Source organism: Salvelinus fontinalis, chromosome 6 (genome assembly GCF_029448725.1).
Source record: "Salvelinus fontinalis isolate EN_2023a chromosome 6, ASM2944872v1, whole genome shotgun sequence".
NCBI lineage: Eukaryota > Metazoa > Chordata > Actinopteri > Salmoniformes > Salmonidae > Salvelinus > Salvelinus fontinalis.
In genome coordinates, this window is record NC_074670.1 from 9524673 (window position 1) to 9666772 (window position 142100).

Below are 142100 nucleotides of genomic sequence, written 5' to 3' on the forward strand. Positions count from 1 at the left end.
TGTGTTGGGATTTTGTGGGTGTTTGTTTCCTGTCTCTGTGGTTGTCTGCACCAGATAGGTCTGTCTCGGTTTTTGCACATTTTGTTATTTTGTATGTTTTTTGTAGTGTTTCACTTGTTCTTTTATTAAACATGTTGAACACTAGCCGTGCTGCACTTTGGTCCTCTCCTTCACCTATGGAAGAAAGCCGTTACACTTATTGACAGAGTGAAAAGAAGTAAGACTGTACAGAATAAAAAATATTCCAAAAGATGCATCCTGTTTGCAAAAAGGCACTAAAGTAATACTTCAAAACATGTGGCAAAGCATTTTTTTTTTCTTCCTGAATACAAAGCATTATGTTTGGGGCAAATCCAATACAACACATTACTGAACACCACGCTCCATATTTTCAGGCATAATGTTGGCCGCATCATGTCATAGTTATTCTTGTAATCGTTAAGGCCTGGGGAGTTTTCAGGATAAAAAAATTAAGGGAATGGAGCTAACCACAGGCAAAATCCTAGACACTGGGAGATGAATTCACTAGAGGTAGACCGATTAACCGGCATGGCAGATTAATTAGGGGCGATTTCAAGTTTTCATAACAATCGGTAATCGGCATTTTTGGATACCGATTATGACCGATTACATAGCATTCCACAAGGAAACTGCGTGGCAGGATGACCACCTGTTACCGCGAGTGCAGCAAGGAGCCAGGGTAAGTTGCTAGCTCGCATTAAACTTATCTTATAAAAAACAATAAATCTTAACATAATCACTAGTTAACTACACATGGTTGATGATATTACTAGGTTAACTAGCTTGTCCTGCGTTGCATATAATCAATGTGGTGCCTGTTAATTTATAATTGAATCACAGCCTACTTCGCCAAACGGTGGATGATTTAACAAAAGCGCATTCGCAAAACAAGCACAATCGTTGCACGAATGTACCTAACCATAAACATCAATGCCTTTCTTAAAATCAATACGCAGAAATATATTTTTTTGGACCTGCATATTTTGTTAAAATAATTCATGTTAGCAGGCAATATTAACTAGGGAAATTGTGTCACTTCTCCTGCATTCATTGCACGCAGAGTCAGGGTATATGCAACAGTTTGGGCCACCTGGCTCATTGCAAACTAATTTGGCAGAATTTTACATAATTATTACATAACATTGAAGGTTATGTAACAGCAACAGCAATATTTAGACTTAGGGTTGCCACCCATTCAATAAAACACCGACCGGTTCCGTATTTCTTTTTTTGTTGTTCAATTTTACCCCCTTTTCTCCCCAATTTCATGGTATCCAATTGTTAGTAGTTACTATCTTGTCTCATCGCTACAACTCCCGTAAGGGCTCGGGAGAGACGAAGGTCGAAAGCCATGCGTCCTCCGAAACACAACCCAACCAAGCCGCACTGCTTCTTAACACAGCACATCCAACCCGGAAGCCAGCCGCACCAATGTGTCGGAGGAAACACGATGTAGTGCCCTAGACCACTGCGCCACCCGGGAGGCCTTGAACGGTTCCGTATTTCACTGAAAGACTAAACGTTTTGTTTTCAAAATGATAGTTTCCGGCTCGTATTTCTGTGTTTATTATATTATAATTTAGTCTATGATTTGATATTTGATTGAGCGGTGGTAGGCAGCAGCAGGCTCGTAAGCATTCCTTCAAACTTTACTGCGTTTGCCAGCAGCTCTTAGCAATGCTTGAATCACAGCGCTGTTCATAGTCAAAGGTATATGAAATACAAAAAGGTATGGAGAGAAATAGTTGACACGTCATAATAACTACAACCTAAAACTTCTTAACTGGGAATATTGAAGAACTGGGAATATTGAACCACCAACTTTCATATGTTCTGAACAAAGAACTTAAACATGAGCTTTTTTACAAGGCACATAATGCACTTTTACTTTCTTCTTCAACACTGTGTTTTTGCATTATTTAAACCAAATTGAGCATGTTTCATTATTTATTTGTGACTAAATAGATTTTATTTATGTATTATATTAAGTTCAAATAAAAGTGTTCTTTGTTCATTCAGTATTGTTGTAATTGTCATTATTACATATATGTCCAAATAATTTAAAGTTCATTTCTCTACCATAAGCTGCCTCGAACGTTGTTTTAGAGAATTTGTCAGTATGTCCAACCAGCCTCACGACCGCAGACCATATATATATATATACAGTTGAAGTCGGAAGCTTACATACACTTAGGTTGGAGTCATTAAAACTCGTTTTTCATCCACTCCACAAATTCCTTGCTAACAAACTATAGTTTTGGCAAGTCGGTTAGGACATCTACTTTGTGCATGACACAAGTCATTTTTCCAACAATTGTTTACAGACAGATTATTTCACTTATAATTCACTGCATCACAATTCCAGTGGGTCAGGAGTTTACATACACTAAGTTGACTGTGCCATTAAACAGCTTGGAAAAGTCCAGAAAATGATGTAGCTTTAGAAGTTTCTGATAGGCTAATTGACATTATTTGAGTTAATTGGAGGTGTACCTGTGGATGTAGTTCAAGGCCTACCTTCAAACTCAGTGCCTCTTTGCTTGACATCATGGGAAAATCAAAACAAATCAGCCAAGACCTCAGAAAAATAAGTGTAGACCTCCACACGTCTGGCTCACCCTTGGGAGAAATTTCCAAACACCTGAAGGTACCACGTTCATCTGTACAAACAATAGTACACAAGTATAAACACCATGGAACCACGCAGCCGTCATACCACTCAGGAAGGAGACATATTCTGTCTCCTAGAGATGAACGTACTTTGGTGCAAAAAGTGCAAATCAATCCCAGAACAACAGCAAAAGACCTTGTGAAGATGCTGGAGGAAACAGGTACAAAAGTATCTATATCCACAGTAAAACGAGTCCCATATCGACATAACCTGAACAGGTCGCTCAGCAAGGAAGAAGCCACTGCTCCAAAACCGCCATAAAAAAGCCAGACTACGGTTTGCAACTGCACATGGGGACAAAGATTGTACTTTTTGGAGAAATGTCCTCTGGTCTGATGAAACAAAAATAGAACTGCTTGGCCATAATGACCATCGTTATGTTTGGAGGAAAAAGGGGAAGACTTACAAGCCGAAGAACACCATCCCAACCGTGAAGCACAGGGGTGGCAGTTGTGGGGGTCATGTTGTGGGGGTGCTTTGCTGCAGGAGGAACTGGTGCACTTCACAAAATAGATAACATCATGAGGGAGGAAAATTATGTGGATATATTGAAGAAACATCTCAAGGCATCAGTCAGGAAGTTAAAGCTTGGTCGCAATTGGGTCTTCCAAATGGACAACGACCCCAAGCATACTTCCAAAGTTGTGGCAAAATGGCTTAAGGACAACAAAGTCAAGGTATTGGAGTGGCCATCACAAAGCCCTGACCTCAATCCTAGAGAAATTGTGTGGGCAGAACTGAAAAAGCGTGTGCGAGCAAGGAGGCCTCCAAACCTGACTCAGTTACACCAGCTCTGTCAGGAGGAATGGGCCAAAATTCACCCAACTTATTGTGGGAAGCTTGTGGAAGGCTACCCTAAACGTTTGACCCAAGTTAAACAATTTAAAGACAATGCTACCAAATACTAATTGAGTGTATGTAAACTTCTGACCCACTGGGAATGTAATCAAATAAATAAAAGCTGAAATAAATCATTCTCTCTACTAATATTTCATATTCTTAAAATAAAGTGGTGATCCTAACTGACCTAAGACAGGGAATTTTTACTAGGATTAAATGTCAGGAATTGGCTTAGGTGTATGTGTAACGGATGTGAAATGGCTAGCTAGTTAGCGGGTACGCGCTAGTAGCATTTCAATCAGTTACGTCACTTGCTCTGAGACTTAAGTAGTGTTGCCCCTTGCTCTGCAAGAGCCTCGGCCTTTGTGGAGCGATGGGTAACGACCGTGCTTCGTCGGCAACCGTTGTTGATGTGTGCAGAGGGTCCCTGGTTCGCGCCCGTGTCGGGGCGAGGGGACGGTTTAAAGGTATACTGTTACATTGATGCTGTTGACCCGGATCACTGGTTGCTGCGGAAAAGGAGGAGGTTGAAAGGGGGGTGAGTGTAACGGATGTGAAATGGCTAGCTAGTTAGCGGGTACGCACTAGTAGCATTTCAATCAGTTACGTCACTTGCTCTGAGACTTAAGTAGTGTTGCCCCTTGCTCTGCAAGAGCCGCGGCCTTTGTGGAGCGATGGGTAACAACCGTGCTTCGTGGGCGACCGTTGTTGATGTGTGCAGAGGTTCCCTGGTTCGCGCCCGTGTCGGGGCGAGGGGACGACGTAAAGTTTATACTGTTACATATGTAAACTTCTGACTTCAGCTGTGTATATATAAAACAAATGTGTCACTGTCCCAATACTTTTAGAGCTCACTGTATGTCTGACCACATTATTGAGAGCTGTTCAATCAACAGACCAGTTATGACAATCAAACCTCTCAGCAATACAAACACACTTTCCATATGGCGCAAGTTGGTAGAAGCCCTGAATGAGTCCTTTGTTTTATTCTGTTTCAAAGCCTAAAATCTCTCTCTCATATATAATATCAATAATATATATAATAAATAATATATACATACATTATTATTATTTTTATTTATTTATTAAATCAGCCAATTAATCGGTATCAGCTTTTTTTGGTCGTCCAATAATCGGTATCGGCGTTGAAAAATCATAGTCGGTCGACCTCTAGAACTCACCTTTCAGCAGGACAATAACCTAAAACACAAGGCCAAATCTCCACTGGAGTTGCTTACCAAGAGGACAGTGAATGTTCCTGAGTGGCCGAGATAAAGTTTTCACTTAAATCTATGGTTGTCTAGCAGTGATCAACAACCAATTTGACAGAGTTGAGGTAAATGTTGCACAATCACAGGTGTGGAAAGCTCTTAGAGACTAACCCAGAAAGACAATTGTAATCGCTGCCAAAGGTGCTTCTACAAAGTATTGACTCAGGTGTGAATACTTATGTAAATGAGATGTTCCTGTATTTCATTTTCAATACATTTGCAAAATGTTCTAAAAAATGTTTTCACTTTGTCACTATGGGGTATTGTGTGTAGATGGGTGAGAAAAATAAATACATTTAATCAATGTTGAATTCAGGCCTTAACACAAAATGTGGAATAAGTCAAGGGGTATGAATACTTTCTGAAGGCACTGTAAGTGCTATATTAATTCCTAGCATCTATTAATTAGGCTTACATTGTACAGAAATTATAAGTTTCAAAACAAAACACATCTACCTAATAAAACAATATATCAATATACCACTTTTTGAAATAATTTATTGCATTGTGCACAGTTTGGTTAAACAGCCTTAACATTTTTCATATTTTTTTAGTCAATGTAATGACTTAGTAGATAACAAGTTATTGACACATTCTTATAATAACAGTTGCCTAATCATTTATAATAAATACCACTATCGTTCAAAAGTTTGGGGTCACTTAGAAATGTCCTTGTTTTTGAAAGAAAAGCAATTTGTTTGTCCATTAGAGTGTCTACTTTGAGAAAAACACCTCACAAGTCCTCAACTGGCAGCTTCATTAAAAAGTACCCGCAAAACACCAGTCTCAACGTCAACAGTGAAGAGGCGACCCCCGGGATGCTAGCCTTCTAGGCAGAGTTCCTCTGTCCAGTGTCTGTGTTCTTTTGCACATCCTTATCTTTTATTGACCAGTCTGAGATATGGCTTTTTCTTTGCAACTCTGCCTAGAAGGCCAGTATCCCGGAGTCACCTCTTCACTGTTGACGTTGAGACTGGTGTTTTGCAAGTACTATTTAATGAAGCTGCAAGTTGAGGACTTGTGAGGCATCTGTTTCTCAAACTAGACACTAATGTACTTATCCTCTTTCTATTCTGGTTAGAGACAGTTTGCGCTGTTCTGTGAAGGGAGTAGTACACAGTGTTGTACGAGATCTTAAGTTTCTTGGCAATTTCTCGCATGGAATAGTGTTCATTTCTCAGAACAAGAATAGACTGACGAGTTTCAGAAGAAAGTTTTGTTTCTGGCCATTTTGAGCTTGTAATTGAACCCACAAATGCTGATGCTCCAGATACTCAACTAGTCTAAAGAAGAACAGTTTTATTGCTTCTTTAATCAGAACAGCAGTTTTCAGCTGTGCTAACATAATTGCAAAAGGGTTTTCTAATGATCAATTAGCCTTTTAAAATTATAGCTAATCTAAGTTTAACACATGCCATTGGAACACAGGAGTGATGGTTGCGGATAATGGGCCTCTGTACGCCTATGTAGATATTCCATGAAAAATCTGCTGTTTCCAGCTACAATAGTCATTACAACATTAAATGTCTACACTGTATTTCTGATCAATTTGATGTTATTTTAATGGACAAAAAAAAAGGTGTTTTTCTTTCAAAAACAAGGACATTTCTAAGTGACCCCAAACTTTTGAACGGTAGTGTAATTAATCAGTTACAACACAACTATTTATCACACACAAAGATACTACTATTTATCACACACACACCAAGACAACACTATCGGTTAAAGTAGGTTATAGATTCAGTACATAGGCTGTATAAAGAGTATTTGTTTCTTGTATGTACAGTCGTGGCCAAAAGTTGAGAATGACACAAATATTAATTTCCACAAAGTTTGCTGCTTCAGTGTCTTTAGATATTTTTGTCAGATGTTGCTATGGAATACTGAAGTATAATTACAAGCATTTCATAAGTGTCAAAGGCTTTTATTGACAATTACATGAAGTTGATGCAAAGAGTCAATATTTGCAGTGTTGACCCTTCTTTTTCAAGACCTCTGCAATCCGCCCTGGCATGCTGTCAATTAACTTCTGGGCCACATCCTGACTGATGGCAGCCCTTTCTTGCATAATCAATGCTTGGAGTTTCTCAGAATTTGTGGGTTTTTGTTTGTCCACCCGCCTCTTGAGGATTGACCACAAGTTCTCAATGGGATTAAGGTCTGGGGAGTTTCCTGGCCATGGACCCAAAATATCGATGTTTTGTTCCCCGAGCCACTTAGTTATCCCTTTTGCCAAGGTGCTCCATCATGCTGGAAAAAAGGCATTTTGTGTCACCAAACTGTTCCTGGATGGTTGGGAGAAGTTGCTCTCGGAGGATGTGTTGGTACCATTCTTTATTCATGGCTGTGTTCTTAGGCAAAATTGTGAGTGAGCCCACTCCCTTGGCTGAGAAGCAACCTCACACATGAATGGTCTCAGTATGCTTTACTGTTGGCATGACACAGGACTGATGGTAGCACTCACCCTGTCTTCTCCGGACAAGCTTTTTTCCGGATGACCCAAACAATCGGAAAGGGGATTCATCAGAGAAAATGACTTTACCCCAGTCCTCAGCAGTCCAATCCCTGTACCTTTTGCAGAATATCAGTCTGTCCCTGATGTTTCTCCTGGAGAGAAGTGGCTTCTTTGCTGCCCTTCTTGACACCAGGCCACCCTTCAAAAGTCTTCGCCTCACTGTGCGTGCAGATGCACTCACACCTGCCTGCTGCCATTCCTGAGCAAGCTCTGTACTGGTGGTGCCCCGATTCCGCAGCTGAATCAACTTTAGGAGACGGTCCTGGCGCTTGCTGGACTTTCTTGGGCACCCTGAAGCCTTCTTCACAACAATTGAACCACTCTCCTTGAAGTTAACTGGATAAATGGTTGATTTAGGTGCAATCTTACTGGCAGCAATATCCTTGCTTGTGAAGCCCTTTTTGTGCAAAGCAATGATGACGGCACGTGTTTCCTTGCAGGTAACCATGGATGACAGAGGAAGAACAATGATTCCAAGCACCACCCTCCTTTTGAAGCTTCCAGTCTGTTGTTCGAACTCAATCAGCATGACAGAGTGATCTCCAGACTTGTCCTCGTCAACACTCACACCTGTGTTAACGAGAGAATCACTGACATGATGTCAGCTTGTCCTTTTGTGGCAGGGCTGAAATGCAGTGTAAATGTTTATGGGGGATTCAGTTCATTTGCATGGCAAAGAGGGACTTTACAATTAATTGCAATTCATCTAATCACTCCTCGTAACATTCTGGAGTATATGCAAATTGCCATCATACAAACTGAGGCAGCAGACTTTGTGAAAATTAATATTTGTGTCATTCTCAAAACTTTTGGCCACGACTGTACTGCAGAGACCCAATCTGCTCACCTTCATAAGAAAACAAATGTCATCATACATTCAGTAAAATAGTGTCATTATTTTAGATATAGTACAAAACAGAGATAATTCACTCAAAATAGTAACTGACATGATAGACGTCTACCTTACATTTAAGTCACTTTATTGCGCTATAATCAAATTTTGACGTTTTGATGAATTGGTGAATCATCTACACCTACAGCCACTGTAAGTGGGAAATTAGATCAAGTTGTACTTTGTTGTGAACTATCCCTTTAATGTCCAGAAAACAAATCTGAAAATGCATGCCAACTAAAAACTCTACCCAACATCTAGCTGTATCTAGTAGAGGTCGACCGATTAATCCGAATGGTCGATTTCAAGTTTTCATAACAAATCGAAAAATCGGTATTTTTGGGCGCCGTTTTTATTTATTTAAAACACCTTTATTTCATCTTTATTTAACTAGGCAAGTCAGTTAAGAACACGTTCTTATTTTCAATGACGGCCTAGGAACGTTCTGCCTCGACAGATTTTTAACCTTGTCAGCTCGGGGGATCCAATCTTGCAACCTTACAGTTAACTAGTCCAATGCTCTAACACTGATCACATTGCACTCCACGAGGAGCCTGCCTGTGCTGCGAATGCAGTAAACTAAGGTAAATTGCTAGCTAGCATTAAACTTATCTTATAAAAAACAAATCAATCAATGACTGTCATTGCTCCAATATGTACCTCCCCATAAACATCAATGCCTTTCTTAAAATCAATACACAAGTATATATTTTTAAACCTGCATATTTAGCTAAAATAAATCCAGGTTAGCAGGCAATATTAACCAGGTGAAATTGTGTCATTTCTCTTGCGTTCATTGCACGCAGAGTCAGGGTATATGCAACAGTTTGGGCCGCCTGGCTCTTTGCAAACTAATTTGCCAGAATTTTACGTAATTATGACAACATTGAAGGTTGTGCAATGTAACAGGAATATTTAGACTCATGGATGCCACCCGTTAGATAAAATACGGAACGGAATAAACGTTTTGTTTTCGAGGTGATAGTTTCCGGATTAGTCAAAGGTATATGGTTTAGAGCGAAATAGTCGACGCGTTATAATTCCTGTAATAAATTGCGGCTGAACTTGAAAGGGGTTCCTTCGTTATTTTACCGTTCATGTCTTCCATAGAGAATGTCTTGATCTACTTCAAATAAGGTCTGTGTTTCGTGCAGGCTTAAACCGCCTCGACATTTTGATACCCGTGTAAATCTCACTAGGATAAGGTAACGTTTGTCAACATATTTTCATAAATCCACTCTACAAAAAAAATGATCTTTGCTTATATTTAGCCAATATTGATCAGAGTTACATTGTCCTATGGATATCTACAGTTATAAAATTGTCACGGTGGTGTGACACGAAACACAGACCATATTTTAAGTGAATCTAAAAATATCCTATGGAATAAATGAAGGAACCGCTTTTCAGATTTTGCTAGTAGGTGTCATGGGAATTATGACTCACACTTTGGTCGTCAATTCTTACCATGCCCATTGTTAAAATAGGATTTCCTGCATATAGAAATTACAGTTTTTGTTTTCAACATTCATCACAGGTAACTTAAACTCTATTTTTATTCAAACAATTGAGAGTATTTGTCTCCTAAGCAGAATCTTCAGTATCATTGTCACTTCAGAGCTGTGTGTGTGTGTATTTATGTATCATATTAAGTTAAAATAAAAGTGTTCATTGTTCATTCAGTATTGTTGCAGTTGTCATTATTACAAAAATGTGTGTGTGTGTGTGTGTGTGTGTGTGTATATATATACACAACTTATTTATTTATTTATTTTTTATAATAATAATAAAATTAAAAATAAATAAATAAATAATAATAAAAAATAAAAATAAAATCGGCAGATTAATCGGTATCGGCTTTTTTTGTCCTCCAATAATCGGTATCGGCGTTGAAAAATCATAATTGGTCGACCTCTAGTATCTAGTGGAGTGTCAATGTCTGGAGCTCTTACACCTTCGAATTGACGCTTCCTACATCATCTTGTTTGTCCGCTGTAATAGTCAGCCAAATGCCCCACCACCACCCACCTCAGTGTTTTAGTGAAATATGGCTGCCCCCCCAGGTAAGGGCTACAAATTGGGAGTAGTGGAAAGGGTGAGTTACCCCCATAAAGCAATGAATTTGAGAAAGGCGCAACACAACCAGGCAAATCATTATCATCAATCAGCGACACTGAGCCAGGTGAACAGAGAGGTGGTGGGTGCGAGCGAAGGTCCGGAGGCAGCGAGGGCAGGAGTACGGTCTCTCACCAGTGTGGGTCCTCATGTGAGTTTTAAGGTGGCCGACCAAGCGGAAGCTCTTGTCACACTCCTGGCAGGGAAAGGGCCGTGAGCCATTGTGGATCCTCATGTGTTTTCCCAGATCCCCTGAAGAGGTATAGCAGCCGTGGCAGACAGAACATTCATACGGCTTCTCTCCAGTGTGGGTGCGTATGTGTTTTGTGAGATCTCCAGATTGAGCAAAACTCTTGCTGCACTCAGAACAGACGTATGGTCTCTCACCTGTGTGAGTGCGTTGGTGGTTCTTCAGGTGTTCCAGTCGAATGAACTGCTTGCTGCACACTGTGCAGTGGTAAGGCCTCTCGCCGGTGTGTGAGCGCATGTGTGTCTTCAACGCCCCAATGTCTATCACCTTCAGGCCGCACTCCCCACACTGGTGGCCTTTCTCATTGTTGTGGATCTTTAGGTGAAGTCTCAGGTTTCTCTTGATAGAGAAGTCTTTACCACACTCTGTGCAGTGAAAGGGTTTCTCCCCTGTGTGAGAGCGTAGGTGAATGGTCAGACTAGACTTGTATCCAAACTGCCGGTCACAGTGGGAGCAGGAGTACTGCTTTTTGCCAGAATGAGTGGTCATGTGACTCCTGAGACCCTTCATACGGGCAAAATCCTTCCCGCATTCCTGACATTTGAATGCCTTGACTCCAGAGTGTATCAGCAGGTGTTTGCGTAAACTGCCGCTCTCAGCAAATCTTTTGCCACACTCCTTGCAGGCATAAGGCTTCTCTCCGGTGTGAATTCGCATGTGAATGTTCAGGCTCTGAGGACTACAGAGGATCTTGCCACACTCTGAGCAATGGAAGCCGACTTCAAGACAGACCACAGGCTTAATGTCCTGAGGTTCTGTGCCCTCTGGTTCGTGACACAGGTGAGGTCCCAGTCCCCAACAATTCTTGAAGCTCTTCCCACAATCGGCACAACTGAGGTGTCCATTGGTGCTGACAACAGCCATTTTGTGTGAAAGCTCACAGTGGTTTTGCAGACTGCCCAGGTATCTGAATCTGCGGGCACACTGTGGGCAGGTGTAGAGTTTCACCGAAACCCTGTGGGGACGAGCAGGTTTCCGGGGAGTGGCTGAAGGGTGGATCTGGCGGGTGTGGATGCTAAGCAGCCGTGGGGTTTGGAACATGAGGCTACAGTGGAGGCAGCTGTGTGTTGGGACCGTCTCTGTTCCACTGCTCTTTGAAAAACTATTTCTCAACATGGCCAGATACTCCTTCTGGTGGTTCCACTTGATGTGCTTTTCCAGGAAGGAATGGTTGGTGAAGGAGATGGTGCAGTATGAGCAAGGAAAGAACTGAGGAGAAGAGACTGAGGGAGAGTGGTGGAAGTAGGGGTAGAAAAAGACAAAGGGAGAATAATAGATGTTGTTATTCTTGACTTGACTCTTTTTATTGTTATTATTGCTATTGACTGATGTACTGCATAGTTGAGGGAGCATTTCACTGCACCTTTTACCTGCTGTAAACTGTGTATGTGACGAATAAAATTTGATTTGATTTACAGAAGAGGGACATAAACTAAAATAACAAACATTTCAAAAGTAAACGAGAGTAGTCCTATATTTTCATGATGAATCTTAAATTCAATATCAAATAACCATTTAGCCTAGTCAGTCAATATCAAATAACCATTTAGCCTAGTCAGTCAATATCAAATAACCATTTAGCCTAGTCAGTCAATATCAAATAACCATTTAGCCTAGTCAGTCAATATCAAATAACCATTTAGCCTAGTCAGTCAATATCAAATAACCATTTAGCCTAGTCAGTCAATATCAAATAACCATTTAGCCTAGTCAGTCAATATCAAATAACCATTTAGCCTAGTCAGTCAATATCAAATATTCAAGCAAATTTTAAGATGACACTGATTTTAAGGGTGGATGTGTATGCGTACCTTTGTTGCTGTCAGTATCCCTCCCGTCTTCAGGGTCCTCATCTGTGTTTTCTTCACCCACATTCTCCTCCTTCATGAAACACACTTGAGTTTCTCTCTTAACCACCACCTTGTGTATTTCAGAATCAGAATCATACTCCGCTTTTATCTCTACTGTTCCTTGGCTAATGTAAACGGAATCTGTTTCAGTCTTGGTTATGACGGTTCCAGAATCCTTGTGGAGTGCTCTAGAATCCAAGCAATGACTCTGTACTTCAAAGTCTGCTGGTTCCTCTTTAATTTGGATGGAGTTGGAAGTAACCCCTTTAGTGTTGGGAGAGGGAGCTTGGCTAATGTCTGGTTCTTCTCTTTTGCAGTTAACATCATCTGACTGTGTTTCACACTCTGTTTTGATGGGGTCTCGATGGTGTTTAGACCTCTTGATTTTGTGTTGCTTTTTCACAGATTTGTTCTTCATCTTGTTAACAAGAGTGTCTCTGGTTAGGTCAACACCTTCACATTACATTCTGTGGCGAAAAGACAAGGTTTGATTGAACATCACCCTATTATGATCCCTGATAGAGAGCTATCAGGGATCATAATAACCCATCCAACATGTAAAAAGTAAGAAACCCCCATTCTGCATTAGTTATGCTGAAGTCTGGTTTAGTAACACTCAATAGGCTACTACTTCATAGCCCTTCATTACACAGCATTATCATTATTACCTGATGAGTAACTTTTGGTTACAACCTACCTAGCTAGATTGTTACGTCGTCGTTGGTAACCTATATTAGCTTGCATAGTTGTAGCAAGATAGCTAAACGTGTCTGTTAGCTAACGTACCCTTGCTACTTTGTATGATTGTCACCCACCAAATGTAGCTATCTTGATTATGAAGAGAACCACGAGACGAAAAAGTTGTTTCTCTCGTATAAATAAATAAAAAAGCAAGCTAGCAAAGTTTTGAAAATAACTTACCTAGCTACCTTATTTCTGATTGTTGTCACCGGAAACAGAGACGGAATAGAAAGCAAGACATCCCACTCCCTAAATGTTCTGGTTCATATACAGTCAATGAACTAAGCAGACCAGACCAAACTGCTAATGCATTGGCGAGCCACCACGTTAAGCAGACCGGAACTTACCATTTTATTTTAATGATCAACGGCCTGAGCGGGACCTCTTCATTTATCCACCATCTTAAACCGGAAAGACGCTGCATTTCCTGGATTGTTAGTCATGAAACCTGACCAATCAGGCAAAGATCCCTGGATCATGTGCAAAGATTTAGCGCCTGTTGACTAATTGCCTGATGTGGATTCTTAAAGGAACATTCATTCTCGCCAAAAAGTATCTGCCATAGAGAATGATAGAGACCTCTAGTGGCCAAAAGGCAGAATTAGCATGGGCAGCACAATTGAGGGATTCCACCATTTTAATGTAGCCAACTGGGTGGGACTTACAACTTCATTGGATGATCCCTTCTGGAGACCCTGTTGCAGTCATGTCCAACCAGGCCATCAGGAGGGGTCAGCCAATTGTGAAGAAGAAAATTGACTACCTGAAAATGGAGATTGCCTCAGTGCCGCTGCCCATGCTGTCACAGACACTAATCAAAGATAGAACAATGAGCCAGATATTTTACCGGATGTATGCACGTGAAGCATTCGGTTGATGTTTCCACTCACTACCAGATATGGTGAAGAGATGAAGCCCAGAGGCCAGCAGAAGGAGAAAATGGAACAAGGTGATTTTGTCCAACATTCTGCAAATGTTCTAATCGATGAAACATTTGATCTCCATACAGTTCTCGGTTTCCAAAACTAGACTCTAACAGAGTGGACTGCATTTTGTAGACTTTACCCTTTGCCAAAGTTTTACAAAAATGGCGTTGTTTGGAAGGAGTGCAAGGGCGAATTGAGTTAATAAACACGCACACGTCACAGAGTAGGTGTTCCCTAATGGAAATACGCAAATAAATGCTAGAACGTGCTAATAGGATCTCACTAGCTCGTGGAAACTACAAGCTCTGGTCTATCTTGGGTTAGTTATCAAAAAATCTTTGCTATAATGGCACAGATACAAAGATGAGTCTTCTATCTCTATGTTATCAGCAGAGAAAGGGAAAAGTTAAAAGTACACTACATGAACAAAAGTATGTGGACATCTGCTCGTCAAACGTCTCATTCCAAAATCATGGGCATTAATACGGAGTTGGTCCCCCCTTTGCTGCTAAAACAGCCTCCACTCTTCTGGAAAAGCATTCCACTAGATGTTGGAACATTGCTGCTGGGACTTGCTTCCATTCAGCCAGAAGAACATTAGTGAGGTCGGGCACTGATGTTGGGCAATTAGGCTCGCAGTTGGCGTTTCAATTCATCCCAAAGTTGTTCGATGGGGTTGAGGTCAGGGATCTGTGCAGGCAAGTCAAGTTCTTCCACACCAATCTCGACAAATAATTTCTGTTTGGACCTCTCTTTGTGCACGGGGGCATTGCCATGCTAAAGAAGGAAAGGGCCTTCCCCAAACTGTTGCCACGAAGTTGGAAGCGCACAATCATCTAGAATGTCATTGTATGCAGTAGCGTTAAGCTATCCCTTCACTGGAACTAAAGGGCCTAGCACGAACAATGAAAAAGAGTACTAGACCATTATTCCTCCTCCACCAAACTTTACAGTTGGCACTATGCATTCGGGCAGGTAGCGTTCTCCTTGCATCCACCAAAACCAGATTCTTCGATCGGACTGCCAGATGGTGAAGAATGATTCATCACTCCAGTGAACGCATATCCACAGCTTCAGAGTCCAATGGCGGTGGGCTCTACACCACTCCAGGCGACGCTTGGCATTGCACATGGTGATCTTAGGCTTGTGTGTGGCTGCTCGGCCATGGAAACCCATTTTACAAAGCTCCCAACAAAGTTATTGTGCTGAGGCTGCTTCCAAAGGCAGTTTGGAACTCGGTAGTGAGTGTTGCAACCGGTAGTGAGTGTTGCAACCGAGGATAGGCGATTTTTTTTTTACACACTATGTGCTTCAGCACTCGGCAGTCCCGTTCTGTGAGCTTGTGTGACCTTCCACTTTGCGGCTGAGCCATTATTGTGAAGTGGAAACGTCTAGGAGCAACAACAGCACTTAGTTGACCGGGGCAACTCTAGCAGGACAGAAATTTGACGAACTGACTTGTTGGAAAAGTGGCATCCTATGACAGTGCCACATTGAAAGTCACTGAGCTCTTCAGTACGGGTCATTGTACTGCCAATGTTTGTCTATGGAGATTACATGGCTGTGTGCTCAATTTTTATACACCTGGCAGCAACAGGTGAAACTGAAATAGTCAAATCCACTAATTTAAGGCGTGTCCACATACTTTTGGTAACAGTTTTGTAGCAGTTGCGCCCTTCTCATTTTCTAGCTTTATCAAAGCAGTACTTACTGTAAAACTGTTGTCAAAGATTAAATGTGTCCATTGGATTAGCAAGATGATGGTTATTGAAGCCAATGTCTAAACTACAGCGGAGGCTGGTGAGAGGAGCTATTGGAGGATGGGCTCATTGTAATGGCTGGACTGGAGAAAATAGCATAGGAACCCTACTCTAATTGGTAGAGACAATCACTGTCAAGATGTGGGAATGACAATGTAGCCGACATGCTCGGCCCAATCATCTTCAATAGAATGAATGTGTATGATTATTAGCAAGTGAGACATGGCGCAATATCAAAACCAGTGCAGGCCATTGATGGCATATGAATTGACACAAATCAGTTATGACAGGATGCTCTACAGCTGTTGAAGTGATCACTGTATAATTTTTTTAAAGTAATGTCTAATGTGCAAATACCAAACAAACATGTCCTCTTTCACATACTTAATTCACAGCAATCATTGTCACTTTTGTCATCCCCAGCCAGTAAGTCTGGCATATACAACCATCATCTGTTATAAGTGCCTTAAATTTTCCTGGACTCCAGGAAGAGTAGCTAATGGGGATCCATAATAACTACAAAATACAACACAAAATCAAGAACCATGCTCAACTTAACAGTTCAAATAAGTCTTTGGGTGCAGGGTCCAAAAGGCATATAAACTGGAAAAGGAAAACCGGCATTCACCAAAATAGTCAAAGTTTTAATGTTCTTTAGCAGCAGCAGCAGAGGTCAAACAAACTGACATCTTTCGATGACACATAGCTTTAGTCAACGCAGACTGCAGTGGATGAGAAGGGTTGAGGTCTCCAGAGAAAGAATGAGAGGTTGTGGACATGTGCACATGCTTACAAACAGGAGCTACAAGCTGCTTTTAAGACATCACTGGCATCATGGGACCTTATACTCCCTTGCAGTAGTTCAGGGAGTTTCCACCATCCAGTCTCAATCAGTGTTGGAAACACACCAATTCAAAACACAGTTGGGCCGGGAAAAAAATACTATTTACGTAAATATACAATCTATTCCACATATAGATGCAATAAAAAACCTTAGCACAATGTTTTATTAATATGTTAACTTGAATATAAAGTCCCTTCTTCTCATAGTCTGGTTGGCAAACTGGTCAATGACCCTCTCATACCAGTGAGGATTCTTCTGTAGTGATTTAAGAATTCTCCTTTCTATAGATAGGATTGCCAGGTTCCTGAGTCGCTCTTGTCCCATGGTGTTCCTTGTGTAGCTTTTCAGCCTCTTCAGACGAGAGAATCTGCTCTCCACGCCCGCTGACGTTGCCCCTATAGTTGCAACTAGGCACATGAGCCGGTACACCTCAGGCATCACTTCATTCAATCCACACTCCTTGAAATGCAAGATTCTGTCACACAGTTTGACTGTTTCCTTGAAGCTCCTCACCACAGTAGAACACTTGCAGCTCATTTTTCAGTTTTTCCATGTTGAAAAAACACCCATAGCTCTGGGACAGGCATTTGCATTGCATTTGCAGGGAATTCACTCCGGAATGACTCAAATTTCTCATCATCTAACAACTCCATGTATCTCCTGCTGTCCAGGCTTTGGAACCTCTGGGCTATGTGTGTCTTGATGTTGTCATGGATTGAATCGTACAGTGATTTGTACGTCTGCGTTACATCTTGAGTGCTCTGCCTTCGCTTCCTTCAACTCTGGATCATCTGACATGTTCAAAGCCTTATGATATATAGCACTCAATCAATCAATCAATCAATTTTATTTTATATAGCCCTTCGTACATCAGATAATATCTCGAAGTGCTGTACAGAAACCCAGCCTAAAACCCCAAACAGCTAGAATGCAGGTGTAGAAGCACGGTGGCTAGGAAAAACTCCCTAGAAAGGCCAAAACCTAGGAAGAAACCTAGAGAGGAACCAGGCTATGAGGGGTGGCCAGTCCTCTTCTGGCTGTGCCGGGTGGAGATTATAACAGAACTATGCCAAGATGTTCAAAAATGTTCATAAGTGACAAGCATGGTCAAATAATAATCATGAATAATTTTCAGTTGGCTTTTCATAGCTGATCATTAAGAGTTGAAAAACAACAGGTCTGGGACAGGTGGCGGTTCCATAACCGCAGGCAGAACAGCTGAAACTGGAATAGCAGCAAGGCCAGGCGGACTGGGGACAGCAAGGAGTCACCACGGGCGGCAGTCCCGACGCATGGTCCTAGGGCCCAGGTCCTCCGAGAGAAAGAAAGAGAGAAGGAGAAAATTAGAGAGAGCCAAGATTTTCAAAATGTTCATAAATGACAAGCATGGTCAAATAATAATCAGGAATAAATCTCAGTTGGCTTTTCATAGCCGATCATTAAGAGTTGAAAACAGCAGGTCTGGGACAGGTAGGGGTTCCATAACCACAGGCAGAAGAGTTGAAACTGGAATAGCAGCAAGGCCAGGCGGACTGGGGGCAGCAAGGAGTCACCACGGCCGGTAGTCCCGACGTATGGTCCTAGGGCTCAGGTCCTCCGAGAGAAAGAGAGAAGGAGAAAATTAGAGAGAGCCAAGATTTTCAAAATGTTCATAAATGACAAGCATGGTCAAATAATAATCAGGAATAAATCTCAGTTGGCTTTTCATAGCCGATCATTAAGAGTTGAAAACAGCAGGTCTGGGACAGGTAGGGGTTTCGTAACCGCAGGCAGAAACAGTTGAAACTGGAATAGCAGCAAGGCCGGGCGGACTGGGGACAGCAAGGTGTCAGCATGCCCGGTAGTCCTGACGTATGGTCCTAGGGCTCAGGTTCTCAGAGAGAAAGAGAGAACGAGAGAATTAGAGAGAGCATACTTAAATTCACACAGGACACTGGATAAGACAGGAGAAGTATTCCAGGTATAACCAACTGACCCTAGCCCCCCGACACATAAACTACTGCAGCATAAATACTGGAGGCTGAGATTCTTCTAGCACTAAATTCTTCTTCAGATTTGTGCTCCTCTATCTTGAGTATAAGATTCTCAATCCTCCTCTTACAAAATTCTACATCCATGGCATTCTGTTGCACACTGTGAAAAACCACATCTGTGCAAGCAAATATATATTCAAAAGTGAGAAGTAAAAAAATAAAATGAAAATCTTCCAGCTGTGTCTTGAACACATTTGCATCGAAAATCGTGTCATCATCTATGTTAGGATGCTCTGTGATACTTGTGAATGTGTCCAATAGATGCTCAAAGTTTTTTGCCACTGTGTTAACGACTCTAGACGTGAAATTCCAATGTGTTGGTACGTTTTTTGGCAAACTTGCACAAGTAGCCTTTTCTAGCAGCATTCTATTGGTGGACTTAAAAAAAAGTTGCGAAGCCACCCAGTGTGGCAAAGAAAACCTTGGTCTTGGGCATGGACTTCACGCTCTGGCTTAATACGGAGTTGAGGGGATGTGCATAGCAATGCACAAAGGTGGCGCTCGGAGCTACAGCTCTTACTTTTGCTTGCAGACCATTTAAATCAGAAGCCATTACAGCAGCGCCATCATATGTTTGAGTGACTAGTTTCTCCACAAAGTTTAACTCTGACATCTCCGAATTCACTAGATCAAACACAGACTGTGCATCTCGCCCAGCTGACACATCAAAGTAGCCCAAGAAACGCTCCTGGACACACCCCCGATCATCCACATACCTGACAATGACAGACAACTGCGAATGGTCTGTAGTTTCATCCATTTGCCATGAGAAAAATGGAGCAGCGTCAACGTCGCTTTTAATTGATGATGCAATAGCAGTTATCAAGTCGTTCTTAATTGTTCTTGACATTTCAGTGAACACAGTTGAAGATTCCATATGCTGAGCAAGCATCATACCGTGCGATTACCTGTGCCAATTCCCTGTAGTTGCCTTTGTTAGCGGAACTTTCCGTCTCATCGTGCCCCATAAAAGCCAACTCTTGCAAGCCTAAGTATGCAATGCTGTCAATGAGGCGTTTGAGAACATCCCTGTTTCTTCGGACCTTCTCATTGTGTTGCGCAGCTTGAATACGCAGGCCTTCATTGAGTGAATGATTGGCATGATGACTCGGGTGTCCCAAAAGCTTGAGTTTCGCGTAGGAGTTGAGATGCTCCCGGCATTCGTCATGCCGTTTAGCTGAACGGTCAATGTTCTTCAGGTCACTGAATCCCCCTTTAGGCCAAGGCTCAAACGTTCCAAAGAGCAGACAAGGCCAGCAATACAAGCGGCTTGATGAAAGACTACCTGTTAGCCATTGATATTTTTTATACCAGTTGGTATTGAACGCCCTCCTCACTTTGTCATCCTTCCTTATGTACTTGATTTCAGGCAGAGGTCGACCCTCAGTTTTAATTCGCACCCTTTCTGTGGACTCCAAAGAATGAAACGGGGTCTTCAACAAAAAATCCACAATGTTGTCGGAATTCGCGACCTGGCAGGTGTGGACAAGTAGCTGCTGTGGTGTGTGGAACATGCAACTGCAGTGGGGGCAGCTGTGTGAGGGGGCGTACACTAGAGTTTCTGTCTTAACCACTCTGATTTCTGAATCATGCTCAGTCTTAATTTCTACCGTTCCTTGGCTAATGTGAACAGAATCTGTTTCAGTCTTGGTTTTGATGGTTCCAGAATCCTGGTGGAGTGCTCTAGAATCCAAGTGATAATTTGATCTGATTCAATTATCTTCCTCACTTGTTTCATGCACTTCAAAGTCTGTTTCCTCCTCTTTGATTTGGATGATGTTGAAAGTAAACCCATTACTGCTGAGAGAGTGGGCTTGGCCAATGTCTGAATCTTCTCTACTGGAGTCAACATCAGCTGACTGTGTTTCACAATCTGTTTTGATGGGGTCTCGATGACTTCTAGTCATCTTGGTTTTATTGTGTTACTTTTTCCCAGGTTTGATCTTAATCTTGTCGATTGGTTATTGTCTACATCTTCCTCTTCATTTGCATTCTGTGGAAAAAAAGACTTGATTTGAATGAACATCACCCTTGCAGAAACACCAGGTCAGGAATCATCATGACAATCATCTTATCCAACACTACAAAGGAAAAACAAACAGGCTGGTACATACTAAGGAGAGCATTTCGTTACGACATGCATTTTTACATAGCTAATCAATGGGTGAATAAATAGCTAGCAAGACAGTAGCCCAATATTGGACAAAAGGAGCCTAACGTTACTCCTTAGTCCAAGAACCTTACATCTTGTTTATAAGGCAAATTAGCTCTACAAGCCAAAACAGCCAAATACTCCAAAACGTGAATCAATTCTCAATTGCGGTATAGTTCTAGAAACTTAAATCCTTCTACTTTCATCTCACATCAAAATAATTTCACAAACGCAAAATACACACTTACTGTAAGCTAATTAGCACAGGTAGTTGACTGTCTTCCGTAAACAAGAGCTGTAACATGGAAATATGGCCGTGTGGGGAACCTTAACCCTATAAAAAGGTATATCATTTTAACCTCTGGTTTTTTGAAAATTATTTCTCGCCAAGATGAAAGATCCTTATGCTTCCAAAACCGTACTACAAGTGATGCGTGTCAAATGTTCAGGCCGAGCATCAGTGCTCTTAAAAAAACTGCCCCTTAGAGAAGACACCATAGTTCAATTACTCGTTATGTGTAATGCAGAGCCATATACAGTGCATTCATAAAAGTATTCACACCCCTTTACCTTTTCCACATTTTGTTGTGTTACAGCCTAAATTTTAAATTGAGATTTTGTGTCACTGATCTACACACAATACCCCATAATGTCTAAGTGGAATTTGTTTTGTAGATATTATTAATAAAAAATTAAAAGCTGAAATGTCTTGAGTCAATAAGTATTCAGCCCCTTTGTTATTGCAAGCCTAAATACGTTTAGGAGTACAAATATGGTTAACAAATCACATAATAAGTTGCATGGACTCATTCCGTGTTCAATAATAGTAGTTAACATGATTTTTTAATAATTACTCCATCTCTGTACACCACACATACAGTTATTTGTTAAGGTCCCTCAATTGAGTAATGAATTTCAAGCACAGATTCAACTACAAGGACCAGCAAGCTTTTCGAATGCCTCGCTAAGAAGGGCACCGATTGGTAGACGTGTACAAATAATAAAAGCAGATGCTGAATATCCCTTTGAGCATGGTGAAGTTATTAATTAGGCTTTGGAAGGTGTATCAATAGACCCAGTCGATACAAAGATACCGGCGTTCTTCCAAACTCAGTTGCCAGAGAGGAAGGAAGCTGCTCAGGGATTTCACCATGAGGCCAATGACTTTAAAACAGCTACTGAGTTTAATGGATGGATCAACAACATTGTAGTTACTCCACAATACTAACCTAAATGACAGAGTGAAAAGAATGAAGCCTGTACAGAATAAAAATATTCCAAAACATGCACCCTGTTCGCAACAAGGCACGTAAGTAATACTGCAAAAAATGTGACAAAGAAATATACTTTTTGTCCTGAATAGAAAGCATTTTGGACAAATCCAACACAACACATCACGTGAGTACCACTCCATATTTTCAAGCATGGTGGTGGCTGCATCATGTTATGGGTATGCCTGTCATCGGCAAGGACTAGGGATTTTTGGGGGGGATAATAAGAAAACAGAATACAGCTATAAGCACAGGTAAAATCCTAGAGGAGAACCTGGTTCAGACGGCTTTCTAACAGACATTAGGAGACCAATGTATCTTTCAGCAGGACAATAACCTAAAACACAAGGCCTAATCTACACTGGAGTTGCTTACCAAGACGACATTGAATGTTCCGGAGTGGCCTAATTAGTTTTGAAAATCTATGGCAAGATTTGAAAATGTCTAGCATTGAAAAATAATGAACCTTTATGAATAATGGGCAAATAATATTCAATCCAGGTATGCAAAGCGCTCAGAGGCTTACCCAAAAAGACTCACAGCTGTAATCACTGCCAAAGGTGCTTCTACAAAGTACTGACTTAGGGAAGTGAATACTTATGTAAATGAGATATTTCTGCAGTAAGATTTAAATACATTTACAACAATTTCTAAAAACACATTTTCACTTTGTCATTTTAAGGTATTGCGTGTATTGGTGGGTGAGGAAAATAAATATATTGAATCCATTTTCAATTCAGGCTGTAACGCAATAAATGTAAAATAAGTCAAGGGGTATGAATACTTTCTGAAGGCACTGTGTATACATATGGCTCAGGTGTAATGTAATGGAACTGAATTGAGTGTCATGGTCAAAAACTAGCAAGATTGATAGTACAGAGTAAAGCCAACAAAATACTAGGCTGTTGGGAAAAAATTATTCTGGCTTAGCCAAAACACTGGAGAAGTATGTTTACTTCGACATACCTTAATTGCACAACACTATCATCACAGTACGAGTCATAATACCCATGAAACATAACAGTCAAACAAGGAACTGGTTCCAATTGTTTTTCCCATAGGGATTTTAGAAACACTTAAAATATGGGGTTTGTTTCGTGTAGGCTTACCCTGGCGTGACTTTTTGATAACCGTGTGAATCTCTCTAGGACAAGGTGACTTTTCAATATATTCGCCTATATTTACCCCATCCAAAATTAAATTTGTAGTCTTGCATGTCTACTTTGATGCTAATTAGCATTTTTGGATCTGAGTAAATAGAGCTGAATATATTGATAAAAGTAACCTTGTCCAAGAGAGATGTACATGGTTATCAAAAAGTCATGACAGGGTAAGCCTACAAGAAACACAGCCCTTATTTTAAGTGTTTCTAAAATTCCCATATTTTATGGTGGAAAACCGATTTGGACCATTTCCCCGTTTGACCGCTTGGTTCTATGGGTGTTAGGCCACCTTCACTGTTTCTCTCTACTACAACGGTCACATGGACATACCTCTATCAGAGGCAGTATAGAACCTCGGTGTTATTTTCTCAAAACAAAAGGTTTAACATACAGAGTGGAGCATTTGATAGCAGAATACATTTTTACGTCATCATTGGGAGGTTAGTTAAATTAGCTAGGTTGCATACCTTTCTGGGTCAGAAATTGACTCTCTTCGCCTGGCTAACGTTAGCAAACAATATTAGCTAGATAGTAGATAATGTAAGCTACCTTACTCCTTTTGACGACTAGATATCTCTCACCAAATACTGATTGTAAAGATACTAACCACGAGAGGAACACTTTTCTGTTTCTCTTTCAAATACTCACAAATAGAACATAAAGTTTAGCTACACCGGAAGAATTATGCGTTTCCTTACAGAGGAAGAGGCGAAGCGAGAGGCTTTACTCGTTAAAATCTGTCCGCGAGATAATTGTTTTGTTGTATGGAGGTCTATGAGAGTGTCGAATTACGTTAGGCTTTTTTTTATCAAATAGAAGTTTCGTAATGTTTAGGTTGTTACAAATGTACGGATATAAGTGGATGCACGTTGCATTACGGCAACTAGGAGAAAAACGACTCAACACGGAACCCAAACCAGCTGCGCGCGTGCGCCATCGTGCATAAATGTATTTTGCCCCCCCACACCAAACGCGATCACGACACGCAGGTTAAAATATCAAAACAAACTCTGAACCAATTACATTAATTTGGGGACAGGTCGAAAAGCATTAAACATGTATGGCAATTTAGCTAGCTAGCTTGTACTTGCTAGCTAACGTTAATTTGTCCTATTTAGCTAGCTTGCTGTTGCTAGCTAATTTGTCCTGGGATATAAACATTGAGTTGTTATTTTACCTGAAATGCACAAGGACCTCTACTCCGACAATTAATCCACACATAAAACGGCCAATTGAATCATTTAGTCATCTCTCCTCCTTCCAGCCTTTTTCATCTTTGAATTTATATGGCGATCCATCTAAACTTTCATTGTATTACCACGACTACCAGCAACAAAGTTCTTATTTCAGTCACCCACGTGGGTATAACAAAGAAATGGGAATGACTTATATTTTAGCCCCTAGCGTCAGAGACGCTCGTTGGCGTGCGAGCAGTGTGAGTGCAATAATTAAAAGATATGGATTTCTAAATTTATTTTGCGATGCTTGCGCACGCGACGTGTCCGGTCTGGTCAGCATGTAAAGTACTGCCTGTTGTGCCCAAATATATCTGCCCTCTCATTGGCTAGAATGGTCCCACCTGTCTTCCATAATTGAGGGAGAACTTTCCATTGTTAGAGCGGTCACTTGACTATCTTGTCATCATAATAGACAAGCGTTTCCATTCCTGCGTTAATAATTCACGGTACCTGACCAATCAAGCAATGACCCCTGGATTATGTGCATAAATTCTTAAATAAATATTAATTCTCACCAAAAGTATCAGTTTTGTATCAGCAATTTTTGTAGCTATGCCAGTTCTGACTCCGAGTGGCGCAGCAGTCTAAGGCACTGCATCTCAGTGCAAGAGGCATCACTATAGTACCTGATTCGAATCCAGGCTGTATCACATCCGGCTGTGATTGGGAGTCCTATAGGGCAGAGAACAATTGGCCCAGCGTCATCCGGGTTTGGCCGGAGTAGGCCGTCATTGTAAATAAGAAATTGTTCTTAACTGACTTTCCTATTAAATAAAGGTCACAATCAAGAACTAATTGTTGTCTTTGTATTAGCAAGAAGATAGTTTTGAATGGATTAAGCACCTGTTGTAAAGAGGATAGAGCATACCCTTTTATTTACTGTCCTGATTCTCCATAGGAAGACAGGTTGACTCCCACACTGACAATGTTGCCCTAGGTCTGGGATTTCAAAGACAAATAGCCTAAATTATTGAATCAATCCTCTTCAATAGCTTGCGTATTGTAATATGAAATGTACAACATGGTATAATATCAAAACGAGCCAGTGCAGGCCAATGATGGTTTACCAATAGAATACTGGGAGATTGAAATGTATGTGATATGGCTCTCTAATTTCAGCTCAAAGAAAAAACATACACAAAATACATCAGAACCAGACAACAGGCGTGCCATCTTTCACAGACTATAGAGGCCTTTATTGACATTACCATTTATTGGCATTACCACAACAGAGTAGGGCACAAAACCATATTCTGTACATCACTGTTCCCTTAATAAATAACTACAACAAGAGTAAAAGAGTTGACTGTATATAAATAATCTAATCATTCAGCAACATCTAGGCAGGTGACCAGAGAGGTGGTGGGCGCGAGCAAAAGTACGATGGCAGCGGGGGCAGGAGTACGGTCTCTCACCAGTGTGGGTCCTCATGTGAGTTTTAAGGTGGCCGACCATGCGGAAGCTTTTGTCACACTCCTGGCAGTGATATGGCCGTGAACCATTGTGGATCCTCATATGTTTGCCCAGATCCCCTGAAGAGGTATAGCAGCCATGGCAGACAGAACATTCATACGGCTTCTCTCCAGTGTGGGTGCGTATGTGTTTTGTGAGATCTCCAGACTGAGTGAAGCTTTTGCCGCACTCAGTACAGGTGTATGGTTTCTCACCTGTGTGAGTGCGCTGGTGGTTCTTCAGGTGTGCGTGTCGGAAAAATGTCTTGTCACACACTGTGCAATGGAAAGGCCTCTCCCCAGTGTGTGTGCGCTGGTGGGTTTTCAACGCAGCAATGTTTATGAACTTCAGCCCACAAACCCCACAATGGTAGTTTCTTTCATTGCTGTGGATCTTCAGATGCAACTTAAGATAACCTTTATCTGCAAAATCTTTACCACACACAGTACATTTGAAAGGTCTCTCCCCTGAGTGTGTGCGCAGGTGAAGCTTCAAAGAATCACTGTATGCAAACCGCCTGTCACATTTGGGGCAGGATAAAGGCTTCTCGCCAGAGTGAACGGTCATGTGAACTCGGAGGTGCCACATCCGGGCAAAATCCTTTCCGCAGTCTTGGCATTTGAATGGCTTGACACCCGAGTGTATCATCATGTGTTTGCAATGACTGCTGGCTTCTGAGAAGCTCTTGCCACACTCCTTACAGACGTAAGGCTTCTCGCCAGTGTGTGTGCGCATGTGAATGCGCAGATTCTGAGGACTAGAGCAGCTTTTACCACACTCTGAGCATGGCATGCCAATGTTCAGACAGACAGGGCCATTCTCAGGCTTAGTGTCCTCAGGCTTGTGACACTGGTGAGGCCCCAGTCCCCAGCAATTCTTGAAACTCTTTCCACAGTCAGCGCAACTGAGGTACCCATCTGTGAAAGCGACAGCCATTTTATGCCAAACCTTGCAGTGAGTATGCAGTCTGGCTATGTACTGGAAGCTGCGGGCACAATAGGGGCAGGGGTGGAGTTTTCTCAGAGAGGGAGAGGGGTGGGCCTGACGGGTGTGGACGTGTAGCTGCCGTGGGGTATGAAACATGCAGCTACAGTGGGGACAGCTGTGTGTGGGGGCATACACGGTTTTACTCGTTGAGACATGGCCTTTGAACAAAGCCAGGTACTGCTTCTGGTGTTTAGTCTTCATGTGGTTCTCCAGGAAGTAACAGTCAGTGAAGGAGATGGTGCAGTGTGGACAAGGAAAGAACTGAGGAGAAGAGACTGAGGGAGAGGGAGGGACAGAGCAGTGGAAAGAAGGTAGAAAGAGTGAGAAGAGATAGATGGGACAGAACATAGTTGTGTTTTCCTACATTTCCTCATTCAACAAAACGCTTGAGTGAAATATCTCTGCTAAATATTAATTTCAAAGTTTGCTAAATTAATGTTCAAGTGATGTTCAAGTAATCCCATCATCCATTTCAAATGCAGTGTTGAGGGTGGACTGGATGTATGAACTATGCCTTACCTCCATCGGGCACATCTGGGTTTTCCTCCTTCACCAAACACACTTTAGTGTCTCGCAGAAGAGTCTTAACCACCACCTTATGGATTAGAAAGATGAAGAAACAGTATGCATGAACCAAAAGTCTAAATACTATTGTCTAGTTACTAACTGTCACATGTTGGGAAAGACCACTAACTCTTCTTACATTAGACAATCTTGTTAGCATCACCATAGGACTCCGTGATATCTGGCTACATCCGGTCATAGGACTGGATGTATTTTGATGTTTGATGTCCTTCTTCTGGAAGGAAGGAACAGAACGGTTTTGTTCCTCTCCCATTCCCTGCTGTTCAAAGTCTGTTGGTTCCTCTTTGATTTGGATGGAGCTGATACAAACCCCTTTAGTAATGTAGGGTGATTGGCTAATGTCTGGTTCTTCTCTATTGCAATAAGCATCATCTGACTGTGTTCCACACTCTGTTTTGATGGGGTCTCGATGGTGTTTAGTCCGCTTGGTTTTGTTGTGTTGCTTTTTCCCAGGTTTGTTCTTCATCTTGTTGACTGGAGTGCTTCTTCATTTGAATTCTGTGGGGAAAAGATCAGGTTTTATTGAGCATCACCCTTAGAGAGCTATACCAAGCAGTGATCATATTAATAAACCATGCAACACTAAGTCATAGGAAGGCCAAAAAGATCATCAAGGACAACAACCACCCGAGCCACTGCATGTTCACCCCGCTATCATCCAGAATGCAAGGTCAGTACAGGTGCATCAAAGCTGGGACCGAGACTGAAAAACAGCTTCTATCTCAAGGCCATCAGACTGTTAAACAGCAATCACAAGCACAGATAGGCTGCCATATACAGACTTCAAATCATTGGTCACTTTATTAAATGGAACACTAGTCACTTTAGTAATGCTACTTTAACAATGTTTACATATCTTGCATTACTCATCTCATGTGTATATACTGTATTCTATACCATCTATTGCATCTTAGCTTATGCCGCTCTGACATTGCTCATCCATATATTTATACATTCTTATTTCATTAATTTACTTAAATGTGTGTGTATTAGGTTTTTGTTGTGGAATTGTTTGATATTTATTACTTGTTAGATATTGCTGCACTGTCAGAACTAGAAGAACAAGCATTTCGCTACACTCGCAATAACATCTGCTAACCATGTGTATGTGACCAATAAAATTTGATTTGAACAATCGGGTAATTTGTAAAACCACAAGTCTGTATGAACAATCAACGTAAATGCATACGTTTTTAACAGTCAACCTACCAGTAATAATAGGCCTATAGACGGGTTGGTTGTTAAGCAACAAAACCGACGCCTGTACAACTAAGGCAAAACAGACGGGGTTGTCTTAAATTGCTGACAACATGTAAACTATATTTCGTCTCCAATGTTTATTGAAAACATAAATACATTTGCACAATGAGAACTTGTCTCTCAAATACATCGTTACATTTATTGGTTAACTAGCTAGCGAATTTGAGCCATAATAGCATAGATGACGTGGCAACAATAAAAACACCCCAAAACACGACATGGTATCAAGAACAAGATAAAACGATATGAAACGAGCCATTAACGATTCCCCACACGGCAGCTTCTTGTCATTGTTGTTAGCTATTTGGCTATCCAGAATCACAACACATGGAATTATGCCACATTGAAGCATGCGCATCCTTTTCGTGACGTTGTCAGCTAACCCTCAATATGACATTAGCATTCATGTTGCTACCAACCCCCTCCCTCAGACATAGCATAGCTCGTTATAGGATTATATTACAGGCAGCAAACTCTACTTACTGTTGCAGACAACTAGCTACTGATTTGAGCTGCTAGTAGCATAGTCTTTGTAAACGAGAACAACACAACGAAGGCCAATTACTTTGTATCTTGTAAATGCTCAACGACAGAATGGCACACAGCTTCGCTTTCCTTTGTTGACGCCTTAAAACGCTGCACTTCCTGGTCTATGTCCGCAACGTTCCACCACATAGAACAAGGTCGTCACTAGTTACCACAGCCACAAAGTCATAAACCCCGCCTTTTTTCTTTTTCTTCTTCTTTTTTTTTTTTTTTTTTTACATTATACCTAATTTAGCAGACACTCCTATACAGTAGTGAATGCATACATTTTTGTACTGTTCCCCCGTGGGAATCGAATGCACAACTCTGACGTTACAAGCACAATGCTCTACCAACTGTGCCACTTGGAATCTATTCTACAATTTCTAAAATAAAAAATAATAATAAAAAAATGGTTTTAAACCGTAACCACAGTGCTAACCTTATTTCTAAACAAATTTTGACCCTTTGGATTTGGTAACTAGTGGAAACCATAGAACAAGGAACCAGATGTTTCACCGGATGTGTAAATCTGAAGCATCCGGTTAGAATTTCCACTTCACACCAAATATGGTGTGAAGAAGCCCAGGGGTCTAGCCTGACCACTGAGAAAAAAAAGAATGAGCCTGATGACTTGCACAAAATTCTTCCGCTGCTCTGTCGTTCGCTATGTACTTTGGTCTGAGACTCCCATAATTGAAGTCGTTGTGGTGAAGAGGGGCACGAGCATCAAAGTCAACAACATATTTTCAAACCACCGCTTTACCCAGGGAGAAAGACTGCCCCCTCTCATTGAAGCATAGACAGCGTTAATAGATAGCAATAGCGCTGACGTCATCCACCTATCCCTAAGGAAAACTCCCGATGGCGTATTTGAATTTGAAATGCGCGGCGCCATATTGGCACAGACAGAATAATCAGCAAGATATTTCAACAGGATGCATACATAGCCAGCAGCATACCACCCTGCATACCACTGCTGGCTTGCTTCTGAAGCTAAGCAGGGTTGGTCCTGGTCAGTCCTTGGATGGGAGACCAGATGCTGCTGGAAGTGGTGTTGGAGGGCCAGTAGGAGGCACTCTTTCCTCTGGTCTAAAAAAATATCCCAATGCCCCAGGGCAGTGATTGGGGACACTGCCCTGTGTAGGGTGCAGTCTTTCGGATGGGACGTTAAACGGGTGTCCTGACTCTCTGAGGTCATTAAAGATCCCATGGCACTTATCGTAAGAGTAGGGGTGTTAACCCCGGTGTCCTGGCTAAATTCCCAATCTGGCCCTCAAACCATCATGGTCACCTAATAATCCCCAGTTTACAATTGGCTCATTCATCCCCCTCCTCTCCCCTGTAACTATTCCCCAGGTCGTTGCTGCAAATGAGAACGTGTTCTCAGTCAACTTACCTGGTAAAATAACGGTAAAATAAATAAAAAACATGTGAAGCATCCGGTTAGCGTTTCCACTCACTACCAAAAATGGTGATGGGAGAACACTAGAATCTGTTACAAACAGAGTGGACTAAGTTTTGTAGATTTTATCCTTTGCCAAATTTTTAAAAATGGCGTTGTTTAGAAGGAGTGGAAGGGCGAATTGGGTTACAGACATGTTCAATCTCTCCCTATCCAAGTCTGCTGTCCCCACTTGCGTCAAAATGTCCACCATGAAAGCAAAGATAACTGAACTAAATGACTATCGCCCATAGCACTCACTTCTGTCTTCATGAAGTGCTTGAGAGGCTAGTTAATGATCATATCACCTCTACCTTACCTGTCACCCTAGACCCACTTCAACGTGCTTACCGCCCCAATAGATCCACAGAGGATGCATTCGCCATCGCACTGCCCCTACGTCAGAATGCTGTTCATTGTCTATAGCTCAGCCTTCAACAGCATAGTAGCGTCAAAGCTCATCATTAAGCTCGGGGCCCTAGGTCTGAACCCCGCCCTGTGCAACTGGGTCCAGGACTTCATGACAGGCTGCCCCCAGGTGGTGAAGGAAGGAAACAACACTTCCACTTCGCTGATCCGCAACACAGGGGCCCCACAAGGGTGCATGCTCAGCCCCCTCCTGTTCTCGCTGTTCACTCATGACTGCGCCTCCAACTCAATCATCAAGTTTGCATATGACACAACAGTAGTATGCCTGATTGCCAACAATGATGAGACATCCGACAGGGAGGTGAGGGCCCTGGCGGAGTGGTGCCAGGAAAATAACCTCTCCCTCATTGTCAACAAAACGAAGAAGCTGATCGTGTACTTCAGGATACAGCAGAGGGAGCACACTCCGCTCCACATCGACGGGACAGCAGTGGAGAAGGTGGAAAGCTCCAAGTTCCCCGGCGTACACATCACTAACATTCTGAAATGGTCCACCCACACAGACAGTGTGACGAAGAAGGGGCAACAGCGCCTCTTCAAACTCAGGAGGCTGAAGAAATTCAGCATGGCCCCTAAGACCAATAGAAACCTTTCCAGATGCACAAATGAGAGCATCCTGTCGGGCTGTATCACCACCTGTACGGCAACTGCACCACCCTAAACCGCAGGGCTCTCCAGAGTGTGGTACGTTCTGCCCAACACATCACCGTGGCAAACTGCCAGGTTTGGACACCTACAGCACCCGATAACGCAGGAAGGACAAAAATATCAAAGGACATCAACCACCCGAGCCACGGCCTGTTCACCCAGCTATCATCCAGAGGGCGAGGTCAGTACAGGCGCATCAAAGCTGGTACCAAGAGACTGAAAAACAGCTTCTATCTCAAGACTGTTTTATTTTAAGGGATGTATCAGCTTTAATATTGCAGATAGATTGTTGCTTCCATCAATGTAATTGTCTGCACCATATATTTTGGGGGTAAATATATATATCCATTTACAGTTGAAGTTGAAGTTTACATACACTTTAGCCAAATACATTTAAACTCTGTTTTTCACAATTCTGGAAATGTAATCCTATTAAACATTTCCTGTCTTAGGTCAGTTAGGATCACCACTTTATTTTAAGAATGTAAAATGTCAGAATAGTAGTAGAGAATGATTATTTCAGCTTTTATTTCTTTCATCACATTCCCAGTGGGTCAGAAGTTTACATACATTCAATTAGTATTTGGTAGCATAGCCTTTAAATTGTTTAACTTCAGTCAAACGTTTGGGGTAGCCTTCCACAAGCTTCCCACAATAAGTTGGCTGCATTTTGGCCCATCACTCCTGACAGAGCTGGTGTAACTGAGTCAGGTTTGTAGGCCTCCTTGCTAGCACACGCTTTTTCAGTTCTGCCCACACATTTTCTATGGGATTAGGTCAGGGCTTTGTGATGGCCACTCCAATACCTTTACTTTGTTGTCCTTAAGCCATTTTGCCACAACTTTGGAAGAATGCTTGGGGTCATTGTCAATTTGGAAGACCCATTTGCGACCAAGCTTTAACGTCCTGACTGATGTCTTGAGATGTTGCTTCAATATATCCACATAATTTTCCTCCCTCATGATGCCATCTATTTTGTGAAGTGCACCAGTCCCTCCTGCAGCAAAGCTCCCCCACAACATGATGCTGCCACCCCTGTGCTTCATGGTTGGGATGGTGTTCTTCGGCTTGCAAGCCTCCCTCTTTTCCTCCAAACATAACGATGGTCAATATAGCCAAACAGTTCTATTTTTGTTTCATCAGACCAGAGGACATTTCTCCAAAAAGTACGATATTTGTCCCCATGTGCAGTTGCAAACCGTAGTCTGGCTTTTTTATGGCGGTTTTGGAGCAGTGGCTTCTTCCTTGCTGAGCGGCCTTTCAGGTTATGTCGATATAGGACTCGTTTTACTGTGGATATAGATACTTTTGTACCTGTTTCCTCCAGCATCTTTACAAGGTCCTTTGCTGTAGTTCGGCGATTGATTTGCACTTTTCGCACCAAAGCACGTTTATCTCTAGGAGACAGAATGCGTCTCCTTCCTGAGCGGTATGACGGCTGCGTGGTCCCATGGTGTTTATACTTGCATAGTATTGTTTGAACAGATGAATGTGGTACCTTCAGGTGTTTGGAAATTGCTCCCAAGGATGACCCAGACTTGTGGAGGTCTACAATTTTTTTCCGAGGTCTTGGCTGATTTGTTTTAATTTTCCCATGATGTCAAGCAAAGAGGCACTGAGTTTGAAGGTAGGCCCTGAAATACATCTACAGGTACACCTCCAATTGACTTAAAGGATGTCAATTGGCCTATCAGAAGCTTCTAAAGCCATAACATAATTTTCTGGAATTTTTAAAGCTGTTTAAAGGCAGTCAACTTAGTGTATGTAAACTTTTGACCCACTGGAATTGTGATACAGTGAGTTATACGTGAAATAATCTGTCTGTAAACAATTGTTGGAAAAATTGTGTCATGCACAAAGTAGATGTCCCAACCGATGTACGTATGTATGCAAACTTCAACTCTATTTTATGTCGGAAACAGTTAGTTATACATTTTTATGTCCTAGTTATAAACAAGTTATCATCTAGTAGGCTTTGATTACATTTCCAATATCCTCGCCCACGTGGAAATTCTGTAAGTGTAGTATGTATGCCAATTATGTGATGATCTGACCGCATTCTGTCCCCATGAACACTTTTTAAACTTTTGGTGCCAGAGAGAATGACATAAGAAAGTAATCTAGACGACTAGCTTGATTAAGCCTCCTCCATGTATAACTCACTAGGTCAGGGTATTTAAGCCTCTGTATATCCACTAATTCCAACATATCCATGACATTCATGATTTCCTTAAGTGCCTGAGGGTGATAGTGTGATTTCCTTTACGGTCCATAGAGGTATTTAAAACCTTATTAAAATCCCCCACCATAACAATAGAGTCTAGTGTTGCTTGTAGAGTGATAAATTCTTATATATATTTTCAAAGAAGCTTAGATCATCATTATTTGTACCGTATAGGTTAATAAGTCATATCTGTTTATTGTCCAATAACATATTTAAAATAATCCATCTACCTTGATGATCTGTTTGGACAATTTGCACATTTGGATCAAAATTACTGTTAGTTAATATCAACCCTTTTGAATTTCTTTGCCCATGGGAGAAATATATTTCACCCCCCCAGTCCTTTTTCCACAAAACTTCATCTAAAATTGTTGAATGAGTTTCCTGTAAACAATAGATACTATATTCCTTCTCTTTTAGCCAGGTAAATTCTGATAATCTTTTCTTATTATCTGCTAAGCCATTGCAACTATAACTGGCTGTACTTATTTCACCACTTACCATAACAAGACACACGTTTAAATTCTATTAATCAAAATATATGTTTGCAAACGAAACATGATGATTGAGTGTCTATATAGGTGTACCATGATATTTGCATTGCTACTAAGTAAACCTCCAATTGGTCCCCCCTATTCCACCCGCTAAAATCCCTCCTCATCCTGAGTTGGGTTGTCATCCCAATGCCCGGCAGACCACCCTCGACCCCCCGGATCACATAGCCCCGGAGAAACCGGGACCCATCCTTCGAAAAGAGCACACAGTGCCACCCACAGAACAGAAGCAGATCAACCGCCAAATGCATTTCCATCGCCCTCACCTCGATTTATATTATATATAATTAGCTGTTAATGTTTGTAGTAATGTAGGCAATTTATGCAAAGGATTTTTAACTCTCACCAGTCTCGCCATTACCAAAATTACATTATGGCAAGCAATTATTATATTAGCAAACAACTATTGTGAATCTTCCTATATTGTCCCTAACATCTTTTACTCCCTCGCAACAGTTGTGGGATACACACACGCTTACACACGCATACACACTCAACCCCTTTCCCCCACAACAACCATAGACTCAGATTCTCAACAGTTGCACCATCCCAGAGCCCAACTCAAGAAAGGTCTTGATATTCAGCTACAGCTGTATGAGAAGGCCTGCAAAACTGTCCATTTTTTTTCTTCAGAAATGGGGAGATTTGATTAACCATTGTCATGTCCTAGATGATGGAGGTCAGATATACCCCATAGACCATATTCCCAAGCATCTCTATGCATACTGTTAAATAGCCATCACTAGCCGGCTACCACCCGACTACTCAACCCTGCACCTTAGAGGCTGCTGCCCTAAATACATAGACATGGAATCACTGGCCACTTTAATAATGGAACACTTGTCACCTTAATAATGGAACACTTGTCACCTTAATAATGTTTACATACTGCTTTACTCATCTCATATGTATATACTGTATTCTCGTGCTAATATTTATATATTTCTTAATTCCATTCTTTTACTTTTAGATTTGTGCATTGTTGTGAATTGTTAGATATTAATTCACTGTTGGAGCTCGGAAAACAAGCATTTCGCTACACCCGCAATAACATCTGTTAAATATACTCTACCGTTCAAAAGTTTGGGGTCACTTCGAAATGTCCTTGTTTTTGAAAGAAAAACTATTTTTTTTGTCCATTAAAATAACAACAAATTGATCTGAAATACAGTGTATACATTGTTAATGTTGTAAATGACTATTGTAGCTGGAAACGGCTGATTTTTAATGGAATATCTACATAGGTGTACAGAGGCCCATTATCAGCATCCACCACTCCTGTGTTCCAATGGCATGTTGTGTTAGCTAATCCAAGTTTCTCATTTTAAAAGGCTAATTGATCATTAGAAAACCCTTTTGCAATTATGTTAGCACAGCTGAAAAATGTTGTTTTAATTAAAGAAGCAATGAAACTGGCCTTCTTTAGACTAGTTGAGTATCTGGAACATCAGCAATTGTGGGTTCGATTACAGACTCAAAATGGCCAGAAACAAATAACTTTCCACTGAAATTCGTCAGTCTATTCTTGTTCTGAGAAATGAAGGCTATTCCATGCGAGAAATTGCCAAGAAACTGAAGATCTCGTACAACGCTGTGTGCTACTCCCTTCACAGAACAGCGCAAACTGTTTCTAACCAGAATAGAAAGAGAAGTGGGAGGCACCGGTTCTACACTCTCATCTAAACTCCTTACTTGTTCGTTGAAACAATGAACAAACGCCACCTGCTGGAGAGAGACCGAGTTTCTGCGAGTTGTGCCTTCCTCTTCCTTTTTGTTAATCAGTGGTCTCACGCCGAGGCAGCTCGGTTCCAAATCGAATGCAATCTACTTTCAGCAGGTGCAAAACACGACTACACGATTGCCTGGGCAAGATTAATCGAACCCCCTCATTGAAAACGACATAAATGAACTATTTTGAGTTAGTTATAAATGAGCGCGTTCGATATTGCAGCCGACTTTAAAGGCAAGTCGAGACTGACTGATCACCTTGCATCATTAATAACCCTTTAACTGGCACACCAATATATATACATTTTTTATTTTAGTCTATTGCACTGATGGCACATTGTGTCAGCTTCTTCAACTACAAGACCTACAACCCACAGCCTTGTTGCCCTAGGTCTGGGATTTCAGAGATTAGGGGATGTTCTCATTTGGGCAAAAAAGGTTGTCCTCTCCTCGAATCCTCCGTGACCCAGAAACCGATAAGTGGTCGAGTGTCAATATGTTAGTAGAACTGAAGAGTGTCCTCGCATCCTCATGTCAAGGAAGCACAAGATTATCCTACCGGAGTCCTTTGTGGGAGGGTTTGGAGATCCGCTACACCCCAATTTGAATCAGCTGTTCTTAACAGAGAAAAGCAGGCACGTATTTAAAAACGACATGCTACTTATCCTTTTATTTATGAAACTAAATGACGTTTTACTACTTTAAACATTTAATTTGCACGTGAAGGAGTCTTCATACATGTGCATTTGTTTCCACATTTCCTCTCCTCCTCTCTTTGATTACCTTTGACCTTTTTCAAAAAGAGGCGAGGAGATGACGAAAGAGTTAGGTAAGCTAAATGAGAATGTCCCTAGGTCCACAATGTGACTATCAAAATGTGGGAATGATATTGTAGCCTGAAAGCCAATTTATGCTTGATTGTGGTCGGAGGCGTTGTATGGACGGTGTGACACAATTACGAAGCCTCCGGAGGCATGCAGAGGCCAAATCAAGCTCCGTACCACATCGCTGTGCGTCTTTCACATTTTGTAACAATGCAGAGGGCACTGTATAGCTCAGCATTGACATGATTGGTTGGCGGTAAGTGGGGCGGGAGGTCCTGTATAAACATTATTCTGGCTACTGTGGCTGCTGCATCTCAGTAAGTGCTATACGGCCACAGCAGGTGGCAGATTTACCATGCAGAGCCTTTAAGAGCTTAAATCAATCCACTTCAATAGAGTCAGACATGCTGCAATATCAAAACCAGCCAGTGCAGGCCAATGTATACTGGGAGACTGAAATGTTTGTGATATGACTCTCTTATTGGAGACTATAGAGGCAGACTATAGAGGCCTTTATTGGCATTACCACAAGAGTCAGGCACAAAACCATCTTCTGTACAGCAATGTTCCCTTATTAAATCACTACAACAAGAGAAATACTATTTATATACATTCTAATTTCATCATTCAGCGACATCTAGGGAGGTGACCAGAGAGGTGGTGGGTGCGAGCGAAGGTGCGATGGCAGCGGGGGCAGGAGTATGGTCTCTCCCCCGTGTGGGTCCTCATGTGAATTTTAAGGTGGTTGGCCAAGCGGAATCTCTTCTCACACTCCTGGCAGGGATATGGCCGTGAGTTATTGTGGATCCTCATGTGTCTGGTCAGATCAGCAGAACAGATAAACCGTCGGTGGCATTCAGAACATTCAAACGGCCTCTCCCCAGTGTGGATGCGCTTGTGTTTGGTCAGATCTCCAGACTGAGTGAAGCTTTTACCGCACTCGGTACAGGTGTATGGTTTCTCACCTGTGTGAGTGCGCTGGTGGTTCTTCAGGTGTTCATGTCGGAAAAATGTCTTGTCACACACTGTGCAATGGAAAGGCCTCTCCCCAGTGTGTGTGCGCTGGTGGGTTTTCAACGCAGCACTGTTTATGAACTTCAGCCCACAAACCCCACAATGGTAGTTTCTTTCATTGCTGTGGATCTTCAGATGCAACTTCAGATAATTTCTGTAAGCAAAGTCTTTACCACACACAGTACATTTGAAAGGTCTCTCCCCTGAGTGTGTGCGCAGGTGAAGCTTCAGACAGTCCTTGTATGCAAACCGCTTGTCACATTTGGAGCAGGAGAAAGACTTCTCGCCAGAGTGAATAGTCATGTGAACTCGGAGGCGCCCCATCCGGGCAAAATCCTTTCCACAATCCTGGCATTTGAATGGCTTGACCCCGGAGTGTATCATCATGTGTTTGCGGTAACTGCTGTCTTCTGAGAAGCTCTTGCCACACTCCTTGCAGACGTAGGGCTTCTCGCCGGTGTGTGTGCGCATGTGAATGCGCAGATTCCGAGGACTAGAGCAAATTTTGCCACACTCTGAGCATGGCATGCCAATGTTCAGACAGACAGGGCCATCCTCAAGCTTAGTGTCCTCAGGCTTGTGACACTGGTGAGGTCCCAGTCCCCAGCAATTCTTGAAACTCTTTCCACAGTCAGCGCAACTGAGGTATCCATCTGTGAAAGCGACAGACATTTTGTGCCAAACCTTGCAGTGAGTATGCAGTCTGGCTATGTACTGGAAGCTGCGGGCACAATAGGGGCAGGGGTGGAGTTTCCTTAGTGGGGCAGAGGGGTGGGCCTGACGGGTGTGGACGTGTAGCTGTCGTGGGGTATGAAACATGCAGCTACAGTGGGGACAGCTGTGTGTGGGGGCATACACGGTTTTACTCTTTGCGACGTGGCTTTTCAACATGGCCAGGTACTGCTTCGGGTGTTTGGTCTTGATGTGATTCTCCAGGAAGTAACAGTCAGTGAAGGAAATGGTGCAGTGTGGACAAGGAAAGAACTGAGAAGTAGAGACTGAGGGAGAGGGAGGGACAGAGCAGTGGAAAGAAGGTAGAAAGAGTGAGAAGAGAGGAAACAGAACACAAATGTGATTTCTTATAATTCCTCATTCAACAATAAAATACTTGAGTAAATATCTTTGCTGAATATTCATTTCAAAGTTTGCTAAATTAATGTTCAAGTAATCCCATCATCCATTTCAAATGCAGTGTTGAGGGTGGACTGGATGTATGAACTATGCCTTACCTCCATCGGGCACATCTGGGTTTTCCTCCTTCACCAAACACACTTTAGTGTCTCGCAGAAGAGTCTTAACCACCACCTTATGGATTAGAAAGATGAAGAAACAGTATGCATGAACCAAAAGTCTAAATACTATTGTCTAGTTACTGTCACATGTTGGGAAAGACCACTAACTCTTCTTACATTAGACAATCTTGTTAGCATCACCATAGGACTCCGTGATATCTGGCTACACCCGGTCATAGGACTGGATGTATTTTGATGTTTGATGTCCTTCTTCTGGAAGGAAGGAACAGAACGGTTTTGTTCCTCTCCCATTCCCTGCTGTTCAAAGTCTGTTGGTTCCACTTTGATTTGGATGGAGCTGATACAAACCCCTTTAGTAATGTAGGGTGATTGCCTAATGTCTGGTTCTTCTCTATTGCAATAAGCATCATCTGACTGTGTTCCACACTCTGTTTTGATGGGGTCTCGATGGTGTTTAATCCGCTTGGTTTTGTTGTCTTGCTTTTTCCCAGGTTTGTTCTTCATCTTGTTGACTGGAGTGCTTCTTCATTTGAATTCTGTGGGGAAAAGATCAGGTTTTATTGAGCATCATCCCTTAGAGAGCAATACCAGGCAGGGATCATACTAATATCGAACCAGGGTCTGTAGTGACGCCTCTAGCACTAAGATGCAGTGCCTTAGACTGCTGTGCCACTCAGGATCCCTAAACTAACTAGCTAATGTCTTGAGTTGCTAGGATTTGTATTTTATTAGGATGCCAATTAGCTACTCTTACTGGGGTCCAAACAAAACATAACATATTACATAACATTAATAGATAGGTACAGAACATACATTTTAAATTAGAATACACACTTTTATACATTTATGTCTTGGCCTTCCATGCATAATGTAGTAATTATAACGGCAATACTGCAGCCATTCATTTCCCATACATTACCATCCTTTGCTCTACCGTTAAAATCGCTTAGTCTAAAAGCCGATTTATGCGGTCAGAGGCTCCCTATGGATGATGTGAAGAAATTTCGGAGCCTCTGGGGGCATGTATATGCCAAATTGAGCTCCATACCGTACCGCCGTGCGTTTCGCAAATGGTGTAACAATGTGGAGGGCTCCATTTGGCTCCTCCGCATTGACATGATTGGGTGACGGTAGGTGGGGATGGGAGGTCCTGTATAAACACAAACTCATTCCTTGACAACTTCCTTTACAACAGATCTGCGCTGCTTGACAAAGTGCAATAAGTATAAATACCCTGACTTCTGCAGAGGCGTATCGCAAACATCAGATGCAAACATCAGCTTGACCACGTAGCGCCTTTAAACAGGTCAGGATATCCTAATCTCGCAGCATCCTTGAACCCTGATATAATCTCACAGCAGAAGTTGTTTTGTAAACACCAGATTGAATCTCAGAACATCAGGGGTGTAGTCATTAGTCCAACCACGAGTTTCTATTGGACAAATTCAGATAGGTCCTTCCCCGTTTCGTTCCTTTTGCTTCCGTTAAAGAAACGTTTTGCAACAGAATCAGCTAATGAATAGCCCCTGGGACCATCCTGTCCTTGGTTCTTCCGTTTGACGTCAATCCTATGCAATCGTGTGATTCATTGATGCTACTGAGTGCAAGTGCAACCAGATAGGGAGAGGCAATGCAAGAGGGTGTACTCTGCCCAAAATCTGTCCACGTTAAGCAGATCATTAGTTATGCATGGAGTTTTTGTATGGGGTCGGGGCAATGAGTGTCGAATTTAGTCAAGATTAAAAGGAAATGCTATTTTAATAAGTGCGGCTTATTTGATATAAAAATAGTTTGGTAATGCTTAGGTTATTACGAGTGTACTGATATAAGTGTGATGCACTGACATCCCGGCAACTTTGAGAAAATCACTTTATACTAGAGCTGTCCCTGTTGAAATGCAAGACGGTCTACAGGCGGTGGACGTTAACACCCCTCATAGAATATTCAAAAAAAGAGATGTATCCACCTATCTAAAGAAAGCAATAGGGGGGACCTCGTCGTTATGGTCTGTGGACAACGAATCCCCATTGTTAGGGCAGAGACACACGCATCTCATTATATCCAGTATCTTTGGTGCAACACACGACAACGAAAATGCAATAATCACATGGAGTTTCACAGAAGTCGTTAACGAGTAGTCTCGTCTTTGTTGATAAGAACAATACAGCAAAGGCAAACATATTTTATATCTCGTAAATGCTCAATGATAGAAGGGCAAACACAGCCTCGCCTACCTTTGTCGACGCCATGAAAACGCTGCACTTCCTAGTTTATATCCTTAAAGTGCCTACTAAACGTGGCCTTGACCAATCAGGTAATGGATCCTCGAGATGCAGCGATTTGGAGGCGGTTTATTGATGTGGATTCTTAAAGCAATATTCCTCAAAATAAATGATACTGGAAATGTGTGATGTTTCTGATAATAAAAATAGTTATTTTATTGCAATAATAACAGGCCTCTTCTGCTGTCAAAATGTGGGAACGATACTGTTTAGCATTGGTTCCCAACCGTTTTTGGTTACTGTACCATCAACTAAATGTAGCTTTTCCTGGAGTACCCTTGAAGTATCCAATCATGTGCATTTTACCAGTAGGCCTATTGTCTCATAAGTCTATGAGTTTTCTCAAGTACCCCCAGGGGTCCTAGGCTAGTACCCCTGGTTGGGAAACAATGCTGTACAGGACAAAGTGATATCAACACCACTGCAGGCCAATGATGGTTCTTATCCTATGGACTGGTTCAAATCAGTTAATGACAGGATGGGTGGTTCTCTGTTCAAGTGGTAACCCATGCACATAGTGTAGATCAGAGGCTGGTGGGAGGAGCTATAGGAGGACAATCATTGTAATGGCCGGAATTGAATAAATTGAACAGTATGAAACACAAACATATGTAAACAACGTTTGACTCGGTTCCATTCCAGACATTACAACAAGCCCGTCCTCCTATAGCTCCTCCCACGAGCCTCCACTGGCACAGATACCACGTGAGAGCAAAGTCTTGCATCTCGCATTATCTGTGGTACTGCTCATGGCAACGTCATTTCACTAAGTATACCTTTAAGCACAAAACACAACATACATGCCATCTTTCAAAGACCGTCACCTTTATTGTCAGTCGTCGGCATACAAATTTTGTGTATCATTGAAAAAGCGATAAAATGAAGAAAAAAAACCCAGAAAAATAGTACAAAGACGTAGTTCATTAAACAATGTAACTATAACCTACTAATGACGTTCCATTATAACGTTATAATTTCACTGTGGTGGAGTCATCTCCAAGTGATACCTATGAATACAATGAGTTTCATTATATAAGGTGTTATATAAAAAAGTCAAATCATGATCATTTACAACATTAGGCAGGTGTTTCAAGAGGTTTGGTTTGAAGCTGGAAAAGCAAGGGGGGCAGGGGTACAATCTCTCCCCCATGTGGCGTCTAAAGCGTTTCTGTTCATAGAAGCTTTTCCCACATTCTTGGCAGAAGTATGGCTTCATAGGTTTGGTATTGCAACATTTCAACCAGTGCAGGCCAATGATGGCTTATGGAATGAAACAAATCATGTGTTCAACTGTTCTAGTGGTCTTTATGTAATTAACATATATATATATATTTTAAATGTAACTAGTTAAGAACAACTTCATATTTACAATGACGGCCTACACCGGCCAAACCCGGACCACGCTGGGCCAATTGTGCGCCGCCCTATGGGACTCCCAATCACGGCCGGTTGTGCTACACCCTGGTTCGAATCCAGGTTGTCTGTAGTGACACGTTTAGCACTGAGATGCAGTGCATTAGACTGCTGCGCCACTCGAGAGCCCCATGAATCTAACGTCATGTTTATAACAATGCATGGAGTGAGCTTTACATAAATGCTCCTCTTGTTCGAAGTCAAGGAATACACTACAAAACAAAAATAATAAACATACCATCATCTTTTCAAAACATTATCACCTACTCATCACTAGGACAATAAGTCAAACAATATTCTATATATATCACTGTCCCTTCAAAAAAAATATATAAAATACAGGTTAAAACTACTAGACAACAAAAACGTAACCAACAACCTAATGTATATGAACAAATTGGAGTATTGTTAAAGACATTGTGGTATCATAGGTAGATTCTGTGATATGGAGTTACCATACACAGTAGGGGTACAGTTTGCATCTGCTGTCAAGCAGCAATCACTAAAGGGAACAAATCCCCCTCCTATTCATTCATATGTTTAACGCATTTAAGTTAGACATCTAGGCAGGTGATTGGAGAGGTTGCTCTTGTGTACAAAGCAAAAAAAATAATTGGGGACAGGAATAAGGTTCCCCTTGTGGATTTTCATGTGGCTGTTCACATGACTCTGTTCATAAAAGCTCTTCCCACACTCTTGGCAGGAGTATGGCTTTACATCACGGTGAGTGTGGGTCCTCATGTGCAGAGTCAGAGAACCTGAACAGATAAACCTGCTGTGCCATTCAGAACATTCAAATGGCCTCTCCCCAGTGTGGAGGCGCTTGTGTTTGGTCAGATCTCCAATCTGAGTGAAGCTTTTACCGCACTCGGTACAGGTGTATGGTTTTTCACCTGTGTGAGTGAGATGATGGTTCTTCAGGTGTGAGAGTCTAAGAAACTCCTTGTCGCACACTGTGCAGTGGTAGGGCCTCTCCCCGGTGTGTGAGCGCATGTGTAACTTCAATAACCCAAGCCTTTATGAACTCCCGCCCACAAACGCCACAATGGTAGTTTTTCTGGTTGTTGTGAATATTCAGGTGTGTCTTCAGATAATCTTTGTCAGCAAAGTCTTTACCACACACAGTACATTTGAAATGTCTCTCCCCTGAGTGTGTGCGCAGGTGAAGCTCCAGACTACCCTTGTATGCATACCGCTTGTCGCAATGGGAGCAGGAGAACTTTCTATCACCAGAGTGACCGGTCATGTGATTCCTCAGGTTTGCCTGAGCGAAAGCCTTCCCACAATTCTGGCATTTGAATTCTTTGACCCCCTTGTGTATCAGCAGGTGTTTGCCTAAACAGCTGCCGTTCGAGAATCTTCCTTGCATTCGTAAGGCTTCTCTCTGGTGTGGATGCGCATGTGAGTGTTCAAGCTTGTAGGAGTAGTGAGGATCTTGCCACACTCAGAGCAATGGAAGCCGACTTCCAGACATATCACAGGCTTAGTGTCCTCTGGTTCGTGACACCGGTGAGGACCCAGTCCCCAGCAATTCTCAAAGCTCTTCCCACAGTCCGCGCAACTGAGGTGTCCATCTTTGCGAACAACGGCCATATTGTGCAAATTCTTGCAGTGCTTCAGCAGGCTGCCCAGGTACGGGAATATGGGGGCACACTGAGCAGGTGTGGAATTTCTCCTGAACCCTGTGGGGACGACCAGTTCTCCGGGGAGGGGCAGGTTTCTGGGGACGGGCAGAGGGGTGGGCCTGGCGGGTGTGGATATCTAGCTGTCGTGGTGTATGGAACATGCAGCTACAGTGGGGCCAGCTGTGTGTGGGGCCGTACACTCTTTTACTCTTTGAGACTTGGCTTTTCAACATGGCCAGGTACTGCTTCTGGTGTTTGGTCTTGATGTGGTTCTCCAGGAAGTAACAGTCAGTAAAGGAGATGGTGCAGTGTGGACAAGGAAAGAACTGAGGAGACAAGACTGAGGAAGGACAGAGATGGGTGGGTGGAAGGAAGGTAAAGAAGAAAGAAGGGTATGATAAGAGGGGAGAGAGGGAACAGACAATGGGAAATGTCATTTCTCTCATTAAAAAATCCTTGCTGACATTTAGTTCACCTTCAGTAATTCATCACCCGTTTAATCCTGTGGACGCAAGGATTTTTGCAAATCTGGTTTTGCAACCCATAAAAAAATTCCTCTAGTTCAGAAAGTTTCTTGACTTTTTTTTTCTACATAGTCACTGCATCTTAGAGATGACAGTATACAACAAATGCTTCTAAGAGATACATCTGCGTGGTGCCGAGCAATTCACCGAAATGTGAAAAGAAAAATAACCAACAACTAAATGACCGATGTCGGTTCAATTATTCTAATTCAATTCTCAGTTCAGTTAATATTATTTTACATGATCTCAATGCACAGATTGCACAGTTTCTCTAGAGATTAATCAGATCAAGCCCGAACTGTGCAATTAGTATGGAGTTGTAGTTTCCAAATAGTCTACATAGTTTTGCAGAGAAAACATGGTAATTAACTACAATGACCATAATCCATTGCATGCCTACTTGTCCGGTCCGTTTCTTCTACGCCTGCTACGTAAAAGAAAGAATGCATGATCGAGAAGGATGGAGAGCAGTTGCTTCGAGAGGAGCAATGAAAATACACGATCTAAGTGATTGATAGTTGGTAATCAGCAGTCATAAAAGTATGCCTCATTTCCTTTTAGTACTACTAAAATAGTGATTCTGTCAGAAAATAGGCAGTAGCTCTATAGAGATGAAATGATGACTTGGAATGTCATAATAATAATAATGTGTAATATACAAATGTTTTATTAAAGTAAAGTGAATAAATTATGGTTAATAAGTGATAAGCAGTAATGGGCATTAACTGACTTTAATTGTTAAATTCTGTGTTACAGCATTCAAATCACAATGCTTGGTGAATTTAATGTTTAAAAAAATGATCCAAACTGAAAACAGTTAATTTTTTAAATATTATAATTGAAACAGAACCGACCTCAAAAAAACACTAATCACTCAGCACTATATCTGGGTCACAGGAGATTAACTGTGTAGTGTTTGACATGAGTTAAGACTCTTACAGGGTTAAACTGCAGTGTTGGGAGTAGACTGAAGTATGTATGAACACTATGTCCTACCTCCACTGTTGTCTTCACCCCTCCTGGCATCTGTCTCTTCCTTCACTAAACACACTTTAGTATCGCTCAGAAGAGTCTTAACCACCACCTTATTGATTAGATAGATGAAGAAAACAGAATGCATTAACCAACAGTCTAAACACTCGTCTAGTTATTAACTATCACATGTTTGGAAAGACTACTAACTCTTCTTACCTTAGACAATCTTGTTAGCATCACTAGAGGACTCCATGATATTTCACTACACGGGGTCGGTTGGTTGGATGTAGTTTGATGTTGCTTGACATGCTTCTTCAGCAAGAAAAGTTTGGAACGGTCACCTATTTCCTTCTGCTCAAAGTTTCTTGGTTCATTTTTTATTTGGATGGAGTTCAAAGTAACCCCATTCGTTTTGGACTGTTTAGTCCTCTTGGTTATGTTAACTTTTTCCAGGTGTGTTCTCCATCTAGTTGACTTGAGTACCTCAGTCTGGTTAACCTTCATCTTTCTTTGAGTTCCGTGGAGAAAATACCAAGCTGACTGAACTCGTGAGCTAGACCATCACCCTTCCAACACAAACATGTAATAGTAGGTTGCCGTTTCAAATGATTTCTTCAGAATTATGAACTAATAAAAGTCTGCATGAACCAAACTACGAAATGCTGAAGCCTACTAAGAGCCATAAACTCGGAACTAGCTTGCTAGTCTACTTACAAACAAACCACCAGCAATAGCGGCGATCGATTCACAACATTATCATAATGTTGCGGTGTTTACCATGTCGGAAAGTGCATTTTATGGTATTTTATGGCACTAGCCTCTTTGCTAATGCTGTAGCAAATTAGCTACTAGTCTGCTCCGTAGACCCGTGTCTGTACTAAATTGAGTACTGCTAGCGCTAGGCATCTAGCACCTGGCTAACAGATAATGATCTTTGTTGATGAGAACAGAGCAAGCTAAAACAGAAACCCACCACCTGCAATTCTAGGCTATAAACTGGCGAGCAAGAAAGCTAATGTTAGACAACTTTCAAACCCAACAATTAACAAATCCACCAGAAACAGTTTTTGTTCCTCATTAATAATCTTCACGGATAAAACAGCATGCTGGATGTCGTACTGGCCGAGATTAAAACCAGAAGACAATTTACTTTAGCCGAGACAACTGGCCAATCAGGTAATAGCCAAAGATTAAGAGGCTGTTGATTGGGTGTGTATTCTTAAAGGAATATTCCAGTGGAATCATGTACACGATACAGCGGTTCTTAAACTTTTCAGCCTGGGACCCAAATGAGAAATTCTGTTTTCCTGGGATCCAAGTTTAGGAAAATATGCAACTATACGTTAATATCGGTACATTTCATTGCCCTTCTGCCTAAAAAAATGTAATATAGACAAAAACAAATAACAATGAAATACCCATAAATATCTTTTGTTTATTTTTCCCCATTAAAACACTCTTACATACCTGTCTAGGTTGGAACTGTTGCGGTTAAAATACAATAAATGATTTCATTCTGAACTGGAATAAACGGATTGACCACATCACACAGATGTATAACAGAACACACACAGACAGGCTTTTTGATCGTGCAAACCTAAGTAACAGTATAGATTTTAAAAATTATCAGCCCTACTGTACATCTTACTGTATAAATTATTGTTGATAGAAAGTCTAGGTTGGAACTGTTGCTTTTAAAATACCTTTTTTTTAATTTTATTCTGAACTGGAATAAACTGATTGATCACGTCACACAGATGTAGCCCAGAAACCACACACAGTCCTAATGAGAGATGTGTGGCTGGTTGAAGTTTTCAACAAGCAGGTCTATTCTGGGCTGTTTTAGACAGTGCAACACTGAGGTGATGCTCAGCACTGACATTGTTTCTGTACTTGAGAACCCTGACTTGCATAGGTATGTGGTGTCAAACTGGATCAGAACATCTACTGCTTTCTCAGTCAGGCAGGAGACTGCTTCCTGCTGCAGATGAGCAACCCAGAACTGTGTGTGTTTGGCTCAAAAGGCATATTGCTTCATTCAGTTTATTCAAGTTCAGAATAAAAATGATTACTTGTAACAGCAACAGTTCCAACCTAGACTTGTTTTCAACAATAATTTCTACAGTAAAATGTACAGTAGGCCTGATAATTTTTAATCTTCCTCTGTACTGTTTCTTAGGTTTGCACTATCAGTAGCTAGTTAGCTTGCTTTGGCTAACATTAGCTATTAGCTGTGTTTGAAAGAGAAACTTACATCTACTAACGTTACTATCAGAGATAGTACTCCCTTATTTCTGTTTATCATCACTTGTTATAAAATGACAACAATGCCTTGTTAGTTGACTTACTTTTCCACTTTCGAAGCACTGTTTCCTGAAGCATTCTGCCTTGTTCTGAAATAACTCCCTGTGTTTACCGCCATGTACAGTACTGCCTGGTTGTTTGGTCAGGACGTGTCGTTTTATTAAGTTGTTCGTTTTGAAAGACTCATTACTAAGCACTTCCCCACACGAAACACATTGTGAGCGCTCCTCGTTATTTCTCAGTGTGTATGAAAGAGACAAAAAGTAATCACTGTACATGAGTCAATTTCATGACAGCGGTGAAGAATAACAAGTCAGTGGCTTGTACCACAGCCTGCAGCATGTGGGTCGCGGAGTGATCTTCAAGAAAACTGCAGAAAAAACATCCAGTAAACCACGAAGCACACGGGCATCTCCCGCTACCTCTCCCACTGGCGCACCTGCCAAACTAGAGCAGAGACTGCTGCTAAGCAGAGAGCGCACTGAACCGAGAGCGCAGTTGCACTTAGCCTAATCAATTACGATAATTAATGAAAAAATTATACATTTACATCGCGACCCACCATTAACAGGTCCGCGACCCATACTTTAAGAAACGCTGAATAATAAATGGTAGCAAAATGTAGGAATGATACTACCATAGATATTTAATATAGATAGATATACAGTATATAGACATGCACACACACTGGACAGTTTTATCTCCATCTCTTCATTCAAAGACTCAATCATGAACACTCTTACTGACAGATGTGGCTGCTTCGTGTGATGTATTGTTGTCTCTACCTTCTTGCCGATTGTGCTGTTGTCTGTGCCCAATAATGTTAGTACCTTGTTTTGTGCTGCTACCATGTTGTTGTCATGTGTTGCTGCCATGCTATGATGTTTTCATGGGTCTCTATTTATGTAGTGGTGTCTCTCTTGTCATGATGTGTGTTTTTTGTCCTATATTATTAATATACACAAAATACCCCATAATGACTAAGCAAAAACAGGTTTTTAGACATTTTTGCAAATATATTACAAATAAAAACTGAAATATCACATTTACAGAAGTATTCGGACCCTTTGCGATGAGACGCAAAATTGAGCTCATGTGCATCCTGTTTCCATTGATCATCCTTGAAATGTTTCTACAACTTGATTGGAGTTCACCTGTGGTAAATTCAATTGATGGGACATGATTTGGAAAGGTCAGTACAGGTGCATCAAAGCTGGGACAGAGAGGCTGAAAAATAGCTTATCTCAAGGCCATCAGACTGTTAAACAGCCATCACTAACAGAGAGGTTGCTGCCTACATACAGCCTTGATTATTAATGCCACTTTAATAATGATTAAGGGTTGCACATTTTGGGGAATATTCAGAGGTGGAAACTTTTTGTGGGAATTAACCAGAATATATGGGAATTAACGGAAATATATGTAAATTAATATTAATACCATTTCAATGTAGATGCTTTTTGCATTGGATATATTTACCATATCATATGGAGACAGAAACATAAACTTTTTACCTTATAAGTAGACATAATTGCAAATGATAAATCCTTCCAATAGAAATAAAATGAGTGGACTCTTCACATGGGATAATTTCACTGAACAACAAAATAAAGTGAATATTTGAATGATCCCCAATGATCCATCACATCTCCCACAAACAATTTCAACATGCATCTGTAAAATGATAGTTTCTAGACTAAAGCTTTGGTTGTCTTCCTCTCAGGCTTCCATGTCTTCTCCTTGGACCTCCTCAATGTCCACCTCTTGAACATCAGACTCTGAGGCCTCATCTTCACTGTCACTTTCCAACCTTGTTGAGGATGGCTTGTTGTCAGGCTCAAAAAGCCTCAAATTTGCCCGGACGGCCACCAATTTTTCAACACTTGTATTGGTCAGCCTGTTGCGTGCTTTGGTGTGTGTGTTCCCAAACAAGGACCAGTTGCGCTCTGAGGCGGCTGATGTTGGTGGGATTTGGAGGATGATGGAGGCAACAGGGGAACGAGTCTCAGATTCACAAAGTCCCTTCCACCAGGTGGCTGATGAGATATGTTGGCACGACTGCCATATTGCATCTCCATCCCAAAGCCTTTGCTTGGAAGTGTACTTTGCCAGACTGCCAAGAACCTTGCCCTCATCCAGGCCAAGGTTGAGAGACACAGTAGTGATGACACCATAGGCTTTGTTGATCTCTGCAGCAAACAGGATGCTCTTGTTAGCACACTTGGGGTTCAACTTGTACACTGCGGCATGTATGGGCTTCAAGCAGAAGTCTTCACGATTTTTGATGTATTTCAGAACTGCAGTTTCCTCTGCTTGGAGCAACAGTGAAGTGGGAAGGGAAGTACGGATTTCTTCTCTTACATCTACAAGCAGAGTCTGAACATCAGACAGGATGGCATTGTCTCCCTCAATCCATACAATGGCTACTGCTATAGGTTTCAGGAGTTTCAGGCTGCTTACCACTCTCTCCCAAAATACATCATCTAGGAGGATCCTCGATGGGACTGTCCATATCGGCAGACTGTGATATGGCCATTTCTTGGAGAGACTCCTTCCCCTCCAGAAGACTGTCAAACATGATGACAATACCACACCAAGGGGTGTTGCTGGACAGCATCAATGTGGTGCTCTTATTATTCTCACTTTGCTTGGTGAGGTAGATTGCAGCTGTAACTTGATGACCCTTCACATACCTAACCATTTCCCTGGCTCTCTTGTAGAGTGTATCCATTGTTTTCAGTACCACGATGTCCTTGAGGAGCAGATTCAATGCATGAGCAGCACAGCCAATGGGTGTGATGTGAGGGTAGGACTCCTCAACTTTAGACAAAGCGGCCTCCATGTTTGCAGCATTTTCTGTTACCAGTGCAAATACCTTCTGTGATCCAAGGTCATTGATGACTGCCTTCAGCTCATCTGCAATGTAGAGACCAGTGTGTCTGTTGTCCCTTGTGTCTGTGCTCTTGTAGAATACTGGTTGAGGGGTGGAGATGATATAGCTAATTATTCCTTGCCACGAACATTCAACCACCCATCAGAGATGATTGCTACACAGTCTGCTTTCTCTATGATTTGCTTGACCTTCACCTGAACTCTGGTTGGAGGGGTGTATGCTGGGTGAAGAACATTCAGAAATCTCTTCCAATACACATTGCCTGTGAGAATCAGAGGTGAACCAGTTGCATACAGAGCTCGAGCAAGACATTAATCAGCATTTATCTGACTACGTACCTCCATTGAGTAAAAAAAAAACTTCTGATTCCAGGAGGACCATGAGCTGTTGCTATTGATAAGGTGTCTGATTTATCATTTTCACCTCGACTGGAAGTAGAGGGACTTTTGTCAGAGGTTGCTTGTTGTGATCGCTGAGGGAACTTTATGCACTTGGCCAGATGATTCTGCATCTTTGATGCATTCTTCACATATGATTTGTCACAGTATTTGCAAATGTACACAGCTTGTCCTTCTACATTAGCTGCAGTGAAATGTCTCCACACATCAGATAGTGCCCGTGGCATTTTCCTGTAAAGATGAGAAAAAATGAATAAAAAAATACAATTCCATGTACAGATAAATAGTTAAGCAGTTAGATTAAACAACCCACATGGTAGCAAAAACTAACTAGCAGAAATTGTTAACAAGTTAGAAATGATATGAACACACTTTGCTGTAGGCTACTATTTACTAGTTATTAACAAAAAATCATGAATGTCATATAAAATATATTCACCCCACCCAGTATTGTAATCAAAACTTACCAGAAAGCATGTAGTCCTTGGCTCAGACAGTGTAGTAGTGTGGGCTCAATACCATCTCAATAGTGTGCAAGATCTTGAGGATCAGCACTGCACATGTGATGGAAGAATACACTGTGCATGCAGAGGGTTGTCATTCCATTGAATTGGGGATAGTTGAACCAAAATATGCCACAAGACCTATAATTGCCTTATGTGTATCCCACAAAAAAAGGTTCACAGTTATAAGCTTACCTTTTTGATGAATTTAAGCAAAATTCCCCAAATTCCTGGGCTTAACTTCCCATGGAAAATTTCCGGAAAACTTCTGGAAAGTTTCCGACCCTTTGCAACACTAATAATGATGTTTACATATCTTGCACTACTCATCCCAGATGTACAGTTGAAGTCGGAAGTTTACATACACCTTAGCCAAATACATTTAAACTCAGCTTTTCACAAATACTGACATTTTATCCTAGTAAAAAGGTCCTGTCTTAGGTCAGTTTACCACTTCACCACTTTATTTTAAGAATGTTAAATGTCAGAATAATAGTAGAGAGAATTATTTATTTCAGCTTTTATTTCTTTCATCACATTAAAAGGGCGTCAGAAGTTTACATACACTCAATTAGTATTTGGTAGCATTGCCTTTAAATTGTTTAACTTGGGTCAAACATTTCAGGTAGCCTTCCACAAGGTTCCCACAATAAGTTGAGTGAAAGTTGGCCCATTCCCCCTGACAGACCTGGTGTAACGGCGTCAGGTTTGTAGGCCTCCTTGCTCGCACACGCTTTTTCAGTTCTGCCCACAAACTTTCTATGGGATTCAGGTCAGGGCTTTGTTTCCTTAAGCCATTTTGCCACAACTTTGGAAGTATGCTTGGGGTCATTGTCCATTTAGAAGACCCATTTGCTTCTACACCTGCATTGCTTGCTGTTTGGGGTTTTAGGCTGGATTTCTGTACAGCACTTCGAGATATTAGCTGATGTACGAAGGGCTATATAAAATAAACTTGATTGATTTGCGACCAAGCTTTAACTTCCTGACTGATGCCTTGAGATGTTGCTTCAATATATCCACATATGTTTCCTCCCTCATGATGCCATCTATTTTGTGAAGTGCACCAGTCCCTCCTGCAGCAAAGCACCCCCACAATATGATGCTGCCACCCCCGTGCTTCACGGTTGGGATGGTTTTCTTCGGCTTGCAAGCTTCCCTCTTTTTCCTCCAAACATAACGATGGTCATCATGGCCAAACAGTTCTATTTTTGTTTCATCAGACCAGATGACATTTCTCCAAAAAGTATAATCTTTGTCCCCATGTGCAGTTGCAAACCGTAGTCTGGCTTTTTTATGGCGGTTTTGGAGCAGATGCTTCCTCCTTGCTGAGCGGCCTTTCAGGTTATGATGATATAGGACTCATTTTACTGTGGATATAGATATTTTTGTACCTGTTTCCTCCAGCATCTTCACAAGTTCCTTTGCTGTTGTTCTGGGATTGATTTGCACTTTTCGCACCAAAGTACGTTCATCTCTAGGAGACAGAATGCGTCTCCTTCCTGAGCGGTATGACGGCTGCGTGGTCCCATGGTGTTTATACTTGCATACTATTGTTTGAACAGATGAACGTGGTACCTTCAGGGGTTTGGAAATTGCTCCCAAGGATGAACCAGACATGTGGAGGCCTACAATTTTTTTCTGAGGTCTTGGCTGATTTGTTTTGATTTTTCCATGATGTCAAGCAAAGAGGCACTGAGTTTGAAGGTAGGCCTTGAAATACATCCACAGGTACACCTCAAATGATGTCAATCAGCCTATCAAAAGCTTCTAAAGCCATGACATAATTTTCTGACATTTTCCAAACTCTTGAAAAGGCACAGTCAACTTAGTGTATGTGAACTTCTGATCCACTGGAATTGTGACACAGTGAATTATAAGTGAAATAATCTGTAAACAATTGTTGGAAAAATTACTTGTCATGCACAAAGTAGATGTCCTAACCTACTTGCCAAAACTATAATTTGTTAACAAGAAAATTGTGGAGTGGTTGAAAAATAAGTTTTAATGACTCCAGCCTAAGTGTATGTAAACTTCCGACTTCAACTGTATATGCTGTATTTTATACCATCTATTGCATCTAGTCTTTACCGGTTGGTCATTACCCATCCATATATTTGTATGTACATATTCTTATTCCACCCCTTTAGTTAGATTTGTGTGTATTAGGAAGTTGTGGAATTGTTAGATTACTTGTTAGATATTGCTACACTGTTGGAACTAGAAGCACAAGAATTTTGCTACACTCGCAATATCTGCTAACCATGTGTGTGACCAATAAAATTGTATTTGATTTATATAAGGTCCCACAGTTGACAGTGCATGTCAGAGCAAAAACCAAGCCCTGATGTTGAAAGAATTGTCCATAGAATTCCGACAGGATTGAGTCAAGGCACAGATCTGGGAAAGGGTAACAAAAAATGTCTGTAGCAACCCTAAGCGCACAACCAAGACAAGAGTGGTTTCGCGACAAGTCTCTGAATGTCCTTGAGTGGCCCGGCAGGAGCCCGGACTTGAACCCAACCAAACATCTCTGGAGACCTAAAAATAGCTGTGCAACAACGCGCTCCAAACAACCGGACACAGCTTGAGAGGATCTGCAGAGAAGAATGGGAGAAACTCCCAAAATACATGTGCCAAACTTGTAGCATCATACCCAAGAAGACTCAAGGCTGTAATCACTGTCAAAGATGCTTCAACAAAGTACTGAGTAAAGGGTCTTAATACTTATGTAAATGTGATTTTTTTTAATTTTAATTTCAAACATTTCTAAAAACCTTGTTTTGCTTTGTCGTTATGGGGTATTGTGTTTAAATTAAGGAAAAACTATTTCAGCCATTTTATAATAAGGCTGTAAAGTAAATGTGGAAAAAGTGAGTCCGAATACTTTCCTGAATGCACTGTATATACACACAGAGAAAGAATACTACATGCTTGTCAACCATGTTCAAATGTTTGGTAATGCAATAAAAATCACAACCAGTGCAGAGTTCCCGAGTGGCGCAGTGGTCTAAGGCACTGCATCTCAGTGCTAGAGATAAGTCACTACAGATCCTGGTTCGATCCCAGGCTGTATCACAACCGGCCGTGAGCGGGAGTCCCATATGGCGGCGCACACTTGACCAGCATCGTTCGGGTTAGGAGTTAGTTTTGCCATCAATGTAAAATAAGATTTTTTTTACTGACTTGCCTAGTTAAAAGGTTAAATATTCAAAGAAAACAAAAAAGCAATGGCTTCTGGACTGAAACAAATCATGTGGTGTCTATGTAATTAACTTTAATAAAATGGCATGTTTATAACAATAGTAGTGGAGTTACCTTTACATTAATTCTCCTCTTGTTCCAAATCAAGGAATACACTACAAACAAAGCAAAAAAACCTGACGATCTTTCTGAATTTATTATCACCTACTGATCATCAGGACAATCAGTCATGAAACCATCTGAGCAAATAAAAAAACGAAATAAACAACTGTTTATAACCTCTTAGACATAAGGTCTCTTGTTTGGGGACCAGTGTGGTTCTGGAACCAGTCCCGACCCTGCGTGACATAGGACGTGAAATCTTACACCACTTGAAGCTGGGATGTCCCTTCTACCATTTCAATCACTCTTCCGACTGTCCAACTCCTGGCTGAACCCTATATCACAGCTACTGACAAAGCACATGCCTGCCATCCTTACATCATAGCGCAGCAGGACAGTGGTTTTATTACAGTAGCACATTCAGAGATCAATGTAAAGCCAATAATCTATAACAATGAATAGATTATAAACAAAAAAGATTAACATGAGATGGAGTTCCTAACGAGTTCATGAAGCCAAACTAGAGCTCTGAAACTTCCACAGCGATGGGGGCAAACATTTTGATCAAGAGAAACCTGTCGAAAATATGCACTTTCTCTAACACTAAACATACAAATATGTAATTTACAGTTATGAGGTGAAATCTTAGTGTCATTTTGTAATTTATTTATGCTAGATTTAGAAACCACACAAGTCATTTCAAGCATTATTCATACAATTTTGTTGAAAAGGAAATACATAACATCTCATATTTGTACTGTGTACTTGTGCTAGTGTTCTCAAAACTGACCACCTCAGCAATTTAACAATTGTTTCACTATTAGTGAGATTCTTTCTTTGAGTACGCAACATTACTAGTTATCATTTATGGCCCTCGTGATAATTACTTTTGGGGATTATGTAGATTACATTGAACTGGTTAAACAAACAACCATAAAACAAAAGAGCAATAAAAGTAACAACCTAATGTACACTGAGCTCCAAAAGTATTGGGACAGTGAATTTTTGTTTTGGTCTTTTGGCTCTGTGCCTACAGCACTTTATTTTTGAAATGATACAATGATTATTAGGTTAAAGTGTAGACTGTCAGCTTTAATTAGTATTTTTATCCATATGAACTGTTTAGAAATTACACCACTTTTTGAACATGGGGGGCGGGACGGGACTATTTTAGGGGCCAAAAAATATCGGTACAAATTCCTTTTTGTGTAGTAGTCAAGTGTAGATTAGTACTCTAAAAACTTTTTGGATGCTACCATGATAACGGATAGTCCTGAATGAATCGTGGATAATGAGTGAGATATCATACCCCAAAACATGCAAACTTCTCACCATTACAGTAACATGAGGAAAGGATTTAGTGAGGGGAGGCACAAAATAATGTGAAACAAAACCGAAACAAACCGCACATGCATCCAGTCACAAGCATTGCATGCCAGGAATATGGAACCAAATAATAAACTTTTGACTACACAAGTGAATGTGTCCCAATACGTCTGGTTCCCTTAAAATGGGGGGGGGGGGGGGGGGGAATATGTACAAAAAGTGCTGTTCTTTCTAAACGGTTCATCCGCTAAGGATGAAAATACCCTCAAATTAAAGCTGACAGTCTGCACTTTAACCTCAGTCATTGTATCATTTCAAATCCAAGGTGCTGGAGTACAGAGCCAAAAACATGTCAAAGTCCCAATACATGGAGGTCACAGTGTGACCCAACTGGAGGATTGCTAAAATATTGTGGCGTACCCATAAACAGGGTAGAAAAGTTGTCACATTTGTTGTCACATCCATCACTGACTAAAGAGATCAGACTCCCCTCCATTTAATTCATAAGAGTAACGGAGTTTCATAAAAGGTGTTATGTTAATATACATCATTATCATTCAGGTTTATGAAGTCTAAGCAGGTGTTTGGAGAGGTTGGACTTACGAGCAAAGCTGATAAAGCAGTGGGGGCAGGAATAACGTTTCCCCTTGTGGATTTTCATGTGGCCGTTCACATGACTCTGTTCATAAAAGCTCTTCCCACACTCTTGGCAGGAGTATGGCTTTACGTCACGGTGAGTGTGGGTCCTCATGTGCAGAGTCAGAGAAGCAGAGCAGATAAAGCGTTTGTGGCATTCAGAACATTCAAATGGCCTCTCCCCAGTGTGGAGGCGCTTGTGTTTGGTCAGATCTCCAGACTGAGTGAAGCTTTTACCGCACTCGGTACAGGTGTATGGTTTCTCACCTGTGTGAGTGCGCTGGTGGTTCTTCAGGTGGTCGAGTCGGGCAAATTGCTTGTCACACACTGTGCAGTGGTAAGGCCTCTCACCAGTATGTGAGCGCAGGTGTATGTTCAGCACCCCAATCCTTATGAACTTCTGCCCACAAACCCCACAATGGTAGTTTTTCTGGTTGCTGTGGATCTTCAGATGCGTCTTCAGATAACCTTTGTCAGCAAAGTCTTTACCACACACAGTACATTTGAAAGGTCTCTCCCCTGAGTGTGTGCGCAGGTGAAGCTTCAGACTCTCCCTGTATGCAAACTGCCTGTCGCATTGGGAGCAGGAGTACTTCCTCTCACCAGAGTGAACAGTAATGTGCTTCCTGAGGAGCGACTTCTGTTTGAAAGCCTTCCCGCAGTCCTGACATTTGAATGGCTTGACCCCATTGTGTATTAACAAGTGATAACGGTAAGCGCTGGTATCTGAGAAGCGCTTGCCGCACTCCTTGCAGACAAAAGGCTTTTCTCCAGTGTGGATGCGCATGTGAGTGTTCAGGCTTGTAGGAGTAGTGAGGATCTTGCCACAATCTAAGCATTGGAAGCCGACTTCCTTAATGACCATCTGTTTAGCGTCCTTAGGTTTATTGCCCTCTGGTTCATGACACCGGTGAGGCCCCAGGCCCCAACAATTCTCAAAGCTCTTCTCACAGTCTGCGCAACTGATGTGTCCATTGGTGAGAACAACGGCCATTTTGTGCAAACTCTTGCAGTGCTTCAGCAGGCTGCCTAGGTACTTGAATCTGCGGGAACACTGTGGGCAGGTGTGGAATTTCTCCTGAACCCTGTGGGGACGGCCAGTTCTCCGGGGAGGGGCAGGTTTCTGGGGACGGGCAGAGGGGTGGGCCTGGCGGGTGTGGATGTCTAGCTGTCGTGGTGTATGGAACATGCAGCTACAGTGGGCACAGCTGTGTGTGGGGCCGTACACTCTTTTACTCTTTGAGACTTGGCTTTTCAACATGGCCAGGTACTGCTTCTGGTGTTTGGTCTTGATGTGGTTCTCCAGGAAGTAACAGTCAGTAAAGGAGATGGTGCAGTGTGGACAAGGAAAGAACTGAGGAGAACCTGAGAGTGAGGGATAGAGGGAGAAGAGATGGGTACGATAAGAGGGGAGAAAAAAGATGGCAAATGTAATTTTCCTCATTCAATAGTCCTTGCCGATATTAATATGAATGTTCCAATAACCATCACCCATTTAAACTGCACTGTTGGGAGTAGACTGGAGTATGTTAAACAGTATGTCCTGCCTCCATGGTTGTCTTCATCCCTCCTGACATCCGTCTCCTCCTTCACCAAACACACTTTAATATCTCTCAGAAGTGTCTTAACCACCACCTTATGGATTAGAAAGATACAGAAACTACAAGTATGCATTAACAATCTTAATGATCTTGCCACAATACTACACATTAGAAAACACTAATCCTACTTACCTCAGCCAACCTGGTTAGCACTACCACAGGATCCTTGTGGAGTGGACTAGAATCTGAATGATGATTTGAACTGGTGCTCTTTGAGAGTGCTTGGGTACAATCTGATTCATCTCTGCCGGTGGAGTCATCACCTGACTGTGGGTCATGTTCTGTTTGTGTTATACCCAGGTTTCCAAGGCGTTTAGTCCCCATGGTTTTTTTGTGCAGTAGTTTAGTTTTTGAACGTTGTTTGATCTTCATCTTGTTGACTAAAGTCCCTCTAATATCCTCCTTACTGGCATTCTGAGTAGAAAGAGAAGCAGTTTCAGGCTGATGCTCATTAACCAAGACAAGCTAGACTAGGTCAGGAACCGTAAGGGAAACTCTTCTCATGGCACTTCGACATTTTTGTAGCAGGTTAGGAGAACTGAGACAGCAGGTTAGGAGACTGTGGTTAAGGTTAGGCAAATGCTCTCCTTACCCGCTATGAAAATCACTTTGTATCAAAGTGCCATGAAAAGAGTATCCGGGACCAAAACAGCCTATACACACACACACAAACACTGCAGACTTAGGCTGCTAAGCAATGATGATTACACACAATTCTGCATTATTAGCCAAAATTTGAATCACTCAACTAACAAGACTAGTCGTCTTAAATTACCATAAAACTTAAATTAATGGCACAGGCATTTATTTTATTAAATCACTCTACATAATAGGCCATTATTAGAGACAGGATTCTATTTGAGCAAGGCATCTACACTGAACAAAAATATAAAATTCAAATGTGTTGGTCCTATGTTTCATGAGCTAAAACAGATCACAAATTTTGCATATGTACAAAAAGCTTATTTCTCAAATTGCACAAATTTGTTTACATCCCTGTTAGTGAGCATTCCTCCTTTGCCAAGATAATCCATCCACCTGACAGGTGTGGTACATCAAGAAGCTGATTAAACAGCATGATTACATTTACATTTTAGTCATTTAGCAGACACCTATCCAGAGCGAATTAGTCATGAGTGCATACATTTCATAGTTTTTTTCTCCGTACTGGTCCCCCGTGGGAAATGAGCCCACAACCTTGGTGTTGAAAGCACCCTGCTCAACCAACTGAGCCACATGGGACCATACACATGATCATTACACAGGTGCACCTTGTGCTAAGGACAATAAAATGCCACTAAAGGTGCAGTTTTGTCATACAAAACAATGCCACGTGTCTCAAGTTGAGGGAGGGTGATATTGGTTTCAACTCTACCGGGCGTGTGGGCGAGCGGTTTGCCGATGTCAACGTGCCCCATGGTGGCGGTGGGGTTATGGCATGGGCAGGCATAAGCTACAGACAATGAACACAACTGCATTTTATCCTTGGCAACTTGAATGCACAGAGATACAGTGACAAGATCCTGAGGCACGTTGTTGTGCCATTCATCCGCCACATTCACCTCATATTTCTTCACAATTCCTAGAAGCTGAAAATGTCCCAGTTCTTCCATGGCCTACATACTCACCAGACATGTCAACCATTAACCTGTTTGGGACAATCTGGATCCTTGTGTACGACAGCGTGTTCCAGTTCCCCCCCAATATCCAGCAACTTCACACAGCCATTGAAGACGAGTGGGACAACATACAATCAACAGCCTGATCAACTCTATACGAAGGTGTTGTGTCGCACTGCATGAGGCAAATGGTGGTAACGCCAAATAGACTGGTTTTCTGATCTATTTTTTTTGTTGTATGTTAGGGCGGTGTATGTGACCAACAGACAAATATCTGTATTCCCAGTCATGTGAAATTCATAGGGCCCAATGAATCTATTTCAATTGACCGATTTCTTTAACTCAGTAAAATCTTAGAAATGGTTGCATGTTCAGTGTCTTTTCTTAATGCACACAGCATTGCATAGTTAATTGTTTGATTCCAGCCTTCACTTCCAGCATTTTAATCAATTTCTTCATTTCCTGAACTAAAGTGTTATCACTTACACACTAAGGTTTCTTTTGCCTTAGAATGCCTATTAAAATTAACAAATTCATTGACTGAATTTTTTTGAAAATACATTTTCTGCAGTTATTACCTTCTCCACTAGAGGGCGATCACCCGATATCTAGAGATATGGACTAGCAGTTTCTTTCTGGCGATATAAACGCCAGTAAGTCATTACTGAATAATTTAAACTCAACAAATCAAAACATTAAGTGGTTAACATGAATTGTTTAACGTTACCTAGTTTTAAACAACTAATTTAGACCTGACGTTTATTTGCTGACATGTGTGCCGTTGCCCGGTTATTAAAAAAGGGACAGGCAGCTATTTCAAACGGCGTTTAATTGAAGTTAAGGTTAAAGCTGTCTAGAATCTAGTTAGAAGATGTGGTCTTTTTTGTTGAAAACTGCGTGAGCCAGCTACAAAAACATATCACGTGGCGTGGTTTTGGTGAAACTTGGATAAACCAAATTACGCAGCTTCCTACTTAGCTTGTTCAGCTACATTTGACAATGGTCACCCACCTAACGTTTAACTTTGTTATAAAGACATCAACGATGAGACATCAACGATGAGAGTAAACATTTGTTTTCTACACAAAACGTTCACGGGAAAAATAACTTCACTTACCTTCTTCGATTCAAACCAAACACAGTGACCGGAAGAACTCTGTTTGCACTTCCTTGGCATGGGTGTAAACTGACCAATCAGGTAATCATGTAGAAAGATTTAGTCTGCTGATTGATGAGGATTTTAAAAGGGACACTCGCAGAAAAGTGTGGGTACCTACTGACCTGAAAACAATGAGCCCATATAATCAAAATCTGACCCTTAACCTAATTGTAACACATTCTGAAATTAAATAGCCTATCGGTTTTCATTGCAGACCAGGAGTGCATTATAGGGTGCGTTCGTATTGCACTCTGGAGGGCGTATGTAAATTCAGAATATTTGTATATTTTTTTGTTAATTTTAATTATTATTTAACTGTCCTATTGCCCTTTAGTAAATTCAGAGCTTTTCGCTGTCGGAGCGTTTAGAGCGCACACTGGACGCTCTGGCCAAGGAGTAGGGTTGATCCGAGCCTTCTGACCTCACAACGGCAGTCAAGCACCCAAGCTAACTTTAGCTAGTTACTTCCAAACAAATAAGAGAACACCTCACTCTGGCCATTTTACTTGCCCTAGCATAGCTGGTTATGCGGTTTTCATGTTATCCAGAGCGTTGGTGACTGTAACTGTGCTGCTGGCAACAACTGAATTAAGTTTTTTTTCTCAGTTCGCTGACACCGGCCCTATTCAACGGGTGTTGAGCGTTCGTAAATTCATCAGTTATTCTGCGCTCTGAAATGGGAGATAGCCAGGGCTAATTTTCGAACGCCTAGTCTTCCCCCACCGATGACGTAACAGGATAAAATGGTCTTCAACCAAGGAATTGGACGCGATTTCAATGATACGTGTTGAACTGACATGAATTGAATAAAATTAGTCTTCCTCAACCGACGTCTCTCTTATTCCACTGCAAAGAAAACATGCACAAGAAAACCACAGAGGTGTGTCATCTTTCCTGGACTTTTAATATTGTCGCCTACTCATCACCAGGACAAAGAGTCTGGCAGGCAACCATCTTCTGTACATCACTGTTTCATAATTTAAAAAAACGAGTAAATAAAAAATGTAAAAATAAAATAAAAAGGGTTAAAAAACACGTAAACAAACAAATACAAGAACAATGTAACCAGTCTAATAATGCTTGTGCCCAGACTCGAAGGTAGCTGAAGATAGTGTTACAATTTTCCTTAATTAGGAGCAATGCTACTAAACAAGAAAGCTGTTATTTTTGTTATATATTTGATTAAATACATGTAAATGAGAAATCTATCTGAATGACCAATCATTTTGTAGTCTAATGGTTGTTTTGTGTAGTGTATCCAGTAGCACCATTCAGATTGTTCCAAGATAATGGGGGGATTCATCTTGTAGTGATTCACATGAGAAACCGAAGAAAATTTCCTTCTTAAGAGTGCAAAAAACATCTAACAAAAAATGCCACACCCTCCTTGAAAATAAACCACCTTTTTCATTCATGTTATCTTTCACCAGGAAGATGTAGCTTTGCACATATCTTGTCCCTTTACTTTGTCTCCATTATAACATGACATAATTTCCATACAATATTTTGTTCCACATAATGTAATTGTTTTCTTGTTCCATTTGTCACAAGACAAATCCTCCAAAATAATGAAGTTCTAATCATAGCTCTCACTGGCTGATAAAATCATCCAATTGAGAGCCCAAAAAAATACAAAGCCGTATAAGTTAACATACAGTTCATATCAAAGAACTGAAATAAAAAACGATGTATTGTTTAGTGTGTTATGTTATCCACTCATAAAATGGCTACAGGGATAAAGGTCTGATAACTGTAATATTTGTGTTGTGGATAAATGACCAGGCAGGAGACGGGAGTACAGTTAGATTTCGTTTAGTCAAAACCTCTCGTGCGCTACAGTTCCCGGCACAATAGTGCGCATGTGCATTTCCTATTAGGTGTAGTAACGTAACACTGCCGTAATACATCACTGCTTAGTAACAGTATAGTAACTAATATAAACAGATGTAGATCCCAGATACCACACTCCTCCCCCATAGTGTTTAACTCCCAGAGAACAAGGTAAATATGTAAGGGAACTACTAATGCCATATCTGAACATTGCATTCTTAAACATTTTTCAACTACTGGGTTGAAGCAGACTTTTCAGAGCCCAGCACAAATCCAGGGGATTATTCTGCCCCGAAGATGGAGTTTGTGTCCTAATAACTAACCCAGGTAATGTCCCTTTTCTTTCCTTTTATCTAGGACATATTAAAGTGTTTGTTTGTTTTACTGTCTGTTACCTCCTTAAACAGCTCAACTCACAGGTCAAGCTTTTGAGGTGCCCTTCGCTGTCAAATAGGATATCTCCGCTCCTCCTGGGCTTCCGGTGTTGGGCCAGGTTCGGGTGGAAGGTCAGGCTCTGTCTCTCCCGTACGTCCACAGTCAGGAGAATAGTCCTGGGGGTCGTTATTGTTCTTGTTCTCTCTGCATGTCTCTGCTGGGGCGTTGGACCGTAGCAGATGATCCACATGAACGTTGACCTGGCGATGACCAATTTGGACTTGGTAAGTCAAAGGTCCTCTGCGTTGCAAGATCACACCTGAGTTCCACAGGCGCTTGGGGTGTCTGAAATCACGTACCATCACCCTCTCTCCCTCTTTGAATTCTCTGACAGTCTTTGAGTGTCTGTCATGAACTTTCTTCTGCTGTAGCTGGTGCTTTGCCACAGTGCTTGACAAGTCTGGTTTCAACAATGTCAGGCGGGTACGTGGTTGGCGTCTCAGAAACAGTTCAGCTGGTGTACATTCCGTTACTGTGTGTGGTGTGTTACAGTAAGTAAACAGGAACCGGGGAAGCCTTTGGTGGGTGGGCACAGACTGAACCTCGAGTCTTGTCCAGGCCTTCTTAAAGGTTTGCACGGCTCTCTCAGCTGCTCCATTTGATGCCGGATGTTAAGGTGGTGACAGGATGTGCCTTACTCCGTTGTTCTTGAGAAACATTTCAAAATCGTTTGACGTGAAAGGAGGGCCATTGTCCGATACGAGCTCCTTGACTAGTCCAAAGGATGCGAACAGGTGTCTGAGAAGATTGATGGTCGTGTCATATAAGGTGCTCTCCAATGGTTGGTGCTGACACGAGGATGTCGTCCATGAAGCACACAACATTGTCGATACTGTCCAAGATCTGATCCATTGTGTGTTGGAATATCGCTGGAGCTGTCGAGATTCCATAGGCCAAGCGATTGAATCTGAATAGCCCCTTGTGAGTATTGATGGTCAGATACTGTTCTGACTCCGTTCCCACCAGCTAGAGTGCCAAACAAATCTTCAGCATTTGGTAGTGGATATTCCTCTGGTGGTATGCAGCGATTTACTGTGACCTTGTAGTCACCGCACATTCTGACGGTCTTGTCTTTCTTTGGGACAACAACAATCGGAGCGGCCCAGTCGCTCCTCGCTACTTTCGTGATTGTTATTCTTCTGTAGGCGGTCCAGTTCTTTCTCTTCTGGTCCCTTAAGAGCATAGGGAACTGGACGTGGTTTGTGAAAGATAGGCTTGGTTCCTTCTTGCACTCTGACTTTTGCTGTGAATTCTTGTATTTCGCCGTAGCCATCTTTGAAAAGTTATTTGTGCTTCTCCAGCATATTAGTGAGTGTAGCCTGACTCACTGGTTTGTCATTTCTCAGACTGAAGATTTCTCCCCAGTTCAACTTGATCTTTTGTAGCCAGTTTCTGCCTAGCAAGGCTGATTTTTCTCCTTTAACAATGACAGGCGGTAGCGTCCACTCCTTCCCCTCATACCGGACTGGTACCTGGATCTGCCCTAACACAGGAATAGTGTCACCAGTGTATGAAGAAAGGCGGATGGACGCTGGCTGAAGAGGGCACTCTTTCAGTTTTTCTTTGTAGAGTCTCTCTGGAACCAGAGATACAGACGCTCCGGTGTCCAGCTGCATTTTTACTGGTTTTCCCACTAACTCCATGTTGAGATAGATTCCATCTTTTTGTTGTTGAGCTGTGTACACTGAACAGTTCCAATACTGTTTCAGTTGTACCTTCCTCTTCTTGTGCTGCGTCTGACACTTTGTAAGCTCTTGCTGTGCGTTTTGAGGCTTTACACACTCTCTGTAAATGTCCAACCTTTCCACAATTGTGGCACTTTTAATTTTGGAATCGACATTCACTGTGCTGATGATTATCTCCCCCACATCTGTAGCAACTTGGCTTAGACCTTTGAGATGTTCTGGACTGGCAGGAGACGGGAGTACAGTTAGATTTTGTTTAGTCAAAACCTCTCGTGCTCTACAGTTCCCGGCACAATAGTGCGCATGTGCATTTCCTATTAGGTGTAATAGCGTAACACTGCCGTAATACATCACTGCTTAGTAACAGCATAGTAACTAATATAAACAGATGTAGATCCCAGATACTACAATAACAACCTAGTTAAATCCTTCATTTGTAACAAAATATATTTAAAACAGACATGAAATGTGTCAAAAGTGTTGCTTTGCTAAATATGTGCTCCATAAGCATCACAATAGGAAACGATACACAACAGGATTGTTTAGTGTAGTCCTGGGAGTTCACAAATGCATTAGAACTGGAGACAGACGAGCAGAGAAACAAATACAACAGAAACTGATAAAGAACCATGTAACAGGTCGTGTGAATGAACATGTACAAATATATACTTAGGGTTTTGAGTTAATAAACAGACACGTAGCTTAAAAGCCTGCCATATATTAACATCACTCATCATTACTGCCATGATATAAAAAACATCTGACAAACAAGCATCACTTTCTTTAATCCTATCCTGTTTATTCGATGTTGCACATCCAGGTGGACTAAGCCTTCTATCTCTTGTTTTTATTGGCAATGTTTGATTGCTACTTTTTGGGGTATAAAGCACATGTTCGCCCCCCCCCCCCTCTACATAGCCATGGTGGTGAGGTGCTGATGCCCTAGCAGGCCTTTGCGCTCCCCTCCCGCCCCGGGGTGTTCCCCTCCATTGCCGTGACCACAGTACTCCTGGAGATTCTGCCGTAGTGTGACCAGGGCGGACCCCAGGCAGGTGCGATTAGGGGCCAGGATGCCCCCCGGCAGCAGGATGAGGACCGTGGCCACCTTGAAGGTGGAGTAGGAGAAGCCCATGAGCTGGGACAGGAAGGGGTCGGAGCGGCAGAAGTGCTGGTAGCCGCTGTGGGAGGATGGGTGGTGGTGGTGGTGGTGGTGTGAGGCCGTGGTGTTGGTGGGGACATAGAGGTGGGTGTTGAGGTAATGCAGGGGCAGATGTTGCCCACTGTTGCCCCCTCCACCCAGGGTAAAGTGGTGGTGGTGGTGGACGGTGGGGCCGGAGCCTGGCTCGTGTTTGTAGGAGACGGCTCCAGCTCGCCCCCTCTGGCCAACTACAACGCCCCCCAGCTTGCCTGTGCGTGCATGGACCAGGGACACGGCACTGCCCCCCACCCCTCCGCCCCCTGTGGAGGGCAGGTAGATGAGCTGGGGCTCTTCTGGCTCCAAATAGACGGTGAGCTTGGCGAAGGGCCTGGACGCCATCTTGGTCATTTCCTGGATATGACGCCTCTGCTCTCAGCGGAAGTCCATGAACGGCTTGATCTTCCAGAGGAGGACACAGACGGAGAGGAAGAGGAAGAAGCAGGAGAAGAAAACAGAGAAGAAGACGAACAGGTCGATGTGGGCCTGGTCCTGGCGGAGGAAGAGCAGGCCCTGGGACTCGCCCCGTCTCTCATCTGTGCCTACACCGCGCAGGGCGATGTAGAAGCGGCTGGACTTCAGGGAGTGGACCTCATGGGGGAAGGTGATGACCACGCGGTCACGGACACCTCGAACAATCAGCACCGTCTGGGGCTTCCACACCGTGATGTAGGAGATGAGCCCCGCCGTCTTGGCCTCCCGTACCTCCCTGTCCGCCCCCTGGGGCTTGGCGTGGAGCTGCAGGGGGGTGTTGGGGAGCATGGGCCCACCCAGGCTGGATGAGGAGATGGCATACACCTTCATAGGTGATGGAGGCGTCTCCTTATCCCCCCCGCTCGCCCCACCTCGGGCCGCCGACTCGTCCTCGATCTTGATGGCGTGGATGCCTGTGTGGAGGTCCACTTCTACGATGAAGGTGTCATGGGAGTTGGACACGTAAACCTCCACCTCCCTGAAGGTCCCGTCGATGGTGACCCGGATGTCCACGTTGGTGAACTTTGGCTGGGCAGCGAAGAAGACGGTTCTTCCCTTGTGTAGATTGCGGTTGGTGGGGGTCGACACAGCACTCATTGTCCACGTTGAACTACCGGTAGCACTGGTGCTCATTTACCGGTGTGCCGTTGAAGGAGTCTTTGCACTTGGCGCACTGCGAGAACGATTCCAGATAGGGAGAATAAACAAGAAATACAAGTGCAAGAGAAATGCAGTTAAATGACATCCAAGATGGTATACCGATTCCTACACAGTGAGTGTCTAGCTAGCACATAATTCTCTTTAATTACTTGTTACTTTATTTCTTATTCTTATCCGTATTTTTTAAAACTGCATTGTTGGTTAGGAGCTCGTAAGAAAGCATTTCACTATAAGGTCCACACCTGTTGTATTCGGAGCATGTGATTAATAATGAACTCAAAGCAAGTTGGAGAGAACATATAAATGAACTAAAACAGACAGGCATGTGTTACACACACCTCTGAGAAGAGGGAACGCAACTCCCTGCTATAACTCAACTCTCTGAAGTGCAAGAGGTATGGACTGTAGGTGCGAGCAAGGATGACACAAAAGCAGATTTTACCGTTTACTTGGATTTATTTTCTTACACGGCAATATGGGGAAAAGGGGCTGGACGGAACCAAAGCAAAGAAAGTAAATATCAAAGTTCCCCCTCTCCTATCTAACCTGCCTACCCACTTAACTTACCTAACTTAGCACCGTCTGGTGCCCTAACCAAAATACAGGGGGTGGTCCGCCCAGGTCTTACCTAGTGTGCCTAGACAGTAAATATACTACGGGTATATGTATGCCCGCGGGCCTCTTGCCTAAGCACTCCCAAAGTGCCTTCTCCTTCCCCCCCTGGGAACAAACGAAACAGAGTAATTATTAACGATTTCACAAACACAGGACATAGAAAAAACTGCTACCAACAACAACAGAACTGCTACCAACAACAACAGTACATACCACACTTTCTGATACACAACCAACACTATATCACAATCTAATTTTTCTCTCTCTGATCTCCAAATCTCTCCTCTCTCAATCTCTCTCCTCTCCTCTCTCAATCTCTCTCCTCTCTCCTCTCTCAATCTCTCTCCTCTCTCAATCTCTCTCCTCTCTCAATCTCTCTCCTCTCTCAATCTCTCTCAATCTCTCTCCTCTCTCAATCTCTCTCCTCTCTCCTCTCTCAATCTCTCTCAATCTCTCTCAATCTCTCAATCTCTCTCAATCTCTCTCAATCTCTCTCAATCTCTCTCAATCTCTCTCAATCTCTCTCAATCTCTCTCAATCTCTCTCCTCTCTCAATCTCTCTCCTCTCTCAATCTTCTCCTGGGCAGAACACTGGCTTTTATCTTCAGGTGGCAATGGTGATTAGTCAGCTGCTTCTTGACGAGGGGGCGGGGTCAGCTCCAATCACCAATTAGCCTGGTGTTGACCAATCAGCAGGTTGGGGAGTACTTCCAGAAAGCCATCTCCTGAAACACACACTCAAATACAAAACAGAACACAGAAACTGGGGAACGTAACAGCATGTCCCCTTGCCAACCCCAAATACAGGGGCTTACACTTCTCACTGTGATCACCCTGGAACAGGAGAGAGAGAGAGAGAGAACAGCAACTACATTTACTGTTGATACTTAAGTATATTTAAAACCAAATACTTTTACTGCGTGACTTTCACTTTTACTTCGAGTAATTTTATATTAAGGTATCTTTACTTGTATTCAAGTATGAGATTTTAGTACTTTTTCACCACTGATTACAAGTGAATTAGATGTGGCTAGAGGTTCATTTTAAAGGAATCACTACTCACTTGTCACAGTTCCCCTGCAGTAGGAAGTAGCCGCTGAGGCAGCTCTCACACTTATCCCCCACGCTGTTGTTCTGGCAGCTCACACAAACCGCTGAGTCCTCTGTAGGACCCTCCGTGCTACCGATGGTAGCGGTTCTGCTGCTGGGTTGTTGCCCTCCTACGGCCTCCTCCACGTCTCCTGATGTACTGGCCTGTCTCCTGGTAGCGCCTCCATGCCCTGGACACTACGCTGACAGACACAGCAAACCTTTTTGCCACAGCTCGCATTGATGTGCCATCCTGGTGAACTGCACTACTTGTGTGGGTTGTAGACTCCGTCTCATGCTACCACTAGAGTGAGAGCACCGCCAGCATTCAAAAGTGACCAAAACATCAGCCAGGAAGCATAGGAACTGAGAAGTGGTCTGTGGTCACCACCTGCAGAATCACTCCTTTTTTGGGGGTGTCTTGCTAATTGCCTATAATTTCCACCTTTTGTCTATTCCATTTGCACAACAGCATGTGAAATTTATTGTCAATCAGTGTTGCTTCCTAAGTGGACAGTTTGATTTCACAGAAGTGTGATTGACTTGGAGTTACATTATGTTGTTTAAGTGTTCCCTTTATTTTTTTGAGCAGTGTATATATACACTACCGGCAAAAAGTTTTAGAACACATACTCATTTAAGGGTTTTTCTTTATTTTTACTATTTTCTACATTGTAGAATAATAGTTTAGACATCAAAACTATGAAATAACACATATGGAATCATGTAGAAATCAAATCAATCTGTGATCCAACTCAACCCAAACCATCTCAATTTGGTTGAGGTCGGGGTATTCGAGGGATCCTTCTTAGTAAAATAGCCCTTACACAGCCTGGAGTTGTGTTGGGTCATTGTCCTGTTGAAAAACAAATGATAGTCCCACCAAGCCCAAATGAGATGGGATGGTGTATCGCTGCAGAATGCTGTGGTAGCCATGCTGGTTAAATGTGCCTTGAATTCTAAATAAATCAGACAGTGTCACCAGCAAACCACCCCCACACCATAACACCTCCATGCTTTATTGTGGGAAATACAGATGCGGAGATCATCCATTCACCCACACCACGTCTCACAAAGACACAGCGGTTGGAACCAAAAATCTCCAATTTGGACTCCAGACCAAAGGACAAATTTCCACCGGTCTAACGCCCATTGCTCGTGTTTCTTATCCCAAGCAAGTCTCTTATTGTTGGTGTGCTTTAGTAGTGGTTTAGTTACAGCAATTCAACCATGAAGTCCTGATTCACGTGATCTCCTCTGAACAGTTGATGTTGAGACGTGTCTACTACTTGAACTCTGCGAAGCATTTATTTGGGCTGCAGTTTCTGAGGCTGGTAACTCTAATGAATTTATCCTCTGCAGCAGAGGTAACTCTGGGTCTTCCGTTCCTGTGGCGGTCCTCATGAGAGCCAGTTTCATCATAGTGCTTGATGGTTTTTGCGACTGCACTTGAAACTTTCAAAGTTCTTGAAATATTCCGTATTGACTGACCTTCATGTCTTAAAGTACTGATGAGCTGTTCTTGCCATAATATGGACTTGGTACTTTACCAAATAGGGCTTTCCTCTGTATACCCCCATTACCTTGTCACATCACAACTGATTGGCTCAAACGCATTAAGAAGGAAAGTAATTCCACAAATTAACTTTTAAGAAGACACATCAGTTAATTGAAATGCATTCCAGGTGACCTCATAAAGCTGGTTGAGAGAATGGCAAGAGTGTGCAAAGCTGTCAAGGCAATTTGAAGAATCTCAAATATAAAATATATGTTTAACACTTTATTGGTTACTACATGATTCCTTGTGTTATTTCAGTTTTGATGTCTTCACTATTACTCTACAATGTAGAAAAAAGTAAAAAAATAAAGAAAAAGTCTTGAATGAGTAGGTATTCTAAAACTGACAAACACACTGTAGCTCCCTCCAGTAACCACGAGCACAACCGTTCCTTGATTTTAACTGGCGGCTTTATTCTGTAGATTTAGTCAGAATTATCACCTTCCGTGAGAACTATAAAGTAAATGAAAAATACAGTTAAGCACACTCTTACAACCTTATTTTACGAGTGACTTATTAGCTTGGTATAACTCTGAAGTGCTTACATACATAATCAGTTAGCCGGCGCTATCAGATTAAATACATGAATAAAGGAAAAATACCTCATCGGCTGTGTAACGGATGTGAAATGGCTAGCTAGTTAGCGGGTACGCGCTAGTAACGTTTCAATCAGTTACGTCACTCGCTCTGAAACCTATTAGTAGTGTTTCCCCTTGCTCTGCAAGGGCCGTGGCTTTTGTGGAGCGATGGGTAACGACGTTTCGTGGGTGTCAGTTATTGATGTGTGCAGAGGGTCCCTGGTTCGCGCCCGTGTCGGGGCGAGGGGACGGTTTAAAGTTATACTGTTACAGCTGCTTATTACAGAAGGGAGGAAATCAAACTTCACACTTATTATTCCTGGCATGAATTCACGCTTCATCCTTAATTATTATAACGTTACTATCCTAACATACACGCTTCAAACTTTATGAACTACACCCGATGACATGAAAACTTAGCTAACACAGCGCGGGATTGCCTTCCCTCCAAGTGTGTTACTACAATAAGGATCCCCGTTACAGGTTTTTTAGCTACGTAGTTCCGCTTGTCTTATTATTTCCCCCGCACAGCGGACACGTAAACAATTCAAACACAAAACAACGACATAACCTGTAAGTCTAACTGTCAGTTACACACAAAGTGGACGAGGATATATTATTCAATCTTTAAAAAACGATATTCTAAAAGGTCTATTCATTTCTGTTCCCCTCACCGTCGAGGCCTCCCTGCTGGCAGCACACCAGGGCCAGGCGATGCAGAGAGCACTGGGGGAGCAGGTGTTTGCCTAAACTGCTGCCCTTCGTGAATATTTTGCCGTACTCCTTGCATTCGTAAGGTTTCTCTCCGTTGTGGATGCGCATGTGAGTGTTCAGGCTCATAGTTGTGAGGATCATGCCACTCAGAGCAATGGAAGCCGACTTCCAGACATATCAAAGGCTTAGTGTCCTTAGGTTTATTGCCCTCTGGTTCGTGACACCAATGAGGCCCCAGTCCCCAAAAATTCAGGTACAGGAATCTGCGGGCACACTGCACACTTATCCATTTTAGAACAAGGCTGTTACATAACAAAATGTGGTAAAAGTTAAGGGTTCCAAATACCTTCCAGAATGCCCTGTATATACACACAGAGAGAATGAATACTACATGCTTGTCTACCATGTTCAAATGTTTGGTAATGCAATAAAAATCAATCAGTGCAGGTCAATGATGGCTTATGGACTGAAACAAATGTGGTCTCTGTAAGTAACCTTCATTAAAAGTCATGTTTATAACAATACTAGGGGAGTGACCTTCACATATAAGCTCCTCTTCTTCCAAAAATACTCTACAAAGCAAAAAAAAAAAAAAAACTGACAATAATCTTTCAGAATTTATTATCACTTACTAATCCACAGGTCAATCATTCATGAAACCATCTTCTGTACATAAGTTATTTATTTTTATACAGAGCAAAAATATATATATATATATATATATATTTTTTTTAAATTGGTGTTTATAACATCTTAGACATAAGGTCTCTTGTTTGGGGACCTGTGTGGTTCTGGTACCAGTCCCGACCCTGCGTGACATAGGACGTGAAATCTTACACCACTTGAAGCTGGGATGTCCCTTCTACCATTTCAATCACTCTTCCGACTGTCCAACTCCTGGCTGAACCCTATATCACAGCTACTGACAAAGCACATGCCTGCCATCCTTACATCATAATGAAGCAGGACAGTGGTTTCATTACATTAGCACATTCAGAGATTGATTTATAGCCAATAATCTAAACATCTGTTAAATTTAAAATCTGAATTAACATGAGATGAAAGGAGTGTTCCTAAAAAGTGAATATAGTCAAGCTAGAGCTCTATGAGATGTTCACAGCGATAGGGATCAGACATTATAAACAAGCGAAACCTCCAGAAAATATGAATTCTCTAACACTAAACAAATATGTAATTTACAGTTATAAGGAAGATGAAATCTTAGTGTCATTTTAGAATTTAAGCAATATTTAGAAAGAATAGTCATTTCAAAGCCCTATTCATACAATTTTGTCAAATAGGAAATACATAACATTTCAGAATTGTATCATATTTGTACTGTGTGTACTTGAGCTAGTGTCCACCTCAGCAATCTATTACTTTTTTTTTTTATACCAGAAGTGATATTTTTTTTTACCTTTCTTTGAGTATGCAACATTACTAGTTATCATTTATGGCCCTCGTGATAATTACTTTTGGGGATTATGTAGATTACATTGAACTGGTTAAACAAACAACCATAAAACAAAAGAGCAATAAAAGTAACAACCTAATGTAGACTGAGCTCCAAAAGTATTGGGACAGTGAATTTTTGTTTTGGTCTTTTGGCTCTGTGCCTACAGCACTTTGTTTTTGAAATGATACAATGATTATTAGGTTAAAGTGTAGACTGTCAGCTTTAATTAGTATTTTTATCCATATGAACTGTTTAGAAATTACACCACTTTTTGAACATAGTCCCTTAAAATAGGGGGGCTAAAATAATTGGTACAAATTCCTTTTGTGTAGTCAAAAGTGTAGTATTTGGTACTATTGTCCTAGCACATATTGATTACAACAAGATTGTTACTCTACAATGATTACAGATAGTCCTGAATAATGAGTGAGAAAGCGAGAGTACAGACGCACAAATATCATACCCCCAAGACATGCTAACATCTTACCATTACAATAACGGGAGGTTAACATTGAGGGGTATGATATTGATGCCTCTAACGTTCTCACTCATTAATCACAATTCATTCAGTTGTATCCGTAATCATGGTAGCCACTAATATAGAACACATACACTATTCTAATTTATAATAAAAGTGACAATACATTATTTACCATGAATTTCTAATAAGCACAAAATACTCTGACAAACCAAAATAAACAGCAAACGCATCCAGTCACAAGCCTAATGTAAGCATTGCGTGCTAGGAATATGGGACCAAATAATTTAACGTTTCCCTTAAAAATGGGGGGATATGTACAAAGAGTCCTGTTCTTTCTAAACGGTTCACCTGATATGGATGAATATACCCTCAAATTAAAGCTGAGTCTGCACTTTAACCTCAGTGATTGTATCATTTCAAATCCAAAGTGCTGCAGGAGAAACAAAACGTGTCACTGTCCCAATACACGGAGCTCACTGTGACCCAAATGGAGGATTGATAAAACATTGTGAAGTTATCATAGACAGGGGGCAAAATTTAGTTTGAATTTGTTGTCACACATCGATCACTGACTAAAGAGATCAGACTCCCCTCCATTGAATTCATAAGAGTAACGGAGTTTCATAAAAGGTGTTATGTTAATATACATCATTATCATTTAGGTTTATGAAGTCTAAGCAGGTGTTTGGAGAGGTTGGACTTGCGAGCAAAGCTGATAAAGCAGTGGGGGCAGGAATAACGTTTCCCCTTGTGGATTTTCATGTGGCCGTTCACATGACTCTGTTCATAAAAGCTCTTCCCACACTCTTGGCAGGAGTATGGCTTTACGTCACGGTGAGTGTGGGTCCTCATGTGCAGAGTCAGAGAAGCAGAGCAGATAAAGCGTTTGTGGCATTCAGAACATTCAAATGGCCTCTCCCCAGTGTGGAGGCGCTTGTGTTTGGTCAGATCTCCAGACTGAGTGAAGCTTTTACCGCACTCGGTACAGGTGTATGGTTTCTCACCTGTGTGAGTGCGCTGGTGGTTCTTCAGGTGGTCGAGTCGGGCAAATTGCTTGTCACACACTGTGCAGTGGTAAGGCCTCTCACCAGTATGTGAGCGCAGGTGTACGTTCAGCACCCCAATCCTTATGAACTTCTGCCCACAAACCCCACAATGGTAGTTTTTCTGGTTGTTGTGGATCTTCAGATGCATCTTCAAATAACCTTTGTCAGCAAAGTCTTTACCACACACAGTACATTTGAAAGGTCTCGCCCCGGAGTGTGTGCGCAGGTGAATCTTCAGACTCTCCCTGTATGCAAACTGCCTGTCGCATTGGGAGCAGGAGTACTTCCTCTCACCAGAGTGAACAGTCATGTGCTTCCTGAGGAGGTACTTCTGTTTAAAATCCTTCCCGCAGTCCTGACATTTGAATGGCTTGACCCCATTGTGTATTAACAAGTGATATTGGTAAGCGCCTGTACCTGAGAAGCGCTTGCCGCACTCCTTGCAGACATAAGGCTTTTCTCCAGTGTGGATGCGCATGTGAGTGTTCAGGCTTGTAGGAGTAGTGAGGATCTTGCCACAATCTAAGCATTGGAAGCCGACTTCCTTAATGACCATCTGTTTAGCGTACTTAGGTTTATTGCCCTCTGGTTCATGACACCGGTGAGGCCCTAGGCCCCAACAATTCTCAAAGCTCTTCTCACAGTCTGCGCAACTGATGTGTCCATTGGTGAGAACAACGGCCATTTTGTGCAAACTCTTGCAGTGCTTCAGCAGGCTGCCTAGGTACTTGAATCTGCGGGAACACTGTGGGCAGGTGTGGAATTTCTCCTGAACCCTGTGGGGACGGCCAGTTCTCCTGGGAGGGGCAGGTTTCTGGGGACGGGCAGAGGGGTGGGCCTGGCGGGTGTGGATGTCTAGCTGTCGTGGTGTATGGAACATGCAGCTACAGTGGGCACAGCTGTGTGTGGGGCCGTACACTCTTTTACTCTTTGAGACTTGGCTTTTCAACATGGCCAGGTACTGCTTTTGGTGTTTGGTCTTGATGTGGTTCTCCAGGAAGTAACAGTCAGTAAAGGAGATGGTGCAGTGTGGACAAGGAAAGAACTGAGGAGAACCTGAGAGTGAGGGATAGAGGGAGAAGAGATGGGTACGATAAGAGGGGAGAAAAAAAATGGCAAATGTAATTTTCCTCATTCAATAGTCCTTGCCGATATTAATATGAATGTTCCAATAACCATCACCCATTTAAACTGCACTGTTGGGAGTAGACTGGAGTATGTTAAACAGTATGGCCTGCCTCCATGGTTGTCTTCATCCCTCCTGACATCCGTCTCCTCCTTCACCAAACACACTTTAATATCTCTCAGAAGTGTCTTAACCACCACCTTATGGATTAGAAAGATACAGAAACTACAAGTATGCATTAACAATCTTAATGATCTTGCCACAATACTACACATTAGAAAACACTAATCCTACTTACCTCAGCCAACCTGGTTAGCACTACCACAGGATCCTTGTGGAGTGGACTAGAATCTGAATGATGATTTGAACTGGTGCTCTTTGAGAGTGCTTGGGTACAATCTGATTCATCTCTGCCGGTGGAGTCATCACCTGACTGTGGGTCATGTTCTGTTTGTGTTATACCCAGGTTTCCAAGGCGTTTAGTCCCCATGGTTTTTTTGTGCAGTAGTTTAGTTTTTGAACGTTGTTTGATCTTCATCTTGTTGACTAAAGTCCCTCTAATATCCTCCTTACTGGCATTCTGAGTAGAAAGAGAAGCAGTTTCAGGCTGATGCTCATTAACCAAGACAAGCTAGACTAGGTCAGGAACCGTAAGGGAAACTCTTCTCATGGCACTTCACCATTTTTGTAGCAGGTTAGGAGAACTGAGACAGCAGGTTAGGAGACTGTGGTTAAGGTTAGGCAAATGCTCTCCTTACCCGCTATGAAAATCACTTTATATCAAAGTGCCATGAAAAGAGTATCCGGGACCAAAACAGCCTATACACATACACAAACACTGCAGACTTAGGCTGCTAAGCAATGATGATTACACACAATTCTGCATTATTAGCCAAAATTTGAATCACTCAACTAACAAGACTAGTCGTCTTAAATTACCATAAAACTTAAATTAATGGCACAGGCATTTATTTTATTAAATCACTCTACATAATAGGACATTAGAGACAGGATATTAGAGACAGGATTATTAGAGACAGATCACAAATTTTGCATATGTACAAAAAGCTTATTTCTCAAATTGCACAAATTTGTTTACATCCCTGTTAGTGAGCATTCCTCCTTTGCCAAGATAATCCATCCACCTGACAGGTGTGGCACATCAAGAAGCTGATTAAACAGCATGATTACATTTACATTTTAGTCATTTAGCAGACACCTATCCAGAGCGAATTAGTCATGAGTGCATACATTTCATAGTTTTTTTTCTCCGTACTGGTCCCCCGTGGGACACAACCCTGGTGTTGAAAGCACCCTGCTCAACCAACTGAGCCACATGGGATCATACACATGATCATTACACAGGTGCACCTTGTGCCGGGGACAATAAAATGCCACTAAAAGGTGCAGTTTTGTCATACAACAATGCCACAGGTGTCTCAAGTTGAGGGAGTGTGACATTGGTTTCAACTGTACCGGGCAGATGGCAGACAGCGTGTACGGCGTGTGGGCAAGCGGTTTGCTGATTTCAACGTGCCCCATGGTGGCGGTGGGGTTATGGCATGGGCAGGCATAAGCTACAGACAATGAACACAACTGCATTTTATCTTTGGCAATTTGAACGCACAGAGATACAGTGACAAGATCCTGAGGCACGTTGTCGTGCCATTCATCCGCCACATTCACCTCATATTTCTTCACAATTCATTGAAGCTGAAAATGTCCCAGTTCTTCCATGGCCTACATACTCACCAGACATGTCAACCATTGAGCCTGTTTATGATGCTCTGGATCGTTGTGTACAACAGCGTGTTCCAGTTCCCGCCAATATCTAGCAACTTCACACAGCCATTGAAGACGAGTGGGACAACATTCCACAAGCCACAATCAACAGCCTGGTCAACTCAATATAGTCAGATTTTCTGATCCACGACCATGCCATTTTTTTGTATGTATATATGTGACCAACAGACACATATCCGTATTCCCAGTCATGTGAAATTCATAGGGCCCAATGAATGTATTTCAAATGACTTATTTCCTTAACTCAGTAAAATCTTAGAAATGGTTGCATGTTCAGTGTATTTTCTTAACGCACACAGCTTTGCATAGTTAATTAATTCCAGCATTTTGATCAATTTCTTAATTTCCTGAACTAACGTGTTATCGCTTACACGTCAAGGTTTCTTTATTAGTATGCGTATTACATTTTAAATTAATTTGACTGAAATTATAATATTTGAAAATACATTTTCTGCAGTTATTACTTAATTAAGCCACGATTTGTAGGGATATGTACTAGCAATTTTTTTCTGGCGATATAAACACCAGTAAGCCATTACAGAATCATTTAAACCCAACAAATCAAAACATTAAGTGGTTAACACAATTAGACCTGGCGTATGTGTGCTGTTGCCTGGCTAATAAAAAGGGACAGGCAGCTATTTCAAACGGCGTTTAATTTAACTTACGGATATAGCGGTCTAGAATCTAGCTAGAAGATGGATTTTTTTGTTGAAAGCGGCGTGAGCTAGCTACAAAAACACATCACGTGGCGTGGTTTTGGCGAAACTTGGATAAACCAAATTACGCCGCTTCCTACTTAGCTTGTTCAGCTACATTTGACAATGGTCACCCACCTAACGTTTAACTTTGTTATAAAGACATCAACGACGAGAGTAAACATTTGTTTTCTACACAAAACGTTCACGGGCGAAATAACTTCACTTACCTTCTTCGATTCAAACCAAACACAGTGACCGGAAGAACTCTATTTTGCACTTCCTTGGCATGGGTGTAAACTGACCAATCAGGTAATCATGTAGAAAGATTTAGTCTGCTGATTGATGAGGATTTTAAAAGGGACACTCGCAGAAAAGTGTGGGTACCTACTGACCTGAAGACAATGAGCCCATATATTCAAAATCTGACCCTAACTGTAACACATTCTGAAATTAAATAGCCTATCAAATCAATTTATATAACCCTTCTTACATCAGCTGATATATCAAAGTGCTGTACAGAAACCCAGCCTAAAACCCCAAACAACAAGCAATGCAGGTGTAGAAACACGGTTGCTAGGAAAAAAACGGTTTGCACTGCAGCCCAGGAGTGTCCATTATAGAGTGCGTTCGTATTTCACTCTGGAGTGCGGTCGGGGCGTTAGTAAATTCAGAGGATTTATACTTTTTTGGGGGGTAAATGTAACCTTTATTTAACTGTCATATTGTCCTTTAGTAAATTCAGAGCTTTTCGCTGTCGGAGCGTTTAGAGCGCACACTGGACGCTCTGGCCAATGAGTAGGGTTGATCCGAGCCTTCTGACCTCACAACGGCAGTCAAGCACCCAAGCTAACTGGCTAACGTTAGCTAGTTACTTCCAAAACGATATGACACCTCACTCTGACCATTTTACTTGCCCTAGCAGAGCTGGTTATGCGGTTTTCATGTTATCCAGAGCGTTGATGACTGTAACTGTGCTGCTGGCAACAACTGAATTAATTATTTTTTCTCAGTTTGCTGACACCGGCCCTATTCAACCGGTGTTGAGCGTTCGTAAATGCATCAGTTATTCTGCGCTCTGAAATGGGAGATAGCCAGGGCGAATTTTCGAACGCCTATAGTCTTCCCCCACCGATGACGTAACAGGATAAAATGGTCTTCAAAAATGGAATTTGACGCTATTTCAATGTGTTGAACTGACATGAATTGCATAAAATTAGTCTTCCTTAACCGACGTCTCTCTTATTCCACTTAAAAGGAAACATGCACAAGAAAATCACAGAAGTGTGCCATCTTTCCTGGACTTTTAATATTGTCGCCTACTCATCACCAGGACAAAGAGCTTGGCAGGCAACCAACCATCTTATGTACATCACTTGTTCTCTTCTTAAAAAAAAAAAAAAAACGAGCAAATGAAAACTGTAAAAAAGTTACTCAGGTAAACAAATACAAGACAAGAAAAATGTAACCAGTCTAATAATGCTTGTGACCAGACTCGAGGGTAGCTGAAGATAGTGTTACAATTTTCCTTAATTAGGAGCAATGTTACTAAACAAGAAAGCTGTTATTTTTGTCATATATTTGATTAAATACATGTAAATGAGAAATCTATCTGAATGACCAATCATTTTGTAGTCTAATGGTTGTTTTGTGTAGTGTATCCAGTAGCACCATTCAGATTGTTCCAAGATAATGGGGGGATTCAACTTGTAGTGATTCATATGAGAAACCGAAGAAAATTTCCTTCTTAAGAGTGCAAAAAACATCTAACAAAAAATGCCACACCCTCCTTGAAAATAAAACACCTTTTTCATTCATGTTATCTTTCACCAGGAAGATGTAGCTTTGCACATATCTTGTCGCTTTCCTTTGTCTCCATTATAATCTGACAATTTCCATAATTTTTTTTGTTCCACATAATGTAATTGTTTTGTTGTTCCATTTGTAACAAGACAAATCCAAAAAGTTAATTCAGTTCTAATCATAGCCCTCATTGGCTGATAAAAATCATCCAATCAAAAGAGCTAAAAAACAAAACCACAAAAGTTAACACAGTTCATATCAAATAACTGAAATAAAAGCCTTAGAAACTAAACAATACATAGTGTGTTATGTTATTCACTCACAAAATGGCTACAGGGACAGAAGTCTGATAACCTAGTTAAATCCTTCATTTGTAACTAAATCTATTTAAAACAGACATGAAATGTGTCAAAAGTGGAGACGATACACAACAGGATTGTTTAGTGTAGTCCTGGGAGTTCACAAATGCATAAGAACTGAAGACAGACGAGCAGAGAAACAAATACAACAGAAACCGATAAAGAACCATGTAACAGGTCGTGTGAATGAACATGTACAAATATATACTTAGGGTTTTGAGTTAATAAACAGACACGTAGCTTAAAAGCCTGCCATATATTAACATCACTCATCATTACTGCCATGATATAAAAAACATCTGACAAACAAGCATCACTTTCTTTAATCCTATCCTGTCAATTCGATGTTGCACATCCAGGTGGACTAAGCCTTCTATCTCTTGTTTTTAATGGCAATGTTTGATTGCTACTTTTTGGGGTATAAAGCACATGTTGGTTCCAACGCCAGTAGTTATCATCCCTACTTTTATTGGTCATTCCAAAAAAACGACAGTGCAGCAAAAGTCTGTCTATGCGTCTGGTTGTCGGCTGCACTCATAGCTCAATAGCGGATGCAACTGAATGGTTGAGCTGATATAACGTGCAGTTGTAGTGCATTCTATTCACGTATAGAGTTTGAAATAAAGCGATACATAACGGAATAAAAGACAATCAATATTGAAACAGTGTAAATACAGGTATGATCCTATCAACTTCAACAGGCTCTAATACAACTTTCTCCTTTATGGCCTTTTTCATGTAACTCCCCATCTCTCTTCTAACCTCTTAACATGTTATTACCACCCCACCACATACCCCTCTCTCTCTCATCCACTCCCCCCCCCTCTACATAGCCATGGTGGTGAGGTGCTGATGCCCTAGCAGGCCTTTGCGCCCCCCTCCCACCCCGGGGTGTCCCCCTCCATTGCCGTGACCACAGTACTCCTGGAGGTTCTGCCGTAGTGTGACCAGGGCGGACCCCAAGCAGGCGCGATTAGGGGCCAGGATGCCCCCCGGCAGCTGGATGAGGACCGTGGCCACCCCGGCCATGCCATCGTCCGTGGGCTCCAGGGTGATTGGCCCCACCTTGAAGGTGGAGTAGGAGAAGCCCATGAGCTGGGACAGGAAGGGGTCGGAGCGGCAGAAGTGCTGGTAGCCGCTGTGGGAGGATGGGTGGTGGTGGTGGTGTGAGGCCGTGGTGTTGGTGGGGACATAGTGGTGGGTGTTGAGGTAATGCAGGGGCAGATGTTGCCCACTGTTGCCCCCTCCACCCAGGGTAAGGTGGTGGTGGTGGTGGACGGTGGGGCCGGAGCCTGGCTCGTGTTTGTAGGAGACGGCTCCAGCTCGCCCCCTCTGGCCAACTACAACGCTCCCCAGCTTGCCTGTGCGTGCATGGGCCAGGGACACGGCACTGCCCCCCACCCCTCCGCCCCCTGTGGAGGGCAGGTAGATGAGCTGGGGCTCCTCTGGCTCCAAATAGACGGTGAGCTTGGCGAAGGGCCTGGACGCCATCTTGGTCATTTCCTGGATATGACGCCTCTGCTCTCGGCGGAAGTCCATGAACTGCTTGATCTTCCAGAGGAGGACACAGATGGAGAGGAAGAGGAAGAAGCAGGAGAAGAAAACAGAGAAGAAGACGAACAGGTCGATGTGGGCCTGGTCCTGGCGGAGGAAGAGCAGGCCCTGGGACTCGCCCCGTCTCTCATCTGTGCCTACACCGCGCAGGGCGATGTAGAAGCGGCTGGACTTCAGGGAGTGGACCTCATGGGGGAAGGTGATGACCACGCGGTCACGGACACCTCGAACAATCAGCACCGTCTGGGGCTTCCACACCGTGATGTAGGAGATGAGCCCCGCCGTCTTGGCCTCCCGTACCTCCCTGTCCTCCCCCTGGGGCTTGGCGTGGAGCTGCAGGGGGGTGTTGGGGAGCATGGGCCCACCCAGGCTGGATGAGGAATTGGCATACACCTTCATAGGTGATGGAGGCGTCTCCTTATCCCCCCCGCTCGCCCCACCTCGGGCCGCCGACTCGTCCTCGATCTTGATGGCGTGGATGCCTGTGTGGAGGTCCACTTCTACGATGAAGGTGTCATGGGAGTTGGACACGTAAACCTCCACCTCCCCGAAGGTCACGTCGATGGTGACCCGGATGTCCACGTTGGTGAACTTTGGCTGGGCAGCGAAGAAGACGGTGCGTCCCTTGGGCAAATTGCGGATGGTGGGGTCGTGGAAGCAGTTTGTCTGAGAGGTGGGGTCGAAGCAGCACTCATTGTCCACGTTGAACTGCCGGTAACACTGGCGCCCGTTTACCGGTGTGCCATTGAAGGAGTCTTTGCACTTGGCGCACTACGTTGAGGATTCCAGATAGGGAGAATAAACAAGAAATACAAGTGCATGTAAGTACTGTGCTTATTGTTTGTATATGGATGTGATCTCTACAACCAGGAAAATCAAGGTATCCTCCTTCATTACTCCCCCTGCTGTATCAGTATACCTGCTTGTAAACTGTGTCTAGTGCCTGCACCATCCTAACCATACCTGTGTTCTGTAGCAGTCCTTCCTGTCGCTCTGTGGGCTGCTGAGGCAGGAAGAGGTCTCTGTGTTGTTCTGGCATGGGCAGCCTGTGCCGTCATGTTCATTACACGTGTCTGCATGGCCGTTACACTGACACCTGCAGGTGGGAGAAACAAATAGCCTTTCAGCTTTCTGTAGGATTCAGCCCTCTGAAGTGATTTTTACAGAATCACTCCATCATGAACACACTTCTGAAGTGCACAGTCTGGAAAAGTGAAAAATCGGATGGGTGTGAACACCACAATATGGCTCCATGTCCCTTTCATCCATTAATTACAAGCAGTGGTGTAAAGTACTTAAGTAAGAATACTTTCAAGTACTACTTAAGTAGTTATTTGGGGTTATCTGTACTTAACTTTTTATATTTTTGACAACTTTTACTTCACTATTTTCCTAAATTAAATGATGTACTTTTTACTAAATACTTTTTCCCTGACACCCAAAAGTACTCGTTACATTTTCAATGCTTAGCAGGACAGAAAATCATCCAATTCACACACACTTATCAAGAGAACATCCATGGTCATCCCTACTGCTTCTGATCTGCCAGACTCACTAAACACAAATGCTTTGCTTTGAAATGATGTCTGAGTGTTGGAGTGTGACCCTTGCTGTCCGTAAATAAAAGAAAACAAGAAAATTGTGCCGTCTGGTTTGCTTAATATAAGGAATTTTAACTTATTCATACTTTTGTATTTTTCTGTTGATACTTAAGTATATTTAAATCCAAATACTTTTACTCAAGTAGTATTTTACTTGGTGACTTTCACTTTTACTCGAGTAATTTTATATTAAGGTATCTTTACTTGTATTCAAGTATGAGATTTTAGTACTTTTTCACCACTGATTACAAGTGAATTAGATGTGGCTAGAGGTTCATTTTAAAGGAATCACTACTCACTTGTCACAGTTCCCCTGCAGTAGGAAGTAGCCGCTGAGGCAGCTCTCACACTTGTCCCCCACGCTGTTGTTCTGGCAGCTCACACAAACCGCTGAGTCCTCTGTAGGACCCTCCGACACCCACTGAACAATCTGATAAAGGAGAGGGAGTTCAACAAGAGAAATGTAGTTAAATGACATCCAAGATGGTATACCTGTTCCTACAAAGCGAGTTTCTAGATAGCACATAAATCATGATATGACCACAAAAGATGCTGTTGATCAGATCAAAAGTAACCCATTACTAAACTCAAAGCAAGATGGAGAGAACATAAATGAACTAAAACAGACAGTGAGTCACTTACACTGTCTGGGTCCAGACGGTGGTCTTGGGGGTGGTCTAGCGCCCTCTTGTGTTCGTCCCGGGACAGACACACTGCGCTGTTCCCCCTGCAGAACTCCCGACAGGGGCGACACGTCCCCCCACCCACCGCCGACCCCACATACAGGGGCTTACACTTCTCACAGTGATCACCCTGGAACAAGAGAGAGAGAGCCACAAACCACATAATCATCAGTATATGATACACTGAATGAACTGGGAATCTGACCTGGGATCAGCACCAGTGTGTCACTAGTGTTTTGTTACTCAAGAAACACATTGGGCTGTGACATGCATAATCTTACAGTTTAAATACTGTGTGTGTATGTGTGTGTGTGTCTGCCCCACTCACCATAGTGTTGTTTTTACACTCCAGACACTTGTCAGGCTCAGACACTCCTTTACAGTTGCTGTGTTTGTTACAGCGACACTGAGACGAGCAATTGTCCCCCACAAAGCCAAAGTGACACTGACACACTCCCGGGGACACACAGGTGCCGTTGACACAGCCCTGAGCACAGACCGGCTCACACTGGCCTGACACACTGCAGGGAGGGAGTAGAGAGAAAGAGGAGAAACTTAAACAGATACTATGGATGTATACCTACTGAATATGTAGCCCTGTTTGTTTTCAAGTTTCAATGTCACATACACAAGTACAGTGAAATGCCTTTCTTGCAAACTCAAAACCCAACAATGCAATAATCAATCTATTACTAGAAAAAAACAAGAAATAAGAAGAGGAAATATGAAATACGCAATAAAGTAAGCAAGAAGGATACTATATACAGGAAATATTTAAAAAGTCTGTTCCAATACCATATTTACATGTGCAGGGATACTGGAGTGATGGAGGTAGATATGTATAGGGATAAGGGCAACAGGATTTAAGATAAACAGAGTAGCAGCAGCTTGCATGTGAGTGGGTGGGCGGGTGTGAGAGTCAGTATAAATGTATGTGCATATTATGTGTGAGTGAGCAGATGATGGAGTGTGTGTGTGTTGGAGTGACAGTGTACGAGTGTGTAGGGCCCTGTGACTGTGTATTGAGACAGTGCAAATATTGAAATAAAAGGTCAATGAAGATATAAGACAAACTCAGTCTGTGTAGCTATTCTGTTAGCTAATAATCATTCTTATTGTTTGGGTATAGAAGCTGTTCAAGAGCCTGTTGGTGTCAGACTTGATACACCGGTAGCTCTTGCCATAAGGCAGCAGGGAAAATAGTCTATGACTTAGGTGGTTGGGGTCTTTGACGATTTTCCAGGCCTTCTTTTCACACCTCCTGATATAGATGTCCTAGATGCCATACCAAGCAGTGATGTAGCCAGTCAATATGCTCTCAATGGTACAGCTGTAGAACCTTTTCAGGATACTATGTATGTATACCAACTGAATATGTAGCCGTGTTTGCAGGACAGGTGGAGTGGTAGTACTGATGATTGTGATGATGTAATGATGATGAGGTTGTGTGTGTATAGCTGCTGAGGTATCCAAGTGCTATTTCTTCTGCCGTTAATGATGATTGTGACGTGTGGCTTCCTACCGGCTGAGAACGTAGCCCTGCTTGCAGGTGCAGTGGTATCCCTGGGTCAGGTCATGGCAGTCCTGGGTGATGTTACAGTGGTGGTGGCCGTTGGCACACTCATCCTCCTCTGGGCAGTGGAGGAAGGACCAGCTGCTGTTTCTCTGGACACACACTCCCTCACTCACACCTGACACATGCACGCACACACACAGGGGAAAGTGAGGAGAAGAGGTAACTTTAAATAGTTATTGGGACTAGAGAATATAACCCTAAATGTTGGACAATAAAGTTATATTCTATAACGCTCTTATATTTCATTCATTCATTTAATATAAACTCAGTAAAAAAAGAAACGTCCCCACTGTCAATTGCGTTTATTTTCAGCAAACTTAACATGTGTAAATATTTGTATGAACATAACAAGATTCAACAACTGAGACATAAACTGAACAAGTTCCACAGACATGTGACTAACAGAAATTGAATAATGTGTCCCTGAAAAAAGGGACACAAAAGTAAGTCAGTATCTGGTGTGGCCACCAAATGCATTAAGTACTGCAGTGCATCTCCTTCTCATGGACTGCACCAGATTTGCCAGGTCTTGCTGTGAGATGTTACCCCACTCTTCCACCAAGGCACCTGCAGGTTCCCGAACATTTCTGGCCCTAGCCCTCACTCTCCGATCCAACAGGTCCCAGACGTGCTCAATGGGATTGAGATCCAGGCTCTTCGCTGGCCATGGCAGAACACTGACATTCCTGTCTTGCAGGAAATCACACACAAAACGAGCAGTATGGCTGGTGGCATTGTCATGCTGGAGGGTCATATCAGGACGAGCCTGCAGGAAGGGTACCACATGAGGGAGGAGGATGTCTTCCCTGTACAGCATTGAGATTGCCTGCAATGACAACAAGCTCAGTCCGATGATGCTGTGACACACCGCCCCAGACCATAACCGGACCCTCCACCTCCAAATCAATCCCGCTCCAGAGTACAGGCCTCGGTGTAACGCTCATTCCTTCGACGATAAACGTGAATCTGACAATCACCCCTGGTGAGACAAAACCGCGACTCGTCAGTGAAGAGCACTTTTGCCAGTCCTGTCTGGTCCAGTGACGGTGGGTTTGTGGCCATAGGTGACGTTGTTGCCGGTGATGTATGGTGAGGACCTGCCTTACAACAGGCCTACAAGCCCTCAGTCCAGCCTCTCTCAGCCTATTGTGGACAGTCTGAGCACTGATGGAGGGATTGTGATTTCCTGGTGTAACTTGGGCAGTTGTTGTTGCCATCCTGTACCTGTCCCGCAGGTGTATTGTTCGGATGTACCGATCCTGTGTAGCTCTTGTTACACGTGGTCTGCCACTGCGAGGACAATCAGCTCTCCGTCCTGACTCCCTGTAGCGCTGTCTTAGGCGTCTCACAGTATGGACATTGCAATTTATTGCCCTGGCCACATCTGCAGTCCTCATGCCTCCTTGCAGCATGCCTAAATCACATTCACTCAGATAAGCAGGGACCCTGGGCATCTTTCTTTTGGTGTTTTTCCAGAGTCAGTAGAAAGGCCTCTTTAGTGTCCTAAGTTTTCATAACTGTAACCGTAATTTCCTACCTTCTGTAAGCTTAGTGTCTTAACGACCGTTCCACAGGTGCATGTTCATTAATTGTTTATGGTTTGTCATGACGTTGGCCTATTTGGGTACAGCAAGCTCTCCCTGCCTCCTACAACTACGCTGCTGTGGTCAGAGAGAGGTCATAAATTCCTGAGGAGGAGATCCTGCCACATGGCCACAACAGTATAAGAGGCAGAGGGTAAGCTTTCATAGAAAACAAAGGAATTTCTTCCACCTCACAGAACTTGAGGTACGAACAAATTTCATGTTCCGGAGAAAGTATAAAAGATCGGTGAAGAATCCAGCTACGAACTGGTCCGTTTGTTACAACTTGGGGAAGCTCATGGGAGACGGTGTGGCCACATTACCATAACGCTGTTTATATAATAGCCTCAGATATGAGGTTTACATCTAATTGTTGTATAAGATGAATGAGTGAGTATGATACTGTTTGTAAAATTGTGTAATATACTTTTGGACTGTTTAATGAAGGAAAACCCAATTCTTTTTTGATTTGAACTAAATCAGAGGACCGCCCCTGAGCCCAGTAAGGGTCAGGCATCCTGGGACAGCCCTTTTTCGGCCCTTCCGAATAAAACCCCCACTCAGGTTTTCTATCACCAGACCGAGCTTACCTCAATTACGAGATGGCTGAAGGTTGCAGACCGTTGCTGAATCTTTAATCATACCACGTGGTTAAACTCTTAAGACTATCGATACAAACAGAATAATAACAAGTCTTTGATATTAATTACTAGTCTGCAGCTAGGAATCCGGTATCATTGAACGCGAAGAACAACAACCACCGAAACATCCATTCTACACAACACGAATGAATGTCACTCTGAACTATCCCCTCCAACCTACGACAGAGAGAGAGAGGACGGAAACTCTCCAACAGAAACTAACTTCTCAACAGCGATCAAGACGACACACTGAGCGTAAATATATATATTGAATGCAATTGTTCCCGAATGAGTGAGCGTTCATGTGCAAAGGATTAGCATTTCAATTGTTATAATTATTAACTCTGTAGTGACTTCTCAGTCGACCACCACTTCCCTTTGGTCTAACAAGCCGCCATGCCGGTTTAGCCCACTAGGGCACATTCTCCTATCATTTCTTGTAACCATTATTTACTTTGTTTGTTTGTTTATGCATTTCTGTGAATTACTTAGTTAGTAATAAATAAATGATTTAAGACAATTGATGTATGGATGACTCATAGTGAAGACTGGGTTCGTGCAGATAACCAACAGTTTACGACGTTTAGAATGAGACTAACGTGAGGTAAAGTAAATCATTCATTAATTAAGAAGACTATGGATCAGATATGAAAATATCTGAAAAGTTATTTTAGGAAATTATAACTTTGTGATCTGAATATTCTCCTTGGTGCCCCGACTTCCTAGTTAATTACGGTTACATGATTAATCAGTCTAATCGCGTAATACTAATTACAGGAATCTTTGATAAAAACGAAGTCTTCAATTTAATGATAGTAAAGACACGACAGGTTCATTGAACAAGCATGGGAAATAGTGTTTAAACCCTTTACAATGAAGATCTGTGAAGTTATTTGGATTTTTACAAATTATCTTTGAAAGACACGGTCCTGAAATGGGGACTTTCTTTTTTTGCTGAGTTTACACACACACCTGTTCAAAAGTTTGGGGTCACTTAGAAATGTCCTTGTTTTTGAAAGAAAAGCAACATTTTTGTCAATTAAAATAACATCAAATTGATCAGAAAGACAGTGTAGACATTGTTAATGTTGTAAATAACTATTGTAGCTGGAAACAGCTGATTTTTAATGGAATATCTACATAGGTGTAGAGGCCAATCATGAGCAACCATCACTCCTGTGTTCCAATGGCACGTTGTTTTAGCTAATCCAATTTTATAATTTTAAAGGGCTCAGGAGTGGATATTCTAAAGGTCTATTCAATTCTGTTCCCCTCACCGTCGAGGCCTCCCTGCTGGCAGCGTCCAGCCCCGTTGCCCCCCCGGGCAGCACACCAGCCACACTGGGGACATGCGATGCACTGAGAGCACTGGGTGAGCTGAGCGCACTGGGGGGAGCAGGAGTCCGCACCAGACAGCAGACGACCACACTGACCCGCCTCACAGCGCAGAGGCACGAAGGATGGACTCACACACTGGAGGAGAGGGGGAAAGAAGGGCTGAAATATAATCTCATTCATTTGTTTTTGAAGCTACAATGCAGAAATACATTCAGGAAGAAAATAAACACAGATATGATCCTAAAACACCCGCCCAACCAACCCACCCACCCACAGTCTCCGTCTTACCTGCTGCAGTGCCATGCTCCACACACAGTGCTGCCAGCCCCCGTCTGAGCCCCGGGAGCCCAGGCAGAGGCTGCAGGTGCTGAGGTGGTGGCAGGGGGGCGGGCAGGGCAGAGGGGGGGAGGACTCCACCTGCATGGGGGACACGTTGAGCAGGGCGTAGCTGAAGCACGTCCAGTCGTAGGTGGGGTTCACACTCAGGATGCGCCTAGTCTCGCCTGGAGGAACCGCAACACAAGATGTAAGAGAGTGGTTCTCAGTTATTCCAGCCACAACTTAGTCTAGTGGTCAATCCAAGACTCCTGTCCCTAGCAATAGAAGGTGAATGGAGGTGTCTCTCGTCTCTCACCAGTGCGTTTGAACTGGCGTGTCCACATGCACTTCCCTGAGGCGGTGCACTTGGGGCAGTCGGAGGCCTCACAGCTGGTCTCAGTACAGTTGCTGGACAGGAAGATCTCTCTCTGGTTGATCCTGCAGTCGTGTTCTGAGGTGCAGCTGACTGTACTGCTGATGCATGCTCCCTCTGGACAGTTGGTGCACCACTTACACTGCAGAGCAGACTGGGACTGACAGAAAGGGTGGGTTAGTGTGTGTGTACTGTCTGAGCTGGTGTTTGTGTGCGTTTGCATGTGTGTATTACCTGTGAGGGGCTAGAGAAGGTCCTGGGGTGGCGTGCCAGACACTCGCTGCAGGTCTTCAGTCTGCGACACTGGTCTGGTAGACGAGGGGTGGGGGAGCAGGGAGACTGACCAATGGAACAGCCCAGTCTGAGAGAGAGGGACAAAACACCATAAAGAGGGAGAGAAGGGATATTTTGTCACTAATTCTGAGATAGGGAAAGAATAAACATGATTACACAAAGTGACAATGCCAAGACACACCTCCAAAATAAAAGACACAGTCAACAACTTGGAAACAACATCATTCCAATGATAACCATAGCTGTACCTCTCAGCAGTATCGGAGGCGGCGCAGGTGCCCCTGCACCAGACACAGCTGCCTGTGGTGGTGTTGCAGGCCTCGGGCGTGGGCAGCAATGTACAGGGGTCAGAGGGAAGGGTCAGGGTGAGAAGACGCCCCAGGGTGACCCCGTTGAACCCTCCAGAGAGGAACAGCCGCCCACCCCAGCCCGCCATGGCCAGAGACACTGAACGGTTAACTGGCTCGCCCACCGCCGAGTCTGAGAGAGAGGAAGGGAGAAACGTTAGGATAATCTCCACATCATCATCAAACTGAGCATATATGCAGTGTTTTGGCTAGCCACATGTAGTGTCAGTCACACAGTTACCTGGCTGTATCCAGGTGTTACAGTTGATCTGGTACAGAGACACCGTGTTGCTGTAGTCCTCCACTCCTGTCCTCCCTCCCACGATCACCATGGTGTCTTTTATCAGGGCTGCTGCGTGGAAGAAACGAGACAGGGGCTGGGGAGAGAGAGGGAGAAAAAAAGACAGTGTTAATTTAAGAAAAATTGTTATGATATAATGACGATGTCATCAATTAAGGCCAGCTTGGGAACATGTAAAAGCTGTTTATATACCAGTTAGCTAGTTGTGAAAGAAGCATGTTCTCGTGGTAAAGCTGCCGTGGTAGTACCTACCTTATTCCCCTGTGAGGGGACCAGTAGGGACCAGGCGAGGTTGGCATAGTAGAGACTGTAGAGCTCTCCTGAGGGCTCCACTGTCTCCACGTGGAAGCGGTAGCCTCCGAACACGTACACGGCGTCCGTCTGCTCGTGGTACACAGCCGAGTGGCCATACAGACCTGAAGAGAGGACAGGACACACAGGAGTCAGTCAAGAGGCAACACGGGAGGGTTAAGGGTTAATCAACAGGCTGGTAAATTATGCAACATCATAAGGGACAACAGTTTACAGTTCATAGTGTCAGAAATTACTCTTTGCTCCAACCATAATGGATGCACCTCAATCTTTATATTCTATGCCTACTTAGTGGGAGAGGTTCCACGAAAGCTGAGTAGGGACTTTCCAGATTGCCAGGTACTAAGTGAGTTAATGAGTGCAGGTGGAGATAGGTCCTTCTGACCTGTAGGAGGTGTGCCGGTGTGGGGGGCGACGGTCCAGTTGCCAGAGTGGATGTTGAACTCCAGCAGGTGATGGTTGAAGCCGTTCTCTGGAGAGTAACCTCCGATGAGCAGCATAGAGGAGTCCCGACGCACCGTTAGAGTATGACCTGCCACCGGTGGCAGCACTGAGCTCTGTGGGGGAAGAGGACACAGATTAATCGGTTACATAGAACAAGTTTATAGTAAATTGAATCGTGGGGTGTAGGCTGACAGTTAACTACCAATATTTTATGTTTAGTGTTTTTTTGTTCATATATATACAGTGGGGCAAAAAAGTATTTAGTCAGCCACCAATTGTACAAGTTCTCCCACTTAAAAAGATGAGAGAGGCCTGTAATTTTCATCATAGGTACACTTCAACTATGACAGACAAAATGAGGGAAAAAAATCCAGAAAATCACATTGTAGGATTTTTAATTAATTTATTTGCAAATTATGGTGGAAAATAAGTATTTGGTCACCTACAAACAAGCAAGACTTCTGGCTCTCACAGACCTGTAACTTCTTCTTTAAGAGGCTCCTCTGTCCTCCACTTGTTACCTGTATTAATGGCACCTGTTTGAACTTGTTATCAGTATAAAAAGACACCTGTCCACAACATCAAACAGTCACACTCCAAACTCCACTATGGCCAAGACCAAAGAGCTGTCAAAGGATACCAGAAACAAAATTGTAGACCTGCACCAGGCTGGGAAGACTGAATCTGCAATAGGTAAGCAGCTTGGTTTGAAGAAATCAACTGTGGGAGCAATTATTAGGAAATGGAAGACATACAAGACCACTGATAATCTCCCTCGATCTGGGGCTCCACGCAAGATCTCACCCCGTGGGGTCAAAATGATCACAAGAACGGTGAGTAATAATCCCAGAACCACACGGGGGGACCTAGTGAATGACCTGCAGAGAGCTGGGACCAAAGTAACAAAGCCTACAATCAGTAACACACTACGCCGCCAGGGACTCAAATCCTGCAGTGCGAGACGTGTCCCCCTGCTTAAGCCAGTACATGTCCAGGCCCGTCTGAAGTTTGCTAGAGAGCATTTGGATGATCCAGAAGAAGATTGGGAGAATGTCATATGGTCAAATGAAACCAAAATAGAACTTTTTGATAAAAACTCAACTCGCCGTGTTTGGAGGACAAAGAATGCTGAGTTGCATCCAAAGAACACCATACCTACTGTGAAGCATGGGGGTGGAAACATCATGCTTTGGGGCTGTTTTTCTGCAAAGGGACCAGGACGACTGATCCGTGTAAAGGAAAGAATGAATGGGGCCATGTATCGTGAGATTTTGAGTGAAAACCTCCTTCCATCAGCAAGGGCATTGAAGATGAAACGTGGCTGGGTCTTTCAGCATGACAATGATCCCAAACACACCGCCCGGGCAACGAAGGAGTGGCTTCGTAAGAAGCATTTCAAGGTCCTGGAGTGGCGTAGCCAGTCTCCAGATCTCAACCCCATAGAAAATCTTTGGAGGGAGTTAAAAGTCAGTGTTGCCCTAGCAACAGCCCCAAAACATCACTGCTCTAGAGGAGATCTGCTTGGAGGAATGGGCCAAAATACTAGCAACATTGTGTGAAAAACGTGTGAAGACTTACAGAAAACATTTGACCTCTGTCATTGCCAACAAAGGGTATATAACAAAGTATTGAGATAAACTTTTGTTATCGACCAAATACTTATTTTCCACCATAATTTGCAAATAAATTCATTAAAAATCCTACAATGTGATTTTCTGGATTTTTTCCCTCATTTTGTCTGTCATAGTTGAAGTGTACCTATGATGAAAATTACAGGCCTCTCTCATCTTTTTAAGTGGGAGAACTTGCACAATTGGTGGCTGACTAAATACTTTTTTGCCCCACTGTATATTCCCAATTAAGGCAAGATGGTGGATTGCTAAAACCAAACAAACCAACTCTGACCTTGTGCTGTCGCCACACCAGACTGCTGAGGTTGAGGCTCCACGTATCCACGGCGACGCCCTTCTGCGTGACACCGCCCACCACCAGCATGAGGTTTTGAGTAGCTCCTTGGGCGCCGGAGAGAGGCCCGTGACTGGCCAGAAGGGCAGAGGCGTGGTGGTAACGGGGGCTGGGGGTGGAGCCTTCCTCCACTGAGCTGGTCAGCATCTGAGTCCAGCGCCGCTCCAACACAGAGTATCTGAACCCACCAATCAACACAGAGAGATAACATGAACCCACCAATCAACACAGAGAGGGAAGAGAGACAGAGAAACTAACTGATATGAGTTACTAGTAATTTCAAATAATTACAACAACAAAAAATTGCTGTCTCATAAAAGGCATCTTTAAATGAACGCTAATAAAAACACAGCCATTAAAAAGTCCCCCCCCCCACACCTGTAGACGTTTCCCAGGATGCCCTCTGAGAGAGAGAGGCCTCCATACATCCAGAGGTTCCCCTGGGGTCCAGACACTAGAGAATGGCCCATCCGGTGGAGGAACCTGTGGGCCTGGTTCTGTGAAGGGAGGGGGAAGTTTAACACTGTGAAACTCTGTGGTGGGAGTGTTTGTATATATATATATATATATATATGTATGTGTATGTGTGTGTGTGTGTGTGTGTGTGTGTGTGTGTGTGTGTGTGTGTGTGTGTGTGTCCTGGTTCTTACCGCTGTGAGCTGTGTGTCCAGTAGGGTTTCCCAAACTAGGCTGCTGGAGTCCAGAGGAGTGAAGCAGTCAGAGCCGCCCCAACCGTCTGCACACACACACACTCCCAGAGACTAAAACAGAGACAAACAGAGAGACAGACATACAGACAGAGAGACAGACACAAACAGACGACAGAGACAGAAACAGACAGAGACAGACAGGCAGACAGACAGACAGAGACAGACAGAGAGCGAGACAGACAGACAGACACAGACAGAAACAGACAGACACACAAACAGACGACAGAGACAGACAGACAGAGAGACAGACAGAGACAGAGAGACAGACAGAAACAGACAGAGACAGGCAGACAGAGACAGACAGACCGACACAGAGACAGACAGAGAGACAGGAGAGAGAGAGAGAGGGTTAACATCAGAGATACACAAGAGACTGCAATATATAGGAACAGGATAAACAAAGAGGAAAACATCAAAACAACAAAGAGCATTCACACTGTCCTGCAGTAACAGTGCTACTGTTCAGTCCCTCTCACCAAGTTACAGGAGCCTCGGCCCTCTGCTAGCCCACAGCCCTCGGGACAGAGGGGCCTGTCGCAGTACGGTCCCCCGTACCCCTGAGTACACTGGCACAGCCCCCCGCTGCACTGCGCCCCTCCCTGGCATACGGGTGACCCATCCTCCACCGCCTCAGAACCCTGGCGACAGCGCCGCACCCAGAAGGAGGCGTTGAAACCCTGAGGGCGGTCGGATGAGACGTTGGCCTCAAAGTACACAGAGATCACACCTGGGAGAGAGAAAAAACAGAGGGATCAGAGGGAATCTTTCAATAAAAAATGACTAGAAGTTTTAATAAACAAACAAATCGCTAAGGTCACCTGAAGTGGCCTCCACAGTGATTGGCTGAGTCCGGGTCGTCCCACAGAACGCGCCAATCAGGTTGTGGTCCGAGTGCACCACCCCGTTGCTCAAGAAACGAGGCAGGCCGTCAAACACGTAAACGTAGGAGCTCTGTGTGTGAGAGACAGAAAAGACATCCCAGGCCATGGGAATGCTGGTGGCTCTGTTCACTACAGCACAATAAACATCAGTCTGTGTTGTAGGAGTTAGTGTGTGTGGTTAGTACTCACAGTGCACTGTGTGTGGGAGTCTGGGTGCAGGGTGAGAGCCACAGGAGGGCACAGCTCGCCCGGCACACAGGGGGCCAGGTTCTCAGAGACAGACAGGACCCACAGACAGTGGGAGAGTCCCCCCTTCCCGCCGACACCCCCTCGCCACCCCAGGGAGGACGAGATGGGGAGCTCAGAGAGGGGTGACTGGTGGGACAGGATCACAGAGCGCCCCTGACACTGACGGAAACAGGTGCCATTATTCCTGAGGAAGAGAGAGTTGTATAAGTGATATGCATTAAGTGAGAGAAGTTCAGACATTCAAATATATAGTGAAGCAGGTTCTTAATTATAGAGCACATAGCAACTAGTTGCTGATGCACAGTACACATACTGTTCTATAAAACAGATCCTTTACAGAATGCCTATTATTTGTAATGCTGCAAAACTAATTTCCTCACTGGGGGTAATAAATCCATCCATCTAGAGTCCATTGTCTGTCCCCCTCACCTGGGGTCTCCGTAGTACCCAGGCAAGCAGGATTCACAGTGTGGTCCCTGGGTGTGGTGTGTGCAGTAGCATTGGCCTGTCTGGTTGTGGCAGTAGCCCAGGAGTGGGCCTCCATGGCCGTTACACTGGCAGGGCACACAGCCCCCGCCCCCGGCCAGCGCAGAACCAAAACTCCCTGGTCGACAGTGCTCACACTGGAGACCCATTGTCCAATCTGAGGAGAAGGGAGAACGGAGAGCACATTAACTAATTAGAGAAAATTATGACTTGTGAAATTAATAAAATATGTTGTTTTTCTGGTCATCTTGGGGTGTTGCTGTAATTTTCCCTTTTTGGAAGGATGAATTGGGTTGATATTTATGTCTGTCTCACCCTGGCAGTGGTCACAGATGCCTGGGGCGGTGATACAGGTGCTGTGGAAGTTACAGCCACAGTCCACGTCACACTCCACCCCGCTCAGCACCAGGGTTGCTGGGTCAGATGTCCAGCCCAGGGAACACTCACACTCGAACAGCGGGCTGCCGCTGCACTGGCCCTGACGACACTCATTATAACAACTGGAGCAGAGAGAGAGAGATAGAGATGTCAGCCTTAGTAGAATGGAGTTATCCAGAGAATGAGATATTATAAAAGCTAGTGAACAGAAAAAGGGCTTGTCATGATAGGGAGGATGAGAGGGAAAGAGAAAGAAAGAGCGACAGGGAGTGAAATGGAGAGAGAGAGAGTGTGATAGAGTGATAGAGAGAGAGTGTGAGTGAGTGAGTGAGTGAGTGAGTGAGTGAGAGAGCGAGAGAGTGAGAGAGAGAGAGAGAGAGCGAGAGAGTGAGAGAGAGAGAGAGAGACTCACGTCTGGTTGCAGTGCAGGGTGCCGTCCCCGGTGTAGCCCCTCTCACAGTGGCACTCAAAGGAGGTGGGGGTGTTGACGCAGGTGGCGAAGGGGTGGCAGCTGTGGAGGCCCAGCCTGCACTCCTCCACATCGGGACAGCTGGGGTAGGACCAGACTGGGTCCCTCTCCCCCTCCTCCAGGTGCTCCATCTCCATGGGTCGCGGGGGAGCCAAGGTCTGGGGCTCAGGACTAGAGGGGGAGGAGGAATAACAAGGTTCAGTATTACCTCCTAATGCAGAGAGGTGGTCTGGTATTGACATGGTAACTTCACAGGCAGGTCCAGTGTACGTAGGCATTAGTTACACTGGACCTGCTCAGATAATAATTTTTTTCCATCACCACAGCCCGTTTTGGGGGCTTGTCCTCCGTTGAAGTCAAACCTGGGTAAGTAAGCATTTTGAAGTGTGGTAGTTTGCTGGTCATCATACCTGGTAGCCCGTACTTCATCCACAGCCACACTGCAGTTATACACAGAGGGGTCGTCCATCCCTCCCCAGTCTCCTCGTAGACACCTGCCGATGGTGGGGTTGTTGTAGTCTCCACACCAGCCACACTGAAACGTCTGGAGACAGTCTGTACAGGTGACCAGAGCTGAGCACTGCTTACACTGGGGCACTGAGTGAACACTGGAGTGGGGGAGAGAGGGATGGAGGAAGGGATGGAGAGAGGATTGGGGGAAGGAGGGAGACAGAAAATGTTATTGCACGCTGTTGGTACATAATAGATTCCAAATAGGAAAGGGAAATAAGATTAAACTTCAATTTTAAACTGTTCCAAGTTTCATTGTTGACTACAGGAGTTCAGCTCATTGGTTCTAATGGTTTACCTGTCATACCAGTCCCTGCACTCTCCGTAGGGATACTTGGTGAGGTAGGCAGCGAAGTAGAAGCAGGCCTGGGCCGACTCACACCACGCACACTGACTGGAGTTAGACAGACACTCCCCACACGTCCTCCTCCTTTTACAGAGGGGGGGAAGGGGGAGAGAGAGAGTGTGTGTGAGAGAGTTGCATACTGTAGGAGTAATTGCCCCAAGCAATTATATTACAATGAGCCTGACAGTGGGTACTCACTGGTTGCAGACTTTAGGGCACCCCCCTGGGTCGCGAATGGATCCATCCAGTTTCCCCCGTCGGCTGCATTGGTAATCACCCTTCTTGCTGGAGTTGATCTGCCACTCACAGTAGTGATCCTGTAGGCCAAAGATCATAAAGGTCAAAGGTCTACAAGATCTATAAGGAGAGTATAAAAAATATAAAATGTTTTATGAAGCTAATGGCAGTGAGGTGTTCTGTATGTTAAATACCTGAGTGCAGGCGGAGCAGTCCCTGTACTCCTCACAGAGGGTGCATTGTGGCGGGGCCAACAGCAGGTGGCACTCCCCTCCCCCCATGTCCTCTGGGCAGGGCTCCAGGTCAGGTAGGGCACGGAACAGACAGCGGCCCAGAGACGGGCACCAGCCACAGGACTGGTCTGACAGACAGGCCAAGCAAGACTGGTACCCCGAGCAAGAGCCAGAACGGTACGGCTCCAAGAACAGGAAGGAAATCTCCTACAAAGAGAAAGAAAGGGGGGATAGAGAGACAGTGGGAGAAACAAACATCAACAATATTGATGTTAAGGGTATTGAGCCTTAGTATTACAGTGTAAACCTTTTGTTTATAAAATGTGTAATTGTCAGCTGGTACTCACACTTCCACCGGGCAGGGCGGTTCTGTTCCAGGTCAGAGCCATCTCACTGGTCTGTCCAGAGCCTGAGTTGTTGAGGTATCCCTCGGCCTGGACCAGGTAGCGGTTCCCTCGGGTCAGGTTGGGAAACAGACGACCCATGTCAGGACGGGACAGCAGCTTCGTCTCCTTCTCCTGGTGAGCTGCCCAGCGACCTACCACCTCCTTCTGAGGGGAGGAGGAAGAGGGAGGGAGAGAGTTCAGTAAAAACAAATTACTGTCTGGCTCTATTTGTATCTCTCAAAAAATGTGTAATGTAAGCGCCCACCTCCCGCTCTTTCGCCCTCGCTCACCAGTTTCAGGGAGTTGGGTCCAGCAGCCATGCGGGCCTCAAAGTGTAGCCTTTGTATCCGGGCCCACATGGAAACTGTCTCGGTGGGAGGGGGCGCAGGTGGAGGGGCACCCCACAGGGGATGGATGAAGCCCCGGAACTGCAGGGTGACATCCATCTCTGTGGTTGGGCTGAGGATGATGGAGGTGCTGCGCAGGATGGACACCTGAAGGGGTGGAGGTTCAAGGGGGATTGGATGGAGGTGTTACAACTGACATTAAGAGTGGCATGCCTTACAGCAAGGTACAACATGTCAGAAGTCAGCAGCATTACATTCAGTCAGTTTGGGAAGCCCACAGTATCTTAAGCAGGGTGGGAGGAGGGTAAGTATTTAGAGGGGCTTTAGAGACGCAGTATAGCTAGAAGTAGAGGTAACACCAGGGGTAAAAGTAAGGTGGTACGGTGTCCCGGCAAAATAAAGTGGGGGTACGCCGTACCGGTAAAACACGGGCCTATCACAATAATTAAAACAAAATGTCAATAAAAATAATGGTGTAGTAGCCTACAGTTATCATTACCGCATGTCAAAGGCATGAAACATCTCTGAATGAACTTGGGGAAAAAATGGGTGGTATTAGCCTACAAAAATGTGATGTGGTTCAATGAGAACGCTGACATTTTGCCAAGGCAGAGTTGAATGGCTGACACCGGGACAGCAGTGGACACATAAATTCTTACACTTTTTGGTGTTTTGTGTAAAAGATGTCGCTTTCCATTCACCACTATTTGGAGGCTGGAAATATGTTGAGAGTGGATGCATATTCCCGGATAGCCCAGTGAAGGAAGCGATTTTTTGAAGTGATTTATTTGACCATCAGATGAAAACATCCTGACTGGTTGTGTTTGTGAGGGAATCGAACCCTCAAGCCACACAGGACCGCAATACTTGGCGGTAGGGTAGTCACGATACCGGTATCGTGATACTCAGAGATATCGTGGCAAGGAAACAAAACATGAAAAAGAACGAAATGTTCTGAATCCCGTTCTTTTCCAAGCTATAAACACACAATATACATACAGTAGGTTTTTTAAAGGACCAAAGAGTTTTTGCCATGGAAAATCCGTTATCGTGATGTTGGTATCGTGACAACCCTACTAGGCGGGGCCTCTGTACCTTGTCAGGCTGGGAGTTGTTGCGGGGGTTCTGGAAGGTGAGCAGGTGCAGTCCTGGGACATAGTTCTCAGTGCGACAGGAAAGGAGTGAGGTGAGGAAACGGGTACGCTCCCCCCACCAGCCGTACGCCCCTGAGATCTGGTCCACATGGCAAGCACTTTGATCTGCAATACCGAGAGGGAGGGGGAGCTCATTAAACAACACACAGCACCAGACCTCAATCTTACAATTCATTTTATTTAACTAGGCAAGTCAGAACAATTCTTATTTACGATGACGGCCTACCCTACTAGAAGGAAAAAGACCTCCTGCGGGGACGGCGGCTGGGATAAAAATAAAAAATAAATACACTGCTCAAAAAAATAAAGGGAACACTTATACAACACAATGTAACTCCAAGTCAATCACACTTCTGTGAAATCAAACTGTCCACTTAGGAAGCAACACCGATTGAAAATAAATTTTACATGCTGTTGTGCAAATGGAATAGACAAAAGGTGGAAATTATAGGCAATTAGCAAGACACCCCCAATAAAGGACTGCTTCTGCAGGTGGTGACCACAGACCATTTCTCAGTTCCTATGCTTCCTGGCTGATGTTTTGGTCACTTTTGAATGCTGGCGGTGCTTTCACTCTAGTGGTAGCATGAGACGGAGTCTACAACCCACACAAGTGGCTCAGGTAGTGCAGCTCATCCAGGATGGCACATCAATGCGAGCTGTGGCAAGAAGGTTTGCTGTGTCTGTCAGCGTAGTGTCCAGAGCATGGAGGCGCTACCAGGAGACAGGCCAGTACATCAGGAGACGTGGAGGAGGCCGTAGGAGGGCAACAACCCAGCAGCAGGACCGCTACCTCCGCCTTTGTGCAAGGAGGAGCAGGAGAAGCACTGCCAGAGCCCTGCAAAATGACCTCCAGCAGGCCACAAATGTGCATGTGTCTGCTCAAAAGGTCAGAAACAGACTCCATGAGGGTGGTATGAGGGCCCGACGTCCACAGGTGGGGGTTGTGCTTACAGCCCAACACCGTGCAGGACGTTTGGCATTTGCCAGAGAACACCAAGATTGTCAAATTCGCCACTGACGCCCTGTGCTCTTCATAGATGAAAGCAGGTTCACACTGAGCACGTGACAGACGTGACTGAGTCTGGAGATGCCGTGGAGAACGTTCTGCTGCCTGCAACATCCTCCAGCATGACCGATTTGGCGGTGGGTCAGTCATGGTGTGGGGTGGCATTTCTTTGGGGGGCCGCACAGCCCTCCATGTGCTCGCCAGAGGTAGCCTGACTGCCATTAGGTACCGAGATGAGATCCTCAGACCCCTTGTGAGACCATATGCTGGTGCAGTTGGCCCTGGGTTCCTCCTAATGCAAGACAATGCTAGACCTCATGTGGCTGGAGTGTGTCAGCAGTTCCTGCAAGAGGAAGGCATTGATGCTATGGACTGGCCCGCCCGTTCCCCAGACCTGAATCCAATTGAGCACATCTGGGACATCATGTCTCGCTCCATCCACCAACACCACGTTGCACCACAGACTGTCCAGGAGTTGGCGGATGCTTTAGTCCAGGTCTGGGAGGAGATCCCTCAGGAGACCATCCGCCACCTCATCAGGAGCAAGCCCAGGCGTTGTAGGGAGGTCATACAGGCACGCGGAGGCCACACACACTACTGTAATATTTTTGTGTGATTTTGTTGTCAGCACATTCAACTATGTAAAGAAAAAAGTATTTAATAAGAATATTTCATTCAGATCTAGGATGTGTTATTTTAGTGTTCCCTTTATTTTTTTGAGCAGTGTATATAGGACAAAACACACATGACGACAAGAGAGACACCACAACACTACATAAAGATAGCATGGCACAACATGGTAGCAGCACAAAACATGGTACAAACATTATTGGGCACAGAAAACAGCACAATGGGCAAGAAGGTAGAGAGAGCAATACATCACGCGAAGCAGCCACAACTGTAAGTAAGAATGTCCATGATTGATTCTTTGAATGAAGAGATGGAGATAAAATGCAGTGAACTGAAAAGAGGAGCGACCCAGGGATGTGTGTGCTTTGGGGACCTTTAACAGAATGTGACTGGCAGAATGGGTGTTGTATGTGGAGGATGAGGGCTGCAGTAGGTATCTCAGATAGGGGGAGCCCTAATATACTATTGCTGTTTCTCATGTGGTCCCTCATGTCTTTTATCTCGTATGCATTTTAGCTATTGATATTTGTATTTCCCCTCCTCCCTCCCTCTGTGCATCTCACCTGACACAGGTAGGCAGGACTCGTTCTGGACACACCAGCCGAAGTCACCGGGGGCGCGGGGCAGGGAACCTGGAGCCCCACTGAACACCAGGCAGGACTGGCAGTCAGACAGGAAGCGGGCCAGGCCCAGGCACCCTGTGCTGCCACACTGGAGAGAGACAGTTAAACATTGTTTTATCCATAGTCAAGTTAGGTTGTTAGTAGAAGGTGGATGGGGAGGACAGATGGATGAGGTTTGGGTTGAAGATGGAGAAAAAGGGATGGAAAAAGCAGGGTGTTGGAAAGGTGTGTTACCGGGTTGGTGGGTTGGTACTCCCGACAGCGGCCCTCACACCAGCTGCATTCTGGGTTCTTCAGACACATGCTCTCGTCTGGTGCCTCGGCACACACAGCGTCCTGACACACACAGAAACACACAGTCAAACAATTATACACACACCACAGCAGAGCTCTCCAACCATGTTCCTGGAGAGCTACCGTCCTGTAGGTTTTCGCTCCAACCCTAATCTAGGGCACCTGATACTAATAATTACCTGGTTGATAAGATTAATCAGGTGAGTTACAACTGGTGTTGGAGTGAAAACCTAGAAGAGGTAGCTCTCCAGGAACAGGGTTGAGAGCCCTGCACCACACTATACTGTGAACTACCCAAAAATTGTGCACAAGAAATATAATGTTTACAAGTCCTGCTTTCAACCCCCAAAAAACATTATCACTGAAAAATATTATGCTTCAGGAGATGAGAGCATTGCAGTTTCAACCATCCACCTCTCCCCCTTTCAATATGCCCCTGTCCACCATGCAATAATATTCCTTAATAAACTCTCCATCCCTCCCCCCTCCTTACTTCTTGACTCACCCGGTCTCCTGGGTCGCTGCTCACGAACAGCGGAACTTTGTACGCCACCAGGTCTCCACGGGCAATACCACTGTAACCCCCGGCAACCAGCAGCACCCTGCCTTCCATCACAGCAGCTACATGGGAGTACCGCCCTCTCACAGCCTCACCTCCTGAAGGGAAAGAGAGATGATGCAACATAAAGCAACATGAATATCAGTGAGTGAGTGAGTGAGTGTGAGTGTGAGTGTGAGTGTGTGTGTGTGTGTAGGGACTCACTGTGTTGGAGGCTCTCCCCAGCAGACACCCACTGGTGACATCCCAGGTGGTAGAAGAAGATTTCCTCATCATAACACTTCTCCTCCTGGTAGTGGATGTGCACATTCCCCCCTGAGAGTCAGAGGGGTAGGAGAAAGAGAGGGAATAGGGAGAATAAGAGCGATATTAAACAGTAAAAGGGTCTGGACAGCAAACAATTGTATGAATCCATTCAAGAGGTGTCCATCCCTATCCTATATTCTCTGTGATCACCATCTCCATTTCTACCACACGTCCCCTCACCATAGACCACCATGTAGTTTCCGATGATGGTGGCTGAATGGAAGGCTCTCTCCCTGGGGCCTGTGGCTGGGAAACGGGAGCGGAACGAGGTCCAGAACCTCCGGTCCACGTGGAATACATCTGTGGAGTTCACACGTACACTGAACCTGAGGGGGAGAAAGAGGCAGGAAGGAGGCAGATGATTTGAGACAACAGAAACACTCCAACATTAACACAGACACCTGCTGAGACACAGATAATAGACAGTAGAGGGAATCACATGGAAGCCAAGAACCCAGCGAGAACCTGTTCTTTAAAATGTTTTTTTTTTTACCTTTATTTAACTAGGCAAGTCAGATTAGAAAAATTCTTATTTTCATTAACGGCCTAGGAACAGCGGGTTAACTGCCTTGTTCAGGGGCAGAACGACAGATTTTTACCTTGTCAGCTCGGGGATTCGATCTTGCAACCTTTCGGTTACTAGTCCAACGCTCTAACCACTAGGCTACCTGCCGCCCCTTGCATTACCAAATAGCACCAAACACACAACACAACGTGTACTCTCAGTGTGTACTTTAACTTTGATAATAAAACACATCCCCATGCAAGACAGTCCCACAATCCCATCCAACTGTACCTGGCGGTGGTAGGCCTGTGGCCCCCATAAACCAGCAGGGCCCGGGACAGGGGGTGGAACACCATGGAGTGGCCTGCAGTGGCGGGGGGCTTCCCCCCGGTGGGCTGCACCGCTTCCCACACCCCAGACTCCCGCAGACCAAACCGATACAGAGATGATGAGAACATATCCTCTTCCGTACGACCTGCAGAGGGGAGAGGAGAGAAAGATTACAAGAGTACTTATTCACAACAGACAGGCGCGATCTTAGAATAGATAGAGTGAAGTAATGAGACAGTGACACTGTTGTTGTTTTGGCGCTGTACTCCAGCACTTTGGATTCCAAATGATATAATGGACTGTGAGGTTAAAGTACAGACTGTCAGCTTTAATTTGAGGGTATTTTCATTTATATTGGGTGAACTGTTTAGAAAGAACAGAACTTGTTGTACATAATTCCCTTATATGTGTCAAAAGTTTAGTATCTGGTCCCATATTCCTAGTACACAATAATTACAACAAGCATGTGACTCAACAAGCTTGTTGGATGCATTTGCAGTTTGTTTTGGTTGTGTGCCCAATAGAAATGAATGGTAACTAATGTAGTGTCATTTTGGAGTCACTATTATTGTAAATAATATGTTTCTAAAAAAACTTCTACATGAAAGTGAATGTTACCATGAATGCTTAAAGTCCTGAATGAATCGTGAATAATGTGGTATTTTATTAGGATCCCCATTAGCTGTTGCAAAAGCAGCATCTACTCTTCCGGGCGTCCACACAAAACAAGACATACAGTGCATTCGGAAAGTATTCAGACCCCTTGACTTTTTCTACATTTTGTTACCTTACAGCCTTATTCTACAATGGATTAAATAGTTTTTTCCTCCTCATTAATCTACACACAACACCCCATAATGACAAAGCAAAAACAGGTTTTTAGAATGTATGAAAACCGAAAACATTACATTTTCATACACTACCGTTCAAAAGTTTGGGGTCACTTAGAAATGTCCTTGTTTTTGAAAGAAAAGCACATTTGTGTCCATTAAAATAACACCAAATTGATCAGAAATACAGTGTAGACATTGTTAATGTTGTAAATGACTATTGTAGCTGGAAACAGCTGATTTTTTATGGAATCTCTACATAAGCGTACAGAGGCCCATTATCAGCAACCATCACTCCTGTGTTCTAATGGCACGTTGTGTTAGCTAATCCAAGTTTATCATTTTAAAAGGCTAATTGATCATTAGAAAACCCTTTTGCAAGTATAAAAGCACAGTTGAAAACTGCTGTTCTGATTAAAGAAGCAAAAAAACTGGCCTTCTTTAGACTAGTTGAGTATCTGGAGCATCAGCATTTGTGGGTTCGATTACAGGCTCAAAATGGGCAGAAACAAGGAACTTTCTTCTGAAACTTGTCAGTCTATTCTTGCTCTGAGAAATGAAGGCTATTCCATGTGAGAAAATGCCAAGAAACTGAAGATCTCGTACAGCGCTGTGTACTACTCCCTTCACAGAACAGCGCAAACGGTTCTAACCAGAATAGAAAGAGGAGTGGGAAGCCCCGGTGCACAACTGAGCAAGAGGACAAGTACATTAGAATGTCTAGTTTGAGAAACAGACGCCTCACAAGTCCTCAACTGGCAGCTTCATTAAATAGTACCCGCAAAACACCAGTCTCAAAGTCAACAGTGAAGAGGCGACTCCGGGATGCTAGCCTTCTAGGCAAAGTTGCAAAGAAAAAGCCATATCTCAGACTGGCCGGTAAAAATAAAACATTAAGATGGGCAAAAGAACACAGAAACTGGACAGGGGAACTCTGTCTAGAAGACCAGTAACCCGGAGTCGCCACTTCACTGTTGACGTTGAGACTGGTGTTTTGTGGGTACTATTTAATGAAGCTACCAGTTGAGGACTTGTGAGGTGTCTGTTTCTCAAACTAGACACCCTAAAAACAAGGACATTTCTAAGTGACCCCAAACTTTTGAACGATAGTGTAAGCATTCAGACCCTTTCCTCAGTACTTTGATGCACCTTTGGCAACAATTATAGCCTCGAGTCTTCTTGGGTATGACGCTACAAGCTTGCTACACCTGTATTAGGAGAGTTTCTCCCATTCTTCTCTGCAGATCATCTCAAGCTCTGTCAGGTTGGACGGGAAGCCATTTTCAGGTCTATCCAGAGATGTTTGATCAGGTTCAAGTCCGGGCCACTCAAGGACACTCTGAAGCCACTCCTGCGTTGTCTTGGCTGTGGGCTTAGGGTTGTTGTCCTGCTGGAAAGTGAACCTCTTCCACAGTCTGAGGTCCTGAGCACTCTGGAGCAGGTTTTCATCAACGATCTCTTTGTACTTTGCTCTCTTAATCTTTCCCTTGATCCTGACTAGTCTCCCAGTCCCTGCCACTGAAAAACATCACCACAGCATTGTGCTACCACCACGCTTCACCGTTGAGATGGTGCCAGGTTTCTTTCAGACGTGACGCTTGGCATTCAGGCCAGAGAATCTTGTTTCTCATGGTCTGAGAGTATTTAGGTGCCTTTTGGCAAACTTCAAGCGGGCTGTCATGTGCCTTTTTACTGAAGAGTGGCTTCCGTCTGACCACTCTACCATAAAGGCCTGATTGGTGGAGTGCTGCAGAGATGGTTGTCCTTCTGGAAGGTTCTCCAATCTCCAAAGAGGAACTCTGGAGCTCTGTCAGAGTGACCATCGGGTTCTTGGTCACCTCCCTGACCAAGGCCCTTCTCCCCCAATTGTTCAGTTTGGTCTTGGTGGTTCCAAACTTCTTCCATTTCAGAATGATGGAGGCCACTGTGTTATTGGGGACCTTCAATGCTGCAGACATTTTTTGGTACCCTTCCCCAGATCTGTGCCTTGACACAATCCTGTCCCAGAGCTCTACCGACAATTCCTTCGACCTCATGGCTTGGTTTTTGCTCTGACATGCACTGTCAACTGTGGGACCTTATATAGACAGGTGTGTGCCTTTACAAATCATTATGGGGTATTGTGTGTAGATTGACAAGGAACATGTTTTATAGACTAAGGCTGTAACGTAACAAAATGTGGAAAAATACTTTCTGAATGCACTGTATATTATCCCTCTGATTACAATGAAGAGCAAGACGTGGCACTTTGTTCTGGGCCACCTGCAGCTTAACTAGGTCTTTCTTTGCAGCACTTGACCACATGACTGGACAATAATCAAGAGAAGAATGTCACGACTCCTACCGAAGGTGGCTCCCCTTCCTGTTCGGGTGGTGCTCGGCGGTCGTCGTCACTGGCCTACTAGCTGCTACTGACTTTTTCCTCCCCCTCCTTATTTGTTTATTGGTTACACCTGTTTGTGGTTAGGGTGATTAGTGGGGCTTTAAAGCCCGGCCTGCTGGGTGTGCGGGAATGTTTTGTGTACAGGTTGTACATGCTTGTGTGTCACGGTTAGTGTACGTTGTCTTCTGGATTATTTTGTTCTCGTTAATGTGTTGGAGCATTTACTTGGAGTGGCGTCGTGTTTCACCTATGTGTGATTAAATTAGTACGCTACTCGGAACTCTCTGTCTCCTGCGTCTGACTCCTTCCTCCACTACACCCCGGGCATTACAAAGACTAAATTAGAGCCTGCAGGACTTGGTTTTTGGAATCTGAAATCCAACAGTACAGCGTAAGAGTGAGAAAGTTAGATGCACAAATATCATACCCCCAAGACATGCTAGCATCTTACGATTACAATAACAGGGGAGGTTAGCATTTATGCCTCTAACTTTCTCACTCATTATTCACGACTCATTCAGGATTATCTGCAATCATGGTAGCATCCACATTATAGGATAAGTGTTTAGAAACATATTCTGCAAGAAGTTAGGTGACAACATTTTATTTCAATAAGTTATTTACCTCCAAATATGTAGAGATAGTTGTCCACTACAGCTGCTGCATGGTTGGCCACCCTCGGTGCCCCGGGCGAATGGGATTGGCCGAGCTGCTGCCAGTCATCCTGGATTGGGCAGTACATCCAGACGTCGCTGGCTAAAGCGCCGCTCGTGAGCTCTCCTCCGAAGATCACCATGTTCCCCTTCCACTCTACTGCCGTGTGGGAGTGACGAGCCGCCTGACAGAGGGAGGGGGGAAAGAAGGGCGAGAGGAAGAAGGTGGTGATGAGAAGAGAGATGAGAGGAAGTGGAAACAAGAAGAAAGAGAAAGGGGAGGGGTCAGAGTGAGGCAGTAAGATAAGGAGAGATGTAGAAATGGGTTAACAGGAGAGGAAGGGAAAGGGAGATGTTTAGGAGCATTGGTTTAATCCAATGAGTCCCATCACAGGTGTGTTTTGAAGTAACCCCTTTTAGTCTGTGTGATTAACAGGGCCAAAGCTAGAGTTGTGTTTGTGAGACAAGGCGTAACCCGAAGGGGCCTTTGGCCGGGTCTTTTATACAAAAACGTCTGTAGAGTCTGAATGGTTTGAGCTACAAACAATTAAAAGCGGAGTCACATGCATATGTAACATGTTTTGCTCTATGACGCTCACAAGCTACACAAGAGTCGTTAAAACATAAGGGGTTCTTCTACATAGAAGATCATAGTGAATCCCAGGACATAGTGTCTATAATACTGTAATAAGCTAACATAGTTGCTGTCAAACTCCAACAGTTGTCACTGACTAGTTGGATATTAATTTCCCAATAAGCAAACAATTTCTGTACTTACAGCATTCATATACGTTATTTTTTATCAGGTCAGCTTTGGCAGACTTTTTTATTTTTTTAAATCAACATTTGTCAATACAACTCACGAATGCAACTGTTTATGTGAAATTGTTTTGTGTTGTACTTGTAGCCCTGGTTGTCTTGAAAAGAAAATGGTAATACACTTTGTGAGGCTAAATAGAAGGGCTGGACATGTAGTTTAATGAAAGTCAGATAAATGAAAATCTGATTTTTGCTAGGATCTTGAATAAAATGATCAAAGCATAAGATAAACACAAGAAAGAATAACTAAAAGAGTACAGTCTTTGATATATTTTATTAAGATTACATTTCTGGCATGCGGGTGGTGCACTTACTGGGGAGTGTCCATAAGATCTGTTCTCCCATTGGTTCAAGCTGAAGTTGTATTTAACCAGGTCCCCCAAAGCTCGGTTCAAGTCAAACCCTGAAATATCAAAACAGCACCAACCATACAGAAGTGGTTAATCAATTACATCATAACATACATTGAAAGCCACAATGATTACTATGCAGAGCCAGTTGCCCAACAGCAATAAGGTTAAGGTCTTCTGTGAAGCCGTGTGCTTGCCTCATCTAAACTGGGTTAATGTTAACCAAGCCCACCAATACTCCTGACTGGGTCGATACCGGGTCTAGTTAGACAATGAATCAGCACATAAAGTGAAAACAAATCAATCCTAACATCCAGACTAGCAACACCCTCCTAACTAACAACCCTAATATCCTACCCAACAACACCTTAATTAGAATAGTATACAGTATTGGTATACCTTGGCATGTAATAAAAAAAAAATGTACAATGGGATCCAACACTATATAAAAAATAAATAAACAAACAGTTGTTCAGTGTTCTATCCCTCACCTCCAAACAGGTACATGGCTCCAGTGGAGGACAGGTAGACCCCAGCAGAGCCGGTCCGGGGGGGCATGTAGGGGTCGCCCCCACTCACCTGCCACCACTGCCCCACCCCACTGTCATCACGGAGACCCAGCTGACAGCTCTGGCCCAGGAAGTCCGAGCTGCATAGACAACGCTCTCCTCTCTAAGAGAAAGAAGGAGAAAGAGAGAGGAGAATGTTTGAGAGAATTCAGCAATAAACAATATCTAAAGGAAAGGAGGGTCATTCAACCCCTATTTATGTTGCTGCTGTGCTGGTTTCCCCTTCTGTTTGAACTCAAATGTATACCCTGCTTAATAATTAACTCCTTAGGTAGCCTTGTACATAGGTTCCCTCAGCTAGCTGTCTTCAGCATCTCAGTTGGCTGTCCACTTTCCATCCTCACCTAACTCATGCCAACCTTTGTTTAATTGCACTGTAATAAACCAACATTTCTAAAGACAGCACAGTTTCCAATGTGGATAATAAAGTCTCCCTCTTCTTACCTTGTCACAGGTGCCGTGCAGGATACAGGCCTGGGGACATAGAGGGGTGCTGCAATCGGTTTCTCCCCAGCCCAGATGGCAATGGCACAGGGAGGAGGCCGTGTCACAGCGCCCGTGACCTCCACAGGCCCCAGGGCACACAGAGAACGAGTAGGTGGCATTGAAGCCCAAGAGGTTGTAGTTGGCATCGCTGAAGAGGTGGAGCAGCATCTGGAGGGAGGAGAGAAGACAGAAAGGAGGTGAAGGTGGCAATGAACAACTTGACTACATTTTTCCCATGATATTGTAATCCATCCAGCCCGTCAAGTCAGAAACGTCCAGCTGTCACTCTGAATTGTGTTGAATTCAAATTGAGGCCATGGAAACCCGTCAATAAATCCATCCATTTAATGCTGGTATGAAACGTTTCCCCACCCAAATCCCCAGCAGTCTGAGGTTGATATCTGACATCTCAGAACATGTCTAGTTCCGCCTTCCATAGATAATGATGCGGTTACCTTGCCAGACTTGGCTTCTATGGGCTGCGGCAGGGTGGTGCCACTCAGACTGGCCAGTAGGGGGCTCTGGTAGGAGTCTCCATCGTAGACGAACAGGTAATCGTAGGTGCATTCTGTCTCCATGAAGGTGAAGTTCAGGACGATACGGTAATTGCTGCTGGGGGCTTGGAGAGAATACAGGAAAGAAACATCAGTCGGATATAATTTAGAGTTGACTTAATTTGCCCTAGACAGGATTTTCCTTGGCATATCTTGAGATCTATGTATTCACATCAAACTGACAAACTAGTCAATCAACACACACAGCACTCAGTTTTCCCACCACTGTCTCACTCACCTTTGATGAGCCACTCGCAGTTTCCGTTTACAGAGTAGTTCCCTGGCCCGTCAGTGACGTACCCTGGGGGGCCCCTGAGCACCTGTCTGTGGCCCTTACAGTCTCCTGCCCAACACCCAGGGGCCACAGCCACCAGCAGCAACCCCAGCAGGGGGACATGGAGGAAGGAGGCCATGCTCTCCCCCACCTGGAATAGGTGGAGGAGGTGAAGAAGATAGGGTTGTCCGATTACCTCGCTCACAAGCCGGGAACCTAGAAACAGTTCAAACAAGCAATGCAACTTCAGTGAGATGGATTACATATGCTAAAAATATTTTACAAAGAGGTGACATTTCAACATAGGATGAAAGATGCTCTAGTTTTGCCTATATGTCACATCAGTGTTGCTTTCTGGTTACAGCCCCATATTTACAGAGTCAAAAATCTAAAACTGCAAGATAGCCTTTTGGCAATAACTGCAATCAAACATCAGCCAAATACATATTGCAGTCACATACAGAAGTAAGCAAACAGGCAACCAAAACAATTGTGCTGGCAGGTAGACAAGAGATTCTTTAATTTATGTCCATGGCATGGTGGCAACTTAAGGAATGTGCTTTTCATATGAGACTCACGTTAGTGTTATTACTGTTCCAATTATTTCTGTCTCCAGGAAAGGTAAATTAATGATTCACATTTTGTAAAGTGGCAACGTGTACCCTGCACATTGTAGAAGATTCGGCTTCTGTAAATATGACAAAATCTCATTCATTTGAATTACAGACATATGCAAATAGTTACTTACACTTGTCAACACATTAAGACGTTTTCTAGATTGATATTTCATAGCTAATCATCATCGCAGTTATTATGTCTATGGGTGCTGCTCTGTTTCTAGCTTACTAATTAGCAAAAATCTCAATTGAATCACGTTTAGCAAATAATTTAAGAAAAATAAACGCATATATAATTAACGTTAAATGCCATGAAACGGTGAGCGAGCAGCTAGCTAACGTTACTAGTAGCTAGCCACTATCAAACAATGCTTACTATCCGCAGACAAGCGATAACTAGCTAGCTAACGTTAACTGTTATTGCTATGGCTAGCTAACGTAATGTCATTAGTTGGCTAACGTTAAAATAATAGCTAAATACAAACTTTGCACGTTGCTATTAGCTAGTTATACTATTAGCTAGTTATAAGCAGCTAGCAAGCGAGGATTAAACGTTAGCTAGCGTAGCGGATTTGCTGTTATCTTGAACGCGATACCAGTCACCACACTAGCAGAGGACCGTTAGCTTAGCCTTCTCATTCATTTGTCTAACTAACCAGATCCCGTGTCTCCGTTCCCATGATATTTTACATTGTCAGTGAGTTATGAGCGACACAATGCAAAACTGAATGTGAGATAGCTAACGTTAGCTAGCAGTACCAAAGAGGGTCGTCGGACTCCAGCACTGGACTCCAGTACTCGATGTCCGGAATCACAGGACACAGACCACCCTCCGCAGAGGCTCGCGCTTACTGGATTACTGCTAGCCAGTTAGCGACCAAGCTAACTTTCCTCCAGATGCAAAATCGCAGTCGTTGGCCATTTATTCAATGATAGTTAGCTAACTCATAATAATAATAATAAAATACATCTGTCGCATCTTCAGACACATCATTATTTTTGCCATAAATTATCCTCTTACGCATACGCACACTAGCCAGCGTGAAATGTTACTTGCTTATTGCCTGACCTCATGTAATGTTTGTTGTTTTTGTATATGACAGCCTCCCACACAAAAGGCTCCTCCTCTTCTTCTTCTTCTTCTTCTTCTTTAAAGTTTTATGGCAGACTACACCTATTCTGCCACCTACTGTACGGGGTATTGAAACAAAAACAAACAATATTCCATTGTATGCACTGCTTCTTCTTCTTTTTTAAGGTTTTATGGCAGACTACACATATTGGTGTATTACCGCCATCTACTGTACAGGGCATTGAAAAAAACATATTCCATTGCGGGAAAGGGGGGCCAAGGGGACCGACAACATACAAAATACAAAGAAAAAATGTATAAATCATCCCACTCCTTCAGTCACAGATGTCCTCTCTGTATGCGCTGTGCAGTTGATAACCAATGCAATAAACACTACAAAGTCCACCTTCTTAAATATCATATAATATAATTTTATGAAATCACAAGTCCAATATAGCAAATGAAAGATAAACATCTTGTGAATCCAGCCATCATTTCCGATTTTTAAAATGTTTTACAGCGAAAACACAATATGTATTTCTATTAGCTAACCACAATAGCCAAACACACAACTGCATATTTTCACCATGTTTCCACCGCATAGGTAGCTTTCACAAAACCCAGAAATAGAGATAAAATTAATCACTAACCTTGAACAACTTCATCAAATGACAGTCTTATAACATCATGTTATACAATACATTTATGTTTTGTTCGAAAATGTGCATATTTGAGGTATAAATCGTAGTTTTACATTGCAGCCACCATCACAAATAGCACCAAAACAGCCAGAATAATTACAGAGAGCAACGTGAAATATATAAATACTCATCATAAAACATTTATGAAAAATACATGGTGTACAGCAAATGAAAGATAAACATCTTGTGAATCCAGCCAATATTTGCAATTTTTTAAGTGTTTTACAGCGAAAACACAATATAGAATTATATTAGCTTACCACAATAGCCAAACACACAAACGCATTTATCCACCGCAAAGGTAGCTTTCGCAAAAACCAGCAAAAGATATAAAATTAATCACTAACCTTTAGACAACTTCATCAGATGACAGTCTTATAACATCATGTTATACAATACATTTATGTTTTGTTCGAAAATGTGCATATTTATAGCTACAAATCCTGGTTATACATTATGAATACGTAGCAACGATTCACCAGAATCTCCGGAGATATTTTGGACAGTCACCTAATCTAACCAAAGAACTCATCATAAACTTTACTAAAAATACATGTTGTACAGCAAATGAAAGATACACTGGTTCTTAATGCAACCGCTGTGTTAGATTTAAAAAAATAACTTTATTACAACATACAGCATGCATTATTGTGAGACAGCGCTCACCTATTCTCCGCCGTGTTGGAGCCAACATATTACACAAAAATACGAAATAACATCATAAATATTCTCTTACTTTTGCTGATCTTCCATCAGAATGTTGTGCAAGGAGAAAAATTCCAAAATTCCCAATAAACGTCGAATAAACTGGTTAAACTCGGTTGAAAATCCTACTTTATGATGTTCTTCTCATATGTATCCAATAAAATCAGAGCCGGAGCAATTCGTCGTGTATACTGAACGCTTTTCAGAAGACAATGTGAGGTTCCCTGGCGCGCAGTTGAAAACTCACAAAAGAGCGGACCTGTCACTCCAAAAGCTCTTATTCGGCCTCACATCAAGCTAGACACCCCATTCAACCTTCTACTGCCTGTTGACATCTACTGGAAGGTGTATGAAGTGCATACAGATCCATAAATAAAAGCCAGTTGAATAGGCAGGCCCTGACACAGAGCCTCATTTTCAGAATTTTCACTTCCTGTATGGAAGTTTGCTGCCAAATGAGTTCTGTTTTACTCACAGATATAATTCAAACCGTTTTAGAAACTTCAGAGTGTTTTCTATCCAATAGTAATAATAATATGCATATTGTATGATCTAGAACAGAGTACGAGGCCGTTTAATTTGGGCACAATTTTTCCAAAGTGAAAACAGCGCCCCCCTATTAAGAAGAAGTTAACATGCAACATGTCAGGATCCCTCTGTTGACAAGGAATATTATCTGGTGTCTTTACTCCTACTACCATTACTTCTTGAACATCACTCCTTTCTTCCACTCTTCTCACCGACTCCGGATAGGAGACATGCTGGACAGCCCTTATTCTTGGCACCTCCGTCTCCTTCACCCTAACAGGACACTTCAGAAATTCAGTTGTATGTTCACCAACACAATTACAGCATTTAGGCTCAACTGGCTTAAGATACCCCTCATATCTACATACACTTGACACATGACTAAATCATTTGCATTTATTGCACTGCATGGGTTTGGGCATGAAGGCTCTCACAGGGAATCTCATAAAACCCAAATACACGTGAGAAGGGAGAGACTTCATCAGAAAACAGTAGAATGGATGGAGTAGAACGCATCCACCATGCAAGTCAAAAAGTGTGCACAAACCACTTCATCCAATTCTTCCCATATACTCTTGGCTTTTACTTCGAGCGCCACCCCACAGATAACACCCTTCATAGGCGCAATGCTTCGAAGATCCACATTCCAAACATTCCTATCTTCTTGAGTCACAGAGCATGCTCCTTCTGTTCCAAAGATATCAGTGGAGGCTGCTGAAGGGAGGACGGCTCATGATAATGGCTGTAATGGAGTCAATAGAATGGCATCCAACACATGGAAACCACGTGTTTGATGTGTTGATACCATTCTACTGACTCCATTCCAGCCATTTTTATGAGCCGTCCTCCCTTCAGCAGCCTCCACTGATAGATATACAAAAAAACTAAATATACCCACTTCCCGTTACTCTCATCTACGCCACCTCATCCAATGCATCCACAATTTTCTTCTTCTTCTTATGTTTTTAAATGGCGGTTGGCAATCACAAGGTGCATTACAGCCACAAATTGAACTGGAGTGTAAATCCATTACACTTTGTAAAACAAAAGGGAAAAAACTAAAAACATGCTTCTGACTAACCCTTCACTCATTAAAAACCCATTACCCCATTCCACTACTTTGACCCTATCTGCTCCTACACCATGCCAACGGCCTGGGAGGACAGGACACCACCATTAAACACACCCTGTAACTCTACTGAAGTCAAATCTCGTATACCCAAGTACTTCTCTGCAGCTATGAACACTAAGAACCTAACCTTACTGAAGGATATATCACTCATTGGCCAATCCCTCTGTGCTGGCACAGATCTACTACTCAAAGGGATCCTCTCAGGATTCCTCACCATTGACCCATCCTCCTCTACTTTCTTCATTGCCTCAACAACGACACCTTCTGCACTACTCTGACCCTGGCCACCACAACCTCAAAAAGGCTCCTCGTCATCTCTACATCACAAAAATTGTAAACCTCAGCATTGCCTTCCAGTGGCGATGTTTGGTAATTGCGTCCTCAGAGAAACTCACCTGAGAAAGTATGAATATTGACAACTAGAAACCGTGTAACACGAAGTGTGTTAGTTTTGATTTCTAATCAGATGTAGTGTCTATCAGTTAAACATTTATTACTATAGCTATAGCTGCTGTGCATCACCCGAGGAGTGTATTATTCGAAGAGTGCATTGGTGGTGAATCTGGGCTATGTAGACTTCAAAACACTCAATCCTCACTCAATTCATTATTATTTTACAAAATCAGTATCAGTACATAAAACTTTATCCAAAATAGATTACTGGTTAAATAAACATTGAATAGTGTCTGAACATCCCCCAGAGCAAAAGCTTGTCTGATTCAACTGTTTTATCGTATAAAACAAAAAATTAAACATGAAATCAAATCAAATTGTATTTGTCACATACACATGGTTAGCAGATGTTAATGCGAGTGTAGCGAAATGCTTATGCTTCTAGTTCCGACAATGCAGTAATAACCAACGAGTAATGTAACCTAACAATTCCACAACTACTACCGTAGTCTAGTTTCCCATAGTATGTTTATTATTCTATAATAAATGATTAACAAATACAATCAATTTGATTGAGAGCAAAACACTTTGGCATTCACTCAAACCTAAGACAATGAAAAGTAAGAAATCATCATAATGCATTATTTCATATAATCTAATTGTCACTTAAATGTTTCTATGAAACATTACATCAAGTCATTATAATATCATACAACACTGTCATGAAAATATGCAATCATGTGCCTTACTAGATTTTTTTTAAACATTAGATGAACAAATAAAGCATCACACAGAATAGGCTTACACAAAGACTAAGACAGTTTGGCATAGACTAATTAGTAAATTAAAGGTACTGTACCCGAACTACCTGCACTGACTCCATCTTGCACTGAACCTACACACACTCCCTAGACCAGTGGATCCCAAACTTTTTATAATCCCGTACCCCTTCAAACATTCAACCTCCAGCTGCGTACCCCCTCTAGCACCAGGGTCAGTGCACTCTCAAATGTTGTTTTTTGCAATCATTGTAAGCCCACCACACACACACACACACTATATGATACATTTATTAAACATAAGAATGAGTTAGAGTTTTTGTCACAACCCAGCTCGTGGGAATTGACAAAGGGCACTTATAGGACCAGGGCACAAATAATAATATAATAATAATCAATAATTTTGCTCTTTATTCAACCATCTTACATATAAAACCTAATTTTGTTCATTGAAAATGGTGAATAACTCACCACCGGTTAATGAGAAGGGTATGTTTGAAAGGATGCACATCACTCTGCAATGTTGAGTTGTATCGGAGAGTCTCAGTCTTAAATTATTTTCCACACACAGTCTTTGCTTGTATTTAGTTTTCATGCTAGTGAGGCCGAGAATCCACTCTCACATAGGTACGTGGTTGCAAAGTGCATCTGTGTCTTAACAGCGCGATTTGCCAAGGCAGGATACTCTGAGCGCAGCCCAATCCAGAAATTTGGCAGTGGCTTCTGATAAAATACAAATTTCACAGAACCGCTTGTTGCAATTTCGATGAGACTCTCTTGTTCAGATATTGGTAAGTGGACTGGAGGAAGAGCATGAAAGGGATAATGAATCCAGTTGTTTGTGTCATCCGTTTCCGGAAAGTACCTGCGTAATTGCGCAACCAACTCGCTCAGAGACTAAGCTATATCACATTTGACATTTGCAAACAAAAAAATCATATAATGATGGAAAGACCTGTGTGTTGTCCTTGTTAATGCAGACAGAGAAGAGCTCCAACTTCTTAATCATAGCCTCAATATTGTTCCCACATTGAACATAGTTGTGGAGAGTCCCTGTAATCCTAGATTCAGATCATTTAGGCGAGAAAAAACATCACCCAGATAGGCCAGTTGTGTGAGAAACTCATCATCATGCAAGAGGTCATACAAGTGAAAATTATGGTCAGTAAAGAAAACTTTAAGCTCGTCTCTCAGTTCAAAAAAACGTGTCAATACTTTGCCCCTTGATAACCAGCTCACTTCTTCTGTATGTTGTAAAAGCGTTACATGGTCACTGCCCATATCATTGCATAGTGTAGAAAACACACAAGAGTTCAGAGCCCTTGCTTTAATAAAGTTAAACATTTTCACTGTAGTGTCCAAAACGTATTACAAGCTGTCAGGCAATTCCCTTGGCAGCAAGAGCCTCTCAGTGGATGCTGCAGTGTACCCAAGTGGCGTTGGGAGCAACTGCTTGTGTCTCCCTGCCTCCCTCCCTCACTCCACTGTCTCCCTGTCATGGTTTTTGCGCCATCAGTACAGATACCAACACATCTTGACCACCAAAGTCCATTGGATGTCACAAAGCTGTTCAGTATTTAAAAAATATCCTCTCCTGTTGTCCTGGTGTCCAGGGGTTTGCAGAAGAGGATGTCTTCCTTAATTGACCCCCCATAAATGTAACTGACATATACCAGGAGCTGTGCCAGGCTCGCCACGTCTGTTGACTAATCCAGCTGTAACGCATAGAATTCACTGGCTTGTATGCGAAGCAGTAATTGTTTCAAAACGTCTCCTGCCATGTCTCTGATGCGTCGTGAGACAATGTTGTTTGATGAAGTAATTGTCTGTATAGTTTATTTGGCCTTTCCCCCCAGCACTGTCTCAGCCATATCCACAGCAGTGTTAGGATTTATGTTTATGCACTATAGCCTGCTACCATATTGTATGAAGATGAATATTGTTTTGTTACACACACACACAAACAATGCAGATGTGTGTGTGTGTAAAGACTGAGCAACAGGGCCTCCCGGGTGGCGCAGTGGTCTAGGGCACTGCATCGCAGTGCTAACTGCGCCACCACAGTCTCTGGGTTCGCGCCCAGGCTCTGTCGCAGCCGGCCGCGACCGGGAGGTCCGTGGGGCGACGCACAATTGGCATAGCGTCGTCTGGGGTAGGGAGGGTTTGGCCGGTAGGGATATCCTTGTCTCATCGCGCTCCAGCGACTCCTGTGGCGGGCTGGGTGCAGTGCGTGCCAGCCAAGGGGGCCAGGTACACGGTGTTTCCTCCGACACATTGGTGCGGCTGGCTTCCGGGTTGGAGGCGCGCTGTGTTAAGAAGCAGTACGGCTGGTTGGGTTGTGCTTCGGAGGACGCATGGCTTTCGACCTTCGTCTCTCCCGAGCCCGTACGGGAGTTGTAGCGATGAGACAAGGTAGTAATTACTAGCGATTGGATACCACGAAAATTGGGGAGAAAATGGGATAAAAAAATAAAAAAAAATAAAAAAAAGACTGAGCAACAGAGTGACTTGCTACAAAAGCTGTGGTCAATCTGGAGAGGGGAGGGGTGCATATCTCCATGCCAACCAGGGAGGTTAGGACACTGGACAATACCATATAAGGAACTGTTTGAGTGTAGCGGCACAAGACGGATCTAATCTACCCAACGACCAGATGCGGACATCTGAGAGACTGTGACCAGAGACTGGGACCAGTCTGAGTACCGGCGATAGGCTGAGCAAAGTTTAAACCACGCTCAGCCTCTACTGTGATAGTTCCAACCCGTCTGTTGGCCTATGTCATCACGGTATAAGAACAGCTGTTTACGTACTTCCTGCCAGTTCTCTGTTTAACCCTGCGCGGTGATACAGCGAACCCGTATATACGAAAATTGCATTTGCCATTTATTGTTTGCGTTAATTAAACATAATTATTATTATTATTATTTTTTTTGAAATCTCATTTTCTCCCCAATTTTCGTGGTAACCAATCGCTAGTAATTACTACCTTGTCTCATCGCTACAACTCCCGTACGGGCTCGGGAGAGACGAAGGTCGAAAGCCATGCGTCCTCCGAAGCACAACCCAACCAGCCGTACTGCTTCTTAACACAGCGCGCCTCCAACCCGGAAGCCAGCCGCACCAATGTGTCGGAGGAAACACCGTGTACCCCGCCACAGGAGTCGCTGGAGCGCAATGAGACAAGGATATCCCTACCGGCCAAACCCTCCCTACCCCGGACGACGCTATGCCAATTGTGCGTCGCCCCACGGACCTCCTGGTCGCGGCCGGGTGCGACAGAGCCTGGGCGCGAACCCAGAGACTCTGGTGGCGCAGTTAGCACTGCGATGCAGTGCCCTAGACCACTGCGCCACCCGGGAGGCCCCAATTAGACATAATTAAATAAAGTTAGCAGACCTTGCTTTTTATTTATCCTGATACCGGATTTGATTAACGCAGTGCTTTCAGCAGCAGGAAGAATGAAGTCCTCCACAACAGGATGGGGCTTGCCTGCCCTAGCCACTCGGTAGCTCACCATATAAGACGCTGCTAGCCCCTTCTTATTTTTTTTATTGTTTTATTTATTTCACCTTTATTTAACCAGGTAGGCAAATTGAGAACACGTTCTCATTTACAATTGCGACCTGGCCAAGATAAAGTAAAGCAGTTCGACACATACAACAACACATAGTTACACATGGAGTAAAACAAACATACAGTCAATAATACAGTGAAAAATAAGTCTATATACAATGTGAGCAAGTGAGGTGAGATAAGGGAGGTGAAGGCAAACAAAATATATATATAAATAAAAATATAAAAAAAGGCCATGGTGGCGAAGTAAATACAATATAGCAAGTAAAAAACACTGAAATGGTTGGTTTGCAGTGGAAGAAAGTGCAAAGTAGAGATAGAAATAATGGGGTGCAAAGGAGCAAAATAAATAAATAAATACAGTAGGTAAAGAGGTAGTTGTTTGGGCTAAATTATAGATGGGCTATGTACAGGTGCAGTAATCTATGAGCTGCTCTGACAGCTGGTGCTTAAAGCTAGTGAGGGAGATAAGTGTTTCCAGTTTCAGAGATTTTTGTAGTTCGTTCCAGTCATTGGCAGCAGAGAACTGGAAGGAGAGGCGGCCAAAGGAAGAATTGGTTTTGGGGGTGACCAGAGAGATATACCTGCTGGAGCGCATGCTACAGGTAGGTGCTGCTATGGTGACCAGCGAGCTGAGATAAGGGGAGACTTTACCTAGCAGGGTTTTGTAGATGACCTGGAGACAGTCGGTTTGGCGACGAGTATGAAGCGAGGGCCAGCCAACGAGAGTGTACAGGTCGCAGTGGTGGGTAGTATATGGGGCTTTGGTGACAAAATGGATGGCACTGTGATAGACTGCATCCAATTTATTGAGTAGGGTTTTGGAGGCTATTTTGTAAATGACTTCACCGAAGTCAAGGATTGGTAGGATGGTCAGTTTTACAAGGGTATGTTTGGCAGCATGAGTGAAGGATGCTTTGTTGCGGAATAGGAAGCCAATTCTAGATTTAACTTTGGATTGGAGATGTTTGATATGAGTCTGGAAGGAGAGTGTACAGTCTAACCAGACACCTAGGTATTTGTAGTTGTCCACATATTCTAAGTCAGAGCCGTCCAGAGTAGTGATGTTGGACAGGCGGGCAGGTGCAGGCAGCGATCGGTTGAAGAGCATGCATTTAGTTTTACTTGTATTTAAGAGCAATTGGAGGCCACGGAAGGAGAGTTGTATGGCATTGAAGCTCGCCTGGAGGGTTGTTAACACAGTGTCAAAAGAAGGGCCAGAAGTATACAGAATAGTGTCGTCTGCGTAGAGGTGGATCAGAGACTCACCAGCAGCAAGAGCGACATCATTGATGTATACAGAGAAGAGAGTCAGTCCAAGAATTGAACCCTGTGGCACCCCCATAGAGACTGCCAGAGGTCCGGACAACAGACCCTCCGATTTGACACACTGAACTCGATCATAGAAGTCGTTGTTGAACCAGGCGAGGCAATCATTAGAGAAACCAAGGCTGTCGAGTCTGCCGATGGGGATGTGGTGATTGACAGAGTCAAAAGCCTTGGCCAGGTCAATGAATACGGCTGCACAGTATTGTTTCCTATCGATGGCGGTTAAGATATCGTTTAGGACATTGAGCGTGGCTGAGGTGCACCCATGACCAGCTCTGAAACCAGATTGCATAGCGGAGAAGGTATGGTGGGATTCGAAATGGTCAGTAATCTGTTTGTTGACTTGGCTTTCGAAGACCTTAGAAAGGCAGGGTAGGATAGATATAGGTCTGTAGCTGTTTGGGTCAAGAGTGTGTCCCCTTTTGAAGAGGTGGATAACCGCAGCTGCTTTCCAATCTTTGGGAATCTCAGACGACACGAAAGAGAGGTTGAAAAGGCTAGTAATAGGGGTGGCAACAATTTCAGCAGATAGTTTTAGAAAGAAAGGGTCCAGATTATCTAGCCCGGCTGATTTGTAAGGGTCCAGATTTTGCAGCTCTTTCAGAACATCAGCTGACTGTATTTGGGAGAAAGAGAAATGGGGAAGGCGTGGGCGAGTAGCAGAGGGGAGGGCAGTGCTTTTGACCGGGGTAGGGGTAGCCAGGTGGAAAGCATGGCCAGCCGTAGAAAAATGCTTGTTGAAATTCTCAATTATAGTGGATTTGTCGGTGGTGACAGTGTTTCCTATCTTCAGTGCAGTTGGAAGCTGGGAGGAGGTGTTCTTATTCTCCATGGACTTTACAGTGTCCCAGAACTTTTTTGAGTTTGTGTTGCAGGAAGCAAATTTCTGCTTGAAAAAGCTAGCCTTGGCTTTTCTAACTGCCTGTGTATATTGGTTTCTAGCTTCCCTGAAAAGTTGCATATCACGGGGGCTGTTCGATGCTAATGCAGAACGCCATAGGATGTTTTTCTGTTGGTTAAGGGCAGTCAAGTCAGGAGAGAACCAAGGGCTATATCTGTTCCTGGTTCTAAATTTCTTGAATGGGGCATGCTTATTCAAGATGGTGAGGAAGGCATTTAAAAAAAATATCCAGGCATCCTCTGACGGGATGAGATCAATATCCTTCCAGGATACCTCGGCCAGGTCGATTAGAAAGGCCTGCTCGCTGAAGTGTTTCAGGGAGCGTTTGACAGTGATGAGTGGAGGTCGTTTGACCGCTGACCCATTACGGATGCAGGCAATGAGGCAGTGATCGCTGAGATCTTGGTTGAAAACAGCAGAGGTGTATTTGGAGGGCAAGTTGGTTAGGATGATATCTATGAGGGTACCCGTGTTTACGGAATTGGGGTGGTACCTGGTAGGTTCATTGATAATTTGTGTGAGATTGAGGGCATCAAGCTTAGATTGTAGGATGGCTGGGGTGTTAAGCATGTTCCAATTTAGGTCGCCTAGCAGCACGAGCTCTGAAGATAGATGGGGGGAAATCAGTTCACATATGGTGTCCAGAGCACAGCTGGGGGCAGAGGGTGGTCTATAGCAGGCGGCAACGGTGAGAGACTTGTTTTTAGAGAGGTGGATTTTTAAAAGTAGAAGTTCAAATTGTTTGGGAACAGACCTGGATAGTAAAACAGAACTCTGCAGGCAATCTTATTAATGGTATCTGTTGCTTTTATACATATTTTACTACTTGAAAGTAGTCTTAATTCTCGCTAAAAAAACTCCTGACTTATTTTTCAAATTGGCATGTTTTGTTTAAGTGTCTGCACAAGAGTGAAGGTTTCATCGAGTTGTGAGGTAGTACTTTAGCACATATAACACACTGTGGCTGAGGGAAGGCACTACACCCAATATAAGTGAACCCCAAATCAATGTAGTTCTCATCATATTTGCGCCTCTTCGATGGACCAACGTCCCTGTCGGTTGTTCTGTACTTTCCCGGGTAAAGGGAGCTCTTTGGCTGCATCAGATTCACAACTGTCAGTGTCCGTGCTAGCTGGGTTAAAACAAATGTATAATTACTGATGCTGTCATTGGATGTGCTCGTGGAAGGAGAACACCTTGTGTCGTCGACAGGTGCAGGTGTAGTACTGCTGGTAGTAGTAGTACTACCAGATGAGCTGGTATGTGTCTCTATGGGCCTTACTTTTTTTAACCATTTATCAATTTTCGAACAAACGGAACGAGCAGCGCCTACGTTTGGCTACATACGGACAGTTAGTGGAATTCCCACGAGAGAGTAACGGTTAACGTGATTGGATGTCAATTATTTGACTAGGCTGCCTGTGTTTGACATTGTGTTGTTATTTCGTTGAACACTAGATGGTTTAATTTTGTTTTTGGCAGTGAAACGAGGCTACTCAGGCAAGATAAAAACCTCACCCAAATGTCTAGCCCCGTTAGAAAATATAAATGGACTGTTTGAAAATGTGAAGAATTGTTTTCATTTTATTAGGCGTACCCCGACGGCGTTGCGCATACCCTAGTTTGGGAATACCTGCCCTAGACACACACAGTACATTCGGAAGGTATTCTGAAAAGTATTCAGACCCCACATTTTGTTACGCTATAGCTTTGTTCTATAATGGATGAAAATGTTAAAAAATACACACGATACCCCATCACAACAAAGCAAAACGTTTTTTTATATGAGCAAATTTACAAAAATAAACAGAAATACCTTATTCACGTCAGTCTTCAGAACCTTTGCCACGAGACTCAAAATTGAGTTCAAGTGCATGCTGTTTCCATTGATTATCCTTGAGATGTTTCTACAACTTCATTGGAGTCCACCTGTGGTAAATTCAATTGATTGGACATGATTTGGAAAGGCACACATCTGTCTTATAATGTCCCACAGTTGACAGTGCATGTCAGAGCAAAATTCAAGCCATGAGGTCAAAGGAATTGTCCATAGAGCTCCGAGACAGGACTGTGTCGAGGCACAGATCTGGGGAAGGGTACCAAAACATTTCTGCAGCATTGAAGGTCCCCAAGAACACCGTAGCCTCCATCATTCTTAAATGGAAGAAGTTTGGAACCACCAAGACTCTTCCTAGAGCTGGCCAAACTGAGCAATTGGGGGAGAAGGTTCTTGGTCAGGGAGGTGACCAAGAACCCGATGGTCACTCTGACAGAGCTCTAGAGTTCCTCTGTGGAGATGGAATAACCTTCCAGAAGGACAACCATCTCCACAGCACTCCACCAATTAGGCCTTTATGGTAGTGGCCAGATAGAAGCCACTCCTCAGTAAAAGGCACATGACAGCCCGCTTGGAGTTTGCCAAAAGGCACCTAAAGGACTCTTAGACCATGATAAATAAGATTCTCTGGTCTGATGAAACTAAGATTGAACTCTTTGGCCTGAATGCCAAGTGTCCCATCTGGAGGAAACCTGGCACCATCCTAATGTAACAGTATAACTTTAGACCGTCCCCTTGCCCCGACCCGGGCGCGAACCAGGGACCCTCTGCACACATCAACAACGGTCGCCCACGAAGCATCGTTATCCATCGCTCCACAAAGGCAGCGGCCCTTGCAGAGCAAGGGGAACCACTACTTCAAGGTCTCAAAGAGAGTGACGTAACCGATTGAAACGCTATTAGCGCGCACCACCGCTAACTAGCTAGCCATTTCACATCCGTTACACTCACCCCCCTTTCAACCTCCTCCTTTTCCGCAGCAACCAGTGATCTGAGTCACGGCACCAATGTAACAGTATAACTTTAGACCGTCCCCTCGCCCCGACCCGGGCGCAAACCAGGGACCCTCTGCACACATCAACAACGGTCGCCCACGAAGCATCGTTATCCATCGCTCCACAAAGGCCGCGGCCCCTGCAGAGCAAGGGGAACCACTACTTCAAGGTCTCAAAGCGAGTGACGTAACCGATTGAAACACTATTAGCGCGCACCACCGCTAACTAGCTAGCCATTTCACATCCATTACACTAACAGTGAAGCTTGGTGGTGGCAGCACCATGCTGTGGGGATGTTTTTCAGAGGAAGGGACTGGGAGACTAATCAGGTACAAGGGAAAGATCAACAGAGAAAAGTACAGAGAGATCGTTGATGAAAACCTGCTCCAGAGCGCTCAGGACCTGACTGGGGTGAAGGTTCACTTTCCAACAGGACGACGAACCTAATCACACAGTCTCTGAAAGCCCTTGAGTGGCCCAGCCAGAGCCCGGACTTGAACCCGATCAAACATCTCTGGAGACCTGAAAATAGCTGTGCAGCGACGCTCCCCATCCAGCCTGACAGAGCTTCAGAGGATCTGCAGAGAATGGGAGAAACTCCCCAAATAGAGGTCTGCCAAAATTGTAGCGTCATACCCAAGGAGACGCAAGGCTGTAATCGCTGCCAAAGTTACTTCAACAAAGTACTGAGTAAAGGGCCTAAATACTAATGTAAATGTGATATTTTTTTTTTTATGTAGACAGACCTGTTTATGCTTTGTCATTATGGGGTATTGTGTGTAGATTGAGGGGAAAAAACAATTGAATCAATTTTAGAATAAAGGCTGTAACGTAACAAAATGTGGGGGGAAAAAAATCAAGGGGTCTGAATACTGAATCCGACTGCACTGTATGCATGTATGTGTATACACACAAACCATATATTTGCACTCCCACACATTCACTACATCACACACACACCTTTACTGCTGCTACTCTGTTCTTTATTTGACTCTCATCTATCCTGATGCCTAGTCACTTTACCTTGCCTTCATGTACATAACTACCTCGAATACCTCTGCACATTGATCTGGTACTGGTTCTCCCTGTATATAGCTCCCATCTTGTGTATATTATTTTATTTCTCATGTTACTATTTTATTTTGATTTTTAAACTCTATTGTTGGGTAGGGATGGTAAGTAAGCATTTCCCCGTGTTCGGCACAGTTGTAATTGGCGCATGTGACAACATTTTATTAGTTATTTTTTGCAAAATTCCATACAGAAACATAATTAAATCAGTAAACATATCAATAAATCTCAGAACGCAGTAAAATGACAGAAAATACATTCTTACCACTGGAACCCCTCTAGTCCTAGACAATCCCTATGTATAATAGCTCAGCAATCTAAACATACCAGTTAAAGAATCAGGGTCCAAAAAATCCCTCATGTAATAAATGCCTGCATTATGTACATCCTATGGAAAGCATAGGAATACTGCTATGGCACAATTTCAAAGATGATTGTGACCATACAAAAAGTCTTGATCCAAACCTCAACACAAATCTATAGCCACAGTAAAACCACTAGAATACAACCACACCTGACAGCTGAAACAGTGGAATGCGCCATCTATTCAAGTGCACATATTAGGCTACCTTCTGACCATAACATGTGACGTCTATCCAAGCGAGTACTACGACTGCTCATCGGCTATTGAACCAGACACTTAGCAAGCTGTAGTGACTGTCACACTGCCGTGTCACGCAGTATGAATGGTCACCTTGGCCGGGTTAACCTCCATCGGGGTGGTGTGGAGCCCAGGACCGAATATTGGGAACACTCTCTCTGTAAACTTGTGTGTGAAGGTGCACAGGTGCTTCCCACCGTTGCCTGCGTCCCAAAATGACACCTCCCCCTTATCCATGTTTAGCTTGACCCGGACCCTCTCTGGACGACTCTCCACGACCAGCACTGTGCGTTTGCCAGTCAGGGCGTTGTACACCCCTTTGCTCAGCCCGATGGTCCACACGCCCCTGTCTGTGGACACGGTGAACTTCCTCTTGCGAGCCACAGACTCCTTACAGATTCCCAGGATCCACTTTGGGTTGTCTCCCACATGGACCTCCCAGCGGTGCTTGCCGGAGCGGAAGCCCTCAGCTCCAAGGACAAAGACACAGGGGTCGAAGCGCTCAGGGTTGTCCGGGAGGGACTGGCGCTCTGGGCTGTCCCGTACGCTGGCCAGGTCTGGGGACATGGAAAGCCAGGGAGAGGCTGTGTTAGGGTCCATCACCACTGGGACTGGAGAGAGAGGGAGACGTGTTACAAAACATTAGGATTGAAGCGTAACTGTTGCCTAAAGTGTTTCCTCCATCATTCAAAACATTGACCCCTTACACATTATATAGCCATCCACACCCATTTTATTGTGTGTCATAACTTATGTAGCAAGTTAGAACCCTAACCCTTCAGTACATGTACTCACTGCATGTGACGTGAGCCTGCATGCTCTTCCAAATGTTGTAGCCCAGAGAGCCCACGTGTTTGGCCATATTCAGGAGAGCATCTGAGGGATTCTGGGGGTCTTCACGAGGCCACTGGGCTCTGTGAAGACATGACATCATAGAAGATGACCATGATATTAGAGGGATGGTACACAAACTGTTGGGCAACTGATAGGATGTTACTGTACTTACTTTTTCTTTAAGGCTTGGAAGTTCTGAAAAACAACACAATTGAACCCATTAGTTCATTGTGAATAAGATTGACAAATGTTTGCATTCAAAAATGTCTCACTGTCATGCATAGTGACAATGTACAGTTAGGATAAGAGAGGGCGATCCCCACCCCACGAGAGAGACCCATGACCCCCCTCCCCCCCCATGAGGGAGACCCCTCCTGCCTACCTGCAAGAAGGTTAAATCCTCCGCCCCCATCTCCCTCTTTACTGTTTGGACCAGCTTAGTGAGGGCAGCGATGTCACGGGTCAAGGAGCTGATCCTGTCTTCCATACTGGATCTCTTGTCCTCCTCCTCGTCTGCCAGGGCCTTCAGCCTGGCAGCCTCCTCTACACACAGCACCTGACGGAGCCTCTCAAACTCTGCCTTGATCTGCTTCTCTGCCTGCTCTGTCTGGATCTGGGTACGAGAGAGGTTGGAGGAAGAGTGCCATTTTGTAATGATACTGACATACCTCTTGCAATTCATATCTCACACAACATTACTCATCTATAGGCTATAATTATAGTTTCCTCTAGAGGCTTTCCTTGTCAGGACTGCAGGCCCTAGGTTTGATCTACAGTCAACTATTTTGTTATTTCCAATTCTTTCTGGAGGCTCAAGGAATCTCAGTCTGTCCCTACCAGTCAAACAGGTTGGTTCACATATCTCATTACAGAACAATGATGAACATCAAACTGTTGGGCTCTGGATAGGCTACACACGTCTGGATAGAACTAGTGAGGGCATCAAAGAGCTCTAACAAATCACATTATCTTACACAAAACATTCACCATTAGTCATGGTCATGGATAGGCCCTACAGTGTAGATGTCAGCAGGTCAAGCAGATACAGTATTATAGTACCTTCATGAAATCAACTGTGTTAGAGTATTTCTTTTTCATTCTCTTGAAGGTCTCCACTTTCTCCTCCAATATGTTGACTTTAATGGTCAGTTCTTCCTGCAATAGAACACATAAAACACAATTGATATGCATATTAGTTTGTGATCTAGTGACTACCAGATAATAAAAACATACAGCAACGTATTTTCAGTATTGTTAAAGGTCCTAAGCTATTGGGTGTTGACTAAAGGACAATAAAGTTTTGTTCACACTGCAGGCCTTAAATACTCAAATCTGTTTTGGAATACTGATTGTCCAAACACCAAGTTACAAGTGACCAAATTAGATGTGTGTGTTCAGACAGCAGTCATTAGCTGACATTGCTATGATAGTTGTCATAGTAACAACAGGTGTGTCCACAATGGTGTAGGCTGATTGGTCGGGGTGCTTGTGGTTCCTATCACTCAGAAGTTATATAGCAAGCTAAGGTGACAAAAATGCCTGCCGGGAAAGTTTTATTGTTGTAAGCACTAACTTGGGTAGGGAGAGCAATGGCGGAACCAGAAGCAATGCTTGATTTTGTTAGTGCGAGTGAAGACAGAGGAAATTATTGGAATACTGAAATATCTAAGAATGGAGCCAAAAGGATTAGTTGTAAATCAAGATAAGCCTCGGTATGATAATGCCTCATTCCTTGTTGGAGTGCGATTCATGAGCAAGGATGTTTTTTGGAGAAACCCATTTGGTCACAAAGATGGTGAAGAATGCATTGGGAGAAGTGGAGTCAGAGTGACCAGGAGTGGTATGATGTTGATTTCATGTGTGTCAAAGGAACAAAAGGAGAATGCACAAATTATCGACGCACAAAGTGGAATGCTATGATTATCGGAGTAGGTCACCAATAAAAGGTGTCATATCTGGCGTCTCTATGGATATTGAGGCTTCATGGTTTAAGATTAACATGCCAGGAATTGTTGATTCACGTTGCTTAACCCGCATGGTGAATGAAAAGGAGGAAAGCCTTTCTGTGTTATTGATGTTCGATGAATAATTTCTCCAAACCCATGTAAAGCTGGGATATGAGATATGTGGTGCGAGTTCATGTACAAAAGCAACTTCAATGTCATAAATGTAAAAAGTTTGGCCATGTGTCAAGTGTTTGCAAACAGAATATCATTGTTGAAGAGTCTGAGGATGCACCATGTTGCCATTGTGATGGGAATCATATCCCAGAGTTCCCTGAGTGCCCTGTTAGGATGGAGGAGGTTGAAGTAGGAAGGATCAGGGCTGCTGAGAAGGTCTCCTATGCAGAGTCAGTGAAAACTGTCGAAGCAGCGAGTAGAGATGATGAAGATATGGCAGTGGATGCCCATCAGTCTGTGAATGTCAGTCAGTTGAGAGATTCTGAAACACTAATCGTGAAGAATGTTGATTTTGTTGCGTTCATTGCGCAGGGGATTAATTGTACAGGGTAAAAAAACAAAAAAAATCTAGGAAACTGAAAATAATTGTGAAAGCGGCTAAAAGGTTCTTATGACTCCAGGATTTCACATCTGAGACATTGCAGGGAAATAATGTCTGAAGATGCATCCCCCTCTCAGGCCCTAGAACCTGTGTAGGGTTCTGAGTACATTTTGACTAAGTGAAGGAGTACATAGACTTTTGTTATGTTTTTTTAAGAATAGTATGAGTGATTTATTTTTCATTTATTTTCGTTCTCAGTTCTATCCCACCCAGTAGGTGGCGACAATACACCTTTCGGATATAGTCTGCCAAAACAATCTTGAAGAAGAAAAAGGCCTGAAGAAAAAAGCCCTGCCATGGACGTTTCCCAGTTGCTTTGAATGTTCAAAATCATGCTTAAATCCTCAAAGGATAAGATGATCGAACTTTTTGGCTAGCCACTGCAGTTCATACAAGTCGCATGGCCAGGAATCAGATTTTTATCTGACTTCAAACCACCTATCAAGGGCAAAAGCGGTGAGGGAGGAGCGCCCTTCTCAAATGAACAGTTATCTGCAGCGCTTGGTCATGTCAACAAGGCAACATGGTGCATCGTTCAGAAACATTCAACATATATTTTCCATAAAATAACATTTTCTAATTTTCAAACGAGTTTTCATTGGGAAGGCAGATAAAGCGCTATTAAACGCAATCAATTTGCATGTTAAAACACAGTATTCTATTAATTACTCCACGTTCTTAACCTGTCACTTTTTTGGCCTACTTCGCCGTCGGCCAGAGCCGGGCACCTGGCTCAAGCCTCGGAGTCAAACCGGTTCCAAAACGAATGCAATCACTTTTCACCCAATGCAAACTCATCTCACCTGTGAAACCCGGCCCAGATAATCGAATCACCTCACTTACCTTACACAACGGCGCCCCCTTGTTGAGTGGCAGCAGCTCGTGAGTCCGATGTAGAGTGACACAGTCAACGCACACGGGCTCCTCGTCCTTTACGCAGTAAAGTTGAAGCTCCAACCGGTGCAGGTTACAAAGAGGCACATTATTGATTGCGTTCGGTCCCCGCCAGCGCTTCTCCTTCTGAAAGGACTCGGTAGCGGCCATCAGCGCCCGGTTGGAGATTGGTTGCTCCCCGTCACAGCTCTTCCTGCACACCGGACACCTCTGCCCCACCTTTCGGCTTTGCTCCAAGCACTCCTTGCAGAAGCTGTGGCTGCATGAAAGAAGCACGGGCTCCCGGTAAAGATCTTTACACACCGGACAGGTCAGATCTTCCTGAAGGAGGAATGGACCCTCTGACATCTCCTCATTCCAATCACATTCAGCCATGGTGTGCTGTCGGCAATGCAGGGCCCTTCTGAAAACGCGTAAAGTTTACTTTCGCTTTCTTCAAAATGCTCCTTTTTATACGCTGACAGTTGTCCAGAGACACACTTCCGTTCTGTTTGACAGTTTACCTTTATTGTTTGTAGATTTGTTGACGGCAACACAAAACTTCAGTTTGTAAACAGGTAAAATGTGCCTTTTTGGAGCGCCATCGCCTACAGTTCTAACTGTAACCTTCCTTCCTCAATGGTGTGTGTATTGTGCGCAACGTTCTTCTTCGATGAGGTTTAAAGGCGGTTGCCATCCAATAAATGTTGCATTACCGCCACCTACTAGACTGGAGTACAACTCCCTTATACTTTCCATGAAAAAAATTATAAATAAACAAATACCCTACCATCTAACACTACACTCTCCAATAAAATTATAATAATACAAAAATAACACCACCCTACTCCACTATTTAAATCTATTTAGTCCTACCTCAGGCCAACAACCTGAAAGGATGGGACACCACCACTAACACACCCTGTAACTCTTCTGATGTCAAGTCTCGCACACCCAAATACCTCTCTGCAGTTGCCACCACAACCTCAATTTTCTGTGACTTACATTCCATTGCTATAAATGATAAAAATCCAATCTTACTGAAACATCACTTGTTGGTTTATCCCTCTGTACTGGTACAGATCTACTACTGACACCACTCCTCTCAGGATCCCTCCCCCTTGACCCATCTTCCTCTACTTTCTTCACTGCCTCAGCATATGACAACTTCTGCACTACTCTAACCCTGGAAACCTCAACCTGCCTCTCTTGCACGGGACATTTCTAGTCCTCAGCCCAATGGACACCCCTACAGTTAACACATACCACTACTTTCCCCAGTGCTACACATTCATTTGTCTCATGCCCTTCTGCACACTTCAGAAACACAAACAATTATCACAAGACCACTTTTGGTTACCCTCACCGATTTCACAGCACCCAAATCTGTTTTCACCCACCCTGAAACCACAAATAGATCAGCCAAAAGGCAAGGGTCCACTTTCTCCAAAAACTTTACTCCTACTGCCACAGACTCATCTCTATTCTGATCCTCGGTGCAAGCCTTTGGCTCAGAGAACTTTACCACACCTACCACCTCCAATACTTTGTCCTCAATCACTTCCATTTCTCCTCCTGTCTTCAGCTCACTCTGCTTACACTTTCTACCATCCTTCTTTAACAAACCATCTCCATTTTGTCTGCCATTTTTAACCGACTCAAGCTCACTGCACAACGGTCCCTAGCGGAGCTTAGGGTGTACAACCATGTATTGTACACGTTGCTATTGAATGGGTACAAGTAATGCAAAGTAAAGTATACATGATTGAATGCTGTGTCAAGATGCATTTCATTTTACACATTGTGCCAGCAGGTAAATTGCTCCTGTCATTGCTGTCTCCCACCTTTCCCCCAATCCATGAAATCCTCCGAAATGGATTTAGGCCTAGAAATAGACTACATGTATGTTTATGATCAATCCATGAAATCCTCCGAAATGGATTTAGGCCTAGAAATAGACTACATATATGTTTATGATCAATCCATGAAATCCTCCGAAATGGATTTAGGCCTAGAACTAGACAACATATATGTTCATGCTCAATATCTTCTCTCCAACAGAGGGAGCCCAAACATTTGATAAATTATGTTCATAATTGCTCATGAGAGTTTTATCATTGTTTGTGATTTATGAATCACATTTATGTAATGAAATTGTGAAATAATTTTTCCAGTATCAAATATTTCTAAATGCAAAAAAATGAAATACACATGATATCATTTTTATTATTGTAAGTATATTTGCATTACAAATCAGTGACAGTAAGACCTGAGTTCCACATTATGGGAATGGAAATGTCTCACTGTCGATCAAATTATCTTCATCTGCTGGATGAGTCGCTCCATGGCCCCACTCTGCATGTCCAACACCATGGAGATCAGTCAAGCTTAGACACATTCTACAGGTAATACTGGTTTTATATGTTGCTAATAGGATCTGATTCTGATTGGCCACCATTTCAGCACTGAATCTCATTTGCATTTTAGCAGACACTGTTATGCAGAATGGTTTACAGGTGCCATTAGGGTTAATCTCCTTGTTCAAGTGCAGAGACAGATTTTTCTCCCAGTCAGCTTGGGGATTTGAACCAGCAACCATTCAGTTACTGGCCCAACACACTTAACGACTAGGCTAACTCCCACCCCTTGTGGTCTGTGAGTAGTAGCCATAGACACAATATGACATCATTGATAGTAATAGCAGTGCTTGACTGAAATACAGTGGCTTGCAAAAGTATTCACCCCCTTGGCATTTGACCTGTTTTGTTGTCTTACAACCTGGAATTAAAATGGATTTTTGGGGGTTTGTATCATTTGAGTTACACAACATGCCTACCACTTTGAAGATGTAAAATATTTTTTATTGTGAAACAAACAAGAAATAAGACAGAAAAACAGAAAACTTGAGCGTGCATAACTATTAACCCTCCCAAAGTCAAGACTTTGTAGAGCCACCTTTTGCAGCAATTACAGCTGCAAGTCTCTTGGGGTATGTCTCTATAAGCTTGGCACATCTAGCCACTGGGATTTTTGCCCAGTCTTCAAGGCAAAACTGCTCCAGCTCCTTCAAGTTGGATGGGTTCCCCTGGTGTACAGCAATCTTTAGGTCATACCACAGATTGTCAATTGGATTGAGGTCTGGGCTTTGACTAGGCCATTCCAAGACATTTAAATGTTTCCCCTTAGACCCCTCGAGTGTTGCTTAGCAGTATGCTTAGGGTCATTGTCCTGCTGGAAGGTGAACCTCTTTCCCAGTCTCAAATCTCAAGACTGAAACAGGTTTCCCTCAAGAATTTCCCTGTATTTAGCGCCATCCATCATTCCGACCAGTTTCCCAGTCCCTGCCAATGAAAAACATCCCCACAGTGAAGCATGGTGGTGGCAGCATCATGCTGTGGGGATGTTTTTGGTGTTCTCGGGGTGATGAGAGGTGTTGGGTTTGCACCAGGCATAGCGTTTGTCTTGATGGCAAGAAAGCTCAAGCTTAGTCTTATTTGACTAGAGTACCTTCTTCCATATTTTTGGGGAATCTCCCACATGCCTTTTGGCAAACACCAAACATCTTTGCTTATTTTTTTCTGGACACTCTTCCGTAAAGCCCAGCTCTGTGGAGTGTACGGCTTAAAGCAGTCCTATGGACAGATACTCCAATCTCCGCTGTGGAGTTTTGCAGGTACTTCAGAGTTTTCTTTGGTCTCTTTGTTGCCTCTCTGATTAATGCCCTTCTTGCCTGAGTTTTGGTGGGCGGCCCTCTCTTGGCAGGTTTGTTGTGGTGCCATATTCTTTCAATTTTTTAATAATGGATTTAATGGTGCTCCGTGGGATGTTCAAAGTTTCTGATCTTTTTTTATTACCCAACCCTGATCTGTACTTCTCCACAACTTTGTCCCTGACCTATTTGGAGAGCTCCTTGGTCTTTATAGTGCCTCTTGCTTGGTTGTGCCCCTTGCTTAGTGGTGTTGCAGACTCTGGGGCCTTTCAGAACAGGTGTATATATACTGAGATCATGTGACAGATCATGTGATACTTAGATTGCACACAGGTGGACTTTATTTAACTAATTATGTGACTTCTGAAGGTAATTGGTTGCACCAGATCTTATTTAGGGCCTTCATAGCAAAGGGAGTGAATACATATGCATGCACCACTTTTCCGTTTTCTTTAAAAAAAAAACATTTTTGAAAGAAGTTATTGTTTTCATTTCACTTCATCAATTTTGACTAGTTTGTGTATGTCCATTACATAAAATCCAAATAAAAATCAATTTAAATTACAGGTTGTAATGCAACAAAATAGGAAAAACGCCAAGGGGGGATAAATATATTTGCAAGGCACTGTAGGTGCCGGTACTGTTTATATTTGGGTGCAGGTGCACCACAATACTTTTGAATTAATATTTTATAAGAGGAACCGGAACTCAAGCTGTAGAACATTTGAGGCAGCAGTAAGCTCCTGCCCAAGTCAAGCACTGAGTAACACTAGTATTTTAACTAGGCAGGTCAGTTAATAACAAATTCTAATTTACAATGACGGCCTACCCTGGGCCAATTGTGCACCACCCTATGAGACTCCCAATCACAGCCAGATGTGATACAGCCTAGACTCAAACCAGGGACTGGAGTGACACCTCTTGCACTGCAATGCAGTGCCTTAGACCACTTCACCACTCAGGAGCCCAAATATGAAACCATCGCTTTAAGCTTAAAAGGCCTCAGGCAAAGAGACACAGGAAACCGACAAAAGTGAAACAGACAATGTGAAAAGGTTATAAGTCGGTACCACATACACACACAAACACTATAGGGATCACATGCTACAACATCCTCAACACACACATCTAGATCAGACCATATATAGAAATGTATCTATATGGATCCGTTGTAGACGCTACAAACTTATCTCTGTCACACAAAGGCTACAGAAGAGCACAACCTACACCCCAGTGGCCAAACACACACATACACACCATGTCTGTGGGTGTACAACTGTGTCAAATTGATGATTGGAGACATAGGCATAATTACTCTGATAATGAAGCAATTATTCAGAATAGAATTGATAGCAAGGATATCAGCTCCTGTGCCAGATTAAACAGGGTTCAGATGATTACAGATGACTGAAATGATAAGTAACTGTAGACATGTGTGCAAATAACACATTTGTAGGTATTGATATAGTTTCATACCTAGATAGAGCTTGTCATCCCCTTTGATTCCAGCTGTGTCGGACTGTGTCAGTGTGTCAGGTTAGCGTCTGACTGTGTCAGTGTGTCAGGTTAGCGTCTGGCTGTGTAGTGTGCTGTGGTGACCCCATTTCTTCCACCAAACAGAAAAATCGAGAGATGAGGGAGGAAAGAGTGGTTTTACGAGAGACCTATTCAAAGTCATATCTTCAGTGCAAATGGTAAAACTCTGGTTTTAAAATAGATTCAGTATTATTTTTCTCAGAAAAATAAGTTGGTGTGAATTGTCAGGTTCCTGACCTGTTTTCCTTTGTTATGTATTTGTTTTAGTTGGTCAGGGCGTGAGTTGGGTGGGTTGGTCTAGGTTTGTTTTTCTATGTTGGGATTTTTGTGTTTGGCCTGGTATGATTCTCAATCAGAGAAAGGTGTGTATCGTTTGTCCCTGATTGAGAGTCATACTAAGGCAGCCAGGGTTTCACTGGTGTTTTGTGGGTGTTTGTTTCCTGTGTCAGTGTTTGGGCCACACAGGACTGTTTTCAGGTTAGTCACGTTGGTAGAGTTTCGTAATTTGTAGTGTGTGTTGTTTGTTCATTAAAACATGAATACCTACTACTCCGCATCTTGGTCTGATCCATGCTCCTCCTCGTCTGAGGAGGAGAACGACTACGACAACCTTAACATGTATACCAATTTGAAAACAAAGAATATATTAAATAACCTTTTCAACTCGGTCAAATTCAGTCCTAATATTTGTGTTGTCATTGATACGGTTTGTTTGCTGCTCAAGCACCATAGTGAACTATAATCACAGCTCATGTGTTTTGTGGTACCAGTTCCTGGAACAACAACATCTATAAAAGAGTTTCCTTTTTACTATTTTTCAGTTCCTGTACCATGTGGAAGCAGTGCACTCAGTCAAACTTGTTACATGTGTAACAACTGCCTTTTTGAAACATCTGCCTTTTTGATATGTTTTGAGAACCTAATATCACGGTTTTTGGTGAAACGAGAAAGATAGACGACAGGCAGGCAGGCAGGCGGCAGTGGAAAGAAAGGGGGAGGAAGAGGTGCAAGTTTAGGGTTTTAAGCGGCACAGTGGTTCCGAGTTTATTTTTATTTTATTTTATTTTTACCGTTATTTTACCAGGTAAGTTGACTGAGAACACGTTCTCATTTGCAGCAACGACCTGGGGAATAGTTACAGGGGAGAGGAGGGGGATGAATGAGCCAATTGTAAACTGGGGATTATTGGGTGACCATGATGGTTTGAGGGCCAGATTGGGAATTTAGCCAGGACACCGGGGTTAACACCCCTACTCTTACGATAAGTGCCATGGGATCTTTAATGACCTCAGAGAGTCAGGACACCCGTTTAACGTCCCATCCGAAAGACGGCACCCTACACAGGGCAGTGTCCCCAATCACTGCCCAGGGGCATTGGGATATTTTTTAGACCAGAGGAAAGAGTGCCTCCTACTGGCCCTCCAACACCACTTCCAGCAGCATCTGGTCTCTGGTCTCCCATCTGGTCTCCCATCCAGGGACTGACCAGGACCAACCCTGCTTAGCTTCAGAAGCAAGCCAGCAGTGGTATGCAGAGTGAACTTAGGGGGGAGAGAGAGCGGTGCCCTTATGACTCATCTTTGACATGAAGAATAATAATAATAATGAATTTTATTTTCATTGTTTTTCACAACACTCAGTCACTTTACATACACAAGAAAATCAGCAGGATAAAAAGCAATACAATCACACAAAATAAGTCAGTATATAAAAGTAGACTAACCATGGAGAACACTAAACATGGAGAACACTAAACATGATGACAGACTAACCATGGAGAACACTAAACATGATGACAGACTAACCGGGGAGAACACTAAACATGACAGACTAACCATGGAGAACACTAAACATGATGACAGACTAACCATGGGGAACACTAAACATGATGACAGACTAAACATGATGACAGACTAACCATGGAGAACACTAAACATGGAGAACACTAAACATGATGACAGACTAACCATGGAGAACACTAAACATGGAGAACACTAAACATGATGACAGACTAACCATGGAGAACACTAAACATGATGACAGACTAACCATGGAGAACACTAAACATGGAGAACACTAAACAGTGAGAACACTAAACATGGAGAACACTAAACATGATGACAGACTAACCATGGAGAACACTAAACATGATGACAGACTAACCAGGGAGAACACTAAACATGATGACAGACTAACCAGGGAGAACACTAAACATGATGACAGACTAACCATGATGACAGATTAGGATAACCCTTTTTGATTCCAGGTAGAACACTTTTGGTTTCAGGTAGAACCCTATTGTGTTCCATATAAAACCCTTTCTCTAGAGCAGGGGTGTCAAACTCAAATACCCAGTGGGCCAAAATGTAAAACCTGAACAAAGTCGCGGGCCAACATTGAACAAATGAACCTTTTAATATGGACCCAAACAAGTTTTGCTTTAACATTTAATATGGAACAAGCATCGCTTATACAATATATAATTTAATAGTGGAGACATGCAAAATCGAATTTCAAATGAAAAAACACATCAATGGCATTCATTTATTAAATAAATCAAATTTAAATAAAAATCGTATGCCTCTTTTCTATTTGCAGCCTTCTGATTTAAATACCAAAATAAACTTTTTCCACTGGCTAATAATTATACAAATAAAATGATAATAAATCAATCAACCATTCAAGCCCATGCCTTGTAGCAAGAAACAGTGCAGAAAGAAAACGTTAATTATTGCACACTGATCTAATCTGATGTGCCCAAGCCAGATACCTGACATCTCTTCTTGGATGCTAGTTCATCAATGTCTGGGCTCAGGCTCTGAGCTGAAGAAATCCTCAGTATCGAGCGAAGGTGTTCATCAGTCAGACGTCTCCTGTGAGTTGTTTTGGTCATCTTCATCGAGGAGAAAAGTTGCTCGCATAGATAAGTGCTGCCGAAGATGGAGAGCATCTGAGCAGCTTGGGTGCGGAGCTGAGGCATTGTGTCAGGGATGAACCATGGAAACTGTGCTGCGCCCACAGCATCATACTTTGACTTCAGCGTGTCGTTGCACTGGAGTTCAACCAGCTCCATTTGGATGTTGGTTGGTGCATTTTCCACATCAACTGCGAAGGGATTACTAAGCAGTTCAAACCTACATTTCTGGACATCGAAGTCGGCAAATCGCCGGCTAAACTCAGCGGCGAGAACACTGAGTTTTTCAGCAAACTGTGCGCATGGGAACACGGCGGTAGAGATTCATCATGCACTTTTTCAAGAACTCTCCCTCATTAAAGGGCCGGGCTGATTTGGCGATCTCTGCTGCCACTATATAACTAGCCTTAACAGCAGCCTCACTTTGTGATGTGGCTTTTTTGAACATATTCTGTTGGGAAACCAAACTTCTTTTCATCTCCTCTACTTTCTGGCTCCTTTGAGTCATGTCCAGGTCCTTGTATTTGTCATGGTGTTTCGTTTCATAGTGTCGTCTAATGTTGTACTCCTTACTTACAGCCACGTTGACTCCACGAACAAGACAAACAGGTTGGTCTTTTACATATGTAAACAGATATTCTGCCTCCCACCTTTCTTTTCGCCATTTTTGGGAAGCTATAGCACGCTAACAGTTGTAGCGTCTATGTTGCTATGACTACTGTCACAGAGGAGAGGGCGTTTCTGGGCCCTGTCCTGATTGGCGCGTGAAAACAACAGCAGAGCATTATGGGATTCGTAAAATGCAAAATGACCTCCAGCAGGCCACAAATGTGCATGTGTCAGCATATGGTCTCACAAGGGGTCTGAGGATCTCATCTCGGTACCTAATGGCAGTCAGG

At 43.3% G+C, this 142100-nt stretch overlaps 7 protein-coding genes and 1 pseudogene across 31 annotated transcripts; all 8 read right to left on the reverse strand.

The window, feature by feature from the left end:
• Positions 1-5281: 5281 nt before the first annotated feature.
• Positions 5282-15257, reverse strand: LOC129856972 (gastrula zinc finger protein XlCGF57.1-like). Of its 3 annotated transcripts, none has more exons than XM_055924791.1 (3): positions 13514-15257; positions 12387-12892; positions 5282-11798 (listed from the first exon to the last, which is right to left on the reverse strand). In XM_055924791.1, the coding sequence occupies exons 2-3, from the start codon at positions 12841-12843 to the stop codon at positions 10375-10377; spliced, it is 1881 nt and encodes a 626-aa protein (XP_055780766.1). In that variant the 5' UTR covers positions 12844-12892; positions 13514-15257; the 3' UTR covers positions 5282-10374. The 3 variants fall into 3 exon arrangements, with proteins under 3 accessions (XP_055780766.1, XP_055780767.1, XP_055780765.1); XM_055924792.1 differs by lacking the exon at positions 13514-15257 and adding an exon at positions 13355-13492; XM_055924790.1 differs by lacking the exon at positions 13514-15257 and adding an exon at positions 13347-13492.
• A 1218-nt stretch (positions 15258-16475) lies between these two features.
• On the reverse strand, positions 16476-29522 carry LOC129856973 (gastrula zinc finger protein XlCGF57.1-like). 14 transcript variants are annotated; one of them, XM_055924797.1, is made up of 7 exons: positions 29321-29521; positions 27696-28075; positions 27512-27587; positions 24493-27267; positions 19638-20722; positions 19446-19473; positions 16476-18569 (listed from the first exon to the last, which is right to left on the reverse strand). In XM_055924797.1, the coding sequence occupies exons 2-4, from the start codon at positions 28041-28043 to the stop codon at positions 25883-25885; spliced, it is 1809 nt and encodes a 602-aa protein (XP_055780772.1). In that variant the 5' UTR covers positions 28044-28075; positions 29321-29521; the 3' UTR covers positions 16476-18569; positions 19446-19473; positions 19638-20722; positions 24493-25882. The 14 variants fall into 14 exon arrangements, 6 of the variants coding, with proteins under 6 accessions (XP_055780772.1, XP_055780769.1, XP_055780774.1 ...); XM_055924794.1 differs by having other exon boundaries at positions 19446-20722; positions 29403-29522; XM_055924799.1 differs by lacking the exon at positions 19446-19473 and having other exon boundaries at positions 16476-18290.
• Positions 29523-37710: 8188 nt separating this feature from the next.
• Positions 37711-48964, reverse strand: LOC129856975 (gastrula zinc finger protein XlCGF57.1-like). Of its 3 annotated transcripts, XM_055924802.1 has the most exons (6): positions 48648-48964; positions 46516-46865; positions 46321-46408; positions 39637-40016; positions 39457-39532; positions 37711-39225 (listed from the first exon to the last, which is right to left on the reverse strand). In XM_055924802.1, exons 4-6 carry the CDS (start codon positions 39982-39984, stop codon positions 37841-37843), a joined length of 1809 nt encoding a protein of 602 aa, XP_055780777.1. In that variant the 5' UTR covers positions 39985-40016; positions 46321-46408; positions 46516-46865; positions 48648-48964; the 3' UTR covers positions 37711-37840. The 3 variants fall into 3 exon arrangements, with proteins under 3 accessions (XP_055780777.1, XP_055780775.1, XP_055780776.1); XM_055924800.1 differs by lacking the exon at positions 48648-48964 and having other exon boundaries at positions 46516-47932; XM_055924801.1 differs by lacking the exons at positions 46321-46408; positions 46516-46865; positions 48648-48964 and adding an exon at positions 41715-41804.
• An 8257-nt stretch (positions 48965-57221) lies between these two features.
• LOC129856976 (zinc finger protein 501-like) lies at positions 57222-62389 on the reverse strand. 3 transcript variants are annotated; one of them, XM_055924803.1, is made up of 4 exons: positions 62003-62389; positions 59399-59680; positions 59213-59300; positions 57222-59030 (listed from the first exon to the last, which is right to left on the reverse strand). In XM_055924803.1, exons 1-4 carry the CDS (start codon positions 62060-62062, stop codon positions 57583-57585), a joined length of 1878 nt encoding a protein of 625 aa, XP_055780778.1. In that variant the 5' UTR covers positions 62063-62389; the 3' UTR covers positions 57222-57582. The 3 variants fall into 3 exon arrangements, with proteins under 3 accessions (XP_055780778.1, XP_055780781.1, XP_055780780.1); XM_055924806.1 differs by lacking the exon at positions 62003-62389 and having other exon boundaries at positions 59157-59325; positions 59399-59488; XM_055924805.1 differs by lacking the exon at positions 62003-62389 and having other exon boundaries at positions 57222-59325; positions 59399-59488.
• Positions 62390-66904: 4515 nt separating this feature from the next.
• On the reverse strand, positions 66905-68287 carry LOC129856781 (multiple epidermal growth factor-like domains protein 8; annotated as a pseudogene).
• A 5194-nt stretch (positions 68288-73481) lies between these two features.
• Positions 73482-80132, reverse strand: LOC129856978 (gastrula zinc finger protein XlCGF57.1-like). 4 transcript variants are annotated; one of them, XM_055924810.1, is made up of 4 exons: positions 79718-80132; positions 77285-77566; positions 77099-77186; positions 73482-76916 (listed from the first exon to the last, which is right to left on the reverse strand). In XM_055924810.1, exons 2-4 carry the CDS (start codon positions 77522-77524, stop codon positions 75469-75471), a joined length of 1776 nt encoding a protein of 591 aa, XP_055780785.1. In that variant the 5' UTR covers positions 77525-77566; positions 79718-80132; the 3' UTR covers positions 73482-75468. The 4 variants fall into 4 exon arrangements, with proteins under 4 accessions (XP_055780785.1, XP_055780786.1, XP_055780788.1 ...); XM_055924811.1 differs by lacking the exon at positions 79718-80132 and adding an exon at positions 79626-79649; XM_055924813.1 differs by lacking the exon at positions 79718-80132 and having other exon boundaries at positions 77043-77211; positions 77285-77374.
• A 642-nt stretch (positions 80133-80774) lies between these two features.
• LOC129856977 (multiple epidermal growth factor-like domains protein 8) lies at positions 80775-114324 on the reverse strand. 3 transcript variants are annotated; one of them, XM_055924808.1, is made up of 43 exons: positions 114226-114324; positions 112504-112755; positions 112167-112330; positions 111670-111879; positions 111148-111328; positions 110621-110709; positions 109459-109672; positions 105583-105766; positions 104967-105112; positions 104685-104795; positions 104415-104578; positions 103862-103963; positions 103568-103715; positions 101307-101470; positions 100155-100358; positions 99826-100029; positions 99440-99685; positions 99207-99325; positions 98961-99092; positions 98563-98760; positions 98096-98323; positions 97621-97805; positions 97249-97462; positions 96760-97003; positions 96508-96640; positions 96166-96416; positions 95630-95740; positions 95358-95476; positions 94920-95157; positions 92956-93127; positions 92511-92674; positions 92199-92334; positions 91859-92090; positions 91551-91677; positions 91260-91476; positions 90914-91128; positions 90565-90760; positions 87010-87178; positions 85816-86008; positions 85447-85617; positions 85104-85234; positions 84167-84299; positions 80775-83974 (listed from the first exon to the last, which is right to left on the reverse strand). In XM_055924808.1, the coding sequence occupies exons 2-43, from the start codon at positions 112676-112678 to the stop codon at positions 82475-82477; spliced, it is 8634 nt and encodes a 2877-aa protein (XP_055780783.1). In that variant the 5' UTR covers positions 112679-112755; positions 114226-114324; the 3' UTR covers positions 80775-82474. The 3 variants fall into 3 exon arrangements, with proteins under 3 accessions (XP_055780783.1, XP_055780784.1, XP_055780782.1); XM_055924809.1 differs by having other exon boundaries at positions 104427-104578; positions 113916-114272; XM_055924807.1 differs by having other exon boundaries at positions 113916-114272.
• Positions 114325-128331: 14007 nt separating this feature from the next.
• LOC129856979 (zinc-binding protein A33-like) lies at positions 128332-133689 on the reverse strand. Its single transcript, XM_055924815.1, has 6 exons — positions 133013-133689; positions 130667-130762; positions 129990-130220; positions 129780-129802; positions 129569-129687; positions 128332-129384 (listed from the first exon to the last, which is right to left on the reverse strand). The coding sequence occupies exons 1-6, from the start codon at positions 133436-133438 to the stop codon at positions 128846-128848; spliced, it is 1434 nt and encodes a 477-aa protein (XP_055780790.1). The 5' UTR covers positions 133439-133689; the 3' UTR covers positions 128332-128845.
• Between the last annotated feature and the right edge of the window lie 8411 nt (positions 133690-142100).

Bases quoted from the DNA above. Each gene is read 5' to 3' on its own strand.
- LOC129856972 (XM_055924791.1), bottom strand. From the start codon at position 12,843: ATGAAGAACAAATCTGTGAAAAAGCAACACAAAATCAAGAGGTCTAAA. The intron at 11,799-12,386 runs GTACGCATACAC...ACTCTCCCTCAG, and splicing joins GGATACTGACAGCAACAAAG to TCTCTTCTCCTCAGTTCTTT.
- LOC129856973 (XM_055924794.1), bottom strand. From the start codon at position 28,043: ATGAAGAACAAACCTGGGAAAAAGCAACACAACAAAACCAAGCGGACT. The intron at 27,588-27,695 runs GTAAGAAGAGTT...CTAATCCATAAG, and splicing joins TGCTAACAAGATTGTCTAAT to GTGGTGGTTAAGACTCTTCT. The intron at 27,268-27,511 runs GTAAGGCATAGT...CCTCTCCCTCAG, and splicing joins CCCAGATGTGCCCGATGGAG to TCTCTTCTCCTCAGTTCTTT.
- LOC129856975 (XM_055924802.1), bottom strand. From the start codon at position 39,984: ATGAAGAACAAACCTGGGAAAAAGCAAGACAACAAAACCAAGCGGATT. The intron at 39,533-39,636 runs GTAAGAAGAGTT...CTAATCCATAAG, and splicing joins TGCTAACAAGATTGTCTAAT to GTGGTGGTTAAGACTCTTCT. The intron at 39,226-39,456 runs GTAAGGCATAGT...CCTCTCCCTCAG, and splicing joins CCCAGATGTGCCCGATGGAG to TCTCTACTTCTCAGTTCTTT.
- LOC129856976 (XM_055924803.1), bottom strand. From the start codon at position 62,062: ATGCCAAGGAAGTGCAAACAGAGTTCTTCCGGTCACTGTGTTTGGTTT. The intron at 59,301-59,398 runs GTAAGTAGGATT...CTAATCCATAAG, and splicing joins TGCTAACCAGGTTGGCTGAG to GTGGTGGTTAAGACACTTCT. The intron at 59,031-59,212 runs GCAGGACATACT...CCTCACTCTCAG, and splicing joins GGATGAAGACAACCATGGAG to GTTCTCCTCAGTTCTTTCCT.
- LOC129856978 (XM_055924810.1), bottom strand. From the start codon at position 77,524: ATGAAGATCAAACAACGTTCAAAAACTAAACTACTGCACAAAAAAACC. The intron at 77,187-77,284 runs GTAAGTAGGATT...CTAATCCATAAG, and splicing joins TGCTAACCAGGTTGGCTGAG to GTGGTGGTTAAGACACTTCT. The intron at 76,917-77,098 runs GCAGGCCATACT...CCTCACTCTCAG, and splicing joins GGATGAAGACAACCATGGAG to GTTCTCCTCAGTTCTTTCCT.
- LOC129856977 (XM_055924808.1), bottom strand. From the start codon at position 112,678: ATGGCCTCCTTCCTCCATGTCCCCCTGCTGGGGTTGCTGCTGGTGGCT. The intron at 99,686-99,825 runs GTGAGTACCAGC...TTCTCTTTGTAG, and splicing joins CCGCCCTGCCCGGTGGAAGT to GAGATTTCCTTCCTGTTCTT. The intron at 85,618-85,815 runs GTGAGTGGGGCA...CTCTTGTTCCAG, and splicing joins AGTGTAAAAACAACACTATG to GGTGATCACTGTGAGAAGTG.
- LOC129856979 (XM_055924815.1), bottom strand. From the start codon at position 133,438: ATGGCTGAATGTGATTGGAATGAGGAGATGTCAGAGGGTCCATTCCTC. The intron at 130,763-133,012 runs GTAAGTGAGGTG...GTTCTATTGCAG, and splicing joins AGGGGGCGCCGTTGTGTAAG to GAAGAACTGACCATTAAAGT. The intron at 129,803-129,989 runs GTAGGCAGGAGG...GTTGTTTTTCAG, and splicing joins AGGATTTAACCTTCTTGCAG to AACTTCCAAGCCTTAAAGAA.